The sequence below is a fragment of the Theobroma cacao genome, chromosome 6 (assembly GCF_053813885.1).
Source record: "Theobroma cacao isolate CCN51 chromosome 6, ASM5381388v1, whole genome shotgun sequence".
In the NCBI taxonomy this organism is placed as follows: domain Eukaryota; kingdom Viridiplantae; phylum Streptophyta; class Magnoliopsida; order Malvales; family Malvaceae; genus Theobroma; species Theobroma cacao.
Genome location: NC_142644.1, coordinates 5,385,580 through 5,507,144, shown reverse-complemented (window position 1 = coordinate 5,507,144; position 121,565 = coordinate 5,385,580). Strand labels below are relative to the sequence as shown.

General features: G+C 33.3%; 5 protein-coding genes and 1 pseudogene across 6 annotated transcripts; 3 read left to right on the top strand and 3 right to left on the bottom strand.

The window, feature by feature from the left end:
• The first annotated feature begins 16,456 nt into the window (after positions 1-16,456).
• On the top strand, positions 16,457-19,000 carry LOC18595501 (serine/threonine-protein kinase TOR-like). The gene is made up of 6 exons (XM_088807597.1): positions 16,457-16,911; positions 17,223-17,376; positions 17,465-17,669; positions 17,743-17,926; positions 18,056-18,208; positions 18,777-19,000. Exons 2-4 carry the CDS (start codon positions 17,273-17,275, stop codon positions 17,896-17,898), a joined length of 465 nt encoding a protein of 154 aa, XP_088663723.1. The 5' UTR covers positions 16,457-16,911; positions 17,223-17,272; the 3' UTR covers positions 17,899-17,926; positions 18,056-18,208; positions 18,777-19,000.
• Positions 19,001-36,965: 17,965 nt separating this feature from the next.
• On the bottom strand, positions 36,966-39,435 carry LOC148762009 (uncharacterized; annotated as a pseudogene).
• Positions 39,436-40,536: 1,101 nt separating this feature from the next.
• On the top strand, positions 40,537-55,157 carry NUDT3 (nudix hydrolase homolog 3). The gene is made up of 21 exons (XM_007023475.3): positions 40,537-40,763; positions 40,958-41,137; positions 43,239-43,316; positions 43,965-44,061; positions 45,228-45,361; positions 45,470-45,551; positions 46,485-46,571; positions 47,851-47,957; positions 48,036-48,207; positions 48,352-48,605; positions 48,702-48,783; positions 49,336-49,401; positions 49,728-49,805; positions 49,889-49,984; positions 50,737-50,843; positions 50,946-51,114; positions 51,896-51,979; positions 53,537-53,631; positions 53,714-53,804; positions 53,886-54,032; positions 54,807-55,157. The coding sequence occupies exons 1-21, from the start codon at positions 40,681-40,683 to the stop codon at positions 54,858-54,860; spliced, it is 2,343 nt and encodes a 780-aa protein (XP_007023537.3). The 5' UTR covers positions 40,537-40,680; the 3' UTR covers positions 54,861-55,157.
• Positions 55,158-55,962: 805 nt separating this feature from the next.
• LOC18595499 (nuclear protein) lies at positions 55,963-60,643 on the bottom strand. Of its 2 annotated transcripts, none has more exons than XM_007023473.3 (5): positions 60,116-60,643; positions 59,213-59,430; positions 56,786-56,914; positions 56,379-56,510; positions 55,963-56,292 (listed from the first exon to the last, which is right to left on the bottom strand). In XM_007023473.3, the coding sequence occupies exons 1-5, from the start codon at positions 60,456-60,458 to the stop codon at positions 56,179-56,181; spliced, it is 936 nt and encodes a 311-aa protein (XP_007023535.3). In that variant the 5' UTR covers positions 60,459-60,643; the 3' UTR covers positions 55,963-56,178. The 2 variants fall into 2 exon arrangements, with proteins under 2 accessions (XP_007023535.3, XP_017978892.2); XM_018123403.2 differs by having other exon boundaries at positions 59,213-59,413; positions 60,116-60,315.
• Positions 60,644-69,300: 8,657 nt separating this feature from the next.
• On the top strand, positions 69,301-74,022 carry TLP8 (tubby like protein 8). Its single transcript, XM_007023470.3, has 9 exons — positions 69,301-69,940; positions 70,316-70,430; positions 71,896-72,072; positions 72,181-72,236; positions 72,321-72,417; positions 72,563-72,652; positions 72,749-72,841; positions 73,106-73,173; positions 73,310-74,022. Exons 1-9 carry the CDS (start codon positions 69,459-69,461, stop codon positions 73,383-73,385), a joined length of 1,254 nt encoding a protein of 417 aa, XP_007023532.3. The 5' UTR covers positions 69,301-69,458; the 3' UTR covers positions 73,386-74,022.
• Positions 74,023-78,222: 4,200 nt separating this feature from the next.
• On the bottom strand, positions 78,223-81,748 carry LOC18595497 (AP2-like ethylene-responsive transcription factor At1g16060). The gene is made up of 8 exons (XM_018122548.2): positions 81,368-81,748; positions 81,193-81,275; positions 81,056-81,064; positions 80,803-80,891; positions 80,591-80,664; positions 80,319-80,369; positions 80,064-80,140; positions 78,223-79,103 (listed from the first exon to the last, which is right to left on the bottom strand). The coding sequence occupies exons 1-8, from the start codon at positions 81,526-81,528 to the stop codon at positions 78,535-78,537; spliced, it is 1,113 nt and encodes a 370-aa protein (XP_017978037.2). The 5' UTR covers positions 81,529-81,748; the 3' UTR covers positions 78,223-78,534.
• Between the last annotated feature and the right edge of the window lie 39,817 nt (positions 81,749-121,565).

Here is a 121,565-nt window from a genome sequence, read left to right as displayed (position 1 = left end):
GTCCTTCATAATTAGATGAATGGCAATGGTGAAGAAAATTTGCAAATTATTCTTTAGGAACACATTTTCTAATTATTTGGTCACCGTAATGCTTATAAAGATAAGGCTTATCTCACATGTAATATTTAGCATCACGCAAGAATTTCTTCTTTTGTTTTGAATTAAATCCAGGAAGGAAGAGTTTACTCACAAGATAATTCACAAAATTTGCATGCCATGGCAAATTTTTTTGCTTATTGACATGAAACAACTGCTCATCAGGAAAGGTCTCATTGATCACTGTTGAATTTCTAATTTGTTCTCCATTCTCTAATCTAGATAAATGATCTGCCACTTGATTTTCTATACCTCTTTTATCTTCAATTTCCAAGTTGAATTCTTAAAGCAAAAGTACCCATCTTATCAAACATGGTTTTGTATCCTTCTTCTCGATAAGATATTTGTAGCTGCATGGTCAGTGTAAACAATAACTTTAGTACGGACAAGATAGGAGCGAAATTTATTAAAAGCAACAATAATAGCAAGCAACTCCTTTTCAATTGTGGTGTAATTTGCTGGAGCCTCATTCAATGTTCTACTAGCATAATAAATAGGATGCAAAATCTTTGCTTTTCGTTGGCTTAAAACTGCATAATCACTAGCATCACACATTAGTTCAAAAGGAAGATTCCAATTAGGAACAGTGATGATAGGAGCAGAAATTAATCTCCTTTTGAATTCAACAAAAGCATCATGGTAAGTATCATCAAAATTAAAAGGAGTATCATTTTTTAGCAAATTACTAAGTGGTTTAGAAATTTTAGAAAAATCTTTAGTGAATCTCATATAAAATCTAGCATGTCTTAACAAACTATGAACGCCTTTAACAGAGGTGGGAGGTGGAAATTTTTCAATTGTTTTGATTTTTGCTTTGTCTACTTCTAAACCATTACTAGAGACTCGATGGCCTAAGACTATACCTTATTGCATCATAAGTGACATTTTCCCAATTTAAAACTAAATTAGTTTATTCACATCTCTTAAGTACTCTAGAAAGATTAAATAGACAATCATCAAAATTATTTCCAAAAACTAATAAATCATTGATAAATACTTTCAAAAACTTTTCAACCATATCAGAAAAAATTTCCATCATACATCTTTGGAAAGTGGCTAGAGCATTACAAAGTCCAAAAAACATTCTACGAAAAGCAAAAGTTCCATAAAGACAAGTAAAGGTGGTTTTTTCTTAGTCTTTAGGAGCAATGGCGATTTGATTACAACTAGAATAACCATCCAAAAAGCAATAAAATTCCTTATTTGTTAATGTATCAAGCATTTGATCAATAAAAATTAGTGGAAAGTGATCTTTTCTAGTGGCTATATTCAATTTTCTATAGTCCATACATACCCTCCATTCAGTCATAGTTCTAGTGGGAATGAGCTCATTATTTTTATTAGAAACTACAGTCATACCTCTTTTCTTAGGGACACATTGGACTGGACTTACCCATGAACTATCACAAATAGGATAGATAATACTTGCATCCAGCCACTTGATAATGTCTTTCTTTATTACCTCTTTCATGATCAGATTTAGCCTTCGTTGATGCTCAATGGTTGTTTTGTGATTTTCTTCCAAAAGAATTTTGTGCATGCAAATTGATGGACTAATTCCTTTGATGTCCGCAATGGTTCACCTAATTGCTTTTTGGTAGCCTCTTAAAACTTGAAGGAGTTTATTTTCCTGTTCATCAGAAAGCAAAGAAGAAATAATTATTGGTAGTGTAGAAGAATTTCCTAAAAAAGCGTACCTTAGATGATTGGATAGTGGTTTGAGCTCAAGTGAAGGAGGTTTTTCAATGGAAGGCTTGATTGGTGAAATTGTAATTGATAATTCCAAAGACTCAAATTGGGATTTCAAGAGACGTGATGGGGCATTAAAATGGTTAGCATATTCAAAAACTTTTTCATCAATAATATCATATGAAGAATTCAAAAAAGTTCCCAGTGGATCATGATGATTTTCAATAAATACATTATTAGTTATGTCATCCATCACATCAATTGAGAAACATTCATCATGTTCATTGGAAAATTTTAAAGAGAAATACTAAATGTTACCTATTGGTCTTTAACCTTTAAAGTAAGCTCACCTTTTTTTCACATCAATTAAAGCTCGAGTAGTTCTTAAGAATGGTCTCCTAAGAATGATCGGTATTTCACGATCTTCTTCCATATCAAGAATAATAAAAGCTACTAAAAAAATAAGCTTACCAACTTTTACTAAAACATCTTCCACAATACCATAAGGATAGGTGATGGATCGATCAACAAGTTATAAAGTTACAGAAGTTGGCTTAATCTTTTCCAAACCCAATTTTTTTATAAATGAACAGTGGCATCAAATTTATCCTTGCACCCAAATCACATAAAGTTTTAGCAAAACAAAGAGCACCAATAGTGGAAGGAATAGTAAAAGTATCTAGATCTTTAAGCTTTGGTGGAAGCTATTTCTGAATGATGGCACTACATTCTTCAGTAAGTGCAACAATTTCAAACTCACCTAATTTTTTCTTTTTAGATAGGATGTCTTTAAAAATTTTAACATATCTTAGCATTTGTTCTAGAGCTTCAGTAAAGGAATATTAATATGTAACTTTTTAAACACATAAATAAAGCTCTAGAGTTGTTTGTCAAGTTTTTCTTTCTGAAATCTTTAAGGAAAGGTGGTGGAGGTGTGGGAGTAGGTTTTAATTGTGATTTTTCTTTTGAATTTTCAGTAGATTGTTCAACCGTAATTTTCTTTTCGTCATCTTTTTCAATTTCTTTCTTGTCAAATTGAATTGAAGTTTTAGAATTTAAAGGTTTATAACTTACCTCTTAACTTACCTTTTTCCCATTACGAAGATTGATTACCTTATAATGTTCCTTACCTTCTGTTTTTGAATTGGGCTCATTATCACTTGGTAAGGTGCCATGAGGTTTGTTATTTAGAGCATTAGCAAGTTGGCCTACTTGTGCCTCAAGATTTCTTATTGATGTTGTTTGACTTTGAATGAATGCATCAATCTTTGTCATGTATTGCATGAACATATCTTCCATTAAAGGCTTTTTCTCTGGCATGGGAGCTCTAGATGGAAATCCAAGAGGAAAGTTTGACTTAGATGCTAATGAAGACCCTTGGTTGTTATTCCATGAGGAATTAGGATGATTTCTCCAACCAGGATTATAAGTGTTGGAATAAGGATTGTTTTGTTGCCTATATTCAGCAAATTGACAAGATTCAGAATAAATAGGACAATTGTCATTAGAATGCCCTTCTCCACAAAATTCACATGTCACAAAGAGGTTCTAAACAACATTAACACTCAATTTATCTATTTTCTTTGTGAAAGAAGCCAATTGTGTAGATAAAGTATTCATCATATCTGATTCATGAACTCCAACAATTTTTCTTATACCCAATCTTTCAGATGGCCATTGATAGTTATTAGAAGGCATTTCTTCAAGCAAATCATAAGCCTCATCAATGGATTTATTAATAAGTGCACCTCCAGTTGCAGCATCAATGGTAGTTCTAAAAGGTCCCAGCAAATCATTATAAAAAGCCTAAACTTGCAGCCATTTAGGTAATCCATGATGAGGACACCTTCTTATCAAATCCTTATGCCTATCCCAAGCCTCATATAGTGATTTAGAATCAAATTGCATGAAAGAAGTGATATCATTCCACATCTTTGCTATCTTGGTAGGTGGGAAGAATTTTGCTAAGAATTTCTGAGCCAAATCATCCCAAGCATTAATTGAACCAACAAGAAGTGAGTTTAACCAACTCTTTACTTTATCTCTCAATGAAAAAGGGAAAAACCTCAATTTTATGGCATCATCAGTAATACCATTAACCTTGAATGTATCACAAATTTCTAAGAAATTTATAATATAAGCATTCGAATCATCATTAGGCAAACCCCAAAACTGAAAAGAAGTCTGAATCATCCGAATGATTGATGGCTTAATTTCAAAGTTGTTGGCTCGAATAAGAGGTCTTTAGATACTAGAGTGGAGACTTTGTACTTGTGGGACAGGATAATCCCTCAAAGACTTGGTCTCTTCCTTTTGTTGATCAGCCATTGTTTTGCTTGGAGCAGAAACTTTTTAGTTTTTCTTTTGAAGTCTTCGAGAAGTCTTTTCGATTTCTGGATCAAAAGGAACAATTTTTAAATTTCGGGCTTTTCGCATACAACAACTAAAAGTACTTGAAAAATTAAAGAAAGGAAAAGTTTGGATTAAAAGTAAGAATGCTTGGTATTAATATTAACAAGAAAGGACTAAAAATCAACTCCCCTACAACAGAGCCAAAAACTTCTTGTTCAATTTACTACCCATGCAAGAATACGTATCGCAAAGATAATATAATGATGAGTTGGATGTCGTTCTCATAACGAATTGAATTAATTCTTACTATTAATTACTAAAATTTCATGCTCTAATTTTATCCAAACACTAAAACTTGAATTAAAAAGAAAAACTTAAAAAGCTATAACTCCTCTAAATTTACTCAGCAAAATTACTTTTCTAAACTTGATTGACTTTTAGACCTAGGACTATATTGTCCCTCAATACTTCATCTGATTATTGTCTCTTTCTCTTAACTTAGCTTAATGGATAAAGTTGCTAACCTAGAGTTCTAAATTATTTACAAGTCTTTGTCGAGTTTTTCACAAAAATATATTTCCCAATTAATTTACTATATGTTTGTATAAATTCAATCGAATAAAGATTCATTAAGTTCATGCTCTAATTTTGGTTACGTATGGCATATAGGTGTATGTCTACCTTATATGCGAATCAAATCACTTAATCAACTAAGTGTATTCGATCATATGCTATTCTATTCAAGATCTATCTAAATCTCCTTCGTCAAGGTTTAACCTAGGTTTCTAATTCAATCTACTTAAATATCCTTCGTCAAGGTTTAACCTAGGTTTCTAATTCAATCTAATTGGTGATCAGATATTTAGAAGCATTAAGAATAGAATAAAATAAACAACTTAAATCTATCAAACATAAGCAAAAGAGAGATAAATAAATCAGACTATGTATTAAATTCAATCATAAACTTAGATTAATAATTTAGTTCCCCATCAAGTCACACATCATCATTGAATTAAGTTTAAATATTCATGTCAAATATGAAAAATAGGAGAATAACAAATGGATAATGGAACCCAAGAATTTATAATCTTGATCTTCCAAATCTTTTTGACTTTTTCAAATTCTTCTCAGCTTCAATGACTTTGCAGTTTGATTCTCAGTTGTCAATTTGGTGTTTCACTCTCTTTTTAAAAAGTCATTTGAAAGGTTGTTTTTATAGGGTTTTGAAGTTAGACCAAGTTAAGTGAAGAAAGAAATCAATTCCAATAAGGATTTCCTTATCAGAGTACGTGAGTCGTTACCTCGACCAATTAATCATAAAAAATCGTAATTACCATAGGACTACTATAGTGCTTTAAATTTGACATGATTTTTGACCATCTTCTTGGCCTAACCGGGCAAAGTGGTAAACATAAAAATTGTATCTTTTTCTCTTAACTTTCCAATGGTTTAAGAATAATCTTATTTAGAGTTCTATAGAGAGAGTTATGGTCAAAATACCAAAATATATGCAGTAGAGGTCTACACTTTGAAATTGGTCTCCTTCTTCCATTAAAATTCTTCATTCATTAAATACCTACAAAAGCACAAATAAATTAATAACAACCTATCTTAATCACATTAACACCAAATTAAGTATAGAATTAACTAAGATTAGATTGACTCACCTAAATTAATTAAGATAAAATAATTTACTAAAACTTACTAATTTTTATGCATTGTAACAAGAACTAAGCTAAATTATTATCAAAATAAAGTTCAAATAACTCTATATCATAGAGTTATCAAAAGACATTGTGGTGTACAGTTCAACTTTAAAGAAACTTTAAAGGCATTTGTGGCAAGTTTTCCAAAGGTTATGAGACAACCTATTGTATGTGAAGAGAAAAAAATGCACATTCGTGCAAACTTGAATTCAATTCCTAGGCCATATAATTGAGCAAGGTGACATCTAGATAGATATGCAAAAGGTGAAGACCATCAAAGAGCGAGCAACTCTTAAGAATACAATCGAATTTCACTTATTCCAAGGGCTAGCCAACTATTATTGAAGATTTGTGGAAGGGTATTCAAAAAGAACAATGGTACTTATAAAATTGCTTAAAAAGGAATAGAAGTAGGACTAAACACCTCAATGCCAAGAAGTTTTCGAAGACTTGAAAGAGTTGATGATGACGAACCTTGTACTAACACTCCCTGAAAATTGAAAAACCTTTCAAAGTATAGATAGATGCGTCAGACTTTGCTCTTGGAGGGGTATTACTGCAAGAGGAATATCTAGTCACATTTAAAAGTTGAAAGCTGAACAAAGCTAAGAGGAGATACATGGCGCAAGAAAAAAAGGCTCTCAGCTACAATTCATTGCTTACGAGCATGGCGACACTACTTACTAGGGTCCCAATTTGTGGTTAAGATAAACACTACTAAAGTTAGTCATTTCCTCACTCTGCAGAAACTTATAGCTAAACAAGTGAAATGGCAAGAGTTCTTAACTAAGTTTGATTTCCACTTTGAAAACAAGTCCAAAAAGGCTAACCAAGTGACAAATGCTCTCAACAAAATGGTTCAATTTGAAGCTCTTAGAGTGATAGCTCTAATCACAACAAGTAGAGTAACTACGGATATCCATAACCTTATTGAAGAGAACTTGAAATAAGATCCCCAAGCCATTGCCATCATGAAATTAGTGGATGATAACTCTTTGATATAGAGTTATTTGGTCTTAATTTTAGCTATTAAGTTCCTAGGTTCTTGAGTTTTAGTATAGATTTTCGGTGTTTTTGGTTCTTTATTTAATTATAGTTAATTATGTTGGGTTAATTGAATTTAAATTATTTTAGGCTAAGTTAGATGTTAAATTGCTTAAGAAACATTGTTATTGATTAAATTGTGCTTTTTTAGGTTTTTCTTTGAAGAAGGACTGTTAATTGGACTAGGAGATTGCATTCTAGGGGGAAACTTCCTTTTCACATGTTTTGATTTTTTTGAGCATATCTCCCACTAAAGAAGTCCAAATGAGTGCTTTTTAGACAATTAGAAAGCTAAAAGGTAGAGCTACAACTTTCATTTTATCACTTCACCTAATTTAGGCTGGAAGGGGGTTAAAAATCATGTTGAAATAGTGTAACAGAACATGAAAAATCAAGGTAGGCCTTCAAGGTCGTAGCCCCCAACACCCGAGGCCAAGGCCCCTGGATTAAAAATCACACTTTGGACCCGAGAAACTCAAGGTTGTGGCCCCCAAAGCCCATGGTCATGGCCTTTAACAAGAATAGCTAACAAATCAAAATTTAAGCCCAAACAGTGAGAAAACTCCTGGTGCTTTTAGACTTTTATGTTGGTAGAGCCTTAAGCTCTATTTAAACAATTTAGAAAAGGACTTTTAAAGCATCAATTAGGTAGCAATTAAACATCAATTAAGCAAGAGTTTTCTGAGGAAAAAGAGGCATTAAAGTTAAGAAAAAACCTAAGAATTCAAGGAAGAATTACGGATCAATAATAAACAAATTATTAGAGTCTTTTCTTCTTTAGTTTTCTTTATACTTTCTTGTTTAGTTTTGATGTTTACTCTTTTTTTGATGATATTTTTATATATTATGTTGAACTAAGTTTTTAATCTAGAATTTCAATTAAACCCAATGAGTAGTATGAGTTTTTAATATTTTTTCTTGCTTATGATTGATAATATTTGAGTTGTTTATTTCAATCCTATTCCTAATGTTTCTAATTACCTGATCACTAATATTAATTGCAAAATTAGAATTAATTCATGTGTAGGGTAAGAATACACTTACATGTCATATGTAGCCATGATTAGAGTTGGTACTTAATGAGTTTTCCTTAATTTCAATTTGCATAAGAATATAGTAAATTGGGTAAGTCAAATATTTTTATAAGAACATAAAAAGAGACTTATAAATGATTTAGAACTCTAGGTTAACAACTCAAACTTATCTAGTAAGTAAAGAAAGAGTAAAATAAATTTGGATAAAACGTTGAGGGGATATTGTGGTTCTAGGCTTTTGTTTGTTTGATTTTATTTTATTAAATTTGCAATTCCCTGTTTTAGTTTTATCTTAGTTTCTTTAATTTTCTACATCCTCAGATTCGTTTATTTGGATAAAATTAAGGTGTGTTAATTTTAGTACTTAGTAATAGTAATTGAAATAATTCTCTGTGGGAATGATACTCTACTTTCCATTATATTACTTGCTAACGATACATGCACTTGCGTGGTAAATTCGACAACGGTGAAGAGCAAGAAGTCCAAGCATTTTTAGGTGAAAAATGGACCTTTACTAACAAAAGGGCCACGGATATTTGTTCCAAGAGTTGGAGAGTTGAGACAAAAGTTGATGCGAGAATGTCATGACACTTTATGGGTAGGACATCCAGGTTGGCAACGCACTGCGGCATTACTAAAACATGGTTATTATTGATCCCACATGCAGCAAGATGTAATGGATTATACCAAGATATGCCTTATTTGCTAACAAGACAAAGTGGAGAGAGAAAAATCAACAAGAATGCTTAAATCGCTACCACTACTGACTAGATCATGGGAAAGCATTTCTCTTGACTTTATAGTATGGCTCTTTAAAGTAGGAGATATTATAGCAATTCTTGTGGCAATGGATCATTTTTCAAAATACACTACATTTATCCTAGTACAGAAGTTTGGCTTTGTAGAAGAAACAACCTGTATGGTTTTCAAACATGTGATAAAATACTAGGGCATTCCTAAAAGCATTATCAGTGATAGAAATCCAAAGTTTACGGTTTCCTTCTGAAAAAGCTTTTCAAGCTATTAAGGTATGAACTCAGCACTCCTCTAGTTATCATCTATAGACAGATGGTCAAATGAAATGCTTTAATAGACTATTGGAGGAATATCTGGAACACTTTGTGCAGGCAAAGCAGAAGAATAGGCCTAATCTACTAAATGTGGCTCAATTATGTTTTAATTCGCAGAATAGCTTCACCACGAAACCCCTTTCGAAGTTGTTATTGGGCAATAACCTATATTTCCCGACACCTCTGTGGAATCCTATAGCTAAAAGAGCCCCCGAGCCTTTAACTTTGCTAAGAAGTGGAGACAGAAAACTAAGATTGCCCGAGCTTATCTAGAGAAAGCCTCCAGCCACATGAAGAAATGGGTAGATAAAGATAAAAAAATGCAACACTTTAAGGTGGGGGACCTTGTGCTAGTGAAATTAGTACCCGAACAACTTTGATTCTTAAAAAAAAAAAAGATAGATGACTAATGTAGAAGTATAAAGACCCAGTACCGATTACAGGCAAAGTGGGGAAGACCTTTTACAAGATTGATCTACTCAAGTGGATGAAGGTGCATTCAATGTTTCACGTTTGCAACCTAAAGCTGTTCCATGCAGATTCAACAGATGCAAGTAAAAGTCAAGCCACGAGAGCCATCATCACCATTAAACTACCATCGCAATGCCTAGTAGAGGAGATTCTTGCAAAGAGAATGACCATAATCAACCAACGACCAATATAGGAGTATTTCTTGAAATGAGAAGGTTTGGGGACAAATGAAATCACTTGGGAGAAGGAAGCTGACCTTCGAGCCTTCAAGTAGAAGATTGACGAGTTTCAAGTCAACTAGCTAATGAAGACATCGACATATTGAGTAAGGGAGGATGTCATGAGCCAACTTTGTATTGGGCTATGACAGGTAAAACTATTTAAAAGACTAAGTCCTTTGTACCTTTAGGGGAGATATCCCCCTTTTAAACATTGTAATGCAACTTGGTGGTGTCTTTAGAAATGCTTGTTAAGTATTTAGGGGGAAAAACCCTTTCAGGAAGGAATGTCCCCATCTCATACCTTGTAATGATTTTTGGTAATATACTTGTAAAATCTCGTAAACTCTTTATACGGGGTAAGTAATAGACAGATTGTTAGGCTGCCTCACTAGTAAAGGTATGTTTATAACCAACCATTTAGGCCTGCCCCTATGGCTCGAAAATGGCACGTTTTAGTCCCTTTGTACTTTTCTCGATATTAATAAAACATTTTCTTTATGTGGCTTCAGTGGTTACGTACATGACATTTGTTATGCCCTATGATTTAAATGTTGCATTTCCCTAAACTAGTGGATATTATTAATGTTTGCTCAAATATAATCAAGTTATTAGTTGGCTTATGTGGAAGCGTCTATTCGAGCGCCACACGGATTATTACATACTTAAGCGAAAGAGCGTAGTTTGTGACACGATGCATTTTCATATCTTCTCTTCCATGCATTAATTTCATTATACATCCCCACATTTACTCAGTTTACCCATTTCTAAGCATTTGAATAATGAATGTGAAGACAATGATAATAATTTAAGATTTGATTTTGAAAGAACATAGACATTAATGAACTTAAAAACAAAGAAAATGTAGATGATTACACTTTGTCTCTTGACTTGCTATGAACGGTCAACAAGAAGAATGAAAAATCACACCTCATTAATAAGCCATTGAAGTAATTGATTGGCATGTCATTATCACCAACAAAAAGGCATTTCTTCAAAAATATGTGGACGTGTTCGCATGATCATGCCAAGACTTAGCACAGATGTCATGGTACGTAAGTTGTTGAAACTACAATGCAAACGAATCAAGTAGAAATTAAAGTGAATCAAGCTTGAAACCTTAAGGGAAAAAATTAATGGTAACATCATGCACTTGAGAGATGCAAATAGAAAGAAAATCTTTAAGGATTTCTCTTTAATGAAAGTAATCATACTTGAGATGACAAATGGCCATCTTCCAGATTCATTTCACAAATATTAAATTATCTCTTTGTTATCCCCTTTAAACTTATTGAATTCTTTTTAAATTAAACCTTAACTACGGATCACCCTCCATATTGAGGGGCAAATGCAAAGAAGGATTAATGATGGAGGTTTTACTTCAAGGTAAAAATGCCTTGTATTGATTAGGTCTCAACATCATACAAAAAAAATGATGAAAAAGAAAAAGTAAGGAAAAAAAAGGTAAAAAAGACTTAAGAGACATACAAAGACTAAGGCCTTGAGGAGAATCTTTCACCTGACAAGAAATGATTCTTGGTTTGTTTACTCTTAAACACATATTTTGGACGTAATTACCGTTTCTTTCAAAACCCCTAGCCTAGCCTACATTACGTACCTAAAAAGTCTACTTGGATCAAGTATGGATAGTTAAATTAAAGAGCCTTCTTTTAAGATTCATTTATTCATCTTGAGAAAATTTTGAATTCTTCAAGTGCATGGTGGAACAATCAGTCAAAAAAAAAAAAAAAGAAAAAGATAAGGAAAAAAAAGGAAAGTTTAAATTGAAAACCCAAAATAGGTGGCTTAGACACAAGAAAGAGAACACTTATGCTAAAAACCTAAAAAAGAGGCCTAGGTATGAATTTAAGAGACACATGGAATGAGGGACAAGTATTGAAATTCACACAAACAGTTGGCAAGATAGAGGCAAGGTTTGATCAAATGCGCTAAAAAAATCAAGGACATCTAGGAATGAGTTTCTTTTTAGAAAGAATCTTAAATCAAATTTTCTTAATCGTAATTTTCCTTAGGACTTCAAAAAAAAAAATACATTATTTCCTCCAATTACCTTTATTTTTCCATCAATTGATGAGATCTGAAAATGCATTGCATTTGTCATTAAATTGAAATGATAATAAACAAAAGATTAACGACATACATTGAAATCATTGAAAAAAGAAAAGAAAGAAATTTGTGACAAATGAAAAAACAACAAAACGGCCTTAATCTCTTGGTGACTAAGAAAAGTGAAAGCATTTGAAAGAGAAAAGGAGTTCAATGTAATGTAGAAATTTCAAGAATAAACCATGATTTGATTGAAGAAGACAGGAGAAAGAATGAACGATGGAATTTGAGGACCTTTGAAAAGCCATAAATATGGATGCATGACAGCATCAAAGTAGTTAAGAATTTACATACCATGATAGCAATTTGCATCATATGCATTCAGAAATATTATTTCTTTAAAAATCATTTTAAAGTTACATAGCCTCATTTTATATGAGGAGCTTATTTCCTTTTAAAGTTACGTAACCTCATTCCAAATGAGGAGTCCTTTTAAAGTTACATAGCCCTATTTTAAATGAAGAGCTTATTCTTTTTAAATTACGTAGCCTCATTCCAGATGAAAAGTTACATTCTTTTTAAGTTACATAACCTCATTCCAGATAAAGAGTTTATTCATTTTAAAGTTATGTAGCCTTATGCCAAATGAAGAGACTTTTTAAAATTACATAGCCTCATTCTAAATGAGGAGCTTATTTCTTTTAAAGTTACATGGCTTCATTCTATATGAGGAGCTTATTCTTTTTAAAGTTACGTAGTGTCATTCCGGATAAGGAATTATTCATTTTAAAGCTACGTAGCCTCCTTCCAAATGACGAGCTTATTCCTTGTAAAGCTATATAACTTCATTCTAGATGAGAAGCTTATTCCTTCTTTAAAGTTATCGGCCAAAATGGTGTCTACATCTTTACTCGATTCTTGATTCTCAAGAAATGTGCAAAGAGGGGCAACTCTAAACACTCTTTAAATAGACCCTAGCATCAATACCAAAATACAAGGGAAAAGGAGAGAAATTTGAGAAGAAACAATTGGCAAATGAGAGAAAGAAATATTTTTTTTTTAGTTTTTGGGTTCTTAGGTTTTAATTTCTATTTAGATCTAGGAGAATCGATTTAGTTTCTAAAGAAACTATCTTGATTAAAGGGAGAGATAAGGAAAAGAGTAGCAAAAAGAGTGTTCTAGTTTCTTGAATAGGACTTAGAAAGAGTTCCTCATTCCTGACAATGCATGCTTGGTATCTAAATTTACGTGAATCCATCTAGGTAATCTTGTCCCATTAGTTTGGTTTTCTTTTTGGTTTTTTTCATCCCAATTAGGTGAGTTTCTTTTTTATAATTTTTATTTTTTTATTTTTTGGGTTATTTAAAAATTAGGAATTTAGATAAATTTATGAAAATTCTCCAATGATGAAATCTCAATAATGCTAAAAAAGGTGGCTTATTGTGAATATCTAAGAAAGAAAATCTTTCAAAATTATGCTATAAGAGTTTGGAGTTTTTGGAAAATTTTCACTACCAAGGATTTACATAAATACGTAAATAAAGTGAAAAAAGATAAAAAAAAATATAGAATTAAATAAATAAATTCTCTAATGATGAGATCTCAACAATGCCAAAAAAAGATGGCTCCTTAAGAATTTCTAAATGAGAAAATCTTCCAAAATTATGCCATAAGATTTTAGAGATTTTAGAATTTTCAATATCATGAATATTTATTTATTTGATTTGAAAAACTAATGAATGGAAGGGAAATGAAATTGAATATTGAACTAGATTTGATTCAATAAGGTTAAAAGATGACACATAATTAATTAGGTACCAATTATATGGAGGTTGTGAAAGTGCTAATACCTTCCTCACATGTAAGGGACTACCGAACCTAATTTGCTTTGTAGACTAGAACCTATTCTTTTTAATGAACCTAAGTGAAGTGTAGGATCTCATTAGAAAAATAGATTCACTTATGTGTTCAATCGCACTTAAACAAAAAAGATTAATGGTGTCTCCTCTTAAGCTGAACTGTTGAGCTTCAAACCTCATATTATGACGTCTGGTTTATTAACAATTATTGAATCTCACAAATTTATCCTTGGTAGCTTGGAAATGAGTATACTTTTATTATGACAAAATGATTCAAATTTGCATTTGCTTTACTAGAGTGATACTTGACAAGTTCTTGAAATGATTTACTCTCATACATTTGTTCTTACATAATTACAAACTTGATTTTTTAGTTGTGTGAATTCTTGAAGCTATTAAACTTTCACACACTCACTTCATAAATGTTTACAACCTTAAATGACTTGGTTATATGAGTGTTAAACATGCTTGAATGAGTTCCCCTCATGATCTCCCTGATAATTACTCTTGAGATATTTGAAAGTGCAAATTAGGTTCACAAGTGGCGGAGCGTATTTCAAGACATCCAAAGGTGTTTGATCTTCGACAAGGTTATTTCAAGCCATGAAATTCATTCTCAACTCAACATTTGATCACAAGGAAGATATAGTCAAAGTTACATGTTAAAATGTAAAGGAATCTTGAAGAAACAAAGCTCAAATCGATCTTAAAGCAAGGCAAGTTGATCCTCTGGTGGAACAGGCAAGAATGGACGAAAAACTTCAAGAACACAAAGACATAGTCTACCTTGGCACACTTATAGTCGACCTTGAGGCAAAAAGCTAATGGAAATGAAGTTCTTCAAAGCCATAGACAACCTTGGCAATCATATAGTCAACCTTGAGGAATCTGATGCATGAAATAGAGGATTTTTCAAAGCCATAGTCTACCCTTAACACTACAAAAAAACAGGTTTTTTTCGACGAAAAAAATTTCGTTGGAAATTTCCAACGGATTTCCAACGGAATTTTAAAAAAATTCAAACTAATTCTTCCAATGAATTTCAAACGAAAATTTTTCAACAGAATTTTTCATTGGAAATTTGTTGAAAAATTTTTTTGCGAGGAAAAAAATTTCAACCACCACCTTTTCCGACAGAATTTCTAACGGAAAATCTTCCGTTGGAAATCCGTAGAAAAGTTAAAGGACTCAAAAAATTTGAAGCTCGATAAAGTTTCCAACGAAATTTTCCATTGGAAAAGGTTATTACCAACGAAAATTTTCCAACAGAATATTTCGTTGGTAATAGTATTATTTTAATTTATTTTCTTAAAATATTTTATACTTTTTATAAATTTTATTAATCTTTTATAAAAAAATAAATATTAGTAAAAGCAAATACATACATATTGACGTTTATAATATTTAAAAGTTTAAGTATGTTTTCCTTTGATTAATTTTGTACATTTTTTAAAATTTTATAGAATCATACATTAAAAATTAATTTTATAACATTAAAAAATTTATAAAAAACAAAATAAATTTGTTAATTTTATGAAACTACATGATAAGATATAATAATCAATTAAACAAAAAATTATAATACTTTATGCATGTTTTAATTGCAATTAGTTAATATATATAAATTAAGAAGATAGATTTATAATAAACTTATTAATATAATATATTTAAAATATATTAAATTATTATATCTATGTATACAAATTAGAATCATAGATGTAGAATATATATATATATATATGTACATATATATATATATAAACCTGCATTATTCACAAAAAAAAAAAAACCTATTGTATTAATATGAAATTACAAGTTATATTCTTTAATTGATTGATATAACTTTATAAGTTAATATATATATATATATATATATATGTATGTATATGAGAAATTAAAATATCCTACATATATATATTAATATGTTTTATATGTAAGCTTATCGTAAATTTTATTTATATGAGTACAGTTATTAATTTTATTAGTTATTATCATACTTTTTATAAAATTATATTGACAATTAATTATACAAATTTTGTAATATATATCAAAGTATAACATATAATTTATGTCATTAATATATATATAATAAATTTAATAATATAACATTATGTTTTGTATTGAGTAATATAAAAAAATTTATTTATTAATAAAATTTAAAATATTTTATTAATAAATTTTTATTAATTTTTATAACATATTGTTTTATATTAATAAATTTAATTTTTATAACATATTGTTTGTAATTAGTTATTAGTTATACAAACTTTGTAATATATATATATAATATTATAACATAAAATTTGTGTCATTAATATGTATATAATAAAGTAATATAACATTATGCTTCACATTGATTATATTCATGTAAGACAATTCTAAATTGGAGTAAGTGCCTCATTCTTTACGATTAGTTTCATATTATAATTTTAATAATTGAATTGATGAGTACTATATAGTATATAACCATATAAATTATACAAAAATAATAATACTTGATGTATACTAATATTAGTTAATATAAATTAAGAAGAATTGATAGTAAATTTAAATTAAATAATATACTACGTAATATAAATATATAACTTATATATATTGATATTGAAGTAATTTACATTTAACAAACAATATACTTATTTAATAACTAATAAACAATATATATTATATAAACAACAAAATAGTATTATATATTTGATAATATATAATAATATATAATAAGTATATTAATACTAATAGTTCATTAAATAATATATATATATATATATATATATATATATATATATATATATATATATCAATTGATTGTGATAAGACTCGAATTTAAACATTGAAAATGAAAATTCTAAAAATCTACCAACTTTATCAATAATTCTTATAAATAATTAACTATCTAATAAGAAACCCATATCAAATACTATATAACTAGGCCTACATGCCTAGCTCTTTCCCCATATCTTTTCCCAAATTTTCAATCTTTCCCGCCTTAGTCTCATCCCCTGTCCCTTGCCTTGCCTTTACTTCCTCCCTCTTCTTGGTCCCTCTCTGTTTATCTTTCCCTCCCTTATATCTGCTCTCAATCAAATCAAAAGAAATCTAATTTTATGATTTAAGGAAAAAAAGCTTTTATTTGGGTCGTTGAAGGAGGCGGGAGGCGAGGGAGGACACGAGGAAGAAGGGTCGGATGGCAGCATTGGAAACAGCATCAACGACAACAATAACAGCAACAATAGCAGTGGTCATAAACATGGGCATAGCCGAAGCATCAGTTATGGCAGGGACGAGAAGGGGATTTTTGAATATTTAAGGTGCGTGTATCATATAGGAGTCAACTTGATCGGCCACGAGTATTGCCATCTTCGCTTCCTCTTTATAAAGGGCAAATACGTTGAAATGTATAAAACAGGTCCTCAAGAGAACCACGACATTGTACATTACGTCACCTTTTTTTTCACTTTTGTTATGAGTCTCATAAGTCTCATTATTTCCCTTTTTAAGTTGTATTTTCTGAGGTTTGGATTTTTTAATTAGAAGTTTCTGCTATTTTTATTTGATAAGGAACAACGTGTCTAACTGTTTGCATATATATTCTTTTATTTGTTGATTGCTCCACGCAAAGGTAGACCCTCACTTGAAGTTTTGGCTTGTGTTGGAAACATTACAAAAGCCATGGGACATGCGGTGGAGTCCCTTGTCCGTTGTCTCCTTGATGTTATGTTTTCTGCTGGTCTTTCTCCCACTCTTATTGAAGCACTTGAGCAAATAACTGTGAGGTATGTGGGCAGTCATGACTTTGTATTTGGATGCTTTTAGAGACTAATTGAGGGGTGTTAATTTCACAAATACTTGGTTTTGTTTCAGCATTCCATCTTTGCTATCCACTATTCAAGATCGGCTTCTTGATTCCATATCATTGGTTCTTTTAAAGTCCCCATATTTTCAGGCAAGGCCAGCTGTCGCCTTGGTTCGAGGCACTGCTGCAGATATTCCTCAGCCAATGTCTGAGCTTAGTGGTTCAGCCCTGGTTCAACTTGCTTTGCAGACTCTTGCTCGTTTTAATTTCAGGGTGTGTGTACCTATATTATACTGGATATCTGATGAAAACTGTAATGAAGCACTAAATCTATTCTATGGTTTAGGGACATGAACTTCTTGAGTTTGCAAGAGAATCAGTTGTTGTGTATCTTGATGATGAGGATGGAGCCACACGAAAAGATGCCGCCTTATGCTGTTGCAAATTCTTTTTTCAGAGTTGTGTGTATGCAATTTGGTTTCAATTGGTCAAACTGAGTTAGAGGAAAACGAAGGAGTCTTGTTGAGGAGGTTTGTTTGTTTGTTTTTTAATTATTAGTTATTAAGTGTTGTGATGAGATTAATGTATTGGATTTTACCTGTGTCAGAATCTTTCTGATGCATTATGCTTGCTCATAAATTGATACTGGGTTTCTGCAGCTTATGGAGAAGCTTCTCATTGTAGCTGTTGCAGATGCTGATGTTAGTGTTCGCCATTCTATATTTTCCTCTCTCCATGGAAATAGAGGTTTCGATGACTTTTTAGCACAGGCTGATAGTTTAAGTGCAGTTTTTGCTGCTTTAAATGATGAGGTGTGATTTTATCTAATTTTACATTATCGAGAAAATTTTTGTCATCCTTACGTGTCTCTTTATTAATTGATTTTATACAGGCCTATTAATTGCCTAATGGTTGCATGTCTAAGAAAATATTTGAACTGCTGGATTCTGAAATAATAAAAATTATAATGTTATCATCTAAATTACAAGATTTCACATTCTTGATAGTTGATAATATGATGCTAGGTGGAGTGGAGTAATGCTTTTGTTTAAATTACAAATTAGAAAATTAGTTAAGTGTATGAGTTTTCTTGTTCAAAGATGAATTATAGGGTTTGTCAGCTTTTTGCCTTGGATAAAAAAGACTTGATATTTACTGAGTGGTAAGTGTTGTCCAAATTAGGCATTGTATCTAATATTCAATGTCTTGCTTTGTCTTTTTCCCTTGATTATGGTTAAGCTACTCTTGCCTTAACTATCTCACTGTTGTGTCCCGTAAATGATATTTTTTGTCAGTCATTAGAGTTTTGGTTTTTCTTTTTTGATGCAATTGTATTTATTGTTTTTGATTGCTGTAATTTCTAATGGTTTTTTGTTGTAGGAAAAAGACTTGAAAATCATGAGAGAAGCTAAGATCCGAGAAGAGATGTTAGATCCGAAAGCTTCACTTCGTCGAGCAAGGGCAGAAGCATCTCTTGTTGATGGTATCTCATAGGGCATTGGAGAGGACGCTATCGAAGAAGCTGAGGTTTGTGTAACTTGTATTTTTAATCAGATTGAAATACCTTGAAACTAATAAAATTAGCTTAGATGCAACTTTGTATGGTTGTTTTGTTTTTAACATTTTATGCTATACATATAATTCTGTTAACTAGGAATTTTTTTTGTTGATTTTCTATGTGATATTATAACTATTTTTTTTTCTAAACAAAGAAAGACCTGAACTTTTCACTCAAAATTTCGATGAGTGCAAACATGAAATTGTTGTACTTCTTTGAGGATCTGCATCAATCTATCAACAAGCAATTCGATAGATATCAAGAATTTGGTGACTTTCTTCCCCGCTGGCAATTTAGTCTTATTGCTGATTCAAATGCCTTAGTGATGCATACGTGAAGAAATTAAGAATGCACCATCAGGAATGCTTTTCCAACGCAATTTTCTGTTAGAAAAGCATTTTTGATGGAATTTCTATTAGAAATTTCCAACGAAATTCTGTTAGAAATTAATTTCCTACGGAATTATTCATGGGAAATGTTTTTTCAACAAAAAATTTCGTTAGAAATTTCCAAATGAATTTTTCGTAGGAATTTTTTTTCCAGCGAAAAATTTCATTGGAAATTTTCAACATTTTTTCCGTTAGAAAAGCATTTTCAACAGAAAATTCTGTTGAAAATTTCCAACGAAATTCCGTTAGAAATTCATTACCTACGGAATTATTTCCAACAGAATTCCGTTGGAAATTCATTTCCTATGAAATTATTTCCAACGGAATTCTTTTGACAATAGTTTCCAACAGAATTCCAATGGGATAGCCAACAGAAATCATATTTTTTTCTAACGAAATTTTCCAACGGAAAGTATTATCGATGAAATTTCCAACGGATTTTTCCATTGGAAATCTGTCGGAATAGGGCATTTCCAACGAAATTCAGCCTTTTTCCAACGAAAATTTTCATTGGAAAAAGGTTGTTTTTTTGTAGTGTAAGCTACTATCTAGTTGACTACCTTAGCCTAAATTTGAAAAATGCCAGCTTTCTGGAAGTGGATCGACTAGAGAACTTCTATACTCAACTATGAATGATCGTTGGACACAAAATTAAAAAAGAAAACGGCTAACTTCTTACCTTAATCATCTTCAACGGCTCCAAGACTCCTACAACTATAAAAAGGACCATTTGGAAGCATTTCAAAGTGAGGAAAAAGAAAGAAAAAGGCCAAACTCTTCAAGATCAAAGTCTCGAAAGAAAAAGAGAGAAACCAAACCTTTTTGAGCTAAAATATTTTTTGTGCTTTCAATTCAATATTTATATCTTATCTTTATACTCATTGCAAGGCATTCTTCCTCCATTGTACTAAACTAGCAAAATCCACCTCTGAAAGGCACTTTTGCTATTCTTTGTAAAGGTTCTAACTCATCTTTAAAAAGTTAGTGAGGGTTTGTGGTTGAGCTAGCTAAAAACCATTGTATGGGTTATGCTTGCTCTAGATAAAAGGCAATGTAAGGTTCCACTTGCTCCAGTGAAAAAGCATTGTAAAGGTTCCATTTGCTATCGTGAAAAAGCATTGTGAGGGTTTCATGCTTGGTCCCGTAAAAAGTATATTTCCTTGAGTGGATTTAAAACTCCTTAGCTTGTTAAGGGAAAGGATGTAGGCATTTGATAAAGTCAAACCTCTATAAAATTTTTGTGTTTTCATTTTCATTTTTACTTTGATTTTTTACATTGTATTTCAAGAAAACCCATTTCACAAATTGCTTACATTTTTCACTTCTTGATTTGCTTTCTCTACCGTCATTACTTAATCCTTTCTTAAAATATTCCTCTTAAGTTGCTTTAATTTGATTTAAACTTGAAAAATGTTTTAAGTATTTCAAAGTGATTATTTGCCCTTGTTTGATTGAATAGACTTGGTTAAAACTTACATATTCATTAAGATTTTCCTTGGAACTCTTCTTACAAGCTTTCAAAATAAGTTTCTTATTTAAGAACTGTAGAAAATATTGAAAATCTAAGAAAAGAACTAAACTGGTTGATAAAAATTAAAAAACTACATAAAGAGCTATTTATAATAGTTAACTAAACCTAAACCTACTTGGTGTGCAAGTAATTATAATAGCCAACTAAACCTAAACCTATTTAGTGTGCATGTAAAGAAAATGGTAAATAAGAAAGTATTCTAACCCTAAACTTCCTTGGAGTAAAAGCAAAGTAAAAAGAAAATAGAAAAATATTCTCTCTAAAAAATTTTTAGAATTAATAATTACAACTCATGCTGACACTCCCCCTCAAGTTGGAGCATAGATATCAATCATGCCCAACTTGTCAATTATACCATGGAACATTTTCCTTGAAATTGCTTTTGTGAGAATATCAGCTAACTGACCTTCAGACTGGACAAATGGAAATTGTATAATTTTTTGATCGAGGTTTTCCTTGATGAAATGTCAATCAATTTCAACATGCTTGGTGCAATCGTGTTGTACAAGATTTTATGTAATTTCAATGGCTACCTTATTATCACAATAAAGATTTGTAGGTTTTCCATATTCAATTTTCAACTCTTTGAGAATATTCTTAATCCATAATAATTTGCATACACCATGAGCCATACCTCAAAATTTAACTTCTGCACTTAATCTTGCCACAACCTTCTGCTTCTGGCTTTTCCAAGTGACAAGATTACCTTTCACGAAAGTAAAGTAACCAAATGTGGATCTTCTGGTTGTTTGATCACCTGCCTAGTCAAAATCTGTAAATTCATCAATGTCAGAAACACCATTTTTTGAGAACAACAAACCTTTGCTCGGAGCACTCTTCAAGTATCTTAAGATCCGATATACTGCATTCATATGTTCTCTACTTGGTGCATGCATAAACTGACTTACGACACTTACAGCATAAGTTATATCCGGTCTTGTGAATGACAAATAAATTAATCTCCCAACCAACTATTGATAACGATCCTTGTTTGTTGGAACTTGATATAGAAAAATTCCAAGCTTATGATTCATCTCTATGGGTGGGTGTGTCTGCTGGTTTGCAAGCAAGCATCCCAATTTCGGTTAAGAGATCTAGCACAAAGTTCCGTTGTGAAAGGAAAATCCCCTATTTCGATCTTGCAACCTTAATCCTTAAGAAATATTTAAGTTGGCCAAAAACCTTCATTTCAAATTTAGTAGCCAAATATTCATGTAATGCTTTTATTTCGCATGGGTCATCTTCCGTCAAGACCATATCATCGACATACACGATTAAAGCTGCTGCCTTCCCCTTTTGGTGTTTTATAAACAAAGTATGGTTTGAGTTACTTTGCTTATAAACAAATGCTTTCATTATAGAAGAAGACTTCCCAAACCAAGTTCTGAGTGATTGTTTTAGCCCATATAATGACTTCTTCAATTCACACACTTTCTGTTGGTCTCAATAATATGTACTAGAGGGGGGGTGAATAGCACACTTTGGCTCTTAACAATATTAGAAACTAATTTTCAGAACTTAAGAAAATAAAAATAGAGTACAAGATGCACAGCAATTTAGAGTAGTTCAGTCCAAGACCTACATCCACTACCTTGATTATCCAACCAAGGATTTTCCCAACAAATCCACTAAGAACTGGTGAAATTCACAAGCTTTCACCAAGCTTTACAATGGCTTTTCAAGGCTCTGCCAAAAACTTTTACACTAGTTTTTCACGAGCTAAACTAAAACTCAAAGTGATTTTTCTGAGGCTCAACCACAACCTACAACAATCAAGCTATCCCAAGCTTGAATAACCCCTTAGAGTGACTTCCTCACTCTAAGAATACAAAAAGAGTAGTAAAAGAAAGTACCTATGATCACTGGTTGATCTTATTGGTACAAGATTGAGTGTAAAATACAAATGTAAAGAGTAGGCGTTTAAGTGCAGACAGGTGTAGTGAAGATTTTTTGTTTTTTTCAACTTTCTATAGCTCAAATCTCATTTAAGGCTTCTAAAAACTTGTTTATAATTGTTGGAAGACCCTTGTATACTTGGAGATGCAACTCTGATGGCAGTTTGGTAATTTTATGTCCGTTGAAAATAGTTGAGGATGAGTTCTAACTGCTAATCGGTCTTGTAGTGCTCTGGTTCAATTTGCAGACAGAGAACTCTTAGTCGACTAACTTGGTCGACTAAGTTGGTTCTGTTTCAAGTTGCAGATTTTGGCAGAGAGCACTTAGTCGACTTACTTGGTCGACTAAGTTAATTTTGTTTCTCAAACTCTTCAGCCCGCCATTCCTCCAATTTGAAACTTGGTCAACCAACATTCTTCCTTGTTTTACCAATAAGCTTCCTCCTTGTTAGACAGTTACATCTTGTTATTTTTATCCCTCTTTTTCTTTTTATATACTCTTTGAAGAGTTAAGTAATTAATTTCATATATTAATTTTCCTGCACACTTAAGTAAAGATATTAGACATAAATAAATGGGAATGTTTTATTATCATCAAAAACTAATGAAGCCAATAATCTCCCCCTTTTTGATGATGACAAAACATTCCTTGATTAATAGCATAGTGTCTTTTTACTCTTTTTAGTTTTCTGCAAAAAATGAGAATTGTTCCTCCTAAGTATATGCTCCCTTTTAGTGTGTGTATATTTTGCTTACTTTATTCCAACAAATTTTATTCTTGTCATATAGAGAGAATGACATTGTACACTTAGATTATATATGACATTGTACACTTAGATTATATATGTGTATATACATGTGCAGAAATCTGGAATGATTTACAACAATGTATGTTGACAGATTTTCATAAAGAATTCAACAGAGTTTTGTCAACAGCATACAGTCATAAGATTTTATCTATTCCTTTCATGATTCAATTGACATTCTATACACAACATCTATATATATTTATAAACAGAAGTTATTCTCAATGTCATATTGAAAATCATTTATCAACGTGTAAATCAATATCAGCATAGCATCAGCAGATTTTGTTCATGATAGTAAAATTACTAGGATAGCAAAATATCAACAGACTTCAATTTGTAGTAGTTAAACAACATAGACATATCAGCATGCACCTTTCACATACAACCATATAAACAACAAAATTAAGCTTAAGTGTTCAAGTGCCACTATGGCACAAATAGCAGTTAATCAAAAAATATTTCGAAATTGCCCTTGGACTATTTTGCTTCCTATCTTTTATTTTTCTAAGTTCCTGCTCCTGGTTCTGCTTTCTTTTCTTTCCTAGGTTCTTGGTTCCTCCACCTTAATATTTTTTTTTAAATTCATTCTCTGGTTTTACCATTCAACTCGCATTTCTGGTTCTGCCATTCTACTCTTTCTTTTTTTCGGCATCAAAGGAAAAGGCTTCTATTAATCTGATGTGTCAGAGGGTGAGGATTCAGTGCCATAGAAAGGGTTTAGAGGAAAAGGAGAGGGCTCTCGGAGAGGTGATAACTTTCTAAGGGAAGGTTTCGGTGAGGACTTGTCTAAGATAGAGACTGGACTTTGAAGAGAAGAGGCTAAAACTGGTTTGGATTTCTCTGCCAACCTAGAAGACTTTCTTCTCTTGAGAAAAGCTGTCTTGGTGGCCATAGTCTTCTTTCCCTTGGTTGGTGGTTTTGCCTTTACTCTGGGAGCTGATGCAGGTTTTTTTCCTTTTCCTGCATCTCCACCATTCTTTTGAGTTGCTGTCCTTGCAGTGCCTTTTTCAGCTTGTTCCTCTCTAACCATTTGGTGGAAGACATCCATAATGGAAACTTCCTCTGAATTTGGAAGAGAGGCCTAGTGTTTCTCTGTTTTTGAACCAACCACTTCAGTCCCTTGTTCTGATTCATTTTTGCTTTGAAGTTCAAGAAAGGGTGTCTTGGCTGGCTGATCATCCCCTTGGCGAGAGTCTTCAATCTGCAGAACAGGACTGGCAGATTTCTAGGTGGAACTTTCAGCTTGAATGCAATAACTTCCAACATGAGAAACAGATTTTTCTACTGGCTTAGCTGATCCTTCAGCACCTTACTGTGCTGGTGCAGTGCTAGATGTTGCAGAGTTGTCTGCAGCCATAGGTTCAGATGGCATGTTTTCCTTCTCCTTCAGCTTGTTTTCCAACTAAGTGATTTTCTCTTCAATTTTCTGTAGTTTTTCTCCTTGGTCAGTCAGCTTTCCATCAATCCTCATGAGCAAATTAAAATTACTTCATTTGAGAATCTGGAAAAGGCTCCTTCAAGTTGAGCAGGTAAGCTGTGTTTTTTTCTTGAACCAGTTTTGGGGGTCTTAATGAACCTTTCCCCATCAAGCACATACCCCATTTTAACCAAGCTGCCATAATAAATAGCTTGATCTCTGGTTTTTACCAAGTCCATATCACACCTCTTTGCCCATATTCCCTTCTTCTGTACAAGGGATGTAATGAAATTCCCATACGGTAGATTAACCTTATCAAGTCTGCAGGCACTTCTCATTTTTTCAATCATATATCTTCCCAGATTCAGAGATACCCAGTTGAAGGCATGTTCCATCAGCCAAAGGTCCTAGAGGCTGATGTAACTAAGGCTTCCAGTTCTACCCTGAATGTTTGCTGCTATAAAATAGTGTAAAATCCTAATCTAAGGGTTAATTATCATACCTGAATTGCTATTTGAAGAATATTTTTCCTTCCTCCTGATGATGATCTCCCACAATGAGGATGGATCATATTTTTCAGGGAACTCATACTCACCTTCTTTACATTCTATTCTCAGCAGGTTTCCTAAATCTTCAGTAGTCATAACAAAATTCTTTTCCATTCAAATATACATTCAAACCATCTTCGACATAATCATTCGAATGTACTAATTCCTTTCCTTTCAAAGCAATGCCAGAATAGAACTCTTTAACCAGACTTGCACTAGAAGATCTATTCTTAAAGGTGTTGTAACCTTTTAGTTTCAGTTCATCAAAGTACTCAGATAAACTAGTCTGGATTTCTACATTTTCATCAAAACTCTTCCAATCAATAAATTTGCCATAGGAGATTGGTGCATTCTCAATATTTTTGAACCTATATTCATGCAACTTATTCCTGAACTTTGAAGAAGAAGAACTAGTACCTTTGTGGAGTAAGGATTCTATATCTTTCTTCTTGTCAATTTTCTGTTTCTTTTCTTTTAGTTTCTCGGATATTTCTTTCACTAAAGCAGGCATGATTTTCTGTTTCTTCTTCAGACTTTCCGTTCCTATTCCTTATTCTTTTGGCCTTTTCCCTTTCTTCTTTTCTGATATCTCTTTATTCTGAGATGTTCTAGCCATTTTGATTCTAGAAATTTTTGACCAAGTTTCTTTTTTTTAATGGTGAAGGTTTGAGTCAGTTTCAGAGGCAAACATGAAGATTTGAGTATTTGTTTTTAGAGCAACGGATTTTAGGGGAGAGAAAAGGAGAGGTTGTCAGTAGTTATTTCTTAGAAAAACTGCTCACCTTCCCTTAAGTGCTGCCCTACTTTTATTTCTTCATAATTTTAAAATTCTCTCTAAAATTTTGGTTATTTACCTTTGGCAGTTTTTCTTCATTTTTTTTGCACCCGGTAAACTCAATTTTTACCTCATTTTACTCCTCTTTCTATAAACTGACTGAGTCTTACTATTTAATGCTGTCAAACCATTCTAAGTTGACTAAGATTTTCTTAGTCGACTGAATGCACTCTGTTTTCTATGTGAGAGCCAAAGGTTTTCCTATAATTCCTTCATACTAATCATCCCTAAATTTCTTGTAATCTCACAGAATCTATCTTCATTCAGAGGTTTGGTAAAAATGTCTACTAATTGATGCAAAGTGTTCACAAATTCTATCTTAATATCATTTTTCATTACATGGTCTCTAATAAAATGGTGTCTACTTTCAATGTGCTTTGTCCAACAGTGCTACACAGGGTTTTTTGATATATTGATTGCACTTGTGTTATCACAATATATTGGTACGTTATGCATAGTTATTCCATAGTCTTTTAATTGTTGCTTGATCCAAAGAATTTGTTCACAGCAACTACCTATTGATTACACTCTGCTTCGGCTATTGACAAAGCTACTGAATTTTGCTTCTTGCTGAACCAAGACACAAGCATGCTTCCTAAGAATTGGCATGTTCCACTAGTGCTTTTTCTATCAGTTCTGCTGCCAGCAAAGTCAGCATCTGAATATCCAACTAAGCTAAGATTTGAGTCTATAGAGTTCCATATTCCTAGTCCTTGAGTGTCTATGAGGTATCTAAAAATTCCCTTAATAGCTGTTAGGTGTGATTCTTTAGGCTGTGACTAAAATCTAGCGCACGAGCACACACTAAACTAAATATCTAGTTTACTTGCTATTAAGTAGATAAGAGAGCCAATCATACCTCTATAGAGCTTTTGATCTACATCCTTACCTTTTTCATCTAACTCAAGTTTGGTGGATGGACTCATTAGTGTGGAAATTGATTTCAGCTTCAGCATATCGAATTTCTTGAGCATATCTTGAGTGTATCTTTCTTGGTTGATAAAGATTCCTTCCTCACTTTGTTTAATTTAGAGACCAAGGAAGTACTTCAACTCTCTCATCATGCTCATCTCAAATTCACCTTGCATTTCCTTAGCTAAGTTCTTGCATAAAGCCTCATTAGTTGCACCAAATATAATGTCATCCACATATATTTGCACAACAATTAAATCATTTAGATATCTCTTACTGAACGATGTAGTATCGATGCTGCTTCTATCACATCCTTTTTCAACTAAAAATTTTGAAAGCCTCTCATACCAAGCTCTAGGAGCTTATTTCAATCCATACTAGGCTTTATGAAGTTTGAAAACATGATCAGATTTTTCAAAGTCTTTAAAACCAGGTGGCTGTTCTACATATACTTTCTCTTGAATTAATCCATTTAAGAATGTACCTTTTACATCCATTTGGAACTGTTTAAAATTCATGAAACATGCAAAAGCTAGCAACAACCTTATGGCTTCAATCCTAGCAACGGGAGCAAAGGTTTCATCATAATCTATTCTTTCCTCTTGGTTGTATCCTTTTTCTACTAGCTTAGCTTTATTTCTAACTACATTTTCTTGCTCATCTACCTTATTTGTAAATACCCATTTTGTACCAGCAATAGGGTGATTTGAAGGTCTAGGTACCAATGACCATACACGATTCCTTGTGAATTGATCAAGTTCTTTATGCATGGCCATTATCCAACTTTCCTCTTTTCAGCTTCTTCAAAGTTTTTAGGTTCAATTTGAGATATAAAAGCTGAAAACTCACAAGTTTCTCTAGTTGCTTTCCTAGTTCTAACTCCTTGTGAAATGTCACCTATTATTTGGTCTTGTGGGTGATCTCTTACAAATCTCCAACTCCTTGTTAGATCATCATGCTGATTTTTTACTCTTTGCATATTTTCTAGAGGTGGAGTTTCATTTTCTCTTCTAGGTGAACTTTCTTCATTATTTTTGTTGTTCTCTAAGCTCATTTCCTCCATTTGTTTTTCTAGGATTTCTACATCATCATCATCATCATGAACTTCTTTTTGTAAAGCATTTGACTCATCAAAAACTACATGGATTGATTCTTCAACGGTTAAGGTCTTTTTGTTAAAAATCCTATAGGCATTTGAGTTTAATGCATATCCTAAAAATATTGTTTCATCACTCTTTGTATCAAACTTCCCTAGGGGCTATTTTCCATTGTTCAATACAAAACACTTACAATCAAAACTCATAAGGTGAGAAATATTTGGTTTCCTACCCTTGTAAAGTTCGTATGGAGTCTTTGAAATCAAGGGTCTTATTGAGACTCTATTAAGAATATAAGTTGCTATATTTATTGCCTCAGCCCAAAGATATTTAGGTAGGTTGTTCTCACATAGTATAGTCCTAGCCATTTCTTTTAGGGTTCGATGTTTCCTTTCTACAACTCCATTTTGTTGAGGTGTTCCAAGTGCAGAAAAATTGTGATCCAACCCTTTTTCATTACAAAATTTGTCAAACTCATCATTTTCAAATTCTCCTCCATGATCACTCCTTATGCTAAATATGGCTAGTCCTTTTTCATTTTCTACTTTCTTACAATGACTTAAAAAAGCTGTTAAAGTATCATTCTTATGAGCAAAAAAATAAACCCAAGTATATCTAGAATAGTTATCAACTATTACAAAGCCATAAGATTTTCCTCTTAAACTAGTTGTGCTTATTGGACCAAATAGATCAATATGAAGTAATTCAAGAGGTCTAGATATTGACACAATCTTCTTAGACTTGAAAGATGTTCTAACTTGTTTTCCTAGTTGGCAAGCATCACATATTTTGTCGCTTTCAAATTTTATATTTGGCAGCCCAACAACTAGATTTTTCTTAATTAATTTTGACATGGTATGCAAGCTAACATGTCCTAATCTCCTATGCCATAACCAGCTATCACTTTCAGCATTTGCAACTAAACATATTTCATTATTTATTTCAAGATCCTCAAGAAATATCATATACATATTCTTCAATCTCTTTCCTATAAATGAGATTTTGTTTGTACTTATATCTATTACTTCACACTTGTTTGAATCAAAACATATTTTAAATCCTTTGTCACATAATTGACTAATGCTCAATAAATTATGCTTCAAACCCTTAACTAACAACACATGACTAATTTGAGTTTAGGAGTTCTTACCAATCGTACTTATCCCATGAATCTTACCTTTTAAATTATCACCAAAGGATACGATACCTCCCTTTCTCTTGTCTAGCTGAGCAAATAACATTTCATCTCCTGTCATGTGCCATGAGCAGCCACTGTCCATGTACCAAGGCCGCTTCTTCTTGAGTTGAGCTCTTGAACATGTCTCCTTTAAGTGTAGCTCAACCTACAAAATATCATTTCATTTTTTCTTTATAGGTACCCATACTTTGATGGGTCCTTGAGTGTTAGTTGCAATATAGGATCCTTTTGGAACCCACATTTTTTAACTTTTTTGCAGGTTATTTTTCTTAAAGCAATCATATGATAAATGTCCATATTTACCGCAACTATAATATTTAGATGATGCAAAAGCAGAATTCTTCTTGTGGTATGCAATTTCTTTTGGAGTTTCATTTTTTAAACATTTGAGAGCTGTGTTTTCATCAAGTAATTTTTGCCAAGCTTCAGTTTTATTGTCCAGCTCTAGTTTTAAAATTTTAAAATCTATTTTTGAGTGTTCTAACTCAATTTGTAAAATATTTCTTTGCTCAAAAACAGAATTGAACTCGTCTCATCTTTTCTAAATCATTTTCAATAGACACAGCCTTTTTCTTTAATGTTTTGTATTTTGAAAAAAGTTTTTCAAATTCATCATAAAGGCACTCATACTCATCTTGTAAATCATCAAAAGAATTAATGTAGGGGGATGAGGATACCTCGGTTTCATCCTCTTGTGCCATTAAACAGATGTTTGCTCTTTTCTCAGATTTTTCATCTTCAGCTTCAGAGCTTGATGTGTCACTGTCCGACCATGCAGCAGCTACCATTGCTTTCTTGGATTTCTTATTTTTGTTTGGAGTCTCATCTTTCAGCAATGGACATTCTGAAGTGACCAGGTTTCTTGCATTCGTAGCAGATCAACTCCTCTTTTTTGTTAGAGTCATTTTTTTTCCTTATTTTTCATGAAGCAACTTGATCTTTTCTGAATCCTTTTCTAGCTAATCTCTTGTTTCTTTTGCCCATAAGCTTTTTGAATTTTCTTGCAACCAGAGCTAATTCTTCATCATCATCACTTGACAACTCTTCCAGCTCTTCTTCAAGGATGTTGGCTTTAAGTGCATATTTTTTTTCTTTTCCTTTGATTCCCTCCTATCTTCTTCTTCTTCCTCTTTAAGCTCCAGCTCATGAGTAAGGAGAGAACCATAAATCTCATATAAGGTGATAACATTTAGATCTTTTGCCTCTCGGATTGTAGTCACTTTAGGCTTTCAATTTTTTGGTAGACTCCTAAGCAGTCTTTTTACTAATTCATGTTCAGGGATAGGCTTACCTAGCTGACTCAATTTATTTGTGATGTTTGTAAACCTATCAGACATGCTGGTGATGTCTTCACCAGGCTCTATTTTAAACATTTCATAATTATGTGTTAAGAGAGCAATTTTGGACTCCTTTACTTGAGAAGTCCCTTCATGGATTATTCTAAGTTTTTTCCACACTTATTTAGCTGTTGTACAGCTTGAGACTTTGTTCAATTCAGTGGGGGTTAATGCACAATGCAATGTGTTGATGGCTTTAAAGTTTATTTGAACTTTCTTAGTTTCAGCCTCGGTCCATTCAGACCTTGGCTTGGGCATCAACTCATTTGTCACCACATTCACAGTTGAGGGCATAAAGGGTTCATCACTTATGACGTCCCACATTTCATAGTCTATAGGTCTAATGTAAATTGACATTCTAGTGCTCCAATAAGGGTAATTAGAGCCATCAAACAGAGGTGGTCGGTTTATTAATTGTTCTTCAGCCACTACTGATTTTTAGAGAGCCATTTGGATCCTCTTTAAGGATGTCAAGCCTTAATAACAGGGAACTCGCTCTGATATCACTTGTTGGTTCCAATAATATGTGCTAGAGGGGGGTTGAATAGCACACTTTGGCTCTTAACAATATTGGAAACTAATTTTCAAAACTTAAGAAAATAAAAACAAAGTACAATATGCATAGCAATTTAAAGTGGTTCGGTCCAAGACCTACATCCACTACCTTGATTATCCAACCAACGATTTTCTCAACAAGTCCACTAAGAACTGGTAAAATTCACAAGCTTTCACCAAGTTTTACAATAACTTTTCAAGGCTCAGCCAAAACCTTTTACACTAGTTTTTCACGGGCTAAACTAAAACCCAAAGTAGTTTTTCCAAGGCTCAACCATAACCTACAACAATCAAGCTATCCCAAGCTTGAATAACCCCTTAGAGTGACTTCCTCACTCTAAGAATACAAAAAGAGTAGTAAACGAAAGTACCTATGATCACTGATTAATCTGATTGGTACAAGATTGAGTGCAAAATACAAATGCAAAGAGTAGGTGTTTAAGTGCAGACAGGTGCAGTGAACATTTTCTGTTTTTTCCAACTTTCTATAGCTCAAATCTCATTCAAGGCTTCTAAGAACTTGTTTCTAATTGTTGAAAGACCCTTTTATACTTAGAGATGCAACTCTAATGGCAATTTGGCAGTTTTATGTTCGTTGGAAACAGTTGAGGATGAGTTCTAGCCGTTAATCTGTCTTGTAGTGCTCTAGTTCAATTTGTAGACAAAGATCTCTTAGTCGACTGACTTGGTCGACTAAGTTGGTTCTATTTCAGATTGCAGATTCTAGTAGAGAGCACTTAGTCGACTTACTTGGTTGACTAAGTTGGTTTTGTTTCTCAAACTCTTCAACCCGCCATCCCTCCAATTTGAAACTTGGTCAACCAACATTCTTCCTTGTTTTACCAATAAGCTTCCTCCTTGTTAGATAGTTACATCTTGTTATTTTTATCCCTCTTTTTCTTTTGATATACTCTTTGAAGTGTTAAATAATTAATTTCATATATTAATTTTCCTGCACACTCAAGTAAATATATTAGACACAAATAAATGGGAATGTTTTATTATCATCAAAAACTACTGGTGCCAACACTTTCTGTCATGACCCGGTACTCTCTTCGAGCCCATGACAACTGTCGCGATGTCCCGATAGACATTCATCACTCGAAATGTCGATCGAAATCTCGCAAGGCTTTAATATCAGTTTTCTCACCTCCCCTTTGATCAACAGTGGTAAAATAACATGTTTTAAGAGGTCATAAACTATTTCCAAATTAAAATAATAGAAAAATAATTTTTGTCTCACAGGGGCATTTTGGTCATTTTTTCCACACTAATCTCGAAACCAGTTAAAAATGTAGTATACGAGTGGAAAACACATTTTTCATTATCAAAAATAAATTTAGATGTCTAAAACATTCATTTTAAACGAAATTATATCTATTTGAATATAACAAAAATATTCAATAAAATATTCTATTTTCTTGTAAAATAATATTTATAGAGTTACCGATAAATAATTTTTGTAGCGTAAAAGCAAAATAAATTCATACATACTGTAATACAGATAACCAAAGTATAAAATTTAATTTACAGTGACACGTAGACCCACGAATGACCAAAAGTATCATAAGAAATAAACCTACAGTTTTTGGATGATGCAAGTCCAACTGTAGTCCTTGACGATACCAGCTATCTACAATCTATTCTGAGCTTGAAATGGGTGGAAAGGAGGGTGGTGAGATTATAAAATCCCAATGAGTAAACAAACATCATTTAAATCAGCTAAAGCCGAGTAAAAGGAAACAATCAAAATATCCCATCACATTACGTATTTCACAATTTGAAAATTCATCCCAACCCATGCAAACGGTTGTATTTCATTTAATTTCTCATTAAGGCTTATGACTTTCATAAACATTTGGCTCATGCCATCAAATAGTACTCGATGACACCTTGATCAGAGGCGTACACTCGAGCCCACCAAGGCTGTTAAAAATTTACATTTCACATAAAATACATTTTTCGTTGGACATCACAGTCGTTCCTTGACGTTGGCTGAGTTCACCATCACGTGGTGGTTCGGCGTGAAGTGAACTCAAATATCACCTCAAGAGTTACCTTACGCCCCTCTACAACCAAGGTGAGCACATATAAACGGGGTTACCGTGCCCCTCTCATAGGCTAGTCCACGAAACCCGCCTACTGCATTAAGCTAATAATTATCCCACCAATCAATAAAATTCAATAACATGATATGGCAATTATTGTAATTCACAGCCTTTCAAGGCAAACAAACAATCCGTATTTCAATACAATTGCCAACTAGCCAATCATGCCCTATTTATCATAAGCCAATCAATTAAAACCATAAATTTACAATTTATCAAGTGGTCTCCAATTACTCTATTTTCAAAGTCATCATTCAATTTCAAGACAATTTATAAATTCATTTCATTTAAACACATTTTTCATAAAATTCACAAAATAGAATAAAAAGACCACTTTAGATAATTAAAATGATGATAAGGTTACTCACTTCACAATAACGGGATTTTTACGTCGCTATTGATTCGTACTCATATAATTATTCTTAGTTGTCAGTCACCTACGTCGTTCGGCACACTCCCACAACAAACTTTCCTAGCAACAATTTAAATCCAATATACTTAGTGCATCAATTCCACTTCTCTCTCTCATCCTATTATAAATCTACATTATTTTTCCTCATTTCTTCCAATATTTTACCATTCAACTTAACACTCTCAACCAAATTATGCATCTAAATTCCTCCAACATCAATAATTCTTCACAACGAATCATTTAAAATTTCTTAACTTCATTCGAGCACTATTCGTAAATTTCACATTTTCTTCTTTACTTTAGTCCTATGACACCTCCTAATTAAATATTTAAATATTGTATTAAAGTAATTTAAATTTAATTCATATCACCAAATAACCAATGTATAATTAAATAAAATGGGTTAGCCTCCATATAGTCCAATTTCACAATAAGCCATGGAGTAGAGTAAAAAAATTTTCCCCAATTAGGCTAGGTTGGCCCAAGTCTCCACCTTCTTTTTCTTTTGGACGTTTCTTCCTTTGTTGTTTTTGGACCCTTTTTCATGAACTCTTCCCATCTCTTTCTAATTGGGTCATGCCCATTCTTTCCTTATTGGGTCATGTCCATTTATATGCATATATGTAGATATATATATATATATATATATATATATATATATATATATGTATATATTTTTTTCTTTTCTTTTCTTTTCTTTTTCTCTTCCTCTTCTTTCTAGCCGACCAGCAGCTTCTTGCTTATCTTTCTTTTTCCTTTCTCACGTACAAGAGCTGTCCACAATTTCCTCTCTTTCTTTCTCACCGTCGGCCACACTTTCTAGCTTTTTCAACTATAATTTTTCAACAGCCAAAGCTGCTCATATTGGCTTCAAAATCAGCAGCTAAGCTGCTCTATTTTCCCTCCAAAAATTAGCAGCCAAAACAACAAAGATTAACAACCAAAACCGCACCTTACAACCTTCAAAATCAGCTGCAAAAATCTGCACTTCTCAGCCTCCAAAACTAGCAACAAAACTGCACTTTTTAGCCTCCAAAATCAGCAGCTAAAGCTGCTCCTCTCACTCCTTAAATGGACAGAAAAATTGCTCTCTTTTCCTCTTTAAATGGTAGCAAAATCGCCCCCCTCAACTCAGCTCTTCCACCTTCCTTTTCTTCCTCACCACTCGGCCTTCTCTTGTTTCTTTTTGTTCTCTTTGGTCACGCCTTCTTCTTGTTTCTTTTTCTTCTCTTCACTAACCGACTTCTCTCTTTCATCTTGTCTTCTTCACTTTACTTATTCACCCATATATATATATTTTATTCTTTCCATTTTATTCCAACTTGGTCGACCCTTCACATTTTTCTTCCTTTTTTCATTTTGTTCCACATGGCCGACCCCCTTCCATCAATTAAATTAAAGAGTCTTTTGACTTTTTTTATTGACCACATGGGCGGCTACCCATGTTGGTCTTCCTATATTATTTTTTTTATATATACATACTTGTATTATTATTTTTACCATTCATTTATTTTATCTCTTCCATTTAATTTCTCTACATAATCTTTCAACTTTTATACTTTAAATTCGATCTCTTCGATGCATCTAAAAATTTTAATTTTTATCTATCTTCCTTTCTCTGTACGTGTACCACCAAAATATCAAAATTGCACTTCAACGCGGTATTATCATAATATTTAAATATTTACTTATTCGCATTGGTTTGACTTAGCAAAACACGCGTATTTCACTTTCGTCGTTCATCTCCAAAAATTTATTTGTATTTCTTCTCCTCCACTTGGATCAACCATATGATCCTTTTTCATGACTGATTTTGATTTCGACATCCGATTATTTTAATATTATTTATTAATAAAATATTATTTTATTCTAAAAAATTTCCCTTGTCTCCTTGGTACCTAAAATACTTTATTATGCCTCAATTGACTTCCGAATCACCTTTTATCTCACAAATTCTCTTTCGATAAAAATATTATTATTTTATTATTATTTTCTCACGTGCGAAATATTATATCTTAAACTATTTCTTTCATCTTTCATCACTTTTAAACATTATAATTGACTTCAATTTGCATCCGATCAACTTTATTAATCACTGTTTCAAAATATGGGGTATCACATTTTCCTTCTACATAAAGAACTGTGTTTAATTCTTAGTGGTAACTCCATGTAGACCTCTTCCTCTGAGTCTCCATTGAGAAAAGCATTTTTAACATCAAATTATTGTAGAGGCCAATCTCGATTTGCTGCTATAGATAAGAGAATGCGAATTATATTAATCTTGGCTACTAGTGCAAAAGTCTCTTGATAATCTATCCCATACCTCTGCGTATACCCCTTTTGCAACTAACCTTGTTTTATATCTGTTAATGCTACCATCTACTTTGAGTTCCACCATAAATACCCATCTATATTCAATTGTCTTCTTTCCTTCGAGTAAAGAAACCAGTTCTCAAATAAAATTCTTTTGTAACACCTCCATTTTCTCGTTCATCTCTTTGATTCATGTTGGATCTTTTAATGCATCATGCACACTACTAGGAATAGATACAATGGATAATTGATTAATAGTGAGTGCATACGATTCAGACAATCTATGGGAGGACACATAGTTGCTAATTGGATATTGGACCTCGGCTTTAGGATCAAGTTCATATTGTTTCTTTGGGACTCCCTTATTCGATCTTTGTGGATATTTAGGAACTATCCTTTCTATAGGAACATGTGTTTCATGGGACTCATTAGATATGAGATTCGAAATTTCATGGGACTCATCAAATATGGGATTCGAGATTACTTCAGATATGGCATTTGGGATTACTTTAGGGAGAACGTTATAGGTTAATTCTTCAATTAATGGTGTAGGCGTAGGCACGGGTAATTTTGAGGATTCTATGACAAAAGTACCTAATTCATTTGCAGGAAGAACTAACTCACTCTCAATTTTAGGAATTTTATCATAACATTGTTAAACACTTTTCCCAAAACGTCCATTCACTTCCTCTAATTCCATAAACTCCTCTCTTACACCACCTTGTGGTAACACATTCTCTTCACTGGAGCTCTTCCCCTGAAAAAAAGTCCAAAGACTCCTCTTAAATAATAAAGCTCTAATTCACAAAAAGAAACATCCAGGTTTTATGTAATTGACGGGTTTGAGGGTCATAACACCTATACCTTTTCTGAAAATCAAAATAGCCAACAAAGACACATCGTTTTGCACATGGATCAAGTTAATTTCGCAAGTTTTTGGGAATGTGAACATATACAGTTAACTAAAAACTCATGGTTCAAGATTAGGGAGGTGGGGAACTAAAAGTAAAGATCGCATTTTTTGTTGAAGGGCTTGAAAGTTTATCACTCAATAAGGTATTCGGTTAATAAGGTAGGTAATGGATTTTACAACTTCTCCCTAATAAAACTGAGGCATGTTTATGCCAAAGAGAGGCACGAACCATTTCTAATATTTATCTATTCTTCCTCTCAGTCAATCCATTTTGCTGTGGATTATAAGTATAAAAAGTTTGATGACGAATCCCATGAAGGCTCAAAAATTCATCAAGAGATCCATCATACTTAGTACCATTGTCCGTTGTAGAGCATGAATTTGCTTCTAGTATTGAGTGCCCACCATAGTATAAAATTTCTGAAATGCTATGCATACATCACTTTTATTTGAAGCAGAGGTACCCAAGTCATTCTAGTACATTCATCAATAAATGCAACAAAGTAATGAGCTTTAGAAACAGAAGGAATTTTTACTAGACCCTAAACATTAGAGTGAATAACTACAAAAGGTTTTGAACTTTTATTCAAACTTAGTGGATAAGAAATACGATGGCTCTTACCTAGTTCACAAATGTCACAATGAAAATCCAAATCATTCAGACTTGAAAATAGATGTAGTTGTAACTTCTTAAGATAAGTAAAAGAAAAATGGCTTAATCTTTAGTGCCATAACCGTATAGTTGCTCGAGCTTTTTCTTTACTACTAGTTCAATTCACCTTGTTGAATTTCGATCTATCACTTTTTGTTAACTTCAAATAATAGAGTTTGCCTTGCCTAACACCATGACCAAGAATCTTCAAAGTCAGAATACCTTGAAAAAGGCCAAATGAGGGCCAAAAAGTTACAATGCAATCAAGAGTAGAGGTAATTTGGCTAACAGATAAAAGATTACATTCAAGGGATGGAACAACAAGAACTGTATCTAATGTAAGAGTATTGGATAATATGACAGATCCTTATCCAATACCAGAACATGTACTATCATTAGCTGTGGAGATAACAGATTGAGAATAAGAGAGGACTAATTATAACTAACTAAAGTCCTTAGTCATATGGTCAGATACCCTTGTATCAATAATCCATGTATTATTCTTAGAAGTTGCAAAGAATACTGATGCCTTACCACCTATACTTGAGTGGGCAACGTTTGCCGTAGGTTGCGATTTGTTTGTAACATTTTTCGTAAGCTTTGATTGGTTTTCTTCCGTGGATGTCACCATGGCTTTCCTTGCAATCTTCTTTCTTAGTTTCTTTATGAAGTCCCACTACTCAGGATAGTCAATGATTTCATAACATCGTTGTTTCAAATGACTTGTTTCACCACAATGAGTACATACCAGAATGTTAGATTTTTTGGTTGATTGATTACTTTGATACTTCGAGGAGCTAGACGATAATCCTTGTCGAGTTCGATTGGCTAGCATAGTCGTGCTCTCAAGATTCGGGCGAAAGCCTCCCATTATTTGTCTTTGTTGATATTCTCTCTTAACATATGCATATGTGCTTTTCAAATCAAGTTTTAGATCTTTTAGTAAGATTTCTCCACAGACCTGAACAAATTCAAAATCAAGTCCACTTAGAAAAATATGGACTTGAAGCTTAGCCATCGCGGAATGCAGTTGGACTATACCTTCCTACGAGATAGTCTTGTGATCAATTTCCTAAAAAATAGCCACAAGTTCATTATAGTATGTTGATAATGGTCGGCCACTTTTTTTAGTAGAAAAAGATCTCTAATTCAATTCAAAAATACAAGTCTCGTCCCATCCATCATGGAAGGTTTTCGATATAGTTTCCTACATCTCCTTGGTTGTGAGAAATGAATAAATTGTTACATTAATGATGGACTCATTGAGTCAATAAGCCAGCTTTTCAATTTGTGATCTTTAGTAATCCATGTTCCAAGAATAGGATCTCCGGGTACACGCTTTTTTGCTTCTCTGGTGAGATATCCAGCTTTGTTGTGAGCGCCAATACGCATCTCCATGAGTTGAAATCATAATAAAAAATTTGTCTCATCTAGTGTAATACTGGTAGGAAACACAAAATTGTCTTGGTGGACAATAATTGCTGGTGTTAGGTTGTCTGGTGCGGCTGGAACCATGGAATTGCTTGGTTCAATTAGAACAATAGAATTGGTTTTTGCCATGTAGTTTCAGATGGATAGAAGAAAAAAATTTGATGGTGATTTTTTGAGTATAAGCTTCAGAATACGAGATTTGTGTTAAAGAGTTCTTTTCGGATTAAAATTGCTCTGATACCATGTAGAAAATATTGAAGATCTAAGCAAAGAACTAAACTGCTTGACAAAAAATAAAGAATTACATAAGGAACTATTTATAATAGCTAACTAAACCTAAACCTACTTGGTGTGCAAGTAAAAGTAATTATAATAACCAACTAACCTAAACCTACTTGATGTGCAAGTAAAGAAAATAGTAAATAAAGAAGTATTCTAACTCAGGCCTCTTTAGTGTACAAGTAAAGTAAAAAGAAAATAAGAAAATATTCTTCTCAAAATATTTCTAAAATTAATAATTATAGCTCATGTGGACAAGATCAAATAGTAAGTCTTTATAGTCCACTATATATTTATTTAAATAGTTTTTGAAAAGGTATTGTTAAAAAAAAAATACAACTCCAGTCAAATAGAGCTTCTCCATAATTGACTATAGCAGTTCATGCTTCATTCTCCAACATTTTTAAAATCTAATTCATTCCCTTGTTGGATGTTCTTGTTACTTATTCATTGAGCTAACACTCCTAACAACTCTAGTGAAATTGAAATATGCCATACAAAATTGTCATTCAATTGACTAGGCCAAGTGTCAACTAATTACATGAATTGAACATAAATTGAAAGATGGTCCTTATATACATATAGTTATAGGTTATTGATAAATTGCATTTTTAGATGTGAAATAAATTTCTTTTTTGTTCGAGTTGAGGTTTGGGTCAATTAATCAAGTACTCATGAATAAATAAATAAATTTACTCTTGTAAAGTCAAGAATGTAATGGGTTTGTTTATTTAGATAATGTCTAGAATATTAGGATTTGAATTCAAATAATAGTCTTAAATTTTAATCAAGATTCTAATATTTTATAAATAATAGGATTTTTGTGGCATTGTCAAAATTATGACTCTTTTGATATTTCTTTTACGAAGAATGAAGAGAAAAATAAAAAAAATAAAATGAACTTAAATTAAATAAATAAATAGAGTATTCAAAGCATTTAACATAGTGACCGCTGCGAAAGCAAGACAGGCATCCGATTCAAAAACAAAGAATAAAGAAAAGTAAAAAAGGAGTTAGAATCTGACAGACAAACCATTTACTAAACTCTTCAAAGATCATTATCGTTGTTAGCTTTGAGGAAAGAAAGAAAGAAAAATGGCAGAGCCTCCCTTGCAACAACAAGAGTATCTCGATGTTCTTACAAAATCCGGTGAAAAAACCGGCGTTTCCAAGCCCAGGCACGTCCCCCCCTGCTTCCTCACTCTACTATAATCTTAAAGGAATCTTCATCTCTGGATTATCATTTTTCTTATTTGGTTGAATTATTGATCTTTCAATACAAATGACCTGACCGGTTATTCCAGTTCTATCAGCCAATTATTCTCTATACTGTTAGTTTCTGAATATGTAAATCATTGTGGTGCTCTTGCAGGGGAGATGTTCACCGAGATGGGGATTACCATCGAGCTGTCCACGTATGGATCTTTGCTGAGAGTACTCAAGAATTGCTTCTCCAAAAACGTGCACACTGCAAGGACTCGTGGCCAGGGTTGTGGGATATCTCAAGTGCTGGCCATATATCTGCGGGTGATTCATCACTAATAACAGCGCAGTATGTGAATCCTAGTCCACAAGCTCTTCTTGCTGTTTTTATTTAAGGAGCTTGTATGCTTATGAAGAACTGTTTATAATCTTTCTTCTCTGTGCTATGCAAAGATATTGTCCTCATCTTCTTGTTTATCGTTGCTAATTTTCTTTTGTTGTATATTCTTGGTTGGCATGGTTAATATTTTTTGTTTTAAATATCTTATTGAGACAGTCTCCTAACTGATGCTAAACCTGGTGGTTTCCGGAGTGGCTAACCAACCCTTTTGTTGGGAACCAGTGAAGACATCTGACTTCTTTTTTTCTTGTCCTTCTTTTCAAAATGTTTGGTTCTCCTAATATTTTGAGTCCACTTGATATATAATCAAATGTTAGCATTTTCGAGAATATTTTCTTTCGTCAACACTAAGGTCACTGAAGATACAAGAAAAATACAATCTGTTCATTTTCCTCAGAAGGGACTTTCTTCAACCATAAAATCAGAAGTAAAAGTCCTAATTTTTAATTTTTAAATTGTATCAACAATGTTTAATTTGTTTACAGCTATGTTATAATCACTTTTTGGCATACACTCTATCTATTGTAGTGACACATAGTTTGATAACGGTGTTTTAATAGCAGTGTAAAGTTGCCCCCCCACCCCCCGCCCCTTATTTTTAAGGGCTGTCTTTCTTGCATACTTATGTGCGATAATCTTGTAAGGAGGAAGATTCTTATGCAAGGTATTAGGGAACAATGATCCTCTTCTAAAATGGGGGCAAGTAAACATGTTAAATATACTAACTTCAAGTTTTCAGAAAATATATAAATATATTTCGAAGGGAATTTTTTCTGTTATTCTTGTTGTAAAGTTTTCTTTTTTCAATATTTTCAACTTCTTGGAATGTAATAGAAAATTGACATATTTTAACAATTTTAAAGATGGTAGTATCACAAGTGATAATTTTCAATTATACTAGATAACTGACAACTGTGAGAGGTAATTTCTGGTAGTTGTTAGCCAAGATTGTCATTATTACTTTTTAGATCTGAATTCAGTGAGTAGTTACACTGTCAACAATGTTTCCCGGTGGCTAAAGATGTTGAGACTTGAGAATAATGGGATGATCAGTGGATAGTAGCTAAGAAACGGTGCAGTCAACTCCTGGTAATAGTAATTTGATTTCCCCCAGAAATGACTTACTGTCTTTCAGAACAGAAAGTCACCTTTTTTCCCTAAAAACCAGACCTTGTTTTTTGTTCGAACAAGCAAATATATCCCTTTGACTAAGTTTCTTGTATTACGCAAAACATGGAGAACTTGAAAAATATCTCTATAAGCTATATTTTGCAAAACAAAGCGTATTGATGTTTTCAGTCACTTAGCGGCTTGAAGCAACCATTGCAGGAAATGGTGACAGCTTCAAAGTTGTGAGTTAAGATTGACTGTCCATAGTTCCTATTACGACCAATATTTGAAAAGTGAGTGGTTTCAGAAATATAGCTGCCCAATTTTCAGCTTCAATTGCACTCTATCTTAGTAATTTCCATCATTCATTCACCCCATATGTATATTCTCAGGCCTGTATCCAATGTTTGAATCCTTTAATCATGAGCCGAGGAGCCCTTTGCTTTGGGATTATAATGAGTTTCCTTTGAATTGTTATGACAGACTCCCCTGCTACTTTAAACCTTGTATATCTCATGGTTATAAATACGAGGAATGCACTTTGACCTTGAAATCTTGAGGACATGGCTCATGATGCTGGCAAGTTTTGAATTTGACCAGATTTCCTACTATAGCCTAACAGATTATTGCTTAATAAGAATAAAATGATAGTTTTTTTTTTTTTTATTAACATTGTTCGACATGATACCTGTTAGTTTCCTTATTCTTCTAGCAATAGCTATCTGGAAGATGATCTTATTGTCCGTTCCTTTGTTAGTAACTATCAACACAAGAGACTCTTTGGAGATCAGCTTCTATGGATTTTTTCCTAGCTTAGCCCAGTTTTCCATCTTCCCCATCACTTCTTACTTGTTGAAAATATAACTCTCCACATATTTATCCATATTTGGTTGTTCCTGGTGTTAAAGTACGCTGCTTGCTAAATATCTTATGGATTCAGGAGGGAGCTTCATGAAGAACTGGGGGTGGTCCTCCCAAAGGATGCATTTGAGTTGATCTTCATTTTTCTTGAAGAGTGGTTAGTTGATAAAATTCTCTCTGTTGGATGAATTTTACTTTTCTCCTTATAATATAACTGCTCTAATGAATGGATGACTATGGTTCTTTGTTGGTGGTCTTGACCACAGTTTCTTTGGTTTTGTTTTTGTCATCTTTTACTTTTTCCCAATGATTAATGCGAAGAAATCACACTTTCATCCCATTTATGCTTTGCTAGACTTTTAGCAGCAGTGCAGTAATTTCTCTGGTGCTAATGCAGCTTATTATATTCAAGCCTATTTTTGGTCCATCAGGGTTCCATATTTTCAATAGACAACAAATACTTGAGTATATTTATTGGGAAACATATGGTTTTAATTTTCAATAAAGTTCATAGATGGATTGACTTTCTTTTTCTTAGAGAACAGCATTTTGATCTATATTTTTTCTAAGGTATGCTGCACCAAGGTGATGCAATATTGAAGACCAACTGGACCTTAAGATTTTACTTTGGTCCTGCATCACTTTCAATGAACCATTTTCACCATTTTTGCGTTTTTCATTTCATGCTGTGTTTATTTTCATGGAATTTTTGTTTGATGAATTTCAATGTTTTGGGACGCTTAAGTGGTTTTGTGATGTTTGCAACTTCATTTGACTTAATACTGCCATTTACATTTGGTTGCAGTGTCATAAATGATGGAAAATTCATCAATAATGAATACAGTGATGTATACCTAGTAACAACTCTAGATCCAATTCCTCTAGAGGCCTTTACACTTCAGGTAAGGAAGTTAATCATTATTTTCAGTTGAAAATTTCTACTCATTCAATGTTATTTCATATGTATATAACAAAATTCTGTTTTCTTTTTCTGTATCAAAGTACTTTCTCTAGCCTTTAAGAAAAAAATTGAGATGAACAATAACAGTTAGAATTATCATTCAACATTTTACTGGTTTTGCTTTCTATTGTTTTGGATGAAGCATGGATTCATTTTCTTGCTATTCCAAAATTTTCTCCAGGAAAGATAAAGTTGTGTATAAGTGGAATATGTGGTGTAGGTATGCTTTATCATCTCAAGTTTAAACATTGCTTGTAATGAATGTCCATATGGAATTCAACTCCGGATCTTAAGCCGACTACATGGCCTGATGATGAAATTCCAACTCTTGTTTGTGTTTCAATGCTGTTTTGTTTTGTAACTTCTGTTATTTGATCGGAAACTTCCTCGTGGATCTTAGTGAGCACTGAAAGAAAGATGCCAGGTGATGAGTTAGAGGAACTTAGTTGAACAAATTTCTCCTTTTTATTTTTTTCAAAATCTTCCAGAATACTATGGACTGCCAAAGCATGAGTAAAATTTAACTTTTCAAAATCTCCTTTCCCATGCATTTTTGAAGTTAAATAGGCAGTTAAAACAATCAGGAAAGTACATAATTTAGAAATAAAGGTTTTATGGCAATAAAATTGCAATACTGGGAAAACATCTTGCACTGAGATGAATGAGAATTCTAAATGTCCGTAAATGTTTGATCACATGCATTGGTTAGAAAATACCATTCTTTTACGGTTAGTTGTAGAACCTAATAGGCATGCTCAGATATGCTTCAGTAGTCCTATTTTAAATTAAATCACTATAGCTCACAGGTTTTTATCCGATAGCCTGAGATCTCTTTCTTCAAAACTTCCATCCTTACCATCATTGTCCACCATGAGTTGGTTTTAATCTTAGAATCTTAAAGGTGTAAGTGGTACCCGGTGCTTAATCATTAATTCACTATACCCTTGTTTCACAATCATATATGAATATCATGCTTTGACTTGCAAAACATGTTCAAGCCTCAAATTCATCTTATTATAATTTCTTATTAATAACAGGTAAGAACCCTACTTCTACAAAACTGTCTGAAAATCTGAATGTCTCTTATTTGCTTTTGTTTGATGACAGGATACTGAAGTGTCTGAAGTAAAATATCTTTCTTATGAGGAATATAGGAGTCGGCTAGCTCAAGAAGATGCTGAATATGTGCCTTATGACGTAAATAAACAGTATGGTCTGCTTTTTGATATAATTAGAAGAAGGTAGGCTATGAGTAGCTATGGCCATGAAATCCAACAAAATAGTCGTCAAATTCATCTAACTGTTATCTATTCATGTTGTTGTTAACATTTCACATATACTTGCCAAAGGTACAAAGAGAACACTGAGGCACGCAGTTTAGCACTACAAAAGCAACTTCAGCGATATGCTTCTGTTTCTCTGACTGCAGAGGTTGTCAACTTTCTTCAATTTCAATATTAGTTACTCTGCTGTCTTGGTTATGACTTCTGATCTATCTTTAATATCTTACCCTCAAGCTTTTATGTAGTCAATCTGCATTTAGACATGGTGTGATGTGACTAGTATGTGTCTGCGTGCATGTGCATAAATGGACATCTAATTTATTATTAATGAAGCATCCTTAGATTTAAGTTTTTATGTTATATATACATTGAGTAGGATGTGGAATCTTTGTCAATCTACTGGAGGTAACTCATGGTACAAAAATAGGATATGCATGAGATAAAAAAGATGGCAGTGGGAAAGTTCTGTATGCATGTGCTTGAATGTTTTCTTTCTACTTACTGCTGGATGGCCCTGGTGTGAACTGCGCAAATTTCAAATGGAATGCAAAAGAATTTATTGTATGATGAGAGATGCTGGATAGTGGATAGGATCTTGACTATGTAGAGCTTGTAAAAGTGAGATGGACAACTTTTAATGGGTATTCTATGGAAGATAACTAAAGTATGACTGAACCATCAAATCACCTTCAATTGTACTTTAAAAAATTCTGATTGCACTTTGAGGGAATTTATGGATACTTTTGGTTTTACCTTCATCACTTTGCTCATTCTCAGGTGGATGACATTAGAAACAGGCATATTTGGTTGATTTTTTTTTTTGGGTTATTTCTTTTTGTGGTCTGTCAGGTATCCTCCGAAGATATATAGAAGCATGGAGTTATAGGTGATGTAGGGAAGGATTAGTGTTATGATTCTTTGTTCTGCTTGCATTACACATTCAATGGATCACAATATATAAGATTCATGCACAACTGTCAGCTCTTCTCTCACTTTTTAAGTTTATAAAAGATCAATATTAGAGTAAGGCCTTTTCTAAGTATGTATTGGAATATTTACTAAATCTATTCCCTCATTGCAGTTGACAGGACTTACGGATGCTGACAAGGAGGCCTTGGTATTACTTATTAAGGCTGCAAAGATTATGGATGAGATCTTTTATCTTCAGGTTGTATTTATGCATACAAGTAGACAAAAAGTCACACACACAAGTACACAGATGCACAAAAACTTGTGCTCTGATCTGCTAGCATATCTGATGGTTTAGGCGTGCTTTATTTTTCCATGGGCTTAAAACTTGTTTTATGAAGCTTATCCATCTATGTGTGTGTGTGTGTGTGTGTGTGTATACATTTATTTTTGTTATTATTATTATGTTTGGAGGTTAGTTTTGGATTATTGACATTTTGACATTGAGATTTGGAATTGAGAAAACCTCCGATTTTGAGTTTATGCAATTAAGATTGTTCAGACTATTATTGAGTATTTTTATTCTTGGTTATTTTTCCTAAATCAATATCATATATGCCAGCAGTGAGCATATAATTGTTGGTTTCTTTTGATTTGAACAGGAGGCATAATGTGTAGAATCATGCCACAAAATAGCTAGTCTAGTGCATAATATTCACAAGAACTCTCCAAAAGACAATAGAACTTTTAATTGATTAAAAACTTTATATTGAAAGCCACATAGATGGCTTGTTTTATTACCAACGCACTAGTTGCAAAACAGGGAGACAGAACACAAAAATTCTTTGCTAGTTCAGTGTTATAATATAGGTGGTTTTGAGTGATTTCTCTCAGATGCTTCTAGTGCCTCATTACCTTGTTTCTTCTCCTGGGGAAAATTAGTTTTAAACTTATGAAATGGAATGCATATGTGGTCTTTCCAAGAGCAATTCAATGTGAGATGATATTACAAGAAAGTATTAGGTATATGGGCATAATATAAGGAAGAAGAAGGCATAAGTCGATCTTACACCAGAAAGTAACTGCCAAGGATTACAACTTAAATGTCCAGAGTGCAAAAATAGAAACTTTGTTTCTTTCACTAATTGCACAGACTTTATTAGCTAAAAGGTCATTATCTTGTTGCATGCAAAAAAAGCGTTTTGATACATATTTACAATGAAATTAGAAGTATTCATTTTCAGTATAGGATTTCAGCCGGTCACTAACTCGATTTGTTGATGGAACCTTGTGCTCTGAATGACATAATTGTTTCCATGTCTGGAATATTGCACAGAAAAATTATGTTGTTGTGAATGTTTTCATCTAATTTTACATCTCTCTATCATCCTGAAGCGCTTAAATCTTTAGTTTATTTGGAATGAAAAGTATTAGATGGTATGGTGCTAAATTTTGCAATTTAAGTAAATGCTTAATTTTGATAGCATGGCACCATATGCTGATATTTACCTTTATTCTCTTCCACCTCAAATAATCAGGTTTGGTACAGCAATCCAGTTCTAAGAGAATGGTTAAAGGAGCACGCTGATGTCTCACAATTGGACCGCCTGAAATGGATGTATTATTTAATTAATAAGAGTCCATGGTAAGTCTTTCTATATGGTGCGTAGTTTTTTTGTAGGGAATATCTCTCTATTAATGATAAAACATTATTTATCAACAGGTCCTGCCTTGATGAAAATGAGGCATTTTTAACAACTGCAGATTCAGCAATAAAGCTGCTTCCTGAAGCCACAAAGCCAATTACTGGGTGGAAGGGTCTAGAGTACAAAGCTGCATTTCCGATGCTAAAACCTCCTGGTGCAAACTTCTACCCTCCAGACATGGACAAAATGGTAGTACAGGGAATTCATTATGTGCTGCAAAGAAGAATAGTTTATGATTATATAAGTGACTATGCAACTAAGCTGCCAGAGTAAGCATCGTTTTTTTATTACTTACATATGGACTGAGATTGACAAGTTTCATTTGTGTCGTAGGAATTTAAATTATGGAAAGGAAGTCTAAAAGCGGATCAGCAACAAGATGCAATAAGCTTTTTCAGTGTTATTAAAAGGCACAGTCAAGTAAATTGGGACTCTTTTCTTTACAATAATATATTTGATGGAACAAATGATTCAGCAGGGTCTAGTCATGATCTTTATATCATTCCTTACTCCCAAGAGTATCATTCTTTCCTGACAAGAGCTTCTGAACTGTTGCATAAAGCTGGGGATTTGGTCAGATCACCTAGGTATGGTTGTGGCTGAATTTTTTCCTTCTAATGTGACTGAATTTGAAAGCTTATGCCACCTGCTAATATCACTTCAGTTGTTCTTGGTCTATTTAGTTTGAAGAGGTTGCTCCATAGCAAGGCAGATGCATTCCTTTCAAATGACTATTATGACTCAGATATAGCTTGGATGGAATTGGTTAGTAATTTCTAAATTTTTATCCTTTTCTTTCTTCTTAGGTTATGTTACTTTTTCATCTTTTACATCAATGAATTGTTACAATACATATTTAGTATGGTATAATTTTAAAAAGATACCCATAAAATTAGATCCAAATGAATGGCTACCTCTGGAAGCAATGTGCTTGAGAAGTACTTAACTTGATGAGGGGAGAATTTTACTATGTTGATCTAAGAGTGGGATCAAATCCCCCACCACCCCCCCCCCCTCCTTCATTAGATATCAGAGTTAGCATGTAGGAGGATGACAACGTCGCCAAGTTAGCTCAATTTTAAACTTTTGAATCACTCCCTAAACAAGGTGAAAGTTTTCTTAGAGCCACCAATTCTCTGGTGTTGGTACTACTTTTTTTTCTCTGCTTTAAATTCAATTATATCTTTTTTTTTTAATTTCAAAATATCAGTGATATCTTGTTTTGATGTCAATACTTAATTTGACATTCATTTCAATTCATATTCTAATGAACTCACTGGCACTTCTTTCTCTCCCTGTTCCATTTTCCTGGTTTAGGATTCTGAGCTGGATGTCACCATTGGTCCATATGAAACATATGAAGATGCATTGTTTGGGTTCAAGGTAATGTTTTTCATATTAAACACATTTTCTTCCTCCACTCCAATCATTTTTATCCAGCATAAGAGGGTGTTAATGAAACCTTCTTCTCTTTAATTGTCCATCCTTTTCTGTTTTTTATTTAGATATATTTATTTGAGTCATTGTGGCAAGTCATGGCTTACTAGAGTTTGAGTGCTCCCATATGCGCTTGCACTTATGCATGCTTATGTCCATGTCCTTGTATAAATAAAGGTTGAAAATTAAATTTGTAACCTGGTGTAATTGTGTTGCAATTATGAGTTTCCTTTGATGGGATGTATAGCTCATTAAAGGCACTGTTTGCTTAGGCTACATTTGAAGCATTTATTGGAGTTCGGGACAAAAAAGCAACTGCTCAACTTAAATTGTTTGGTGATAATTTGCAGGTAGGTAAAGTTATTCATAGCCAAAGTTCTAGCAAATTTCTTCTGGTCACTTATTTGTTTCTGACAAAATATCCTATGTTTAGGTTTTGGAACAAAACCTTCCTATGGATGATGCATACAAATCAAAGGATATCATTGCTGCTCCAATTCGTGTTGTTCAGCTTATTTATAATGCAGGGGTAAGTTGTAGGGAACATTGAGAAAAACTTTTCATGATAATCATATGATTTTGTCAGCATTAATATACATCGCAGACGCATGAATGTTGTATGCATGCATTTTGTAGCTAAGATTTTAGGGACTGCATGCTGTATGAATAGTTTGTTCGAAGTTATATTGCTACACATAATTAATTCATGGTTTAGATCCTCCTCTTTCCCCAAACCTTTAATCTTGAAATTTCCCTTTGTAGATTTTATCAGCCGTTGACATAATGATTGCTTAGACAAGTAGAAAAAGAGTAAATGAAGTATCAAATGTAATACATCATGTGTGTGTGTGTGTGTGTGTGTGTGTATGTATGTATGTATGCAAGTATGTATTATGTGGGCGCATTAACTAGTTTAGTGACTCAAAAATGGATGCAAGGAATGAGATTGGAAAGAATGCAGCACAACAAAGAAATCATCTCTGAAATTTTACCTTTTTGGACAAAGTTCTGGTGCAAAACAAGTAGAAGAAAAAACTCATGTTGCCTACTGGTGCTGCTGCGTGGTCCTGGCTGCAGAGTTACTATAGTGTTTTTTAATAGAAAATCAACAAGTTGATTTTGGTTGTCTATCCATAATATGGAATTTATTGTTTGAAAAAAACCCTTGTTTGTATTTCTTTGTTTTCATTAGTTTAATTTTCCTCTAGAGCATCCTTTCTTATATATGCAATCATTTATCTCAGACCAATATAAGGTTAACATATTTGTATTTTACAACAGGATGTGAAGGGTCCTCAGACTATTGCTTTTAATTTACCAAATGATGAACGTATAGTAAAAGATCGAGGAACAGCAATGGTTATCCTTAAGAATGTTTCAGAAGCAAAGTACAATTTTTTCCTTCAAGTTATATGATCATTTTTTAATTGCTCTGTTGCTTACATTTCCATAATTCTTAATGATTATATGATTATTTTCATCCTAACCAGGTTCGAACAGATTCTTCAGCCCATAGCTGATGCATGTATTACAAAGGAACAACATGAACTTGTAGATTTTGAGTCTTTCTTCACTCACACAATCTGCCATGAGTGCTGCCATGGAATTGGGCCTCATACCATAATCCTTCCTGATGGCCGAAAGTCTACTGTTAGATTGGTTAGTTATAATGTTTTCTTTTTATTCATGTTTTATTTCTGTTTTTGGAATGTGTCTTTCTAGCATTTTTATTACAAACATAAATTCATGTACTGAAAGGAAAAAATTTGAGCTCTTTAATTATATGAGGCCAGTTATAGTAAAATATCAACCATCCAGCTCATTGTAGGCGGTACATCCATATATGTGAGCATACTTTGTATCCTGTGTACCTTTGGGTTGGGAATGGTTAGAAAACGCTTGCTTTGCTGTCAAGCAAGATTATATATTTTATAACATCGATAATGTCTACAAACCTTGAGCTTCTTTTTGTTCATACTATTGACTCTGAGAAACATTTAACTGCATGTAACAGAAGGTATTATGTAAATAGAGGTTTATATATTATTAGAAATGGGGGAGAAAAGAGAAAAGGAAGTAATATAATTGCAACATACATGAGTCTGGAGAATTTGTGAGGAAGATCATTACCAATGGATTATAGGCTTTCTCATCTAGTATGGGTTTTCTTTTTCGTTCAAGAGTCAAGACTAGGGTTACAAGCATTCTTACTATCCATATTTAAATTGTGATTTCCAAACTTTTAACTTGATTATTGGAAATGGAATTCAAAAATACTCTTGTTCTCTCTCTTTGTGCTGCATCAATCTGGCTATTAACCTTTTTCTTTTGAAGTTTTCTTGTTGGAGTTTCCACAAGTTACTATTTTCATTAACATTTATGTTACTGTATTCTAATTATTTATGGTTTGCAATGGCTTCTTTCCTACTGTTTCTAATAGGAGCTGCAAGATCTACACTCAGCTCTGGAAGAAGCAAAAGCTGACATAGTGGGTCTTTGGGCACTGAAATTTTTAATCAAGAAGGTTGGTGACCAAATCATGTTTTAATATTTTTTCTTTGATGATAGGAGTGCATTTGACTATCAAGTTTGCACGTTAGTTGATGCAGTTGGCAATTAATTTTTCTCCAAGTGCCTTATCTTTGGGATTAGGATTTTCGTTCTTTGCTGCAATTTACTAGTTCTTTCAACCTCACAAGTTTTTCTGCTTTTACAAGAATAAAGAATTCATAAATTTCAACTGCCACCAACGTGACTTAAAATTCATATTTTACCCAGCTGCTAACCCCCTTCCTAGAAGAAAGGTTTTCAAGTTGACTCAAGATTGGGCCCTAATCATAAAGATTAGGAGCCATAAATTGTGGAATTCAGAAATTTGTGTAGTCATTTAAGGATTAGATTGAGGTTTCATGAAAGCCAGCTACAAGGTTATTGGTATTAGCTAGTGAAATAGCTGCTTTGAGTGACACTTATTTTACATATTTATTTGTGAGTCAAATATTTCATTGAAACACACCAAACTGGGTTGCATGCACAGCCCAGAAATATTCTTTTTAACAAAAAATCTTTGGTTCAATTTCATTGTGCCCCACAAAGTTTCAATTGCAGCAATCTCACAAATCTAAGCACAGCACTCCTTCCATCCCCCACCCTGCCCCCTCCACAAATTTTGACCGGCAAAGTTGAAAGAATGTATACACATCACCTGGATATTCGGTTATAGTTCTTTTTTTGTGTGTGTTATCCTTGCGTAATTGGGACAAGAATTTGAAAATTCAATGTCTTTGTCCAATCACTTTCTGAAACCGTTTTGTCAATTGGCAGCTTCAATATCCCATCAGGATGTTTGTGATTTCTGTAATAACAGAACTTAACAAAAATGCTTGTCAATTCATCCACATCTGATCTTTTCAATCTGTTCATTAAGTCTGGTGACTGCAATTAGTTGAAACCAAAAAGTGGTCACTTGGCATTTGGCAACACAGAAAGTAAAGAAGGTTGATGACGCATGTGAACTTGGCTGTTGAGCATATTTTCTTTATCTGACACTGTAAAATTCTTTCTTAGAAATGCCTCAGTTTTGGAGTAATTCCTGTAATGGGAAAAATCTTAAAGGGTCAAGAGTTGGATAAAAGAGGAGTTTCTTCAGATCGCAGGTGTTCAAATGCAACCCTTTACCATGCACATCGCACTCCTGAATAATCCTTCACATGCATTGAATTCATCTGTTTGTACATGCACTTGTACTAAGACTTTAGGCTGGAAGTGGTCTTACTGGTCCAATTTTAAGTAGTATAATGCCACTCATAATTAATTTGAGACAGGTGTTTTAGTCAAGCTTAAGTCCCAAACTCCCAATAATGAACATAGGGAGGTAAACCTTTAAACTTGAACCTTACATTTGAAGGATGACTGCAGAGTTAATCCATACTGTATGAAGAATAAGTCAGAGAGTTGTGCAGTAGTTGTCTTTCTATGAGAACATTATGTGCTTTTATGGCAAATGATATTATGTGGAACTAATGAAAATGAAGGCTTATCCGTAGTCTCTCTCTCTTTTTGTGTTGACATTTTGGAGCAGCATTTACTTCCGAATAGTTTGACTAAGTCCATGTATGTTTCTTTCCTTGCGGGATGCTTTCGCTCAGTACGATTTGGCTTAGAGGAAGCTCATGGGTAAGCAAACTATTCTCTGTCCATTGGCAGCATGTTTTTATTATTGTTATTGACCATTCTAGATTTACTGAATAATGTTCAGAAAAGGACAAGCATTGCAATTTAACTGGTTATTAGAAAAGGAAGCCTTTATTCTGCATCCTGATGAGACATTTGCCGTTAATTTTGACAAGGTATGGCATGTTTAAATTTTCTCTTAAATAAATTTGTTTAGCTAAAACACTTCCACCAAAAATGTTGTTATCTTTGGAAAGGTTGAAGAAGCGGTTGAAAGCTTGAGTAGGACAATACTTACCATACAGGCAAAGGGTGACAAAGAGGGTGCAAGTTTGCTTCTTGAGAAATATTGCACGATGACACAGCCATTGAAAGTTGCATTGCAAAAGCTGGAATGCATTCAAGTATGTCCTACAACATTCTAGTATACATTTATGCATAAATACTTCCAAGTGGATGGCTACTAATTTAATGCAAAAATTAAAGTTATTGGTTAGCATGTTTTTGGGGAGAAAGAGGGATAGATGTTTACTCTCCGTGCACACGTACTGGAGAAAAATTGTTACCGGGCCTATGTGCTAGCGCCATAACCCTAATTTGGTATGAGATGGAAAACGGAAAGGGAGAAGATGAAGTGAACAAGAAAACTTGAGATGCTACCAATGTGGTAGTGTCCTATTGTTAAAATAAAGAATACAAAAAAACTACAAAAACTAATGTAGTAGTTACCCTAATTCTGTAATACTTAAAATGATCCTCTCTCTTTCTCCTGTTCATGGAATAGATTTATAAACAGGAAGCAGTGTGACTAAAGAATCTACTTGCCCACATCATACCCTCAAGGGCTTGGCTGTTAAACGTAGATGGTCACCTTATAACCTAAATCTTTAATTGCTATGTAAAAGGTGAAATATTGCAGTAAAATTGATGCCCGTTGTGTTCTAACCTCGTCTTATCTAGCATTATGCTTATAATGCCTCATATATTAACATTTGCCTTAGGTGCCAAAGTCTCTCTAGCTTTTATGTGTTTTGAAGGTTGATGTCATTTTGTGCTTTTTTTTTTATTGGCAGGAATAAGAATCTGTTTTCCAATAAATGATTATGATAGAAATATTAAATGAAAGGGCCTATTTCAAGTTCTTTACTTATATTCTTTTGCTTCCATTTATTTTTCAGGTGCCTGTGGATATTGCTCCTACATTTCCAGCAGCCCAAATGTTGTTAGAATGAAAGACTACTATTGTGTAGTTTACTACTACCACAAAGGGCCATGCCGTTTATGTTTGAAATTACAATAATAAAATAATGCTTTTTAGCGGTAGCATCATTCCTCATGTATACAATTTGTTGAGGTATATTTGATGTCAGCTGTACGATTGGGTGAATCATCCCTTTACAGAAGTGTAATTTCTCGAACGTTTCATGAAGCTGTAAGTTTGATGAAGTTCCTGGTTCAAGTATCCAGGAAACCAGTGTGAATGATATGTTGGCTTTATTAGAGATTGAACAAATTGAGCTCTTCTTGCATCCTTAGCATAGCTAATTTCCTGCATTTTCTCATACAATTCAGAGAAGCAAATATTGATTCCAGGGAGAAAGAGTCATGGAGCATTTGAGCCTAGACATGGAAACTTACATGCACTCCTGCTGAGCACCAATCTAATTTAGGTTATCCAGCCAACCGTAGCCTCCAGTGGACCACTGTTAACCTCTCAAAATGATTGATGAATCCAATCAGATTGTGGATTTAGTTCTCAGGAACAAGAGACTGTACCTTATTCATGGCGTATGGTTAAGAAACATAGGTCGTTGAGTTTTCATGAGCATATGCTATCCTTTCGTTTCCAAGAACTTGCCTGATGTTCAAAAGAAAATTTAGGGACATGCTACTAGTCTGACGAACTTGGTGCAACATAACGTAGCTGAAATGGTTAAGTAGCTGATTGTCAGTCGACCTAATGGTTTTAGATATAACGTTTGAAGCTCAGGAATCTGCATTAGTTTAATTGTTAAATGAAAAGCCTGAAAAAGGAACACTCCACCTAGAATGCAATGGGGAAAGAGCAACGAGAGCAGAGTTCATTCTAGCAATATTAGAGTCAAGATTTGAAGAATGCTAGGACACAATGAAAAATTGGACAGGGATGACTGTTTGATCACCTTTGTATTAGCATGTTAGTATCTGCTAATACACTCTCTTTCAATACAAGTTTTAGTCAGCTCTGGGGCTTTGCCACCCTTTCTATCCAATCCCCATATTTATGGGCAATTTATTGGGTATCCTGTGTAGATGTTTCTAATGTAGCATCCACTCCATTGACAAGTGGATCCGTTTAATAGAAAAAGCAATGAAGAAATCTTCCATTGCATTAAGAAATGAAGAAAGAGAGTCAGATACAGGAGAAGGCTTTGGTTGAATTTTCTATTGACCATGCATATAAAGGTATCATGGCAAGCATAACTAGTTCAATTCTGATTGTCAGTCTGTTACAAGCACAAGCAAGAATTTGGATTCACTACTACATTTACCAGTCTAAATGTTCTCCTCCTACACAACTTTTAACTCTTTGAGCCATGCTGTATGCAGGGGACAAGGATCTGGTTTCCCCTCGACAATTGCCTTCTCAGAGATTGAGTAGAACCATCCATTCCTCCATTTGAACTGTGAATAAAACAAACTTAGCAAGAAACAATTATAGCAAATTATGGTCTTCCCAAAACTTTCCATAGTGTGAATTGCAATTTCACCTCTTTAACTGCTGTTGGAAAGTGGGCCACTGCTCGTGAATAAGCACATAGCCTATCCTCCATAGCTCCTTCAAATGTTATACCTTTCTCCCCCGCAGCAGCAGATGCAAGTTCTGCAATGAGGCTTGACACCTGAAAACATAAACTTCAGTTCATGTGATCGACAGATACATAAATGGCAACAACATCCTTTAAAAGCTGATGCATCACAAAAACAATTAGTTTAACAATATTTGCCTATTAGGCTTATTCACCTCATGCCATAGATGCGCTGGTAATGCAACTACAGAAATAATATTATTTTAATTTGATTTTATTCTTACTTAAGGAAATCAATTTGGAATAATGTGCAAGTAACCAAACTAAAATGCTTCACACATATAGTACTGTTGACAAGAATGCTCCACCTCAGAGCGGTATTCCTTCTCTACATCGCCTACAGTCGCCCCAGGATGACGAGCTCCAACAAGCATGAATGCTGAAATCCATATGAGCTTTTCCAACATCTGCTTCTGAAATGCTTCTTTGTCAAGGACCTGGTAACACAACATGATACATAATTTAGTTAAATAAAGTAACCTATGAAAATACAGGAGAAAGGTTATTAGTCCCTTAAGGCTTCCTCTCAGTATGCAATTTAGATTTCAGACCTTTTTGTGTACCCGTGTGATCCCTAAACTAACAATTTTGAACCAATTCAATCCACAAATTATTAACACCATCTACCAAGATGCATTTAACATGCTGAACTGGAGGTATCATGAAAATTTTTAATCACCAGCAAGGAGAAAATATTCACATAAATGATTATCAAATGGCCCAAACTCCTATAATAAGTCAGTTATCGCCTTATGACCAAACTCCTCCTGTCACCATGCCCTGTACCCCATTCTTCAACCAGCACCAAAAAAACCTCCCTCTGTCTATATTTATGTCACAAACTCAGTTCTCTCTTTTATCTTTTTCCTAGAGGTTGCCCATACTTTCTCTCCTAGAATGCTTTAATAGAGCTCAAATAAACCACCCCAAACCCATGCACTGTTTTCGTCAACAACCACCAGTCAAGCTCCAAAACACCACACATTTAATTATTGTAGCAGGTTTGATACTGTTTGATTTTGTTTGTGATTTGTATGATACCAATTCTAATTTTAATCATATAACATACTGTTAAATATTGGGCCAATATACAATAACCCAATCATATCAACATTCGCCCATCATCTGCAACTTCACTAAATTCTTCCTCATGCAAGAATTAGAAATGTGACTATGTCGATCAATGAATTGTAAGTTTCTGTTGTGAGAAAACCTAACCATTTCTTCATAGAAATCATTCTTATAACCAACATTGTCCAAGGAGAAAGAGCTTAATAACTGGGGTAGCTTTATTGCTGCACTTCTCTTAACCTAGAATTACACAAAAACTTTAAATTTGAAACACAAAATAGACATGAACTAACCCATAAAGCCATGTAATGATGCCACAACAAGCACAAAGAAAAACAAACTAAATCACCAACACCCACAGATGACTTCAATGAAGAAGATTGAATTTTCTTGTGTTTCTATTATAAGAAAAACTAAAAACGATCTCTCAATTTGCATGAGTTGATTCCAACCTATGAAGCATGGACAGGCTGTTTACCCATACATACCAGCTGGTGTCATATCAGTGTTTGACATGGACACATCTCTGACAACGCGAGATACATGTTGGATGTGTGGCGATACACCACCAAAAGAAAAAAATCGGACACGGCCAAGACACACCCAGACATGAAAGGGACACAGCTGGACATGGGATGGAATTTTTCTTTTGTTGAATATACTTTCCCAAATCTGGAATCAACAATCATAGCAAAATTTCATATCAACCCCTCATTAAAATCAAGATTTTGAACCCCAAAAATGATATTACTATGCTAATAAGGTCATGGGCCCATGGCTTTTTTGTTGCATATCTAGTTTACTCGTATTGGTAACTTTTAATGTACATTTTGATTTAATTGAATTGTGAATGACAAGACAGCTTTGTGAAGAAATTGATTATATTTGAATGACAAGTATCAATATTTACATTTATTAATATTTTCTTATTGACGTGTCCTGCCATACCCTTGTTCTAATTTTTTAGAAATTATCGTGTCGCCTTGTTTGTATGGTGGCATACCTGTATTGCATGTCTGTGTCCGTGCTTCCTAGATTCCAACCATTTCTCCAAAATCAAGGAGATAAAGGGTTGTGAATCTCAATTAAAACATAGAAAAAAGGAGATAAATTGATTGGGTCGTGATAGAGAAAGTGTTAGTTGTGGGTTCAAGGGACAAAGAAAGGAAGAAATGTGGTGCGCAAGAGAGGGGGAACGCCAGAGCCACGGGGGAGAGTGAGGAGAAAGAGAAACAGATGGATGTTTAAAGTGAAAGTGGGGTAAGTCCAGACAAGCTTGAGGAGGAAGTAAAGGGGGAAAACATGATGATTTTCAAATATTCAACGTGAGATATGTCAGGTAACTCATGTCAATTATAGTCACATGGCTCCTGTCATGTGTCATACTTAGCAACATAGAAAGACTTAAAATAGCTAACAGAGTGTCAAATCCTGGATTGAACTTTGGAGCAAAGTCCTAAGTCGGGATTTAACCATCTTTTCTCTGAAAGTTAACAATTGTAGTCAAACAACATTAATAACAAAATTGAACAGATTCAATACCCGAATTTCACCGATAGCATTCAACCAAAGAGAAGTTTGAGCAAAGACTTGTGCATCAAGCAAAAGTTCATAAACCATTGGTGCACCTTTTTGAAGGATAACAATGAAAATGTTTCTTTTACCTTGCAAGAGAGGCCTCCAGCATGCAATCTAGTAGCTATAGCAGATGCCCATTTCCCATATGCTGCTGTTAGACCTTCAGGATTTGTGTCAGTCTTCCCATCAACAGGAGGTTCCCCAAGTTTTGATACAGCAAAATATGCCAGCACTTGGTCTGCATCATTAAGACCTTTACTTTGAAGCCATGGCTCCAGCATGCCATTCTGGAAAAAAACCAAATCTGCTAGATTGTCAACACCCAATGGATTATCAAATCATTTTTTGAAAGCAATTGAATCAACAAAGTTGCAGTGAATAAAGACGAAGTCCATAAGAGGGGTAAACATTGCATTATATATTCAAGTAATTTGAAAATGACAAAGGACATAATAAAAGAAATTTTCCGCAGAATAATGCATCATGATCAAATCATTTAAGTATCCAAATCATGTACAAATAAAAATGTAATTGAGCTATGTAATGGTATTCTGTAAGAACCCCGTTTTCAGGCAGTGACTTCGAGAGCAAGTTGTAAACCAGTTCAAAATTGAAGTCACTGTTAAGCTCTATGTTTGAGTAATACAGTAAGCAGTGAGAATCCTACAGAAATTCTTGATGACAAGATAGAACAAAGATATGCTAAGCATGACTAACAAATCTAAATCTCACCAACGGACATTGACTTATTAAACATTCACTGGAAAGTTCATTGAAACACCAACAAGGAAAAGAGCATTCTTAAACATTCACATAACAGCTCCAAACTTTATTGAATTATTAAACTGTTATAAAGAAAAAAATGGGCTTTTTTCATAATTATCCATGGAACTCAACAATTAAACAAAAACACATAAAATGATCATTTGTTTTGTTTTTTTTAATTAAACCAAAAGGGGCAAATAGAGGGTATGATCAGGTAGTGGTACCGTCCCAACGAGACTTAGGAGTGGCCTCAAGCACAGACTCAAGATCATCATTCCTAGTACAAACCAAAATGGGACCTTCAAAATCAAGCGGCACGGGTTCACCTCTCTTCACCAGCAAATCATCCCCCTTTCCCATATCTTGCAATGCCTTTCCCACTCTTCCACCGCCAACAATCACCGAGGGCACAACCTTGGCAGCAGTAGTAGTTGGAGTTGCGGCCATGACAATGGAGATGGACTTCTTTGGTGTAAAGATGAGTGTGGAAGTGAAAAGAGTGAGTCTTGTAGATATGGTTTTGGAAGAATTCGAGCAGAGGAAGGAGGAGCTAGAAAGTGCAGCCATGATGATGGGTGGGTTTGGTGGTGGGCTTTGGAGCCATGATGATGGGTGTTATCGGTTTATTGAGACAAGAAACGAGGTGAGAGCCACTCGATTCTCAGGTGGGCTTATCAGTTTCTATCCAGACGAGAATCGAAGTGTTCCTTTTTTCTTCTGGACGGGAAAAAGGAGTATTATTTTGGAAATTTGGAGGTGAGAAACAGTCCGAGTAAAAAGGGTTTATCGAGAGGTGAAAAAAAAAAACCAATTTCTTATGTTGTTTTGCCCCATGTTACAAGAGTTCTTTTACTTTTATAGACAAAAGAATTGAAAACAACAAAACTTACACGAGTTTATAGTGAAAAGATAAACATTCATATTTTACATAATGAACGGAAAAGATAAAGACGAGCACAAGATAAAGATAAGTACAGACTACACTCATACTGACAAATAATGGTCAGGGTTCTAGTCATAATTTATTTTCAGATAAGGGAAAAGGTTAAATTTTCACTATCATCTGTTGTTTTATTTCTTTGCAGATATATATATATATATATATGCAAAGAAAAAGATCTTCGAGGTATGTATCACAATGTCTTTTGTAAGTTTCACAAGATAACTTTATAGAGAGTTGTAGAGTCTTATCTTTAAGTTGCTTTATAAAAAGTTGTGCAATTTTATCTTCATTAATTTTTTTATAATCCCAAAGCTTTTGAGATCATTCACGATGATCTGGGATTTCGTCATTGTATTCTTTCAATGTTGCTTTTAATATGATCATGATAAGATCCAAGTGTCTTGAGAAAGTAGTCTCATGATATTTATATTTCTAATAAGGGCTAGATGTGATCAGGGATGATCTTATTATGTTTGCAGATTGTCTTTGAAACTCCCTGTATTCTTTTTCAAGTTCTCTGATATTGTAAGAAAATGACTTATATGCCCATGTTGAGGGAATGGTACCAACCTAGGTAGTTCTTCCATGTGTCACAAAATATTGAGGCTTGTAAAGAATAAAAATAATCACATCTTTTTTTTTCTTTACTTCTAATATGGCTAATTCTTTCCAATGAGAAAGTGGATAGAACCATGTGAGGATATCCGTAAAATTTTTCCGCTATGTCTCAACTTCTTCATTTATTGCTTTTTCTTTGAATTCCAAGAAATCCATAATATGAAGCTGGATACCAATGTAATAATTATGTGTTAAGTACCAAAATATCCATTTTAATTCTTCAGGAAATTTCATAAACTTGTAGTAAAAAGGATGGATGAAAGAGTATTTTGGATGAAGGTCATAAGGTTTTAGAATAAGACCACCATATTTTCTAAAAACTTCGATTTGGTATTCAAAAATTATCTGCTCAGTTTTTTGGTGAAACGTTCCTTCTTGGACTAATTTGAGGAATTCAAAAGGGTAGTTAAGATGAAGATTTGGAGCTATTGGGATAAAGGATGATCATATAATGTAAGTTCTTGGTTTTTGTGTGAACCTTGAGGGTTTTGGATTGAAAATCATGATTTTAAGTTCTTGAGTAGGTCTGATATTAAGAGGTAGGAGTAAGTAAAATTGGACCAAATGAATTCAATGATTTGACTGAATTAAATATAATTTGGATCAAAAAGTTTGATTTAGTTCATAGGTTTAAAATTTTTTGTCTAATCCATTATTTGATTGATTTTTTATATTCAAAATTTTAGACTAAATCAATTAAAAAATTGAATTTAATATTTTTATATGATATATAATGTCAAACCCTGTTCTATAAAATAATTACGATGTCATTTACATGCTCAATAGAATGTTTGCATATTTAAGAAGTTCGAGGAATCGTTAAAAGACGATATTGCCCCTAATGGTACCATTAAGTCGATTAAGCTTCGAACTAGTTTAAATAGGAATTTTGAGGTGAAATTAAGAGTTTCACAGTTCAGGGACTACTGAAAATGGTAATTCGGAGTTCGATGATCAATTTGAAGTCAAACCGAAATTTTTACTATCTAGGGGTAAAATGGTCATTTGCCACTTGGGGACAAATTGAGAATTTTGAGAAAAGATTTTTTTTGGCCCCATTTAACTTATTGGAGTATGATTTGAGTATTGGAGTATAATTTGAGGGTTTGGCAGTGAAAAAGTTTAATTTCGGTGATTTCTGAAGTGTAGGGGTAAAATCGTAATTTTTCCACCCACTGATAAAATTTGAGATTTTGAGAGAATTTAGATCAAATTTGACAAATTGGAGAATGGTATGAGTATAAGGGATGAAAAATATGTCTATGGGCAATTTTTAAGTTTTTGGGGTAAAAATATAATTTTTGACTTTTACAGGGGCAAAAGTGTAAATTTTAAAAATAACTCCACCAAGACTTTGGATAAGTCTGAGAATTTTATCTAAGCTATGGATATGTGGGACAAGTGTATGGTGAAAATTTGGAAATAAATGGATGGCTAGAATTTAAGGAATTAATAAAATAAAAAATGAATAAAATAATATTATATTATATTATTTTAGCCTTTAAAAATGTCAACATTTCAGAATTCTCATCTTCTGCAGCTGTCCAAACCAGGAGAGAAAAAGGGGGAAAAGAAATAAGAACCCTAGCTGAAAAAATTTGGGGAAAATCAAGAGAAATCAAGAAATCAAACATTAAAAAAGTAAATTTCATTGATTTTTCTTGTGATTTTCACTACCCATGTATTTTTTTCTCATTTCCATGCAAAATTAGAAAGTGGGTATGGACACCCATGCTGGCCAAACCTCTATGGATGAGTTTTGAACTTGAGTTTTGGTTGATTTTAATTGAATTAAGTGATTTTAGTTAGGTTATATTGAAATATAGCAAAAATAAGCTAGAGAAATAATTTTCTCCCATTGAAACCCATTATGCTGAATTTTCTAGGGGAATATTGGCTGCTGATCTTGATGTTTATTTAAGGAATTATGATGAATAATGATGAATTATGAGCTTAGAAAAATAATGAAAATTTTCGGAGCAAAAATATGAATTTTTACCTACTAGGGGTATTTTTGTAATTTGCTATCGGGACTGATAATTTGCACCACACTAAGGAACATTAAGTCAATTTGGGTGCAATTGAGGTATAGAAATTGAAAAAAATTAATTTGGAGTTTAAACGGACACGTATATCGATTTATCGAGTAAAAGACCGAAATAGGCTAATATCTCGTTTAGGCAAAATTTAGACATTTTGCACTTCATATCATGCATTAGTAGTATAAATTAGTTTATTTTAGTTTAGTACCAAAGTAGTAAACCTCTTAATTGTGCAATTTGTCAAGGTGGCGAATCCTCTGGCAAGGGCAAAGAAATCGCACTCGAGGAGTAATAGTTGGAGTACCCAAATTTAGTTTTCAGAAACTGTGAGTAAACTTATTATCGTCTTAATTATCTAGAGTAGTTTTATACAATTATGTGATTTTATGAAAAATGAGTTTAAATGGTAAATTGTTATGTTTTAAGAGAAATTGTGATTTTATAAAATAATTTTATAAATTTTCTGAAAAATTGAATACTGGTTTTGAAAATAGAGTAATTGGAGACTGCTTGCTTGTGTTGTAAATTTATGGTTTTAAATTGAATGGCTTATGACAATAAATGAGCATGAATGGCTAAACTGATTTTGGTGTTAGAATTATTTGTACTGTGTATTTAGCCTTGAGAGGCTAGGTTGCGATAAATTGCCATGTCATGCAGAAAAAAATTTTATAAATCAGGTGGTAGATAAAAGATTAGCTACTGCAGTGGTGGGGGGTTTCGTGGGCCAGCCTATTAGAGGGGCACGGTAAACTCCTTTATATTCTCACCTCGGTCGTAGAGGCGCGTAGGGTATCTCCTGAGGTGGGCTTTTTGAGTGCACTTCACGTGGACCACCGCGTGAGAGTGAGACTCAGTCAACGCCAAAGAACGGCTATGTTTCAAAATAAAAATATGATTTATGCGAAATATAAATTTTTAACAGCCTTGACAGACTGGGTTGGATACCCCTGATCCAGGTGTCACCGAGTACAGGATTTGGCATGAGCCAAGTTTTGAGTAATTTACGAGCCATATTGATTATTTGGTTGAAATGAATATTCGTGATGTGAAAAATTTGTTGAAGTTAATTATTTTTTTAGTTGTCTCTATTTACTCGCCTTTAGATAGTTTAGATGGTGTCTGTTTACTCACTGAGATTTTATAATCTCACCACCCTCAATTCCCTATATTTCAGGTTCAGGATAGCCGATAGATGGCCGATTGCATCAAGGACTTCAGTTAGCCTTGCATTGTCAAAATTATAGGTTCACAGACTCGCATCTTATTGGTTAGTTAGGGGCTCACGTGTCATTGTAAAAAAATTTTATACTTTCGTTATCTGATTTAAAATATGTATGAACATATTTAGCTTTTACATCATGTTTTTGGCGAGTTTCGGTATTATCGAAGAAAAATGACGAAAATGCCGCTATGAGCTAGAAAATAATATTTTATTATTTTGATTTGGAAACAACTTATGATTTCTTGAAATGCAAGATTTAATAACAGTCACTCACCGGGGAGATGCGGAAGCTGATGCTAAGCCTTACGGGGTTCTGATCGGCATTCGGTGTAATGAGTTCTATCGGGGACGTCGCGGCTGTTGTCACGGGCCCGATGGGAGTTCCGGGTCGTGACATATAGCATATAGGGATGAACTTTTTTTAATCTTACAAGATAAAAGTGTTTTCAAAAATAATTTTTTTATTTTAATTGTTTTTAACTAAGAGAAAAGATTTTTTAATAAAATTTCCCTTAATAAAAACTCTTCATACTCAAGCGCACATGTTGAAATATTTTTTTTTTGAGAAAGAAGAAATTAACTTCACCACTACTCAAGAACAATAATACAGAAGTGCAAAAGTTAACCATAAAATATTTAAATTATAAAAAAATACAAAAAGATAAAAAAAGGTTATTGTCATAATCATTCTCTTATATGCACAAACAAACAAATGAAGAGAAAGAAAAAGAGAAGTGAAGACAAAACTATTTTGGTTTTTGATGAGTCTCTTGTTTCTTTTTTTGTTTTTTTAGTTGGTGTGGTTGTTATAGAAGGATCCTAAAGCTTTAATAGCTAAAACCCTAAGGATATAATGGTGGTATGCAATAGTTGTTGCAAGAGTTTCGACGAAAAGATCAATCTAGAAAACTAAAAAAAAAATATTGTTATACATCATATTGAAAAAATTTTTTGTTACACGTCATGTTTAAGATGTTTAACTCCAAAAGTTTATGTCTTAATGAAATACAAAAATAGAGACTAAATTACACACCATGTTTAAAAAAAATAATAGAGTAAAATACCCTCACATTCGTAAGTTTTGATTGAAATTATACGGAAGTCCATTAGTTCTCAAAATGAACACTCCACTCCAAATGTCTAAATGACGTTAAAATTAAATATAAAATATCTAAGATGCCTTTTTTTTCTTTTTTCAATTATTTTTTTCTCTCAAGCCAACTGGTGGTGTCCCTTACACTGGCTGACCATCCATCTCCACCTTGCACTCCATGGAGTGCACTAAATCTAGTGCTCCCTTAAGAGTCTCGATTTGGCTCTCTAAGTGAGCCCTAGGTTTGGTGCTCCTTTGAGAGCCCCAGTTAGGCTCTTTAAGGGAGCCCAACCCCAAATCGAGCTCCCTAAAGGGAACATTGGAACTCTCAAGGTGGAAGCCCTAATTGGGCTCCTTATGGGAGCACCGATGCTCCCTTAGGGAGCCTACATTTTTTTAAAATTAATGAAAAATTAATAAAATTATATATTGGTAATTTTTAAAATTAATAAAGAGTAAAATTATCTTTTAATATTACCACGTCATCAAACTAATGAAAACATTAACAATTGACTAACGACTGGACCAATGTGTTTAATAGAAAATATTTTTGAGACAAAATGTCTATTTTGAAAATTAATAAATTCGCTTAGAATTTCAATTAAAACTTAAGGGGTGGAGGCATTTTACCAAAAATAATATTGTTACACGTCATGTTTAAGAAAAAAGTTATTACATACTATGTTGAAAAAAAAAAAGTTGTTACACGTCATGTTTAAAATGCTTAACTTCAAGAGTTTATATCTTAGTGAAATATAAAGATAAAGACTAAGTTACAAGTCATATTAAAAAAAAGTTGTTACATGTCATGTTTAAAAAAAAAATTATTATATGCCATGTTTAAGGTGTTTAATTTCAAGAATTTATGTCTTAGTGAAACACAATGATAAAGACCAAGTTACATGTCATGTTGAAAGAAAAAAATTTATTATACGTCATATTGAAATTATTACACGCTATGTTTAAGGTGTTTAACTTTAATAGTTTATGTTTTAGTGAAATACAAAGATAGAGAACAAGTTACACGGAAAAAAAAATTGTTACATGTCATGTTGAAAAAAAAAGTTATTACACATTATGTTTAAGTTATTTAACTTTAAGAGTTTTATATCCCAGTGAAATATAAAGATAGAGATCAAATTACATACTATGTTTAAACTATGTCAAATTTAATAGATTTGTTATACGTCAAGTGCATTAGAGTTGTTATATGTAGGCATGGCATGCAAAAACTCTGGGCAGTATTCTAATTTATAGATTTCACTTATATAACTTCAACTCATCATTTTTACAGCACGTTTGGTTCACGGAATAGATAGGAATAGAATAGAATAGTTATTACGTGGGAATAGAATGAGGTGGGAATAGAATAGAATAAGTATTATGTAGTTTGGTATGATGAATGGAATAGAGTAGGAATAATTATTATGACTTATTACAGTGTTTGGTTGGTAACAATAGCTTTGGAATAAGAAAGGAATAAAAAATAAAAAGATAAAAATACCCTTTATTATATATAATTATTTTTTTATTTTATTTTTTAAATATTAATAATTTATAATTAATTAAAATATTAATAATTTTAATATCAATATTTTAATATAATTTAATTACTTATATTTTAATTAATAATATTTTATGTATAATTTAATATTATTTTGATTAAAATATTAATAATTTTTATTTTTATTTTTATTTATACTCATTAAAAATTAAATATATTAATAATTTAATAAATAAAACATTAATAATTTAAAATATTAATATTTAATATTTTAATCATATTAATATTAATAATGTTTCAATTATATATAAAATATTAATATTTTAAAATTTACAAATAATTTATTCTTTTTTATTCTATTTTTGCCTTTTTTTTTTCATGGGCCGGTCGCCGGAAAGGCAACCGATGTAACAAAACGCCGATATGGCGCACCATTTGGCCGGATCTGGCCACTATGGCGCCAGATCGGCGCTTCCCCACGGCTGGATCTGGCTGTGGAGTGCCAGATCCAACCGTGGGATCTGGTCGGGAAGCACCAGATCCGGTGCTTCTCGCGGCGAGATCTGGCCGTTGAGTGCCAGATCTGGCTGGATCTCGGTTCAATATTGTCGGAAAGGACTAGATCGATGTTTTTCGATCATATTCGGTTGTTGCCGTCGCCGTCGCCGCAGTTACCGCCGCCGGTGTTGAGTTCCAGTTAGAGAAAGAATGAGAGAGGGAGAAGAGAGAGAAAGAAAAGGGAAAATGAGAGAAAAAAAGTATTTATAGGTATAGGGTTGTAATATTTTTAGGTTATAAGGGCTATTTTGGTCATTATATATTTGAAAGCTATTTCATGAGCCATGGAATAGCTATTACTGGGGAGGGGGAAGGGAATAGCTATTACTGACTTTTAACCTATTTGACAGAATTTTTATTCCTGCGGAATTGCTATTCCGTATTTCAATTTGGTACCAAACGAAGGAATAGGAAATGACCGGGAATAGAGGGAGAATAACATAGCTATTCCCCGTACCAAACGTGCCATTAAGGTTTTGTGAATGTAAAAAAATAAATCCTAAAAACATACATTAATATCATTTCTACTCTTTGGTCTGTAAATCGACGACAACATGACGAGAAATAAACAAAGAGGGATGGCAATGATAGTAAAATTAAAGAGAGTTGAATGGCGGAAGGGAAAAATTGGGAGCACAGTAGAAGGATGAGAAAGAAAAATCGATAAAATTAGAGTTTCAGGATAGAGAAAACGAGAGCACAATAGATGGATGTGAGAGAGAGAAGAAAGTGATAAAATTAGAGAGGGTTGGATGATGAAAGAGAAATAAGGAGTAATGCACGTGAATATCGAAGAGAGAAATCAAAAAAAAAAATTGTAATAAATGATTTAATTTATTTGAAATGATTTTAAAGGTATTTTTGTTCAGTTATGATAAAAATTGAATAAAAATAGTTAATTTTATATTAAAAATTATTTTTAAATGATCCTACGAGTTGATATTTTTCATAATTTCTTCTTATACTTATAAATTAACATAATAACTAAATTATCATATATAAGTATTTTAGCTTAAAAATTTCACTTTCAATATATAAAATATTATTTTTAATTATTTACATATTTTATTTATGGTATATTTTTTTAATATGTTACTATTACTTTGTTAAATATAAAAATTTAATTTTCAAGCTTATAAGCACAAGCATCACCTCATGGGAAAGGCGGGCGGCTTACCTTCGTATTCAAAGTTTGAAACCCTGTTCCCGCTTCTCGTCCATGTAGAATAAACCAATCCCCTTTCTCAATTTCCAACATATTCATACACAAAAGGACAACGAGCTTTGAATAGTTACCGTTGATGTCACCAAACCCAGACGGCCCACACATTTCCCTATGCCCTTTCAAATTCAAACCTTTTTTCTTTGTACAACAAACCCATCGCCTCCCTGATTTCTGCCACGTGGATTGAACCCCGGATTAAAGCTGTACTTAGGAGTAGTTGATGCCTCGCAGGCCTCGTGCTCTGCTCCCTTCTCATTGATTTACTTTCCTACTTCCCTTCTCAAACGAATGACTGGTTTTCAAGATTTCTAACAAAAACCCAGAATTCTGAACCTGTCTTTGCCTTCTCAAACTGCAAAATGAGTGATTTCAAGGAACCTTTAGTTCAGCGTCAAGCTTCATACACTTCTCCTTATGTCAACCCTCTCACTGACCTCAAACACAGCCGCAGCTGCAGTGAAGGGAACCATGCAACCTTTACAGACAACAAAGAAAATGTTTTCTTTGGTGTTGGCAAAGAAAATGCAGCTCCTACAACAAATAATGGGTCGTCGTCATCATCTTCTTCAGTGGCCAAAAGGATCACTCATTTGAAATCTTTGTCAACTATTGGTACTTTTGATGCTTCCAAAGAAGTTTCAAGTTACAAGTCTTTGTCTACCGGGAAGGTCTTGAAAGAGTCATCCCTTCAGTTCTGTATGCAAATGAATGAGCCTGACAAGGCTTTTGGGTGCAAGTTATGGGACCCCATTGATTCAGAGAATTCTAATTCTTTGAACATTTGGGATTATTCAGATTCTGAGGCTGCCCCAGCTTCTTCTTGGTCTACATTGCCTAACAGGTTAGTGTCTGTATATAGCCTACTGGTTTTACTCGTAATATATTTTTAACAAGTTTTTCTGATCCATATTTTTACTCTAATGTCGGGTATTCTGAAAGTTAAAGTTTGAAATTCTAATTTTAAAGTATATCATTTTATAGCTGAAGCCTGAAGGTCTAGTGGATATGTATTTGAACAGAAAAGAAAAGCTTGTCTTTAGTGGGAAAATGGGAAGGATGGCCTGTATAACTTATACCCTTTAATCAAATGATCATGATGACCATGGTTTTATATATGAAGTTCTTTTGACTCTAATTCTGGATTTATCGACCTGTGACTGATCCTTCTTTTTATTTCCTTTTCCAAATCGTTTTGGTTTGGTGTCTTTTGTTATAGGGCCTTGTTGTGCAGGCCGTTGCCGCTGGACATAGGCAGATGTACTTGTGTTATTGTGAAGGAATCCTCACCAGAAGGATTCGCGGGTGGTACTCTGTATTCACTTTATACCAATGTAAGATCTCCATGACTTGTAAGAATTTTGCCTACCTTTTTTGAGTTGTTGGGAGAATTTTTTTTCTCATCAGACTTGCTAGGGTTCTAGTAACATCTATATCCTGATCATCTGGATCAGCCCTCAGAATCCATTCATTTAAATTTTCAATATTCTATGTTGCTTAGGAGTATTTTTGGATGGTTCATTCCAAGGCACTTTGCCTGCATGACATTGAACAACTAGTGGTCTACTACAAATACTTGCAGGGTAGTTGATCAGGGCAATGGCCAAAGGTACCCCACTGACTGAGTGAGGTCATGAAAATGAGCTAGAAATATCGCCTAACTATAAAAAGAGATTCTAATGAAATCCTACTTTTAAGTCCAGTGAAATTTAATACAAGTGAGTCAGTATTTATTTATTAAGACAAGCATAGAATCGGCAATCAAGTGTTTGAGTTTGTAGTTATCTTTTATCTCATTAGAATCAGAGAACTTTTCATTTGTTTCTTTGTAACTAAATTGTTAAACTTCTTACAGATTAATGTACAGCTACAAGTTTCAAAAGTACTTTTTCCTCCAAGTTTCTCCTCAAGTTTTTGGTTGCAGACCAATTATCCATTTACTAGTTGTAAACAAAAACTAAAGAGGACATAATTTTAATAGCTAAAATGTTTTAAAAAGAAAATCTTTTATGAAACATAAAAAATGAGGAAAAATTGAACAAAAAATGAGGAAAAATTGAACAAAAAATGAGAATATTTTAGTTTTAGTATATTGTATTTGTAGTATTATAGAAAAAGTAACAAGTTTCGAGTTAGGTAAAAGATAATGATGATCAACAATTAGATACATTGAAATCGGGAGAAGCTAGGTGGCAATTATATATAGTATGAATAAAATATTTTTCCCAAGTAAATTACTTATGAAACTTTAAAAGAAAATGTAATAGGTCTTCTAAGATAGTAAAATAAAGAAGGATCTATAAACAAAAAATACTTTTATTCTATTTTTGTGGATCTTCTATTTTAATCCTTTGACTCTTTTGTTGTGTCAAATACAAGTTATCATAGAGGTGATATTGCAAATTCTGTTCTCCTTTCTGCAAATTAAGTTTCTGAAAATTCGAACATGAAATCATTGTTTCTGACTCTTCTAGTTGACAGAAAGTGTTAGATTCACAAGTCATAACTTTTGTAAAAACCAGTATACTATTTTTATTTGTAATGATTACTTAGTGTAAGTAGTCATAAAATAGCTATCATGGTATCTTTGCCTAGATTTCATCAGTAACTTCCTCTGTGACTTCTGCATGCCTTTTTAAATCTCCTGCCTGGGTTTGTTTACTGGTTCCAGCATTCTTTTGTTTCTTTCTTTTTGTCTTTTCTGTCAATAATTAACTGGTAATTTAAGTTCAGATTGTGCAAAAATCATTTACCATATCCTTTTCTATCTGTGGATCTGTTTTCATGTTAATTTAATAGGAAGGTCAAGGAAGACAGGATCGGAAACTAGCAGTAGCTTATCACAAGCGACAGAATGGGAAATCAATGTTCTCCATAGCTCAGAATACAAAAGGGATACTGTCTAATTCTGATGATAGTTACATTGGACTCATGACAGCTAACCTCATCGGATCAAAATACAATATATGGGATCAGGTTTGATCTCTAAAAAGGTTAAACTGTACTATGAGTCTGTAGAAAATGGCAATCAAAGATAGGGAAATAATTCTTACTTCAATTGGTTAATAATTTGCTTGATTGTAGGCTGGTCGCACCAAGTCATTGAACAAACAGTCTAATCCTCTCCTGGGTGTCATAACGTAAGCACAGCATCCCCTCTCTGTGAGATTCATTTTCTCTCACTCTCTCCATTTTGTGGTTATTCTTTTTATTAATTTCTGCAGGTTCATGCCAACCATAGTCACCTGGACTGGAAATTACCGAAGCATGAAGGTGTATATACCTAAGCACCAATCAATGCAGATGAAGAATGTGACTCAGGTATTTAAAAAGATTCATTTATATAAGTTTTCCCCTCTTAATAAGTTATCTTTTACTCTCCCATTGTGATTTTTTGTATCCTCTATTTTTAACTATTATGGAGTTCAAAGAAAATAAGTTGGATAATCTATTTGTTTTTATGTAGATGCAACATATTAGTGGACTACCTAAGGACTGGGAGGGGAAAATGGATAAAATTCACAAGTTATTCTCAAGGATTCCTCGTTACAACAACGTAAGAATTTGTAAAGGTGTATTTTCTCATCATACAGAATTGAGGTTTTGGACTTCAGGTTTTTTTTAATCATTAAATTGCTTTGATTTGAGTCAGATGCTGAAAAAATATGAGTTAGACTTCAGAGATAGGGGAAGAGCTGGACTCAGAATACAAAGCTCAGTAAAGAATTTTCAGCTGACATTTGAGGTATCATAAATTTCTTGAGTTTGGTCCTAAGAATGACATAATTAAGAATTAGTTATGCACATACAATACTCATGTCAAAAACACACACACACACACACACACACACACACACACACGCATGCACACCACCAACACTCACAGGACATATCACAGACATGAATGCATGTGATACAGAACTTGTGTACTTATATCTGTGTGATTTTGAATCTAGAGGCCCTTTTACATTAGGGTATGGAATTATTTTAACTTGGCTATGTATTCTAGGAGAATGGAAGGCAAACAATTCTGCAGCTTGGCAGGGTGGACAGATACAAGTATGTTATGGATTTCAGGTACCATTCAACCCGGTTTCTGAATTTCATGTGTTGCATTAAAGGAAAATATTTTGATCTTGACATTTAACACAAGCATTTAGAAGTCAAGAACGAAGAAAAATTAAAACATATGTTATATTTCTTTCTTATGCAGATATCCATTGACAGGCTACCAAGCATTCTGTATTTGCTTGGCTTCAATTGATTCAAAGCTTTGTTGCGCAATGTAATTGAAGTCCATGGCCGTTCGTAGTTCAACCTCTGAACCAAAATTTTTTCAATTCCCAAGTCTTCATCCTGGAGCTTTTCTGCCTCACATTAGTGAAGGAAAGGTGACCATATTTGTTTAAGCATGAGAAGCTATATTAAGATTAAAGAAGCTTTGATGATGATTAGTGTTTAAGAATCATAGCTTCAATGCAAATATTGCCTTCTAATTCCCCACTGATCCTAATTTATCCTTGGTCCACTAGTGTCATGTTTCTATGTAATTTCAGATATAATTACACAGATTCATTTGAATTAATTATTTGTTCTTCCATGCAGAAAAGATGGTTTATTCCTTTCCTCTTGACTTGTGTATATTGAATTCAACAGCCATTTTGCTTAAATGTTTACCATCTTATGCTGTCATGAAGACTAGGTGATAGCAATGTATTTTAAAATTATTTTCCCTCCTTAGAGACAGACAATGTCATCCTGCCAAAAAGGTGATGGGGAGAGGGAGTGATGAAGATTCTTGATCTTCCAACTGCTCTTTCCATGTGTAGCAACTGCATGCATGATCAGCAGTTGAATTTTATCTGCTGCTTCAAAACAGTTGTAGTTTCTTTTTGCATGACTAATAAGAATCAGAGTTTGCCATGAGCTTTGGGGTTCGTTTTCAGCGGTCTTTGTCACCTTTCATTTGATTTGAAAGACCCCAGCAATGTGGAACCAAATGTATTCTTCAACAGCTTCCAACCCAGTACTGCATTACTTAGCTTCAAATCTCCTTTTGTCGACTTGTTATTTTATTTCAGTGACGAAAGTTCAAAGATGCAATTTCTTACAAAGATTTATGTAGGTAGTCTCATAAGGAAACTTCCTTCTCATTCCTGCTTATTTTAAGACAAAACTGACAAGGTTTTCTCATTGTGAAGATTTTGTGTTTAAGACTCTATTTGATTAATATTTTTAAGCATAGTATTAAAAAAAACTCTTATTTTATCTAAAAAAATTTAAATAATTTTTTATTACATTCAATCAAATTCTTGTGCTTTTTTTTTTTTGTATCAAATTAACTCTTATGACTAACGGTTCATTAATTGTGGTTAGTTGTAATGTAACTTGTCATTTTATGTCACGTGGTGCTAACGTGGTGTGTTGATATGTTGTAATAAATAGTGACATGACATATTTATGTGGTATGATTATAGTGTCATGTGTCATTTTTCAACTTTCATGTCACTGTTATGTGTAACGGTGGGCAAAATCAATTCAGATAAATTAATCCACCCTAATTAAATGTAATTTGGGTAAAATGGTTCTCGATCTAATTGGTCCAAAATATTTGGTTCAATTGATTTTTTGGTCGGTTCTTGGTTTTAAAATTTTTGGATCAATCCATCCAAAAAATCTAATTAGTTTTTTTATATATATTTATATATATATATAAATATATATAATATTTTTAATATATATTAAAAAGAATTGATAGTAAACTTAGTTAATAATATACTTAAAATATATTTAGGTATTATATGTACATATGCAAATTATAATCATAACAATTTAATATTAGTTATATATATTTATTTACATATAAGTTATATATATAACTTTGATATAAACATTATAACATATAAGTTATATCATTAATTTCATATATATATATATAATTATGGATGAAGTTTATAAGTTTTAATATTATAATTTGTAAAAAAAATGATAAAATTTTGGTCAATTGGTCCAAAATTAGACCAACCAAACCTGCTGTATATTTAGTCGGTTTGGTTTTCCTTTATATTTGGTCAGTTTTGGTCGGTTTTTTAAAAATGATTGGTCCATTTGGTCCTTTAAGTATGGTCCCATTGCCCACCCCCAGTCATGTGAGCATAAAATGATAAATAGTGATATAATTAATAACAATTATTCAACCGTTACTAATAAAAATTTATTTAATTCAAAATAAAAGTACAAAAACTTCATTAAACACAATAAAAAAATATTTAAATTTTTTTGAGTAGTTTTGAGATTTTTTAAAGCATTATGCATTTTTTTACTTATTTTTTTGTATATATATATTTTTTATGAAGCTAGCTTAGGGGTTGATTTTGTACATTTGAGTTAGTTCTTGTTGTTAGGTTGTTTCCTTGTGTGTATAGCCACTAATTTCATTTGAGTGGCCGGTTTTTGATAAATGTACATGTTCTTTATCTATACCAACTTTATATGTCATTTTACTGTAAACATGATAGAGATTAGTAATGACATATAATATAGAGATTAATAAATTCACTTTTTTCTTTTTTAAAAAAAGAAAGAACATAAAATTTTTTAATACGAGCCTTAATCATGAAACCAAGTAAATGAATCGTTTTCAAGTGTATACAAACATGAGAGGGAGAGGGAGAGGGAGAGGGAGAGAGAGAGGGGCGTAGAGCATAAGGTATCGAGAAGTCAATGCGTTTTCCAATATCCTTTTGGCTTGTGAAACCATGAAACATGAAACGTGAGGGAATTAAGAGTAGTATGAGAAATGAAATGGGGTCTCAACCTGAAACGCTCCTGACCTTGACAGCTGAAGTAGTCAAGATTCATGCATGAGGACCCCTGCCCCTGCCTCTGGCTGTCTGTTGCGTTTGCGCAATTATGAACATGGAAAAGTAGGAGAGCCTAATTCCCATCTCCACAGCGTCCTTTTTAAATCACTTCTTCAACTTCTAACGAACAACGCAATGTGTTGATTTCCATGTCTTTTGTTTTTGTCTTCCATATTATAGTTGACCATGCCCTGCACATGTACGTATGACAATTACCTACAAATTGCAACTTTCTAGCTTCTTCTAGGGTACTACTTACTATTACCAAACTGTTAACTAAAGGCAGCAACAGCTAGCCATGAGTTTCTTAAACCTTGGGTCAAGCTATACAAACATCACTTCGAAGGTGAGAGAGAACAAAAAATTCACTAAGAATTGATCAGTCATATTGGTGTTTCAAGTATAATGAAACGATGCTAGAAGATTTTCCTCCTTAGCTATCTGCTGTAAATTGTAATCAACTAGGTAGCTATTGCATTTACTATCCATTAGTATAGCTTGTGCTTCATTGGGTGCAATGTGAAATAGGGGATAAACACACGCATTCTTCTTCTTGTTGATCACGTTTTGTGTGTTTTCTTGGATTGATGTTTTTCATGGAAAAAATACAGAGGCATCTTGGGATCTCACTCAACCACTATCCAAGAAAATGAAATTAATTAAAGGGCTTTCATTTGCTTTAATGAAGACTTTTTGAGTATATGTTATTTTTTTTTATTTTATTGATATATATATATATATGTGTGTGTGTGTGTGCGCGCGCGTGCGTGTGCGTGTGAAAGATAAAAAAAAAAAAAACGTGTAACATGTCTTGATATTCTTGATAGAATATGCTTTCATTTCATACGCAATTTTCATTATTAATTATGAAAACCAACTTTTCCCTTTCTGTTTTATGGAAGATTTTATACAATTTTTCTCAAAAACCAAAAAAAAAAAAAAAAAGTGTTAGATTTTGAGATGCATGAGAGGGAAGGATAAAGTATAGATAGTTTGTATCTGGTTGTGGTGGGATGATCCTCTTGTGATTCCTGGGCTTTTCTTTAGCGCCATGCTTGGGAAATGTTTTATTTTGTCCCTAACCTTTCAATCTTTCCATTTAAATCCTAACCTCTTGTTGTTATTCCAATAATGTCTTATTGTTAAATAACACTATTAGAAGAAAAAAAAAGAGAAATGTCCAAATGTTAAAAATTAAGATGGTTATTATTGTAATTAAGCAGCGGTACTTTCCATCCAAATTAAACGGAATTATCTAACAGAAGAACCAAATTTTAATGCTTTAAAAAAGTTTGTGATTGAAATAAGAAATTGAGAGAAGGTAGGGATCGAAATGAAATTTATTTAAAAGGTTGAGGAGCACCGATTCATTTCATGCAAGGAAAAATAGTACGGGGTCGACCTAATTAATTATTGCACCACAGGTGTGACCCCTTCCTTCCAAATACCAATTGCCTCACCCTTCCAGCCATAACCATCCTCTGTGTCAGTAGCGTCGACCTTTCACCAAGAGCTCATAGTTGGGACGATTCCCAGACAATACGTACCTTAGGCAGAGAGTCCTCTCAGCAACTTACTTATCCAGAAAATTGTACCAGATTATGCAAATTTAATTTTCATTCACTTTCTAGATTTGTGATTTTTTTTTTAAAATACTTGAAATACATCTATTTTATCAACCACTATTAAAATCCAACTAAATTTGTCATTTCAACACCACATAAACGCGGACATGGCATGACATAAATTTTTATCATGTGAATATCTACCTAGTGACGGATCTAATAGTTTGTAAGAAAAGTAACTGAAGGGTAATTGTATAAAAATATAAATTTATATATTTCAAATTTTATACATAAAATAATAAAAAATAAAAAAACTAGACCGTTACCACTTCCGCCATTGTATCCACATGATGATAAAAGGCAGACTCGTGCTCGATTTTTTAGATTGAAATTTATGCCACATGACATTGAAGTGATAAATTTTGTTAATTTTTAACAGGACTTGATGAAACATATAGATTTATCATTATTTTTAAAAATAAAAAAGTTTAAAATTGAATTTCAAAAATCAGGAATGAAAATAAAATGTTATGTAAATGATTGACACATTTTATTCCTACTTGATCTCTATCTTAAGATCCAGTGTCTGGTCAACTACTATCTCCCAACAAGAGTGACTACTCCATGTTCTCCAATGTTCAGTAAAACAAGAAGATATATATAAATGAAGATTTTACATTGCAATAGAAAAACAAATGTGAAAAAGAGGCTCTAAAATGCCAATGCTATTTATTAAGAATCTGTGACAAATGAATGTCTATCTTCATCTTTATCTACATTTAAATGAACCAATACAAATAACTAAACTCCCTTTTTCCAAATTTAAAACGAACGAAGAAAAGCATTTAATATTAATAAAAAAAAAAAATCTAATTGCCCCCTTCACCTTACTCTTGTTGCTCATTGTCCTTCCCCGTTACTATCCTTACCTTTAATATATTCACATATTCTAAAAGCGTTCATACCATAAGGATAGACTTATTTTTCTCCAAAAAAGTTTGTTTTGACTCTTAACCATCAAGTTCACAATGAAACATTGGTGTTGCGAATGGATTTAGGTGGCCAAAAATAATATCATCACCTTCAGTGTAGCTGCTAGAATCTTGACAATCGAAGTAGGTTTGAATGTCGTCCGGAAAGCTTCGACGAGGTAGATCCCGCTCCGGTGGTGTTGATGGACAATTAGTGGCCGAGGTTCGCTCTAGCATTTCCTTAAATTTTGATGATTGTAACAAAAGCCCTAGTGCTGATGATGCTGAGGCACTGTTATCATTACCGGCACCGCCACCACCACCTTCGCCATCGAGTCGCGGTGGAGTCGTCATCGAGGTTTCACTAGTACTATAGCTTTGAGGTTGGATGGAAAACCCTATTCCAATATTGTCATGGTTAGGGCTTGGGGTTGAATTGGTGTCACCATTAAGGATTTGTTGAGGGTTTTCCGAGTTGTTAGGGTTACTTTGGTGATTTGGACGTATCCATTTGATGTATCGGCTAAGGTCAAAGTTTGTGACTGCATTGAGTCCTCGGTACTCTATGGCTGCCATGTCATATGCAGTAGCTGCTTCCTCTTGAGTAGCTGAAAAATAATAAAAAGAAAAAAAATCAGTGGTAGTTTAAGAATTAAAAGTGAAGACATAAATAATAAAGTGGAGAACTAAATTTGCATGCAGATTTCGGTGGAGGGTTGGAGATTTACTCCCAATGACTTTTCGAATCTTAAATACAGCTGAGAAGGCAGTTGAGGTTTGGTGAACTATATCGCAACCAACTGGATTTGATTACAAATTCACTTTCATCGTTTTCGCTTAGTCTGACTTGTTCGGTCCGTATTTAACTATGTCTCAAATACTATATAGAAATTTATTTTATTATGTACCAAAACAGATTAAAACTGTATTAATTAATTTGGAGTCTTGGCTATATTAAATTTGATTGACATTGACTCTTGGTACAATCATAACTTTCTGTCTGCCTGCCCTGTCAACTGAAGTTGCTAAGGGAATTCTGTGCATAAAGTTCAGGTACTACAATTTTATCTTCCTTTTGACAGGAAGGACAAGGTACTATAGTTGTACTTCTATGGAGGTCATTTATATATATATATATATATAATCTGCCACATACTATTGGAGATATTTTTTATTTGTCAAACAAAATAGATACCATTTTAACCAAATTATATGCATATGGTTACTTATTGCATCTCAACCTATAATTGATTAGTAAGTTTACAACTTAAGTATCATCAGTAAAAGTAATTGTCATTTCATTAAGGTATATGAGAGTTTTCTATTGACTAAATTAACTAGTCAATGCTAATTGAGCAATACTAAAACTAACACTAATTCTTTTTCTATACGTAGGAGACCAATGTATTTCAATACATAATTCTTTCATTTGGCTAAAGCAAAACAATAGTAGGAAAAAATTTAATGCATCTGAAAATTTGACATAGTCCTACTTCACGAGTTGGGTTCGAATCCCTGCAACCCGGGAGAGAAAGAGCGTTTTAATTAGGAGCAAGTAAATTAATTACCGTATGTTCCAAGGTAAAGATATTTGTTGCCAAATACTCTGCCAATTCGTGCTTCCCATCTTCCATTGTGGTGGTGCCTGCAACAAAATGATGAAGGAGTTATAAAGCCATATAAAGCCCCATAAGAGGAAAATTAATTTTTACAGCTAGATATATAGATTGCGACGCATGCATGGTTGGCTCACTCGACATATCAAAGTACAACATTCAACTCATTACTTCAACTAAAAGTGTGGACGGAAAACTAATTCTTACCTGGCAACGCCTCTATACTTTGACACTCCACGAGAAAAACCACTGCTTTTCCTGTGAATTAAATCCCAAAAAATAAATGAATTAAAAAAAAAAGGTCAAATTTTTATCATTTCCAAACCAGTAGGATTGAATTTAACGGTACAGATATATTTACTCCTCCTTAAAATCGGATAAGATCCACGAATTTAGAATCCCTAACAAATTATATTGTACAAGATTCGAATTTACTTGTAACAATTTCCTGGTCAGTAGAAGAAAAAGTTTTTCCTTACCTCCTCAAAGATCCGATATATTCTTCTTTTGATTGACCCTCCATTTCCTTGAGCTCATTTTCATAAGTTGATACCTACAATCAAAACATAATAAAAGAAACCTTCCTCAGGATTCAACAGCTTCAACACCAAACCAATCAAAAGGAAGGAAAATACTTTCCACAAAAAGATGAGAAAAAAAAAAAAGTCTATCGGTGGCATGGGAAACATACTGGGAAATTAAGGATAGTGTCCTGTCCCCAGTACTTCAATGCTGCCAAGTCATAGGCATGTGCTGCCGCTTCTTCATCGTCATAAGCACCTAACCCGGAAAATTCATTACAACCATTAAATCCCTTCAATAATAATACCATAAATCTAATGCAGGCAAAAGAAAGAAATATGGCAAGTAGTTTCTTGAAATGACAAGTCTATATGTTAAAGATGGAGGAGAAAAAGAAGATGATCATCAGGTGGTAAACTCACCTAGATATACTGCATTCCAGTTCCATTTCGTCGTCGCCGGTACCATCAATATCAGCAACATCAATTGAATTATCAGTGATCAACAACATACAAGTGTTAAATAAACATGGCTAAGGGAGAAAGAAGAAGATCATTACCTTGTCTTCCTTTTTTGTTCTGTGACTCGTTCCAGCAATTCTTATCCCACAAATGAGCTTCATACCGCCCTGTCCATCGGTGCCTAACTCAATAAAGAAAACCAAAAGTCAGAACAGAAGTTTAAGAGGAATAGAAATCCGGGAAAATGAAACATGTTGGTTATGGATTGTTAACCTTGTAACACCTCTATAAACCGAGCTGCGTTGGGGAGGACAGTCACGGGGAACACTTTTGCGAGTCCGTTTCACTTTGGTTGTAGGCTTTGCAACAGTAGCAGTAGTACCGTTTTCATGATCAGTACTGTTCTTCTGGGTTTTCTGTGAGATTTTCGCCATGAAAGCTGAGCTAAAGAGAAGTAGACACACACACTCTCTCTCTCTGAAAAACGTTTAAAGAGTCCGGGAAAGAAAGAGAGGAAAAAGAATAAGCGGTAAAGGTCATCCAATGAGAAGGGTTTAAAAGGAATGAGAAAAAAAAAAAATTGGTTTGGTTTTTTACGAGGAAATGTGGGCAAAACAGAGAAGAGAGAGAGAGCCGGCAAAGTAGCAGTCTTTGTTGTGGCCGTCCTTAAGCGGCTTTTTCTCTACCTACTTTTCCTTTTGTCCTCACTTTTATGCCTTGGAAATGGAAGCACTGTTCCAAACTTTATATTTATATATTGTGTGACAATTGATTGGACTTTCAATTTCCGTTTTAACACTTTCTTTGTTTCATTAATTTCAAATCTACGTTCTTTACTAACCCTATTAAGTACCAATTTACTTGTCTACTTTTCTAAAGAGCAAAGAATACTAACAAATTAGATAAATTCTTTTTCTTTTTCTTTTTTTTTTTTAAAATAACAAATTAGACTCTTTTTTATTGTAACTTAACTAACATGAAATTGATTATAAGTTTATGTTTTAATTTATGAATTTTCTTAATATAGCATAATGGGACATGTAACAATCTTCTAATTTCGTTTACGAAGTTTAAAAACTTCATCGATAATGTATATAAAATAATAATTCATAATAAATTGGGAATGATAATTTTTTTGCTTATTAATGCTCTTTTGTCAATTAACTCCACAAAGTTTCTTACCCTTTTTCTCTCTTTTTAAGAGGAAATTAAAGAAAAAAAAAAGATTGGATGCAAATAAACTTTTGTTTCTACTCCTCTTTCCATTTCTTAATATATACAATACACACACACGCGCAAGAGTAATTTATTGTTGGTCTTTTCAAAAATACTTTTGTAATGTCTATATTAAGTTGTAATGTATAATGAAGTTCAGACTGGTTTCATGTCCTTTCCAAGTTCGAGAAAACATCTTACCGAAAGGTAACATTTGAAAATATCAATTCACTTTAAAAACAATTTTTTACATTGAAAATTTCCATCGAAAAAGCTAAATTTTTCATCGAAAACCACTTTTCTCGACAAAATTTACTCCATAGAAAAATTCTATTTATTTTGTAATGATTATGATGCAAAACAAACATGACATATGTCTCAATTGAAAGAATTGAGGTCTTTCTTAGTACATGAACTCGTTGGGTTTTGAATTATACAGTGGGAGGTAGTTTTCTCTCGTATTGATGAAGCCTCTCTTGTCTAAAGATTTGAGTTCAATATTCCTAATTTGGAGTAATATCAAATTCTAACCATTAGAATGTTCCCTTGTATACCTAACTAAAGTTATATTTCTTTTTTTTTTGGAGAGGGGATATATATAGATATATATATTTAAATTTCTTTTAGATGAAGTATATAGGGATCTATTGAGATTTCCTTTTTATAGTGAAATGTCACACAGATATAAGATGGTCCCAAGGGGCTAGCTTAGGATGCAACACTCGCTATTGTTTCTGGGTGCGCCATACTATGCGGCGTTTGCCTAAATTTCCAGCTAACCACATTAAGGCTTGGACTATCACAAATATATATATATATATATATATATATATATATATATATATATATATATATATATTTATATCAATAAAAATTGAACTACTCTCCTCCAGGAACAACTCAGCAAGGTGTATATGGTTAGGTTAGGGTTGGGTACTTACTACTAGGGTGGGTCAGGTTAGGTTAACTCTATGTATTATAATTAACGAAAGCTCAGCCTTTGAAAAAAATAAAAATAGGGCAGGGGCTTTCAGCAAAAGCAGCACGCAAAATGTGAAGTGAGGAAAAAGACTATCCCTTGTAATTGTTATGTTGGTCAAATTTGCAGTATCCATGTTGATATTAAGTGAGAGATATGGTGCATTCCCCTCTCTTTACATTATGTTCGATAGGAATGGAATGAAAAAAAAAATTTGAGAGAGGAGTAAAAGGTAGGAATGGAAGAATTTTATTATTCTTAGCTTTATAAAATGGAATACACAAAAGTTGTGGGTAAAATCATAATTAAAGTAATTTGTTTTAATTGAATCAGATAGAGTGTTTCCCTTTTCACTGGTGAATGCTTTTATTTTTTTTTAAGAATAATATTTTTCTTTTATTAAAAGATTGTTGTAATGTGTGGATCCGAAAATTCGACTAGTTAATGTGAAAGGTTCTTAAATTGTTAATATAATTAATAATTTCCTTTTTGTGTTTGTCATAACATATGAGTTTGAAAACCCAATCGTTTCACGTAAAAAAAAAACCCTCACCAAATTCTATTTAGGTGTCTATTTGGTCTGACTTTTTTTCAGCTTATCTACCTCTTAAAACAAAAACTAGGTCAAATAGAATTTTTGAAAAGTTTTTTTAAAAAATGCTACTTTTTTTGAAGAATAATTTTTTTTAAAAAAAATGCTTAAAGAAAAGCTATATAGAGGAGCTTTTCTTTTTTCTCTTTTTTTAAAAACATATAAGCTTTTTAAGAATACCCTTCTCTCAATCAATCTCTCTCTCCTCTACCTCTCTCTACAAAAACTAGTAAAAAAAAAAAAAACAAAAGACCAAAATAGCAAAATCTAGAATTTTTTTGTTCTTTTAAAGATTAAGAGAAAAGAAGACCAAAAATTCAAAAATATATTCAGATACTATTTAAAGGTTTTCTCTTTTCTTCACAAAAAAATCTAATATTATTATTACTATATAAGTTTGAAAGTTGTTCCGTTTCTTTATAAATTTTTTTGATTTTAATATCTGAAATCGTATATAAATTCAAAGTAGACTTGTTCCGCTTTTGTTTATTAAGTGATTAAAGGTGGCATGAATACCCTTTATGGTAATTTTAACTAAAATTAGAGCTTATATAATTTATTTTACAAAACAACTTATTAAATAGTTGTAACTTAATTTTAAAAGCTATTATTTTTCATAAGAGCTTCAAAATAACTTTTAAGTTAAAAAAAAGCTAGGCTAAATAGGCTCTAGATGTGATTGGCCATCTAATTGAATTTTTCTTTGCTAATTATGTTTGACTTAGATTCATTAAAAATGATAGGTTTCAATTTACAAAATAGATTTAGGATCAGGTGTAAGTTTAATCCCTAGATCCATGTGTAAACATTAGAGCACCAAGAGTCAAATAATTAAACTAGTGTACTTGTTTGATTTGTTAGTGTAGCCATTTATAGTTGTGGAATACCGGAGAACTACTAGTGGAAGCTAAGTCTTCTTTTTCGCTCTTCTCTTTTTGGTGGCTCACAATAGGCAGAAACCGTTCGTTAAAAGTAAAGAGGGGACCCAGCCAAATATGTAAATATTAAACCCTAAAAGCCTTCTTATTAAAAGCTTATCGGATTAAGGCTTGCACAACTGCCAAACCACATTGACCCAATAAGACGTGCAAAACCCATCATCAACATATCACTTTAATATTAATTGAGCTCTCATGTTTTGTCTCACAATAAGACTAAATTATCAATCTGTTTTATTAAATTAAAATTACCAATTAATAGTAGCTCATATAATAGAAAATTCTAACATTCTCCCACTTGAGCAATATTAATTAGAGTTTATTTTGAGTTTAAGAAAACACTTTAGAAAACAAGACTCTAGACTGATTTACTTAATTTCGATGTGGCCACAATTTTAAAATATTTAGCCTTTAGAGACAACGTCTTAATGATCGTGTCCAACAAAAACATTTAATACTAAATTATGGTAGCTAGTATGCCACTTATTTGTTAATCCCAAAGAGCGTGCTAGAGGGGGGTGAAGAGCACTTTCTAAATTACTCAAAAATTCTTTCCAAGTAAAGAGCTGATTTAGGGAATTTGAAAATAGAAGTTTAAAACTTGCTGGAGGAATGATAGTGTTAAGAGTAAGAAGAAAATAAAAGAATGTAGACAAAACACAATGATTTATAGCGGTTCGGTGCCCTTAACCTACATCCACTACATTAATTTCTCAATCAAGGATTTTCAAACCAATTCACTAAAATCAGTGAAATTCCTAAGCTTTTACCAGGCTTTTAGAATGGCTTTTCACAGGCTTGCCATAACCTTTAACAATGGTTTTTTTCAGGATCAACCAAAACCCAAAACTAACTTTTCTAAGGTTAATTTAGAACCTACAACACAAACCAAGCTAGCCCAAGCTTGATCAACCCCTTAGAGTGTTAGCTTCAAAATTATAAAAGTTTTGATTATGACAAAACGATTAAATTTGCTTGAACATTATTTGAGTAGTCCTTGACAATTTCTTGAAATGATTTAACTCCCATACATTTGTTCTTGCATAGACACAAGCTTGACTCTTAAAGTTATTGAACTATATTTATAAGTTTGTATGACTTAGGTGTATGAGTGCTTATGATTCTCATTTAGTAAAGGTTGATTTAAAGATTAAAGGAAAATCTTGATGCACTCATTAAGTGGAGTTTTGAATATCTTGTTTAATGATGAAAAAGAAAAAGGAGCGAAGGAAGACTAAGTTAAATAGAGTTTAATGGACTTCATGTTTAATTTATATGTGTGATGCTTAGTTTCAGTTTTGTTGAAAATTATGTAAATAAAGCTAGATGCATTGACCAAGGGGGAGTAACTCATAACGCATAAAGATTTGAAGCATTTATATTGAACATAGGCATTGCATTCTTAACCCATGAGTGTTTTGTGATAATAAAAAATAAGAGATAGAGAATGTTGACTCTATATATTTTTTGATGATAGCAAAATATTTCCATTTATTAATGTCTAATTATATTGTTTAAGTGTCAAGGAGAAAGCTTAAATTCACAAATATATTTGGTATTTGAAAGCAAATCAAGATGCTTGTTTAGTTGCAAGATGGGTTAATTGGTTAAACAAGCAAAGAATAAAGAGCCACACTTGATCAACAGAACAGAAGCCCCTTGGTTGAATAATGAAGGGTTAGTCAGCTAAAAATTCAAATCAGATGTTGGCGGGCTTAAGAGCATTGAGAGACAGAACCAACTTAGTTGACCAAGAAGTGGGTTAGTCGTCTAAGTAGCTCCTGCCAAAAATCTAGACTTCAAGACAGAACCAACTTAGTCGACCCAAAAGTAAGTTAGTAGACTAAGTGCTCATTGCCAGAAACTGGAAGCAAAAAACAGAGACGACTTAGTCGACTAAGACGTAAGTTAGTCGACTAAAAGCATTTTGTCTGAAAATTTGAATTAAGCAGAAAAGGACAAAATAACTACCAGAAATGGCTAGTTTTTGTCTCCAACGGCCAAAATTGATTTTGTAAGTATTTAATGCTTCTCTAACAGTCAAAAAGAAGAGAGAGAAGTCTTGAATGAGATTTGAGCTATAGAGAGTTGAAAAAACAAAAAATCTTCACTACACTTGTCTGCACTTAAACGCTTGCTCTTTGTATTTGTATTTTGCACTCAATCTTGTACCAATTAGATCAACTAGTGATCATAGGTAATTTCTTTTACTACTTTTCTTGTATTCTTAGAGTGAGGAAGTCACTCTAAGGGGTTGTTCAAGCTTGGGATAGCTTGATTGTTGTAGGTTGTGGTTGAGCCTTGGAAAACCACTTTGGGTTTTAGTTGAGCCCGTAAAAAATTAGTGTAAAAGGTTTTGTCTAAGCCTTGAAAAGCCATTGTAAAGCTTGGTGAAAACTTGTGAATTTCACCAAATCTTAGTTGATTTATTAGGAAAATTCTTGGTTGGATAATCAAGGTAGTGGATGTAGGTCTTGGACCGAACCACTCTAAATTCTACTGTGTTATCTATTCTGTTTTTGTTCTTATTTTCATTCCTTTTTTTCACTTGCATTTGTTCCCATTTAGAGCTGATTTTTGAAAGAGCCAAATTGTGCTATTCGCCCCCCCGCTAGCACATTTACTTAGGACCAACATTTTGGCCGTTGGTGTAAAACCCGATCCTATAAACACATGTCATGACATACATGCACTGAGTAGCATGTTATTACGCTAGGAAAGCCTCTAAGAATAGACGAAACCCGATGTTGTACCTAACGGTACACTTGAGTTGATTTAACCTCGAACTAATTCAAATAGGAATCGTAGGATGGAATTTAATATTTTACAGTCCAGGAATGACTAAAAATGATTGTGCAGAGTTCGAGGGTTCATTTGGGAAAAAATTGAAAATTTTAATGTTCAGGGATAAAATCGTCATTTTGCCACCTAAGATAATAATTTGATCATGGAGTGAAAATTTTGACCAAAATTAACTATTTGGAGTATAATTTAATGATAGGAAGTGAAAAATTTCAATTTCGGTAATTTTTGGAACATAGGGGCAAAATTATAATTTTATCGCCCTGGGATAAAATCGTAATTTTCACCACCCAAAACTTGTCAAAATCATAGGATTTATTTAGTTTTGGTATGAATAACTATGGTATTTTAAGTGGTGAAAAATTGAAGTTTAAACGATGATATTTTAAAAACGGGCCATTGGAAAAGTGATACATGACGCTTTTTAATGATTTAATATTATTTTAAAGGAAAATTAGTCCATTTAAACCCCACATCAGGTGATGGTCGGCTATAAGGAGAAAATAAGAGAGAAAATAGAGAGGAAAGGAAGAAAAGAGAAAAACCAAAGGAAAACTAGAAAATTCAAAGGGGAATTCGCGTTTTTCGTCTGTTTACCCGTCTAACGGTAATGTTTTTTGACTTTAGCTTGATTTCTACCTTTCCTATGCCTTTGTTTCCATTTAGCATGTTTGAGGAGAGAGATCAAAAAGTGATACCAAGGGCTAGCCGAATTTCAAGGGGAAGGATTTTGAAATTTTTATGTTTTGATACTTAGTTAAATTGGTAGTTTTAGCTAGTTAAATGTGTATAGAAATCAAATTGGGTAAGAAAGCATGAAATTCTCACAATACCCACCCTTGGCCGAATATTCAGTGATGTACAATGATGATGAACTGATTTTTATTTTTAAGAGAAATGAAGAGAAAATGATGAAAAATGGTTAAATGTGATAGAAAAACAAAGTGAAAAATTAACAAAGTTAATGTCCCATTTTTGACCGAATTTTTCAAGGAGGAAAGTGAGCTGATTTTGGTGATTTTAGAGGGTTATTGGCTGATATTTAATGTTTAGAAATGTTGGAGAGAAAATGGGACAATTTAGAGCTAAAATGGAGAGCGTTAGCAATTTATCGGGTAAAATGCCAAAAAATAGGTTAATACCGCGTTTAAGCCGTTTTAGGCTATTGCATTTCATACCATGCATAAGTATAGGATTTAAGTCAATTATATAGTGATTTATCATTAATGCGGTGAATTGTGTAATTTTTGCAATATGTCTAGGAGGAGAGCCTTTCGGTAAAGGCAAGGAAGTCGTACCCGACGAATAGTGATCGGGGCACCTAGAAAGCATTTAATTTGTACAAATAATGAGTAAACCTATTATTATTGTAAATTATCTAGAGTTTATTTTTAAATGCTCTTCATGTATTTTATAAAATGAAAATGAGATTAAAATGGGACTTTTGATGTTTTAGAAATAAATGTGACAAATAAATATATTGTGTTGATTATCTGAAATAAGAAACTTTTGATTATGAAATTGAGTAATTGGAGGCTGCCAATTGTCTTGAAAAATATATTTTCTTATGAATGGCTTATGATATATGAGTATATGTGGCTATATTTTATAATTGCATTTGGAATTTATGTAAGCTGTCTTTTACTATGCAGGCTGGGTAAATAAATAAAAACCACGTTATATTGTCGAAATTTTATTAAAATTGGTGGGTTTAGTCACTACAGTGACGGGTTTTCGTGGACTGCCTATTAGAGGGGTACGGTAAACCCGGTTGCATAGTTACTCCGGTTGTAGAGGCGAGGAGGGTAACTCTCGGGGTAGTGTTAGAGCTCACTTCACGTCGAACCCCCACATGAATGTGTAACTCTACAAACGCCAAGGAACGACTTGTTTTCAAAACTAACATGTGTTTAACATGTAAATATCTTAACAACCTTGGTGGACTCGGTTAGATGCCTTGGCCAAGGTATCCCTGATGACTAGTTTTTGGCTTGAGCCCTGTTTTCAATAAAAGTCATAAGCCTTAACAACTGTTTTGGTAAATTAAAAATATTTTATGGTTTAAGAAATAAATTGAAAACCTTATGAAATGGTTTGTGATTTGTAATAATGTCTTTAGATATTTAGATATTTATAATAATGTCTGTTTACGCATTGGGATTGCAAAATCTCACCCACCTCCTTTCCAAATATTTCAGGCCTGTGGTAGCTTGTAGATACCTGATTTTGTCGAGGATTCCAGTTGACCCCTTTATCTCACAGACAACAGATTACTATCACCAACACTTGGTGTATTTATGGGCCACTTGTCATTGTAATTATTATTGTACATTATAACTTTGTAAATTATTGTATGTATGAATTTGTTATACTTCCACGTTACAAAAGATTACTTACACGTGTTTCTATAAATATTGTTTTATATAAAAATACTATATTTTAATCAATATTTTGAATAGTAATATTTGTCTATAAATCCTTTTAAAAAAAAAATATTTTTGTCTTTTGATTTACTTGAGCCGGAAATGACTAGTAATTGTTTAAAACAGAATGTTTAACAACGATTGCTCACAGGAAAGGCAAGAAACTGATACGTAAGCCTTGCTGGGTTCCGATTGGCATTTCAAGTAATAAGTGTCAATCGGGACGTTGCGACGATTGTCATGGGCCCGAGGGAGGTTCCGGGTCGTGACAGTTAGAGACAGAAACTAGCTGTTTTTGATTGTTATTTTGTCCTTTTCTGCTCAGTTCAAATTTTCAGACATAATGCTCTTAGTCAACTAACTTACGTCTTAGTCGACTAAGTCGTCTCTGTTTTCTGCTTCCAGTTTCTGGCGGTGAGCACTTAGTCGACTAACTTACTTTCTTGGTCGACTAAATTGGTTTTGTCTTGAAGTCCAGATTTTTGGCAGTAGCTACTTAGTCGACTAACCCACTTCTTGGTCGACTAAGTTGGTTCTGTCTCTCAATGCTCTTGAGCCTGCCAACATCTAATTTGAATTTTTAGTTGACAAACCTTTCATTATTCAACCAAGGGGCTTCTGTTTTGTTGATCAAGTGTGGCTCCTTATTCTTTGCTTGTTTAACTAATTAACCCATCTTGCAACTAAACAAGCATCTTGATTTGCTTTCAAATACCAAATATATTAGTGAATTCAAGCTTCTCCTGCACACTTAAACAATATAATTAGACATTAATAAATGGGAATATTTTGCTATCATCAAAAAACATATAGAGTTAACATTCTCTATCTTTTATTTTTGATGATCACAAAACACTCTTGGGTTAAATGCAATGTCTATGTTCAATATAAATGCTTCAAATCTTTATGCGTTATGAGTTGCTCCCCTTTAGTCAATGCAACTAGTTTTCTTTACATAATTTTCAACAAAACCAAAACCAAGCATCACACATATAAATTAAACATGAAGTCCATTAAACTCTATTTAACTTAGTCTTCCTTCTCTCCCTTTTCTTTTTCATCATTAAACAAGATATTCAAAACTCCCCTTTAATGAGTGCATCAAGATTTCCTTTAATCTTTAAATCAACCTTTAATGAATGAGAATCATAAGCACTCATACACCTAAGTCATACAAGCTTATAAATATAGTTCAATAACTTTAAAAGTCAAGCTTGTGTCTATGCAAGAACAAATGTATGGGAGTTAAATCATTTTAAGAAATTATCAAGGACTACTCAAATAATGTTCAATCAAATTTAATCGTTTTGTCATAATCAAAACTATAATAATTTTGAAGCTAACAATCTCCCCTTTTTTGATATGACAAAACTATGAGCATAATTTGCATTTGAAATGATTTTAAAATCTCCCCCTCAATATATGCATAAAATTAAATTTGCTCATAAACCTTCTCCCCCTTTTTGTTATATCAAAAAGGATAAGAGGAGTGAACATTAAACATTTAAGTTTAAGAAATAATGGTTAGCAAAATCCATTAAGAATATAAGCATTAAGACCATGGATATGTAACCATAAAGTCTTTAAGTCATCATACATATGCACTTAATATCCTCAACAAAGCCATTAAGAAATATAACGATTAAGCACATTCAAGTATTAATTCATCAAGAGAATCATCAATAACAAAGCCACATGTATATATATCTATAAGCGAAATGTGGATATAACAATTATGAAGTTCAAGAAAGATAATCATAAAGATGTTCAATAAGCACATAAGACATATGTCAACTCCAATACCAAGTGTTAAAGCTCAATATACCAATTGATAGATATAAGTAAAATCTCATTCTTTGTAAAAGCATGATATCAATTATGAGAGATGGAATTATATTAAACCTCATTATATCAATTGGTTAAGCACTAGTAACGACTTCCCTTATCATTGAGCATTCCAAGAATATCAACTTTAAATCTCAAAACATTTAAGAAAGATATGATCAATTTAAAGCTCAAGTGAGAAAGACAATTATAAAGCTTGATGCTAATTGTGAGACCTTGACCTTTATAGACTCGTAGATAGAAATATACGCGATATCCCTAATCAGGGGTAATTTCATCATTTTCTCAATAAGCCCATAAAAGTAAGTTTTAAACAATATTATGGCTTAAGTAGGCCTAAAGCATAAATGAATGATGAAAATATGGGTGAAATGACAAGGAAATAAAATTTTTGATGATTTTCATGTTCTAGGGGCAAAACGATAATTTTACGAGTTTACGAGGGCAAAGTTGGAATTTTGAAATTTTACACCACCTAACACTTGTCATGCCCGTAGATTTCAGCCATTAACATTTTACATTGTGGATAATTGAAACATTTTATGTGGTGGAGAGAGATTGCTTAATGGATAAGTATTACACATGGACCAATGGAAACATGCCATGTGTCAAGCTTGGATCATTCTAGAATTTCCTTGTAAAATCTACTTAAAACTCTCTTAGTCTCACCCATATGGCTGGCCAAAGCATGAAGTGAAGAGGAAAGGAAAGAACACAAACCCTAGGTGGGAAAATTGAAGAAAAAGTGTGGGATTCCAAGGAATTAAGCAAGGTAAAGTGAAAATTCTTTATTTTTACTTGAGATTTGCAATACCCATGCTTTATTTTCTTATTTCTATGGTTGAGAAATATGATTTCATAGTGAATAAGTGATAGGCAAAATGGGTATGGAGAGAGAATGATCTTGGATTGGTTTGATTTTTAGGTATGTTAGTGTTTTTAGGTGATTAATGATGTGTAGCATGAAAACAAGTGAAGAAAACCACCAAAGGTTTGGTGCCCATCAATAGCTGAATTCTCTAAGTGAATAATGAGGAAGAATGGGATGTTATTCTAGGTGATTTGATTAAGAAATAATAGTTTTTGGTGTAGGAATTAATGAATAATGGTGAGAAAATTAAGTAGGAAAAATCACGGAGTTAGTGTACCATTGTTGGCCGAAAGTTCCAAGAAGAAAAATGAAGATAAATTTTGCCTAATTGTGTGTTAATTAGTTTGTGCTTGGTGAATTGAGGGATTGGACAAGAAATGGAGCAAGTTGGAGTGAAATTGGACGCATTGGCCAATTTATCGGATGAAAAATCGACTTAGGCCAATACCGGGTCTAGATGGCTACCCGTGCATTTTTCATTTCATATCATATATATATCGAGCCTGAAATAGCTTATGACTGTTAGACATAATTTAATTGGAATATGTGTCATGGATTATGGCTAGGTGGTGAGCCATTGGATACGGGTAAAGGATTGTACCTGCAAACTGAAAATAGGAGTATTTCTACTCCTAAAACCAGTGAGTGGACTTGCATTTCAAAACTTGTTTTGGGGATATAATGTATTTGTCAAACATTTGATTGGATTATCCAGCTTTTCATAAAAACAAGTGCCTTGGAACAAGCTTTTGATAGATTGTCTTCATGTTGTGACATGTGACTATTATTGATTCATGCACTACCATATTATGTTGATATATATATATATATATATATATATATATATATATATATATATATATATATATATATATATATATGAATACATTGTTGTGTAATGATATTGACTCGGCTATGTGCGAGTAGGGAGTACGCATAAGTCGATGATGACCTGGTTATGTGCGAGTAGGGAGTGCGCATAACCCGATGATGACCCGGTTATGTGCGAGTAGGGAGTGCGCATAACTCGGTGATGACCTAGCCATGTGCGAGTAGGGAGTGCGCATGAGCTGGGAATGATGATGATGGGATGGTGTGCATGATGATGATGATGGGATGGTGTGCATGATGATGATGGGTATATGGTTGTAAATGCAAATATGTGAGCATTTGATTTGTTGAAATTTGGGAGTTTACATGTGTTACATGTTGCTATTGTTATTTTAGCAGGATGGCTTGTTTTAAGGGAAAAAGAGACTTTTTCCTTGATGTTTTGATCTTCGTTACAGCTAGATTCATTCTCGCTGCAGCGAGAAACTCTCAGGTTTGAGGGCTTTCACATATATATATATCAGCATCCTATAGGAGCACAAGGATTCATCATATTGCACACTTACCACATAAAACGTTTCAATAAAGGCTTGTTCCCATGCATAATCTTTAAGGAAAATCGAACAAAAATCATTCACATGCTTCATTCAAATACCAATACATTTCCCAAAACATTTTAAATGCAAGTTCACTCACCAGTCTTTGTTGATGTTTTGGTGGGCTCTATCTTCGACTAATGTTCCGAATGGAGGTGTGGGGTTTCGTTGGAACCTATCACACATAACAACATCGCCATCAACCCAACTTGGCATTAATACCATTCCAAAAGCTATTTCTTAAATCAAGTTCTACTAGTCATCCCTAACTAGCTTCCAACTACTATTAGATGGCTATTATTTGCACTACTCTAGTCACACTAAAATTGAATAAACAACCTCAACAATAAAACACTCACAAATCTAATTACTAGACATTATCAACAACTAAAGTGATTAATGTCACGACCTAATTTCTAGGCCATGACTGGCACAAGGGCTCAATAGACGTAGTTTATTTAGCCCAAGCAAGCTTATCGATTTATCCTACTCATCATTCCATCAAATATTGCTAAGTCACAAATTATAACTTTAAACCAAAATAGTAATAGACATTTTCAACTCGTTTTGGCATTATTCATTTAAAATATACATACATTGTCTACAGCATGTATCTTAATAATTTACATCAAGTTTGTCTATACATCTAAAAAAGAAGACTCAATTTCCAGCAGAGGGACTCGGACGAATGTACAGCTACTGAATGCCTAGACACCTACCAAAAGATGGATATAAGTCTACAAGGACACCTCGTCCTAGTTACCGGCTGCCTCGTGATCTGAAAACATGAAGTTAAAAACAGTGAGTATAAACCCAGTTAGTGAACAAGGAAGGAAACAAGCATACCATAAGGAATTTTTAACGAAATCATGATGCATTCTTTTTCAAAACAATGCAATTTGTTTATATTCTTATTAAAACCCCTCATCAAGCCCTTAAATGATTAATCATTTGAAAATTATGAACCCATACATAATGAACCATTTGAAGAATGAAAGCTTCAATATTACACAAGTAAGTCAAATACGACAATGAATCTTCGCTGCAGCGACGTTGGGATTAAGTTATTAGCGGAACAAGGGTTTTTCAACTGGTCGAGGGTTTCTCATTAAACCTCATCATTTTAAACTTAACTCATTTAATCCTTAATGTTGGAAGTCCATGCTCTGATATGGTAGCAAAAAAGTGAAAGATAGGGTAGCAATTGGACAAGATAGGAGACCAAAATAGAAGGTTTTTCGCTGCAACGAGATTCTTTCTTGCTGCAGCAAAATTGTAACCCAGAAATAGAAGGTTTCTCGCTGCAGCGAAATTCAGCTAATGAAACAGAGAGTTTCTTACTGCAACGAGATTCCTTTTTGCTGCAGCGAGAAGCTACAGTGACTATCTCGCTGCAGCGAAAACCAGTTCTGGTGAAGGTTCTCAAACCCGAGAGTTTCTCGCTGCAGTGAGAATGAATTTCATTGCAGCGAAAATAGAGCAACAAGAGAAAAGTTTCCCCTCACTCAACAAAAAGGCCATCCTGTTAAACCAACAAAATAAACATACAACACATGAAAATTCCCAAAGTGCAATGTATCAAATTTCTCATATATGTCAATCATATATCACATTCATAAGTTTTCATTTCATAAGTCTAGATGTGCATAATTACATAGATAAACATTAACATCATCATAATCACACCCGGCTCATGTACATCCCCCCACATCATGCACATAGTCGGCACCATCGTGCGTATCCCCCCACATCGTGCACAATTAGTGCCATCGTGTACCTCCCCTCACATTGTGCACACGGGCACTATCATCATCCATCTCTCACGCCACCATCATCACCGGCATGTGCATCCCCCCACATCGTGCACACACACGGTTACAGTCATTATACACAATATCATTCATCATGCACAATACACACATTTATATATCATCATACTACAATAGTGCATGAATCCATAGCAATCACATATCACAATATAAAACCATTTTGCAAAAGCTTGTTTCCAAGGCACTTGTCTTTATGAAAAACTTGATAATTCATTCAAATGGGTGGCAAATACATTATATTTCCCAAAACAAGTTTTGAAAGCAGTCCACTCACCAATTGATTGTAGAGCCTTTAGATGACTCCAATTCCCCTAATTGTCCAAACGAGATGATGGGGCTTCCTTAGAACCTAGGATCACATTAGCATAATCAATAGGTCAGTTTACACACTATGAACCCTAAAAGCTATCTCTTAGCTAGCTTTCAATTGCCACATTAAATGGCCATCTATGTTCACTATCTTAATCACTAAAAGTAATGAACATACTCAACAATAAAACAACTCATAAATCCTAATTACTAGCCATTTTCTGCAGCTAAAAATTGAGCTTAGTTCATCGCTTACCCTAGGGCTCCTTTGTAGTCAAATTCTTTTCCAATTGCTTCCAAATCAACGGGGTAATTCTCTCTTTCTCTCTCTAGAATGCCCAACTAGTGAAAGAAAGTCTGGAAATAAGCTTTATCAAGGGTTTTGAAGTGAGATAGTGAAAGAATTCAAAGGTTCTAGTCAAAAGGACTCAAAGGTATGAAAACTAGAGCTAGAGAGAGAAAATCATGCAAGCTCCATATCAAGCTTCCATGGAGTTTTGAAGAAACCTGAGAGAGGAGGAGGGAAGAAGAAGACCAGCTGCTGGAAATTCAAGAAGGTGCTGGAAATTTCAAGATATTTATAGGCCAAACTTATCCATTCCCATAAAATTATGAAAATGCCCTTCCACCAATTAACTTATTCTCCTCCAATCTTTTATGCAATCTTTTTGCTCTTTTAACACTGGGACAAGATCCATAATGGTCTAGACATGTTCGGGTTCATAAAAACTTAAAATTTTAACTCGAGGTGAAAAATGACCATTTTGCCCCTACCGTGAAAATCGTCAAAATTTTGGTTTTCTTTCCATTTTACCCCTAATTTCACCATCCATTTATGCCTTAGGCCTACTTAGGCCATAATATCGTTAAAAATCTTACTTTTATGGCTTACTAAAAAAATAACGAAATTACCCCTAGCTCGTATTATTACATCTATGCTTAGTTACAAGCCTATAAAGGTTAGAGTCTCACAATTAACCCTTACTCATATTCACCTTGATGGTCTTTGTAGTTGAATTCTCTTTCAAAATTCTTCAAGCTAATAAGGGAAATCACACATACTATTTCTCTCTACACGTCCAACTAGTGAGTGAATGTACTAAAGAAAGAATTTTGAAGGCTGTTGAGGTATAAAAATGGAACAACATGAAAAACTGTGAGACCTCGACCTCTATAGGCTTGTAACTAGGCATAGACGCAATAACACAAGTTAGGGGTAGTTTCGTCATTTCCTTAGTAAGCCCCTAAAAGTAAGTTTTTTAACAAGATTATGGCCTAAGTAGGCCTAAGGCATAAATGAGTGATGAAAATATGGGCAAAATGACGAAGGAAATAAAAATGATGATGATTTCCATGGTAGGGGCAAAATGGTCATTTTTCACCTCGGGTCAAAGTTTTCAAGTTTTCGCGAACTCAAGCATTTCTAGACCATTATGGACTTTGTTTCAGTGTCAAAAGAGTAAAAAGATTGCATAACAGATTGGAGGAGAACAAGCTAACTTGTTGAAGGCATTTTGGTAATTTAAGTGGAGGGGATAAGCTTGAGTTATAAATATCATCTTCCAGTAGCTTTTTCTTCTTCTTCCTTCTTCTCTTTCATGTTGTTTTCATCCTCCATGGAAGCTTGATATGAAACCTCCATAACCTCTCTCAAAATAGCTATAATTTTCAAGCTTTTGTGCACTTTTGCATAGAACCCTTGTGCTCTTTCACTTTCTCACTTTAAAACCCTTGATAAGTCTTACTTCCATACTTTCACTCACTAGTTAGACGTTTTAGAGAGAGAAAAAGAGGGAGCTTCAATAAGAGCTTGAAAGTTTTTGGAAAGAATTTCAATTTTAAAGCTACTAAGGTGAGTAGTAAATTAGAGTTGAATTTTAAGTGTTGAGAAGGGCTAGAGATTAGACTTGTGAATATTTTGTAGTTGAGGTTGTTGATTCATTTTAGAGTGATTAGAATAGTGAAAATAGATAGCTAATTAGATGGCAATTAGAAGCTAGTTAAGAGATAGTTTTTAGAATTTATAAGTATTGGAATTGATTTAATTGTGATGCTAATGTGATGATTATTTTCCAACGAAGCCCTACCGTCCCATTTGACCATTAGGGAAGTTAGAGTCAACTAAAGGTTCAACATAATACCGGTGAGTGAACTTGCATTTCAAAATTGTTTTGGGAATGTGAATGTATTTGCACAAAACCTTTGAATGATTTTATCCAACTTTTCTTAAAAACGGGTGCCTTGGGAACAAGCCCTTGATAAACTGTCTCTATATTGTGACTTGTGGCTGTTTGGATTCATGCACTATTACATTCTGTTGGTATATATATATGTTGTGCATGGATGGTTGATATTATGTGATAATGATAACCGTGAGTGTGCACGATATGGGGGGATGCACATGCCAGTGATGATAGTGGTGAGGGAGTTGGATGATGAAAGTGCCCGTGTGCACGATGTGGGGGGATGCACATGATGGCACTAATTGTGCACGATGTGGGGGGATGCACACGATGAGTCTGGCTATGTGCATGATGTGAGGGGATGCACATGAGCTGGGTGAGACGATGGTGGTATTGGTGTTTATCTTTGCATATATGTGTATATATGTTTATGAAATAAAAGCTCATGAATATGGTATATGATTGTGATGCATGTGAAAATTTGGCATGTTGAATTTTGGGAATTTTTAAGTATTTCATGTTGATTTTGTCATTTCAGTAGGATGGCTTTTTTTCTTGAGAGAATGGAAAGTTTTCTTTGGTGCCCTGTTTTTCGCTGCAACGAGAAACTCTCAATTTGAGGGGTTTGCCTAACCTGGTTCTCGCTGCAGCGAGAAAATTTCTGAAGCTTTTCACTGTAGCGAGAAACATTCTATTTTGGTCACTTGAATTTCGCTGTAGTGAGAAACTTTCTGTCTATTATGCTATCTTGCTGGTTTTGCCATATTTTCCCATTTCAATTACACCATAACTGATCATGGACTCCCAACATTTAGGAGTTTATTTAATAAAGTTTGAAATAAAGAATTTTAGAGAGAAACACTCAGCCAGTTAAGAAACCTTGTTCAGCTAATAACTTGAGCCCAAACTTCGCTGCAGTGAGAATGCCTTTCCGCTGCAGCAAGGACCCGTTGTTTCATTTGACTTGCTGGTGTATCATTGAAGCTTTCATTCTTCAATTTCTTTGTTATGTGTGGATTTATCGTTATCAAGTGATTAACCATTTAAGGGTTTAATGAGGGGTTTTTAATGAGAATGAAACTAAATTGCATTGTTTTGAAACAAGTGCATCATGATTTTCAAATTCTTCATATTGATTGCTTATTGCCTTCTTATGTTCACTCATTGAGTTTGTACTCACCGTTTTCAACTTCATGTTTTCAGATCAGGAGACAGTCGGTAACTAGGTCGAGGTGTCTTTGTAGATTCGACTCTTGGTAGGTGTCTCGGCATTCAGTAGCTTTACTTTGGTCCGAGTCTCTCTGCTGGAAATCGAGTCTCCTTTTTGAGATATATAGACAAACTTGATATAAATTATTAGGATACATGTTGCATACAATATATGTATATTTTGATGGGAAATGCCACTGCTAGTTGGCAATGATTAACATTATTTGATTTGAAATTATGAAATGTGACTTTAGTAACTTTGATGGAATAATGAACAAATCACATAGATAGGCTTGCTTGGGCTTAATGGGCTATGTCCATTGAGTCCATGCGTCGATCATGGCCCGGGATTTTGGTTGTGACAAAAACCTTATGAAGGAGTGGGCAAAAGCATGAAATTTAAGGTTAGTTTGAGAGGGTGATGGAAGCTTTGAGAGAAGCTTTCATGGAGGATGAAAGAAACGTGAGATAGGAAGAGGAAGAAGAAGAAGCTGTTGGAAAAATGAGGAAGCTACTAGAGGAATGAGATATTTATGTTTAAGTTTATCCAAGCTTCATGCAATTTACCAAAATGCCCTCAACAAGGTGACTTTGCTTCCTCCTATCCTTTGTGCAATCTTTTTACTCTTTTTACATTGAGACAAAGTCCATAATAGTTTAAAAATACTCGGGTACACGAAAACATAAAAATTTAGACTCGAGATGCAAAATGACCATTTTACCCGTATTATGGAAAGTATTAGTATTTCCATCTTCTTCATTCATTTTACCATCATTCATCTATTCCGTAGGCCTACTTAGACCTTAATAACATTAGAAAGCTACTTCTAGGAGCTCGCCATGAAAAATAACAAAATTACCCCTGGTTTGTGTTATCACGTTTACTTCTAGTTACGTGTCTACGGAGGTCGAGGTTTCATAATACCAAGGTACTAGGTTTCACATGACCAAGCATCTTGACTTGCTTTCAAACACCAAATATATTAATGAATTTAAGCTTTCTCCTGCACACTTAAATAATATAATTAGACACCAAGGAATGAGGATGTTTTGTTATCATAAAAAGTACATGGAGTCTACATTTTCTCTCTCTTATTTTTAATGATGACAAAACACTTATAGATTAAGAGTGCAATGTTTATGTTCAATATGAATGCTTCAAATCTTTATGAATAATGAGTTGCTCCCCCTTAGTTAATGCACCTAGTTTTCTTTAAAGATTTGCAATAAAATATTTGTAATAAATATCCATAGTAGCTAAACAAGATATATAATATCCATAGTAGCTAAGCAAGATATATTGAATATCCATAATAACTAGCACATAATATTCAACAAAACCATAACTAAGCATCACATACATAAATTAAATACGAAGACTTATCAAACTCTATTTAACTTAGTCTTTCTTTTCTCTTTTTTTGTCATCATTAAAAAAGATATTCAAAAACTCTCCCTAAATGAGTGCATCTAGATTTTCTATTAATCTTTAAATTTAACTTTAATGAATGGGAATCATAAGCACCCATACAACTAAGTTATACAAGCTTATAGATATAGTTCAATAACTTCAAGACTTAAGCTTGTAACTATATAAGAACAAATGTATGAAAGTTCAATCATTTCAAGAACTTGTCAATGATCACTCAAATAATGTTCAAGCAAATTTGATCAGTTTGTCATAATCAAAACTATAATAATTTTAAAGCTAACATTATTGACATAGGACTAATCCGTAGTTACAAGCATCAATGATCTTATCAATAATGGATCTCAGTGTAGCTGTGTAGCAAGAAAGTAACACCCAAAAGTGATCTCAATGTGCTATTCTCATTGTCAGTCTTCTTGATAATTTCTCTAAATTTGATGAGAAACCTATACGACATTTAACAACATGCTTGTAAGTCTCCCACTTATTCTCGAGGTTCCTTGCTGGTGTCATTTATGAGATATACCACTAAAATCTCTCTCGAGATAGACATCATCAATCTCAAGATTTCACGAAGCATATATGCAATGTACAAATTTTAATAAATTAGACGTACATGTACAAGTAATATCAAACAACAACATGGATTATCAATCAACGGTGATTGTCAAAAAATATAAAATCTAACATCTCATGGATGTAAAAAGACATAGAAAGGGTCTTAACATAAATAAATGCAAACCATAATGTGAGAGTTTAAAGAAATATAAATAACATACTCCCACTAATCAAACACATTAGAGGATCCTAAGATACCCATGCTTAAGATCGCTTAGTTAAAGGATCAACCAACATGTCATCAGTGTCAATGTGCTCAACAATAATGTCACCATTTTTAACAAAATCCTTGACCTTCAAATATTTTATCTCTAAATGTTTAGACCTGCTAGTGCTTTTGTTGTTCTTAGTGAACAACATTGCAGACCTATTCTCACAATAAATTTTGAGAGGTCTACTGTTGGAATCAACAACACACAATCTAAAAATGAGATTTCTAAGCCAAATAGCCTGCGTAGTAGCCATATAACAAGCAACAAACTCAGCCTTCATAGTGAAAAAAGCTAAGAGTGTCTATTTCACACTATTCCAAGAAACAGCTCTTTTAGCCAATATAAAAATATACCTTGAGCTGAACTTGATGTCATCTTAACAACTAGCAAAGTAAAAATCTATATAACCAACAATCTCAAAATTATCCACCTTTTTGTACATCAACATATAATCCTTAGTCTTTTGTAAGTATCTCATCACTTTCTTGGCAGCAACCCAATAATCCAAACTAGGGTTAGAAAGATATTTTCCAAGAACTCCTAGTGCAAAAGCTATGTCTAGTCTAGTGTAAACCTGTGCATACATTAGGCTCCTAACTGCATTAGAATAGGGTATGCCTTTCATGGATTCTCTCTCCAAATCATTTTTTGAACATTGACTAAGTTGAAGCTTATCATCTTTCATAACAAATGCATCCTTAGCCTTACAGTTCTGCATGTTGAATTTGTCGAGCACATGATCAATGTATACCTTCTAGAAAAACCTCAATAAATTTTGAGATCTATCTTTGTATGTCTCAATGCTGAGTACAAATGAGGCATCACTAAGATCTTTTATGTTGAAAGTCTTAGACAACGACTGTTTAGTTTCATGCAACAATTCAACAACATTACTGGCTAGCAAGATATCATTTACATATAACACATACAAAATGAACTTACTCCTATTGATCTTAAGGTATATGCATTGATCAACCTTGCTTTCCTTAAAACCCCATAAAAGTAACTACTTCACCAAACTTCAAATATTATTGTCTGGAATCTTGCTTGAGGTCGTAGATGGACTTTCGAAGTCTGCACTCCAAGCTTTCATTTCTTGATTTCTGAAATCACCAAGTTGTATCATATAAACCTTTTCTTCAAGTTTACCATTCAAAGAAGGCTGTCTTCACATCCATTTGATGAAGTTTTAAGTCAAAATGTGCTACCAAGGCCATGATGATCCTAAAAGAATCCTTGAAAGATATTGGTGAAAAAGTCTTATAATAATATACTTTCGTTGTTTGAGTAAATCCCTTTGCCACCAACTTGGCCTTAAACTTCTCAAGTTTTCCCTTAAAATCTTTCTTGGTCTTATATTCTCATTTGCAACCAATAGGTTTACATCCCTCTAGGAGTTTAACTAGTTCCCAAACACCATTCTGAGCCATAGAACTCATTTAATCTTTTATTGCATCCATCCATATAGCAGATTGGGTACAATTAATGGTATAATTGAAAGTCACAAGGTCTTCCACATGACTGATATCATAATCACTCTCTCTAAGAAAAACCATGTAATCATTAGAAATGGCCAACTTCCTTTGCCTAGATGATCTCCTTAAAGGCACTTTAACCTCATTTTCTTGAATAGGATGAACATCAATTAGAGCAAGAACAAAATCCTGAGGAGGAGAACTCACATCATATTCCCTAGCATCATCTCTTTCAATAGCTATAGGTACTACACTACCTTCTGAAGCTGGTAAATGAATGATTACATGTCTGATAGGCTCACTACAATCAACAACTTCAGTCATATCCTTATTAGCAACATTTAACTCTAGAAATTTTGCTACCTGTGATTCTATAACTTTAGTTCCACATGTAGGGCAAAAGAACCTATATCCTTTAGAATGGTTTAGGTAACCTATGAAATAGCAATGAGTAATTCTAGGTTTAGTCTTTCTTTCAGAAAGATTATAAATTCTAACTTCTACAAGACATCCCCAAACATGAAAGTGGTTTAAATTGGATTTCCTACCTATCCACAACTCAAAGGGTGTTTTAGGAACAAATATACTAGGTATTCTGTTAAAAATGTACAAAGCAGTTTTAATGGCTTCGCCTAAAGAGACTCTAGAAGGTTAGTCTTACTTATCATGCTCTTCATCATTTCCTTAAAGTTGCAGTTCCGTATTTCGGAAACAACATTTTGTTCAAGACTACCAAGCATTGTATATTGGGCCACAATTCCACATTCTTGTAAGTATTTGGTAAATAGCCCCATGTGTTGTCCAATTGTACCATATTTGCCATAATACTCACCTCTTTGGTTAGACCTAACAATTTTGATAGCTTTTTTTAATTGTTTCTCTACCTCAATTTTGAAAATTTTGAATTTTTCATAAGCATCAGATTTCTCATCAATCAAGTACAGATAACCAAAACAAGATAAGTAATTAATGAAGGTAACAAAGTACTTGTTACCACACAAGGTGGGTATAAGAGGTCCACTAATATTAGTATGCATGATTTCCAAAAGGTCGTTACTATGAGTTGCCCTTTTTTTGTTAGTCTTAGTCATTTTGCCCCTTATGCATCTACATAAGTGTCTAACTTTTCAAAATCAAGATAAGCTAAAATGCCATCTTTTATTAATCTTCCAACTCCCTCATTAGAAATGTGATCTAATCTTTTATGCCACAGTAAAAAGAGTTTTCTTTAATAAAAGATCTTTTAGACATAGTGTTTTCAATATTCATGCAGCTATATTCATTATTAGAGACCAAGCCTGACCTATACAGATTATCAACTAGCTTAAACTCCCCAATGGCTTTAGAATTTAAAAATAAGTAAACTTTTCCATTACCAATGCCAAAATAATAACCAAGTTTATCCATAATAGAAATTGAAATCAAATTTCGTTTGAATGTCAATATATCTAAAACATTTTTCAAAACAAGTTCAAAACTATATTATAAATTTAAACCTATGGTTCTTACATGATTGACATCTACTTCAGCATTGTTTACAACTCTAAGCGTGGCCTCTCTCTCACTTGGCTTCCATTTGCTTTTGAACCCTTTCTTGTTTATTCTTTTTCTCTGACTGAGATTTATATTTGGGACACTCATTTTTCATGTGACCTTTCATCTAGTAGGAAAAACACCTAACATCTTTCTTTATGATATCGTTAGGACATTCTAGCCCTTTAGTCTGACCATTACCCTGCCTTTTATTGTCTTGAACTTGCTTAGGAGAATTTAAAACAAACTACCTAGGTTTTTTAAAATTCTTTCGATAGTAAGGTTTGGTAAGCTCAGCACTCTCACTTTTTTCTTTCTTGAGTTTTTCTTCCTCAAAGATGCACTTAGAGATAAAGCCATTGACACTCTAGACCTCATTCACAACATTATAGGCTATTTTGATTTGGGTAAACTCAATGGGTAAAGAATTAAGCACATGATAGACAATAAATTTGTTAGGAAGGGTGATCTCATGAGAAGCCAATTTGGTTTGAATGTGGACCATTTTCATGGTAAAATCACTAACCCCTCAAACACTATCATACTTCATTCTCGTAAGCTCACTCATAAGGTTCCTAGCTTCATACTTATTGGATTTTTGATATCTTTCACCTATAGCTTCATAAAGTTCCTTAGTAGTTTCAGTCGTTTGCAACCCACTCAATAGATGCTTAGAGATAGTTCTTTTAATGGCATGCAGACACATTTGATTCACTATATCCCTTTTAGCAAAGAACTCTTTCTGCTCAGTGGTACTTTCATTAGTAAGGGCAGCAGGCATATCAACACATAAGGCTATGCCTATTTCACTCATGGCCAAGGAAAAAGACAAATCTTCATTCCATTTCTTATAGTTAGATCGATTAAGAATCTTATAGTAGCTTAATTGTTATTGTTGTTGAATTTTCTACTCATGCAAGTGTACGTATCGCAAAGTTAGTATAGATATAAGTAGAATGTTGGTCCCACAGAGAATTGCATTAATCCTTACAGTTAACTGCTAAAATTAACACACCTTAATTTTATCTAAACAATTAAAATTAAAAGGAAAATTTAAATTAATAAACTAATAACGAAAACTAAAACTTAATCTAAAATCTATTAGCAAATTTACTTTATTAAATGTGAATGACTACTAGACCTAAGATTATGATATCCCTCAATACTTTATCTGATTATTGTCTCTCTCTCTTAACTCAGTTTAATGGATTAAATTGCGAACCTAGAGTCCTAAATTATTTACAAGTTTCTGTTGAGTTTCTTATAAAAATATCTCTCCCAATTAATTTACTATATGTCTATGCAAATTAAATTGAAGCAAGATTCATTAAGTTTGTGCTCTAATTTTGGCTACGTATGGCTTATAGGTGTATGTCTACCTTATATGCAAATCAAACCACCTAATCAACTAAGTGTATTTGATCATAAGCTATTCTATTCAAGGTCTACCTAAATCTCCTTCGTCAAGGTTTAACCTAAGTTTTCTATTCAATCTAATTAGTGATCAGGCAATTAGAAGCATTAAGAACAGAATAAAATAAACAACTTATATCCATCAAACATAAGTAAAAGAGAGATAATTAATTCAGACTATATAATGAGTTCAATCATAATCTTAGATAAACAACTTAGTTCCCTATCAAGTCACACATTATCATCGAATAAAATCTAAACATTAAAATCAAAACTAAGAAAATAAGAGAATAAAAGAAATATAGAAAAACTCAAGAATTGTGTTCTTGATCTCCAAATCTCCCTGAATTCTGCAAAATTTTCTTAGCTTCAATGACTCTGTGGCTTGACTCTCTAATGTCAATCTGGTGTTTTCTTCTTCTCTTCCTTTAAGCTCTCCAAAAGGTTGTTTTTATAGGTTTTGGAGTTAGACCAAGTTGGGTGAAGAAAGAAGTCAATTTCAGCTGGGATTTCCTCATCAAACTATGTAAGTCGTAGCTTTGCCAAATTAATTAACAGAAATCGTAATTGCTCTAGGACTGCTGCAGTGCATTAAGTTAGACAAGATTTTTGACCACTCTAAAAGCAGAAATAGGTGAAGTGATAAACATAAAAGTTGTAGATATTTCTCTTAGCTTTCCAATGGTCTAAGAATCGCTCATTTTAAGCTTTTTAGTAAAAATATGGTTAAAACACCGAAACATATGCATTGGAAGTCCTCACCTCGAAATTGCTCTCCTTCTTCCATTAAAATTATTCTTTCATCACACCTACAAAAGCTCAAATAAATCAATAACAACATATCTTATCCACATTAACACCAAATTAAACATAAAATTAACCAAAATTAGATTGACTCACCTAAAATAACTAATTTAAAATAATTAAATAAAACCTATTAATTTCTATGCATTACTACAAAAACCTAGCCAAATTATTATAAAAATTAAGCCTAAATAACTCTATATCATAGAGTTATCAGTTATTCACAGTAAAGATCATTGTTCAAGACAAACATACAACCATTAGTCAATAAGTAATAACAAAATAATTAGCAACAATTCATAAATGTGCTAAAATTACCGAAGAGTCTAAGTGCATCATCAAAGACTTCCCTTTAGGTAGAGAATATGACGTGCTAATAGGCGCTATCCACATAAAACTAATATAAGAATATCTTACTTTTCAAAAAGCCTATCCTTTTCGGGCAAATTGACCTTCTAGACTGGTACACCCTCAACCATGATGCTTCATGTCTATTAGCATTATTCTTTTTTTGAAATGACAAAATTGATTGAACTAAATAAGCTTTGCAAATGAATGAAAGATGTCTTTAGATGTGAAGAAAATCCTCATAAATGTTTTAAAGCTAATCTTAAAGAGAGATGAATTGAATATGCTTTGAAAATGCTGATGAACTTAAAGATATGCTCTTAAACATGCTCAAGGAGTTTTGAAAGTTAACATGCAAAGAAATTAGTTTTCAAAGATTTCAAACTCAAAGTGTCAGCCTAAGAATCAAATTTTCAAAAGAAAAGACTTGATTCTTAAATGAAAAGCAAGCAAATTTTATTTTATTTTATCACAAGAAGAATCAATTTTGAAGATGGGAGAAGTCAATTCTTAAGCAAACATCAATAGTGAAGAATTGATTCTGAGAAAATAAGAAGTCGATTCTTAGAAGACAGAAACTTCAAAAATTGAAAATAATTGACACATAAGAGAGAAAGAATCGATTCTAGGAGAATAAAATATAGAAGGTATAAATGTGAAGAAGAAAAAATCAATTCTCCAAGAAGTAGAGTTGATTTTGGGTGTAGAACAAACCAATGAGCACAAGTCTAAAGACAAAAAAATGATTATACATTGACAAAATATTGGTTCTTGAAGCACCAAAAGCAAATATAAAAAACTTGGTGACTTAGAAAGAGATGGTACGAATGGATAAGATTTGAGTGCCAAAAATCAAACTCAAATTCAAAATTTGGCGCTAGACCATAGTGAAGAACCAACACCTTGAGACAGAAGAGTCGATTCCTGAAAAGTGCAAAGGTGTCATCTTTAATCCTATTTGTAGAAAAGTCGACATCTCATAATAAAAGAATCGATTCTTTGAAGACAGAAAGGTCTAAAATTTATGAAGAACTGACAACTCATGATCAGAGAATCGATTCTCCATATGCGACAGAAATGTGCAAATTGGCTGAAACTTACGAAAGCTGATTCAAATTTGACTCCAATGGGCAATAAATCATAAAGTTTATAAATATCTATCTTGAGAATGTTAAAAATGGACTTCAATGATTTTGAGTCATCATTGAAGAGAAAACAAGAGGAAAAGCAATTAAAAGGACAGTAAGCAGAAAATCGTAGCTTCTAGAAAGAGCAAAACCTAAAGATCACATTCTTATCATTCAATTGATACTTTCTGGGCTTAAACCTTCCTTCATCGTTCATTCCATTTTAGAAAGCTCGCATCTTTCTAAACCTAAATTTCCTTATGAGCCTTGTCAAAGTTTTTAAGTTAAAGATTCTTTAGAATCCAGTGTTGTGTTGGTTATACTTTTTAGAAAAAGGTAGAAGGGTTTTGCTTGATCCTTTAAAAGGCTATATCTTGTGTAAAAGTTGTGCTTGAACCTGAAAAAAGTAGTGTCTTGGTTAAGGTTACTCCTGATTTTGTGAAAAGGCATGTTGTGAAGGTTATGCCTAATCTTATTAAAAGGCATGTTGTAAAGATTACATTTGACCTTGTTGAAAAGGCAAGTTGATAATGGATTCAAACTTATTGTGCTATCAAGGGAGAGTACATAAGCATTGGAAGGCCGAACCTTTATAAAAATCTAGTTGAGAACTCTTTAATTTTTGACATTTTGCTTATTTGTTTTATACTCTGTTACTTTTCTACTACATGTTCAAAGATCCTTTTAAAAAGGGGGAATTTTTTATTTATAACTAATTCACCCCCTTTTGGTTATTTTACTTTAAGCTTATCTTCCTAACAATTGATATCAGAGCATGCTTTAAGTTTTGCAGGTTTAACCACCTTTTAGAGATCTTGAACAAAAGCTTAAAGTAACATCCATGGCATCTTCGAGCTTTATTGGTGAAAGACAATCAATGATGTGGCCTCTTTTGTTTAAAGGTGAAAATTACCCATTTTGGAGAATGAGGCTTGAAAACTTTATACAATCTATTGATTTGGATCTTTGGGATATTATTGTTGATGGACCTCATATCCGTAGTAAATCTATTGATAGAGTGAAATATGTTAAAATAAAAACTGAATGGGATGATAAGGATCAGAAGTTGATATAACTAAATCATAAAGCTATAACAACTATTTTGTGTGCTTTTAGTGAGAGTGAATTTAATAGGGTAGCTGTGTGCTCTTCAGCAAAAAAAAAAAAAAAAAATTGGGATACATTAAAAAAAATGTTATGAAGGCATAAGTCATGTGAAAGAATCAAAGATAAGCATGTTGATACTTGACTATGAGTTGTTCAAGATGAAAGATGGAAAGTCTATAAATGAGATGTATAAGAGATTCACCAAGATTATTGGAGGACTAAAAGCATTAGGAAAGAATTTCCACATGCACAGTTGGTGAAGAAAATCCTCCACTACTTACCAAGGTCATGGAGACATAAAGCGACCGCTATAGAGGAAGCTAAGGACTTAAATGTCCTCAAGCTCAATGAGCTTCTAGGATCCTTACTCACATATGAGATGACTCTAAAACATGAAGAAGAAAGGGATGAAGCAGTTAGCGAAGAGACAAGGAGAAAAGGCACTATTCTCAAGAGGGTTGAGGAAGAAAATGATTGAAAAAAATATTGAAAGTGATAATGAAGATGGGATAACCTTGTTAACTAGAAGATTTAATAGATTCTTGAGAAGTAAACGAGGGGATAAAAGACAATTTGGAAGGAATGTATCAAAAAGAAAGGCAAAAAGAGACATATCAAAGGATGATCATGAAAATGACCATGTCATTTGTTACGAGTGCAAGAAATCTAGTCATATAATATATGAATGTCCCAATATTGAGAAAAATCATCCAAAATACTACAAAAAGAAAGCCATGGTGGCTATTTAAGTGACAGTGATGAGTCAGAAAATGAAAAAGAAAAAGAGATAAACAACCTCTACTATATGGAAGTCGATGATCCCATGGATAAAGATCTTTTGGATTTTGATATGGAATATCATGATACTGAATGTTTGAGTCACACAATAATTATCAAAGAAGAAATTATGGATGAGGAAGGAAAATGCAACAATTCTATTTTTTAGAATGACCACCATGGCAAAAGTGAAGAACTAGGAGAAGTCACTTCAATGGACATAAACTCTACCTCTAACAAAGGAAAATCAATAATAGAGTGTTCAATGTTCAATGGCGAAGATTACCTCCATTGGAAAAATTAGATAAAACTGTTTATTCCAAACAAATGATTATGAAGTCTGGAGAATAATCAAAGATGGCTCATGTGAGTTGATCAGAGAATTAAATGAATGGGATGCAAGTCACTTAGACATGTTGGAAATCAATGCCAAAGCCATGCATTTTCTCTTTTCTACACTTGGAAGCAAAAAATACAACAAAGTCTCTTCGTACAACAGTGCAAAAGAAGTATGGGAAAAACTAGAAGAAATACATGGAGAAGAAGAGCTGGAAGAAAATAACAGTGCAACAAGTAATGATGAGTTAACTAAGTTTCAATCCTCACAACAAAATGATGAAGCAAACTCTTTATTCTTGAATCAGGAAAGGAAAGTAAAATATCTACATGATGGTGTGTTTAAATATACCTTTGAAGAATTTGAGGAGGTTTTCAATGAATTAACTAATAGGTATGAGAAAATAAACTTGGAAAATGAAGAAAAGATTTCCAATTTTAATATTGAAAATGAATTTTTAAAAAATACAAAACTTAAATTAGAAAAAGAAAATAAGAAATCAAAAATGGATTTTAAAATATGTGAAATGAATCTAAATGATGCAGGAAATGAAAATGAAAAGTTATGAAACACTCTTGAAAATTATAAATGGAAAATTGATTGAATGAATTTCAAGAGTGAAGCAAATAAATTCTTATTTTAAGTTTTTTTGAAGAGAGAGCTTTAAAGAATTTTTTTTTTTGTTTTGTGTGACTAGCAAAAAGATCTAAAGAAATTACCAAAAAATCAAGTGAGAATGTGTGTTGTAGAAAAATCAAGGCAAAAAGAAGGAAAACCAAAACATCAAGTGAAAGAATTGATATCTTTATTTTGAAGAATCTTAATGATTATCATTATCTTAATGTTATGACTAAGTGTGTAGGAGATTAAAGACATATTAGTCAAATTAAATAGAATACCCAATTCAAAGTGATAAAATCCAATTAAAAGGAATTAAAAATTCCGAGAGGGTAGACATAAGGTTAAATAGATCTTCTTATAAGATCAAAAGAAATATACATTCTTGTTTTGTTGCATGATTAAGGAAATGAGTTCTTCATCTTCCTTCTACTAACATCATTATAACATTTCAGTTAAACTGTCTAAGCTTTCATGATAGAATTTTACACTTAATTTTTGTTGGCTCCATTAGTTTTTGATGATAATAAAATATTCTCATTTATTTGTGTCTAATACCTTTACTTAAGTGTGCAGAAAATTAATAAATGAAATTAATTTATTAACTCTTCAAAGAGTATTTTTGAAAGAAAAAGAGGGATAAAATCAACAAGATGTAACTGAGTAACAAAAAGGAAGCTTATTGGTAAAACAAGGAAGAACATTGGTTGACCAAATTTCAAATTGGAGAAATGACAGGCTGAAGAGTTTGAGAAATAGAATCAGTTTAGTCGACCAAGTCTGTCGACTAAGTGCACTCTGCTAGAATCTGCAAACCAGAAACAGACCCAACTTAGTCAACCAAGTTAGTCGACTAAGAGCTTTCTGTTTGTAATTTGAACCAAAGCACTATAAGACAGATTAACGGCTAGAACTCATCCTCAACTGTTTCCAACGGATATAAACTGCCAAACTGCCATCAAAGTTGCATCTTCAAGTATAAAAGGGTCTTCCAATAATTAAAAACAAGTTTTTAAAAGCCTTGAATGAGATTTGAGCTATGGAAAGTAGAAAAACCAGAAAAGCTTCACTGCACTTGTCTGCACTTAAACGCCTACTCTTTGCATTTGTTTTTTGCTCTCAATCTTGTACCAATCAGATCAACCAGTGATCATAGGTACTTTATTTTATTATTTCTCTTGTATTCTTAGAGTGAGGGAGTCACTCTAAGGGGTTGTTCAAGCTTGGGATAGCTTGATTGTTAAAAGTTGTGGTTGAGCTTTGGAAAACCACTTTGGGTTTGAGTTGAGCCCGTGAAAAACTAGTGAAAAAGGTTATGACTGAGCCTAGTACCATTGTAAAGCTTGGTGAAAGCTTGTGAATTTCATCGGTGTTTAGTGGATTTGTGGGAAAATCCTTGGTTGGATAATCAAGGTAGTGGATGTAGGTATTGGACCGAACCACTCTAAATTGCTGTGCATTTTATACTTTGTTTTTGTTTTCTTAAGTTTGGGAAATTAGTTTCCAATCTTGTCAAGAGCCAAATTGTGCTATTCACCCCCTTTAGCACATATGACAGGGACCAACAATTGGTATCAGAGATAGTTCCTTATTTTTAAGGCTTAACATTCTTTGGGAGGATCCAAATGGTTCAACAAAAAACCATAGTTGCTGAGGGACAATCAACAAATAGACCACCTCTGTTTGATGGCTCTAATTACCCTTATTTGAGCATAAGAATGTCAATCTATATTAAGGCTATAGACCATAAAATGTGGGACATCATAACTGATGGACCTTTTAAGCCTTCAACTGTGAATGTAGTGACAAATGAGTTGATGCCCAAGCCAAGGTCTGAATGGACTGAGGCTGAAACTAAGAAAGTTCAAATAAATTTTAAGGTCATCAACACATTACATTATGCCTTGACCCCCACTCAATTTAACAAAGTCTCAAGCTGTACAATAGCTAAACAAGTGTGGGAAAAGCTTAGAATAATCCATGAAGGGACTTCTCAAGTAAAAGAGTCCAAAATTGCTCTCTTAACACATAGTTATGAAATGTTCAAAATGGAGCTTGGTGAAGACATCACCAGCATGTTTAATAAGTTTACAAACATCACAAATAAATTAAGTCAGCTAGGCAAGCCTATCCCTGAACATGAATTAGTTAAGAGAATGCTTAGATGCCTACCAAAATCTTGGAAGCCAAAAGTGATTGCCATTAGAGAGGCTAAAGATCTGAACATCATCACACTCGATGAGATTTGTGGTTCTCTTCTTACTCATGAGCTGGAGCTTAAGGAAGAAGAAGAAAAAGATCGAAAGGAAGCAAAGGAAAAGAAAAAGAGCATTGCACTTAAAGCCAACATCCTTAAAGAAGAGTTGGAAGAGCTTTCTTGTGATGACGATGAAGAATTAGCTCTAGTTGCAAGAAAATTTAGAAAGCTAATAAGTAGAAGAAATCGAAGGCTAACTAGAAGAGGTTTCAAAAAAGACCAAGGTGTTTCATGCAAAATAAGGAACAAAAATGACTCCAACAAAAAGGAGGAGATGATCTGCTACGAATGCAAGAAACCTAGTCACTTAAAGTCCGAGTGTCTATTGTTGGAAGATGAAACCCCCAAGAAAAATAAGAAATCCAAGAAAGCAATGGTGGCTGCTGCATGGTTGGACAGTGACACATTAAGCTCTGAAACTGATGATGAAAAATCTGAGGAAAGAGTAAACATCTGTTTAATGGCGCAAGAGGATCAAACAGAGGTACCCTCATCCTCCTGCATTAATTCTTATGATGATTTACAAGATGAGTATGAGTGTCTGTATGATGAATTTGAAAAACTTTTTTCAAAATACAAATCATTAAAGAAAAAGGTTGCATTACTTGAAAATGATTTAGAACAAATCAAACAAGAATTCACTTATGTTTTTGAACAAAGAAATATTTTGCAAATTGAGTTAGAACACTCAAAAACAGACTTTGAGGTTTTAAAACAAGAGCTGGAAAATAAGTCTGAAGCTCTACAAATAACTATTGAAAAAAATACAGCTCTTAAATGTTTGAAAAATGAATCTTCAAAAAGAGATATATACCACAATAAAAATTCAGCTAAAGCATTACCTAAATGTTATAATTGTGGTAAATATGGTCATTTATCATATGAGTGTTTTAAGAAAAGAACAGTGCAGAAAGTTAAGAAAATCTGGGTTCCTAAGGGATCCTTTGTTGCAACTAACACTCAAGGACCCATCAAAGTATTGGTACCTATAAAGAAAAACTGAAATTCTGTTTTGTAAGTTGAGTTGGACTTAAAGGAGACATGTTCAAAAGCTCAACTCAAGAAGAAAGAGCCTTGGTACTTGGACAGTGGCTATTCACGGCACATGACAGGACATGAAATGTTGTTTGCTCAGCTGGATAAGAAAAAGGGAGGAATTGTATCCTTTGGAGATAATTTTAAAAGAAGAATGAATGGTATAGGTACGGTTGGTAAGAATTCCCAAACTCAAATTAGTCATGTGTTGTTGGTTAAAGGGTTAAAGCATAATTTACTAAGTATTAGTCAATTATGTGATAAAGGATTTAGAGTGTGCTTTGATTCAACTAAGTGTGGAGTGATAGATATCAGTACAAATAAAATCTCATTTATAGGAAATAGATTGAAGAATATATATGTAATTTTTCTTGAAGATCTTGAAGTAAATAGTGAAGTATGTCTTATTACAAATGCTGAAAATGATAGTTGGCTATGGCATAGGAGATTAGGACATGTGAGCATGCATACTATGTCAAAATTAATTAAGAAGAATCTTGTTGCTAGACTGCCTGAGTTAAAATTTGAAAATGATAGGATATGTGATGCTCGCCAACTAGGGAAACAAGTTAGGATATCCTTCAAGTCTAAGAAAATTGTGTCAACATCTAGACCTCTTGAATTACTTCATATTGATCTATTTGGTCCAATAAGCACAACTAGCTTAGGAGGAAAATCTTATGGCTTTGTAATAGTTGGTGACTATTCTGGATATAATTGAGTGTATTTTCTTACTCATAAGAATGATGCTCTACAAGCATTCTTAAGTCATTGTAAGAAAGTGGAAAATGAAAAAGGACTAGCCATAGTTAGCATAAGGAGTGATCATGGAGGAAAATTTGAAAATGATGAGTTTGAAAAGTTTTGCAATGAAAAAGGGTTGGATCACGATTTTTCTACTCCTAGAACACCCCAACAAAATGGAGTTGTAGAGAGGAAAAATCGAACCTTGAAAGAAATGGCTAGGACCATGCTATGTAAGAATAACCTACCTAAATATCTTTGGGCTGAGGTAGTAAATACAACAACTTATATTCTTAATAGAGTCTCAATAAGGCCCTTGATTTCAAAGACTCCATATGAACTTTATAAAGGTAGGAAACCAAATATTTCTTACCTTAGGAGTTTTGGTTGTAAGTGCTTTGTATTGAACAATGGAAAACAACCCCTTGGGAAGTTTGATGCAAAAAGTGATGAAGCAATATTTTTAGGATATGCTTTAAACTCAAAGGCCTATCTAGTTTTTAACAAAAAGACCTTGACCATGGAAGAATCAATTCATGTAGTTTTTGATGAGTCAAATGCATTGTAAAAAGAAGTTCATGATGATGATGATGATGTAGAAGTCCTAGAAAAACAAATGGAGGAAATGAGCTTAGAAAATAACAAAAATAATGAAGAAAGCTCACCTAGAAGAGAAAATGAAACTCTACCTCTAGAAAATCTACAAAGAGTAGAAAATCAGCATGATGATCTACCAAGGAGTTGGAGAGTTGTGAGAGATCACCCACAAGACCAAATAATTGGTGAGATTTCACAAGGAGTTAAAACTAGGAAAGCAACTAGAGAAACATGTGAGTTATCAGCTTTTATATCTCAATTTGAACCTAAAAACTTTGAAAAAGCTGAAAAAGAGGAAAGTTAGATAATGGCCATGCAAGAAGAACTTGATCAATTCACAAGGAGTCATGTATGGTCATTGGTATCTAGACCTTCAAATCACCTTATTGTTAGTACAAAATGGGTATTTAGAAATAAGGTAGATGAGTAAGGAAATGTTGTTAGAAATAAAGCTAGGCTGGTAGCAAAAGGATACAACTAAGAAGAAGGAATAGATTATGATGAAACTTTTGCTCCAATTGCTAGGATTGAAGCTATAAGGTTGTTGCTAGCTTTTTCATGTTTCATGAATTTTAAATTGTTCCAAATGGATGTTAAAAGTGCATTCTTAAATAGATTAATTCAATAGGAAGTATATGTAGAACAACCACCTGGTTTTGAAGACTTTGAAAAATCTAATCATATTTTCAAACTTCATAAAGCCTTGTATGGATTGAAACAAGCTTCTAGAGCTTGGTATGAAAGGCTTTCAAAATTTCTAGTTGAGAAAGGGTATGATAGAGGTAGCATTGATACTACATTATTCATTAAGAGATATCTAAATGATTTAATTGTTATGCAAATATATATGGATGATATTGTATTTGGTGCAACTAAGGAAGCTTTATGCAAGAACTTTGCAAAGGAGATGTAAGGTGAATTTGAGATGAGCATGATGGGAGAGTTGAAGTACTTCCTTGATCTTCAAATCAAACAAAATGAGGAAGGAATCTTCATCAACCAAGAAAGGTATACTCATGATATGCTCAAGAAATTTGATATGCTAAAGCTGAAATTAATTTCCACACTAATGAGTCTATCCACCAAACTCGACTTAAATGAAAAAGGTAAAGATGTAGATCAAAAGCTCTATAGAGGTATGATCGGCTCTCTTCTCTACTTAATAACAATTAGACCATATATTTAGTTTAGTGTGTGCTTGTGTGCTAGATTTCAGTCACAACCTAAAAAATCACACCTAACAGTGGTTAAGAGAATTTTTAGATACCTCATAGACACTCAAGAACTAGGAATATGGTACTCTAGAAACTCAACTCTTAGTTTAGTTGGATATTCAGATGCTGACTTTGCTGACAGCAGAACTGATAGGAAAAGCACTAGTGGAACATGCAAATTTTTAGGAAGGATGCTTGTGTCTTGGTCCAGCAAAAAGCAAAACTCAGTGGCACTATCTACAACAGAGGCTGAATATATATCATTAGGTAGCTGCTGTGCACAAATCCTTTGGATCAAGCAATAATTAAAAGACTATGGAATAACTATGCATAATGTACAGATATATTGTGATAACATAAGTGCAATCAATATATCAAAAAATCCTGTGCAGCACTCTAGGACAAAGCACATTGAAATTAGAAACCATTTTATTAGAGACCATGTGGTGAAAAATGATATTAAGATAGAATTTATGAATACCTTACATCAATTAGCAGACCTTTTTACCAAACCTCTGAGTGAAGATAGATTCTGTGAGATTAGAAGAAATTTAGGGATGATTAGTGTGAAGGAATTATAAGAAAACCTTTGGCTTTCTCATAAGAGACATAATGCTTTCAGTCGACTAAGGATTTCTCAGTCAATTAAGAATGGTTTGACAACCTTAAATAATAAGACTCAGTGAGTATAGAGAAAGAAGAGTAAAATGTGGTAAAAATATGTGCTTACTAGGTGCAAAAAGAATGAAGAAAAATTATCAAAGGTAAATAACCAAAATTTAGAGGGAAGTTTGAAATTATAAAGAAATAAAATAGGGTGGTACTTAAAGGAAAGTGAGCAGTTTTTTCTTTGCAATAACTGCAGACTACTTCTCCTCCTCTCTCGCCTGAAACCCGCTACTTTAGAAACAAAAACCATAATCTCCCTGTTTGCCTTTAAAACTGACTCAAACCCTCAGAAATTTTTACAACCAACATGGCTAGAACATCTCAGAGCAAAGAGATATAAGAAAAGAAGAAAGGGAAAAGGCTAATGGAGGAAGAAACAAGAATTGAAAGTGTGAAGAAGAAACTGAAAATCATGCCTGGTTCAGTGAAAGATATATCTAAGAAACTTAGAGAAAAGAAGTAGAAAACTAGCAAGAAGAGAGAAACAGAGCCCTCACTACACAAAGGTACCAGTTTTTCTTCTTCGAAATTTAGGAATAAGTTGCATGAGTATAGATTCAAAAATATTGAGAATGCACCAATCTCTTGTGGAAAATTCATTGATTGGAAGAGTTTTAAGGAAAATGTAGAAATCCAGACCAGTCTATTTGAGTAATTTGATGAACTAAAACTAAAAGGTTACAGCACCTTTAAGAATAGGTTTTATAGTCCAAGTCTGGTTAAAGAGTTTTATTCTGGAATTGCTTTGAAAGGAAAGGAATTAATAGATTTTGATGATTATGTAGAAGATGGTTTGAATGTTTATTTGAATGGGAAAACGTTTGTTATGACTGTTGAGGATTTAGGGAATCTGTTGAAAATAGAGTATGAAGAAGGTGAATTTGAACTGCTTGAAAAATATGATCCGTCCTCATTGTGGGAGATCATCACTGGAAAGAAAGAAAAATATTCTTCAAAAATTAATTCTGGCTTGATAACCAACCCTCAGATCAGAATTCTACACTATTTCATAGCAGCAAATATACAAAGCAGAAGTGGAAGCCTTAGCTATATCAGCCTCCAAGACTTTTGGCTGATGGAGCATGCTTTCAATGGAGTGTCTCTGAATTTAGGAAGATTTATGATTGAGAAAATGAGAAGTGCTTGCAGACTTGATAAGGTAAATCTACCGTATGGGAATGTGAATGCATCCCTTGTGCAGAATAAGGGAATATGGGCAAAGAGGTATGATATGGACCTAGTAAAAACCAGAGATCAAGCTATTCAGTATGGCAGCTTGGTTAAAATGGGGTATGTGCTCGATGGAGAAAAGTTCATTAAAACCTTAAAAATTGGCCCAAGAAAAGAACACAGTCTGCCTACTCAACCTGAAGAAGCTCCGTCTAGGTTTTCCTATGAAGTGATTTTTAATCTTCTCATGAGGTTGATGGTAAGCTGATTGACCAAGGAGTGAAGTTACATAAAATGGAAGATAAAATCACTGAATTGGAAAACAAACTGAAGAAGAAGGAAAACATGCAATCTGAACCTGTGGCTGCAGACAGTTCTGCCATATCTAGCACTGCACCTGCACAACAAAGTGTTGAAAGTTTAGCTAAGTCAGCAAAAAAATCAGCTCCTCATGTTGGAAGTTCTAGCATTCAGGCTAAAAGATCCACCTACAAATCTACCAGTTCTGCTTTGCAAACTGAAGACTCTCCCTAAGGGGTTGATCAACCAGCCAAGACAACCTCCCCTGAACCTCAAAGCAAAAATGATTCAAAGACAGAGAAACACTAAGCCTCTCCTCCAAATTTAGAGGAAGTTTCCATCATGGATATCTTCCACCAAATGGTTAAGGAGGGACAAGCTGAAAAAGAAACTACCAAGACAGAAACTCAAAATGATGGTGAAGGTGTAGGAAAAGGAAAGAAATCTGCATTAGCTACCAGAGAAAAGACAAAAGTAGGGGAAGCCAAAGCCACTACAACTCCAACAATTGAGGCAAAACTACCAACCAAAGGCAGGAAGACAATGGCAACCAAGACAACTTTTCTCAAGATAAGAAAGTCTTCCAAATTGGCAGAGAAATCTAAACCATATTCAGCTTCCTCTCCAATCCTTGTCTCAAATAAGTCCTCACCAGAACCTTCCTCAAGATAGTCATCACCTCTTCGAGAGCCCATTTTTTTTCCTTTCAACCCTTTCTACAACACTGAATCCTCACCCTCTGACTCATCAGATGAATAGAAGCCACTCCTTTGATGCTGACAAAAAGAGGGAGTAGAATAGAATGGGTGCAGGAACCAGGAACCAGGAACCAGAGAATAAATTAAAAAAAAATGTGTTCGAGTAGAGGAACCAAGAACCCAGGAAAGAAAAGAAAGCAGAATCAAGAGCAGGAACTTAGAAAAATAGGAGATAGGAAGAAAAATTGTCCAAGGGTAATTTTGAAACACTTTTTTATTAACTACTATTTGTGCCATGGTGGCACTTAAACACTCAGTTTTAATTTTGCTGTTTATGTGGTTGTATGTGAAAAATGAATGCTGATATGACTATGTTGCTTAATTGTAAAAAATTGAAGTCTGCTGATATTTTGCTATTTTGGTATTTTGACTATCATGAACAAAATCTGCTGATGTTATGTTGATATTGATTTACATGCTGATAAATGATTTTTGTTATGGCATTGTGGATAATTTTTGTTTAAAAATAGATATAGATGGTATGAATAGTATATGAATGATGTGAACAAAATCTAAAATCAGTAAACTATTGACAACTGCTGGAACAGTGATGAAAATCTGTCAATACTTAAAGTTGAGAGTTTAATGATGATATGCTAATACTTACTTGCTGCAAATCACTCGATGTTGCTGAACATATATATACTCTAAATGTACAATATCATTTTCTATATGACAAGAATAAAATTGGCTGAAGTAAAATAAGCAAAATATGCACATACTAAGGGGGAGCTTATACTTAGGGGGAGCAATCCTCATTTTCTGCAAAAAACTAAAAAGAATTAAAATGACACTATGCTGTTAATCAAGGAGTGTTTTGTCATCATAAAAAAGGGAGAGATTATTGGCTCTATTAGTTTTTGATGATAATAAAACATTTCCATTTATTTGTGTCTAATACCTTTACTTAAGTGTGCAGGAAATTAATATATGAAATTAATTTATTACCTCTTCAAAGAGTATTTTTGAAAGAAAAAGAGGGATAAAATCAACAAGATGTAACTGAGTAACAAGGAGGAAGTTTATTAGTAAAACAAGGAAGAACATTGGTTGATCAAATTTCAAATTGGAGAAATGGTGGGCTAAAGGGTTTGAGAAGCAGAATCAGTTTAGTCAACCAAGTTAGTCGACTAAGTGCTCTTTGCCAGAATCTGCAAACCAGAAATAGAACCAACTTAGTCAACTATGTTAGTCGACTAAGAGCTCTCTGTTTACAATTTGAACCAGAGCACTACAAGACAGATTAACGGCTATAACTCATCCTCAACTGTTTCCAACAGATATAAACTGCCATCAAAGTTGCATCT

Coding starts and splice junctions, on each gene's coding strand:
- LOC18595501 (XM_088807597.1), top strand. CDS start 17,273: ATGGGACATGCGGTGGAGTCCCTTGTCCGTTGTCTCCTTGATGTTATG. Junction 17,377..17,464: donor CTTGAGCAAATAACTGTGAG/GTATGTGGGCAG, acceptor GTTTTGTTTCAG/CATTCCATCTTTGCTATCCA. Junction 17,670..17,742: donor TTGCTCGTTTTAATTTCAGG/GTGTGTGTACCT, acceptor TCTATGGTTTAG/GGACATGAACTTCTTGAGTT.
- NUDT3 (XM_007023475.3), top strand. CDS start 40,681: ATGGCAGAGCCTCCCTTGCAACAACAAGAGTATCTCGATGTTCTTACA. Junction 41,138..43,238: donor TCATCACTAATAACAGCGCA/GTATGTGAATCC, acceptor TTATGGATTCAG/GAGGGAGCTTCATGAAGAAC. Junction 45,362..45,469: donor TTTGATATAATTAGAAGAAG/GTAGGCTATGAG, acceptor TACTTGCCAAAG/GTACAAAGAGAACACTGAGG.
- LOC18595499 (XM_007023473.3), bottom strand. CDS start 60,458: ATGGCTGCACTTTCTAGCTCCTCCTTCCTCTGCTCGAATTCTTCCAAA. Junction 59,431..60,115: donor TCCTAAGTCTCGTTGGGACG/GTACCACTACCT, acceptor ACAATCTAGCAG/ATTTGGTTTTTTTCCAGAAT. Junction 56,511..56,785: donor AGAAGGAATACCGCTCTGAG/GTGGAGCATTCT, acceptor TTATGTTTTCAG/GTGTCAAGCCTCATTGCAGA.
- TLP8 (XM_007023470.3), top strand. CDS start 69,459: ATGAGTGATTTCAAGGAACCTTTAGTTCAGCGTCAAGCTTCATACACT. Junction 72,237..72,320: donor CCTCTCCTGGGTGTCATAAC/GTAAGCACAGCA, acceptor TAATTTCTGCAG/GTTCATGCCAACCATAGTCA. Junction 72,653..72,748: donor GGATTCCTCGTTACAACAAC/GTAAGAATTTGT, acceptor GATTTGAGTCAG/ATGCTGAAAAAATATGAGTT.
- LOC18595497 (XM_018122548.2), bottom strand. CDS start 81,528: ATGGCGAAAATCTCACAGAAAACCCAGAAGAACAGTACTGATCATGAA. Junction 80,370..80,590: donor TATATCGGATCTTTGAGGAG/GTAAGGAAAAAC, acceptor TTTAATTCACAG/GAAAAGCAGTGGTTTTTCTC. Junction 80,141..80,318: donor AAGTATAGAGGCGTTGCCAG/GTAAGAATTAGT, acceptor ATTTTGTTGCAG/GCACCACCACAATGGAAGAT.